Source organism: Pan paniscus, chromosome 21 (assembly GCF_029289425.2).
Source record: "Pan paniscus chromosome 21, NHGRI_mPanPan1-v2.0_pri, whole genome shotgun sequence".
Classification (NCBI taxonomy): domain Eukaryota; kingdom Metazoa; phylum Chordata; class Mammalia; order Primates; family Hominidae; genus Pan; species Pan paniscus.
Window position 1 is genome coordinate 30,135,835 of NC_073270.2, and position 144,179 is coordinate 30,280,013.

Below are 144,179 nucleotides of genomic sequence, written 5' to 3' on the forward strand. Positions count from 1 at the left end.
AACCTTTCTTTTCATAGAGCAGTTTGGAAACACTCTGTTTGTTAAGTCTGCAAGGGGATATTTAGACCTCTTTGAGGCCTTCGTTGGAAACGGGATTTCTTCATATAAAGCTGGACAGATGAATTCTCAGTAACTTCTTTGTGTTGTGTGTATTCAACTCACAGAGTTGAACCATTCTTTAGACAGAACAGATTTGAAACACTCTTTTTGTGGATTTTACAAGTGGAGATTTCAAGCCATTTGAGGCCATTTGTAGTAAAGGAAATATCTTCGTTTAAAAACTATACAGAATCATTCTCAGAAACTACTTTGTGATGTGTGCGTTTAACTCACAGAGTTTAACCTTTCTTTTCATAGAGCAGTTGGGAAACACTCTGTTTGTTAAGTTTGCAGCAGGATATTTGGACCACTTTGAGGCCTTCGTTGGAAACGGGATTTCTCAGTATACTGCTAGACCGATGAATTCCCAGTAACTTCTTTGTGTTGAGTTTATTCAACTCACTGAATTGAACCTTCCTTTAGACAGAGCAGTTTGGAAACACTCTTTTTGTGGAATTTGCAAGTGGAGATTTCAAGCGATTTGAGGCGAATTTTAGAAATCGAAATATCTTTGTATAAAAACTAGACAGAATCATTCTCAGAAACTACTTTGTGATGTGTGCGTTAAACTCACAGAGTTTCACCTTTCTTTTCATAGAGCAGTTTGGAAACACTCTGTTTCTTAAGTCTGCAAGGGGATATTCAGAGCTCTTTGAGGCCTTCGTTGGAAACGGGATTTCTTCACATACAGCTAGACAGATGAATTCTCAATAACTTCTTTGTGTTGTGTTTGCTCAACTCACAGAGTTGAACCTTTAGAGAGAGCAGATATGAAACACTCTTTTTGTAGATTTTACAAGTGGAGATTTCATACGATTTCAGGCGAATTGTAGTAAAGGAAATATCTTCGTTTAAAAACTAGACAGAATCATTCTCAGAAACTACTTTGTGATGTGTGCGTTTAACTCACAGAGTTTAAACTTTCTTTTCATAGAGCAGTTTGGAAACACTCTGTTTGTTAAGTTTGCAGCAGGATATTTGGACCACTTTGAGGCCTTCGTTGGAAACGGGATTTCTCAGTTATACTGCTAGACAGATGAATTCCCAGTAACTTCTTTGTGTTGTGTGTATTCAACTCACAGATTTAAACCTTCCTTTAGACAGAGCAGTTTGGAAACACACTTTTTGTGGAATTTGTAACTGGACATTTCAAGCGATTTGAGGAAAATTGTAGTCAAGGAAATATCTTCGTTTAAAAACTAGAGAGAATCATTCTGAGAGACTGCTTTGTGATGTGTGCGTTCAACTCACAGAGTTTAACTTTCCTTTTCATAGAGCAGTTTGGAAACGCTCTGTTTGTTAAGTCTGCAAGGAGATATTTAGACCTCTTTGAGGCCTTCGTTGGAAACGGGATTTCTTCATATAAAGCTAGACAGATGAATTCTCAGTAACTTCTTTGTGTTGTGTGTATTCAACTCACAGAGTTGAACCATTCTTTAGACAGAGCAGATTTGAAACACTCTTTTTGTGGATTTTACAAGTGGAGATTTCAAGCGATTTGGGGCCGTTTTTAGTAAAGGAAATATCCTCGTTTGAAAACTAGACAGAATCATTCTCAGAAACTGCTTTGTGATGTGTGTGTTTAACGCACACAGTTTAACCTTTCTTTTCATAGAGCAGTTTGGAAACACTCTGTTTGTTAAGTTTGGAAGAGGATATTTGGACCACTTTGAGGCCTTCGTTGGAAATGGGATTTCTCAGTATACTGCTAGACAGATGAATTCCCAGTAACTACTTTGTGTTGTGTGTATTCACCTCACAGAGTTAAACTTTCCTTTACACAGAGCAGTTTGGAAACACTCTTTTTGTGGAATTTGCCACTGGAAATTTCAAGCGATTTGAGGAAAATTGTAGTCAAGGAAATATCTTCGTTTAAAAACTACACAGAATCATTCTCAGAAACTGCTTTGTGATTTGTGCGTTCAACTCACAGAGTTTCACCTTTCTTTTCATAGAGCAGTTTGGAAACACTCTGTTTGTTGAGTCTGCAAGGGGATATTTAGACCTCTTTGAGGCCTTCGTTGGAAACGGGATTTCTTCATATAAAGCTAGACAGATGAATTCTCAGTAACTTCTTTGTGTTGTGTTTATTCAACTCACAGAGTTGAACCTTTCTTTAGACAGACCAGATTTGAAACACTCTTTTTGTGGATTTCACAAGTGGAGATTTCAAGCAAATTGAGGCCAATTGTAGTAAAGGAAATATCTTCGTTTCAAAACTAGACAGAATCATTCTCAGAAACTAGTTTGTGATGTGTGCGTACAACTCACAGAGTTTCACCTTTCTTTTCATAGAGCAGTTTGGAAACACTCTGTTTCTTAAGTCTGCAAGGGGATATTTAGAGCTCTTTGAGGCCTTCGTTGGAAACGGGATTTCTTCATATACAGCTAGACAGATGAATTCTCAATAACTTCTTTGTGTTGTGTTTGTTCAACTCACAGAGTTGAACCTTTCTTTAGAGAGAGCAGATATGAAACACTGTTTTTGTAGATTTTACATGTGGAGATTTCACACGATTTCAGGCGAATTGTGGTAAAGGAAATATCTTCATTTAAAAACTAGACAGAATCATTCTCAGAAACTACTTTGTGATGTGTGCGTTCAACTGACAGAGTTTCACCTTTCTTTTCATAGAGCAGTTTGGAAACACTCTGTTTGTTAAGTTTGGAAGAGGATATTTGGACCACTTTGAAGCCTTCGTTGGAAACGGGATTTCTCAGTATACTGCTAGACAGATGAATTCCCAGTAACTTCTTTGTGTTGTGTGTATTCACCTCACAGAGTTAAACTTTCCTTTACACAGAGCAGTTTGGAAACACTCTTTTTGTGGAATTTGCAACTGGAAATTTCAAGCGATTTGAGGAAAATTGCAGTCAAGGAAATATCTTCGTTTGAAAACTAGACAGAATCATTCTCAGAAACTACTTTGTGATTTGTGCGTTCAACTCACAGAGTTTAACCTTTCTTTTCATAGAGCAGTTTGGAAACACTCTGTTTGTTAAGTCTGCAAGGGGATATTTAGACCTCTTTGAGGCCTTCGTTGGAAACGGGATTTCTTCATTTAAAGCTGGACAGATGAATTCTCAGCAACTTCTTTGTGTTGTGTGTATTCAACTCACAGAGTTGAACCATTCTTTAGACAGAACAGATTTGAAACACTCTTTTTGTGGATTTTACAAGTGGAGATTTCAAGCCATTTGAGGCCATTTGTAGTAAAGGAAATATCTTCGTTTAAAAACTAGACAGAATCATTCTCAGAAACTACTTTGTGATGTGTGCGTTTAACTCACAGAGTTTAACCTTTCTTTTCATAGAGCAGTTTGGAAACACTCTGTTTGTTAAGTTTGCAGCAGGATCTTTGGACCACTTTGAGGCCTTCGTTGGAAACGGGATTTCTCAGTATACTGCTAGACCGATGAATTCCCAGTAACTTCTTTGTGTTGAGTTTATTCAACTCACTGAATTGAACCTTCCTTTAGACAGAGCAGTTTGGAAACACTCTTTTTGTGGAATTTGCAAGTGGAGATTTCAAGCGATTTGAGGCCAATTTTAGAAATCGAAATATCTTTGTATAAAAACTAGACAGAATCATTCTCAGAAACTACTTTGTGATGTGTGTGTTAAACTCACAGAGTTTCACCTTTCTTTTCATAGAGCAGTTTGGAAACACTCTGTTTCTTAAGTCTGCAAGGGGATATTTAGAGCTCTTTGAGGCCTTCGTTGGAAACGGGATTTCTTCATATACAGCTAGACAGATGAATTCTCAAAAACTTCTTTGTGTTGTGTTTGCTCAACTCACAGAGTTGAACCTTTCTTTAGAGAGAGCAGATATGAAACACTCTCTTTGTAGATTTTACATGTGGAGATTTCACACGATTTCAGGCGAATTGTGGTAAAGGAAATATCTTCGTTTAAAAACTAGACAGAATCATTCTCAGAAACTACTTTGTGATGTGTGCGTTCAACTGACAGAGTGTCACCTTTCTTTTCATAGAGCAGTTTGGAAACACTCTGTTTGTTAAGTTTGGAAGAGGATATTTGGATCACTTTGAAGCCTTCGTTGGAAACGGGATTTCTCAGTATACTGCTAGACAGATGAATTCCCAGTAACTTCTTTGTGTTGTGTGTATTCACCTCACAGAATTAAACTTTCCTTTACACAGAGCAGTTTGGAAACACTCTTTTTGTGGAATTAGCAACTGGAAATTTCAAGCGATTTGAGGAAAATTGCAGTCAAGGAAATATCTTCGTTTGAAAACTAGACAGAATCATTCTCAGAAACTACTTTGTGATTTGTGCGTTCAACTCACAGAGTTTAACCTTTCTTTTCATAGAGCAGTTTGGAAACACTCTGTTTGTTAAGTCTGCAAGGGGATATTTAGACCTCTTTGAGGCCTTCGTTGGAAACGGGATTTCTTCATTTAAAGCTGGACAGATGAATTCTCAGCAACTTCTTTGTGTTGTGTGTATTCAACTCACAGAGTTGAACCATTCTTTAGACAGAACAGATTTGAAACACTCTTTTTGTGGATTTTACAAGTGGAGATTTCAAGCCATTTGAGGCCATTTGTAGTAAAGGAAATATCTTCGTTTAAAAACTAGACAGAATCATTCTCAGAAACTACTTTGTGATGTGTGCGTTTAACTCACAGAGTTTAACCTTTCTTTTCATAGAGCAGTTTGGAAACACTCTGTTTGTTAAGTTTGCAGCAGGATCTTTGGACCACTTTGAGGCCTTCGTTGGAAACGGGATTTCTCAGTATACTGCTAGACCGATGAATTCCCAGTAACTTCTTTGTGTTGAGTTTATTCAACTCACTGAATTGAACCTTCCTTTAGACAGAGCAGTTTGGAAACACTCTTTTTGTGGAATTTGCAAGTGGAGATTTCAAGCGATTTGAGGCCAATTTTAGAAATCGAAATATCTTTGTATAAAAACTAGACAGAATCATTCTCAGAAACTACTTTGTGATGTGTGCGTTCAACTCACAGAGTTTCACCTTTCTTTTCATAGAGCAGTTTGGAAACACTGTGTTTCTTAAGTCTGCAAGGGGATATTTAGAGCTCTTTGAGGCCTTCGTTGGAAACGGGATTTCTTCACATACAGCTAGACAGATGAATTCTCAATAACTTCTTTGTGTTGTGTTTGCTCAACCCACAGAGTTGAACCTTTCTTTAGAGAGAGCAGATATGAAACACTCTTTTTGTAGATTTTACAAGTGGAGATTTCATACGATTTCAGGCGAATTGTAGTAAAGGAAATATCTTCGTTTAAAAACTAGACAGAATCATTCTCAGAAACTACTTTGTGATGTGTGCGTTCAACTCACAGAGTTTCACCTTTCTTTTCATAGAGCAGTTTGGAAACACTCTGTTTGTTAAGTTTGCAGCAGGATATTTGGACCACTCTGAGGCCTTCGTTGGAAACGGGATTTCTCAGTATACTGCTAGACAGATGAATTCCCAGTAACTTCTTTGTGTTGTGTGTATTCACCTCACAGAGTTAAACTTTCCTTTACACAGAGCAGTTTGGAAACACTCTTTTTGTGGAATTTGCAACTGGAAATTTCAAGCGATTTGAGGAAAATTGCAGTCAAGGAAATATCTTCGTTTGAAAACTAGACAGAATCATTCTCAGAAACTACTTTGTGATTTGTGCGTTCAACTCACAGAGTTTAACCTTTCTTTTCATAGAGCAGTTTGGAAACACTCTGTTTGTTAAGTCTGCAAGGGGATATTTAGACCTCTTTGAGGCCTTCGTTGGAAACGGGATTTCTTCATATAAAGCTGGACAGATGAATTCTCAGTAACTTCTTTGTGTTGTGTGTATCCAACTCACAGAGTTGAACCATTCTTTAGACAGAACAGATTTGAAACACTCTTTTTGTGGATTTTACAAGTGGAGATTTCAAGCCATTTGAGGCCATTTGTAGTAAAGGAAATATCTTCGTTTAAAAACTATACAGAATCATTCTCAGAAACTACTTTGTGATGTGTGCGTTTAACTCACAGAGTTTAACCTTTCTTTTCATAGAGCAGTTTGGAAACACTCTGTTTGTTAAGTTTGCAGCAGGATCTTTGGACCACTTTGAGGCCTTCGTTGGAAACGGGATTTCTCAGTATACTGCTAGACCGATGAATTCCCAGTAACTTCTTTGTGTTCACTTTATTCAACTCACTGAATTGAACCTTCCTTTAGACAGAGCAGTTTGGAAACACTCTTTTTGTGGAATTTGCAAGTGGAGATTTCTAGCAATTGGAGGCCAATTTTAGAAATCGAAATATCTTTGTGTAAAAACTAGACAGAATCATTTTCAGAAACTACTTTGTGATGTGTGCGTTAAACTCACAGAGTTTCACCTTTCTTTTCATAGAGCAGTTTGGAAACACTCTGTTTCTTAAGTCTGCAAGGGGATATTTAGAGCTCTTTGAGGCCTTCGTTGGAAACGGGTTTTCTTCACATACAGCTAGACAGATGAATTCTCAATAACTTCTTTGTGTTGTGTTTGCTCAACTCACAGAGTTGAACCTTTCTTTAGGGAGAGCAGATATGAAACACTCTTTTTGTAGATTTTCCAAGTGGAGATTTCATACGATTTCAGGCGAATTGTAGTAAAGGAAATATCTTCGTTTAAAAACTAGACAGAATCATTCTCAGAAACTACTTTGTGATGTGTGCGTTTAACTCACAGAGTTTCACCTTTCTTTTCATAGAGCAGTTTGGAAACACTCTGTTTGTTAAGTTTGCAGCAGGATCTTTGGACCACTTTGAGGCCTTCGTTGGAAACGGGATTTCTCAGTATACTGCTAGACCGATGAATTCCCAGTAACTTCTTTGTGTTGAGTTTATTCAACTCACTGAATTGAACCTTCCTTTAGACAGAGCAGTTTGGAAACACTCTTTTTGTGGAATTTGCAAGTGGAGATTTCAAGCGATTTGAGGCCAATTTTAGAAATCGAAATATCTTTGTATAAAAAGTAGACAGAATCATTCTCAGAAACTACTTTATGATGTGTGCGTTCAACTCACAGAGTTTCACCTTTCTTTTCATAGAGCAGTTTGGAAACACTCTGTTTCTTAAGTCTGCAAGGGGATATTTAGAGCTCTTTGAGGCCTTCGTTGGAAACGGGATTTCTTCATATACAGCTAGACAGATGAATTCTCAATAACTTCTTTGTGTTGTGTTTGTTCAACTCACAGAGTTGAACCTTTCTTTAGAGAGAGCAGATATGAAACACTTTTTGTAGATTTTACAAGTGGAGATTTCATACGATTTCAGGCGAATTGTAGTAAAGGAAATATCTTCGTTTAAAAACTATACAGAATCATTCTCAGAAACTACTTTGTGATGTGTGCGTTTAACTCACAGAGTTTAACCTTTCTTTTCATAGAGCAGTTTGGAAACACTCTGTTTGTTAAGTTTGCAGCAGGATATTTGGACCACCTTGAGGCCTTCGTTGGAAACGGGATTTCTCAGTATACTGCTAGACCGATGAATTCCCAGTAACTTCTTTGTGTTGAGTTTATTCAACTCACTTAATTGAACCTTCCTTTAGACAGAGCAGTTTGGAAACACTCTTTTTGTGGAATTTGCAAGTGGAGATTTCTAGCGATTTGAGGCCAATTTTAGAAATCGAAATATCTTTGTGTAAAAACTAGACAGAATCATTTTCAGAAACTACTTTGTGATGTGTGCGTTAAACTCACAGAGTTTCACCTTTCTTTTCATAGAGCAGTTTGGAAACACTCTGTTTCTTAAGTCTGCAAGGGGATATTTAGAGCTCTTTGAGGCCTTCGTTGGAAACGGGATTTCTTCACATACAGCTAGACAGATGAATTCTCAATAACTTCTTTGTGTTGTGTTTGCTCAACTCACAGAGTTGAACCTTTCTTTAGGGAGAGCAGATATGAAACACTCTTTTTGTAGATTTTACAAGTGGAGATTTCATACGATTTCAGGCGAATTGTAGTAAAGGAAATATCTTCGTTTAAAAACTAGACAGAATCATTCTCAGAAACTACTTTGTGATGTGTGCGTTTAACTCACAGAGTTTCACCTTTCTTTTCATAGAGCAGTTTGGAAACACTCTGTTTGTTAAGTTTGCAGCAGGATCTTTGGACCACTTTGAGGCCTTCGTTGGAAACGGGATTTCTCAGTATACTGCTAGACCGATGAATTCCCAGTAACTTCTTTGTGTTGAGTTTATTCAACTCACTGAATTGAACCTTCCTTTAGACAGAGCAGTTTGGAAACACTCTTTTTGTGGAATTTGCAAGTGGAGATTTCAAGCGATTTGAGGCCAATTTTAGAAATCGAAATATCTTTGTATAAAAAGTAGACAGAATCATTCTCAGAAACTACTTTATGATGTGTGCGTTCAACTCACAGAGTTTCACCTTTCTTTTCATTGAGCAGTTTGGAAACACTCTGTTTCTTAAGTCTGCAAGGGGATATTTAGAGCTCTTTGAGGCCTTCGTTGGAAACGGGATTTCTTCATATACAGCTAGACAGATGAATTCTCAATAACTTCTTTGTGTTGTGTTTGTTCAACTCACAGAGTTGAACCTTTCTTTAGAGAGAGCAGATATGAAACACTCTTTTTGTAGATTTTACAAGTGGAGATTTCATACGATTTCAGGCGAATTGTAGTAAAGGAAATATATTCGTTTAAAAACTAGACAGAATCATTCTCAGAAACTACTTTGTGATGTGTGCGTTCAACTCACAGAGTTTCACCTTTCTTTTCATAGAGCAGTTTGGAAACACTCTGTTTGTTAAGTTTGCAGCAGGATATTTGGACCACTTTGAGGCCTTCGTTGGAAACGGGATTTCTCAGTATACTGCTAGACCGATGAATTCCCAGTAACTTCTTTGTGTTGAGTTTATTCAACTCACTGAATTGAACCTTCCTTTAGACAGAGCAGTTTGGAAACACTCTTTTTGTGGAATTTGCAAGTGGAGATTTCAAGCGATTTGAGGCCAATTTTAGAAATCGAAATATCTTTGTGTAAAAACTAGACAGAATCATTTTCAGAAACTACTTTGTGATGTGTGCGTTAAACTCACAGAGTTTCACCTTTCTTTTCATAGAGCAGTTTGGAAACACTCTGTTTCTTAAGTCTGCAAGGGGATATTTAGAGCTCTTTGAGGCCTTCGTTGGAAACGGGATTTCTTCACATACAGCTAGACAGATGAATTCTCAATAACTTCTTTGTGTTGTGTTTGCTCAACTCACAGAGTTGAACCTTTCTTTAGGGAGAGCAGATATGAAACACTCTTTTTGTAGATTTTCCAAGTGGAGTTTTCATACGATTTCAGGCGAATTGTAGTAAAGGAAATATCTTCGTTTAAAAATTAGACAGAATCATTCTCAGAAACTACTTTGTGATGTGTGCGTTTAACTCACAGAGTTTCACCTTTCTTTTCATAGAGCAGTTTGGAAACACTCTGTTTGTTAAGTTTGCAGCAGGATCTTTGGACCACTTTGAGGCCTTCGTTGGAAACGGGATTTCTCAGTATACTGCTAGACCGATGAATTCCCAGTAACTTCTTTGTGTTGAGTTTATTCAACTCACTGAATTGAACCTTCCTTTAGACAGAGCAGTTTGGAAACACTCTTTTTGTGGAATTTGCAAGTGGAGATTTCAAGCGATTTGAGGCCAATTTTAGAAATCGAAATATCTTTGTATAAAAAGTAGACAGAATCATTCTCAGAAACTACTTTATGATGTGTGCGTTCAACTCACAGAGTTTCACCTTTCTTTTCATAGAGCAGTTTGGAAACACTCTGTTTCTTAAGTCTGCAAGGGGATATTTAGAGCTCTTTGAGGCCTTCGTTGGAAACGGGATTTCTTCATATACAGCTAGACAGATGAATTCTCAATAACTTCTTTGTGTTGTGTTTGTTCAACTCACAGAGTTGAACCTTTCTTTAGAGAGAGCAGATATGAAACACTCTTTTTGTAGATTTTACAAGTGGAGATTTCATACGATTTCAGGCGAATTGTAGTAAAGGAAATATCTTCGTTTAAAAACTAGACAGAATCATTCTCAGAAACTACTTTGTGATGTGTGCGTTCAACTCACAGAGTTTCACCTTTCTTTTCATAGAGCAGTTTGGAAACACTCTGTTTGTTAAGTTTGCAGCAGGATATTTGGACCACTTTGAGGCCTTCGTTGGAAACGGGATTTCTCAGTATACTGCTAGACCGATGAATTCCCAGTAACTTCTTTGTGTTGAGTTTATTCAACTCACTGAATTGAACCTTCCTTTAGACAGAGCAGTTTGGAAACACTCTTTTTGTGGAATTTGCAAGTGGAGATTTCAAGCGATTTGAGGCCAATTTTAGAAATCGAAATATCTTTGTATAAAAACTAGACAGAATCATTCTCAGAAACTACTTTGTGATGTGTGCGTTAAACTCACAGAGTTTCACCTTTCTTTTCATAGAGCAGTTTGGAAACACTGTGTTTCTTAAGTCTGCAAGGGGATATTTAGAGCTCTTTGAGGCCTTCGTTGGAAACGGGATTTCTTCACATACAGCTAGACAGATGGATTTTCAATAACTTCTTTGTGTTGTGTTTGCTCAACCCACAGAGTTGAACCTTTCTTTAGAGAGAGCAGATATGAAACACTCTTTTTGTAGATTTTACAAGTGGAGATTTCATACGATTTCAGGCGAATTGTAGTAAAGGAAATATCTTCGTTTAAAAACTAGACAGAATCATTCTCAGAAACTACTTTGTGATGTGTGCGTTCAACTCACAGAGTTTCACCTTTCTTTTCATAGAGCAGTTTGGAAACACTCTGTTTGTTAAGTTTGCAGCAGGATATTTGGACCACTCTGAGGCCTTCGTTGGAAACGGGATTTCTCAGTATACTGCTAGACAGATGAATTCTCAGTAACTTCTTTGTGTTGTGTGTATTCACCTCACAGAGTTAAACTTTCCTTTACACAGAGCAGTTTGGAAACACTCTTTTTGTGGAATTTGCAACTGGAAATTTCAAGCGATTTGAGGAAAATTGCAGTCAAGGAAATATCTTCGTTTGAAAACTAGACAGAATCATTCTCAGAAACTACTTTGTGATTTGTGCGTTCAACTCACAGAGTTTAACCTTTCTTTTCATAGAGCAGTTTGGAAACACTCTGTTTGTTAAGTCTGCAAGGGGATATTTAGACCTCTTTGAGGCCTTCGTTGGAAACGGGATTTCTTCATATAAAGCTGGACAGATGAATTCTCAGTAACTTCTTTGTGTTGTGTGTATCCAACTCACAGAGTTGAACCATTCTTTAGACAGAACAGATTTGAAACACTCTTTTTGTGGATTTTACAAGTGGAGATTTCAAGCCATTTGAGGCCATTTGTAGTAAAGGAAATATCTTCGTTTAAAAACTATACAGAATCATTCTCAGAAACTACTTTGTGATGTGTGCGTTTAACTCACAGAGTTTAACCTTTCTTTTCATAGAGCAGTTTGGAAACACTCTGTTTGTTAAGTTTGCAGCAGGATCTTTGGACCACTTTGAGGCCTTCGTTGGAAACGGGATTTCTCAGTATACTGCTAGACCGATGAATTCCCAGTAACTTCTTTGTGTTGAGTTTATTCAACTCACTGAATTGAACCTTCCTTTAGACAGAGCAGTTTGGAAACACTCTTTTTGTGGAATTTGCAAGTGGAGATTTCTAGCGATTTGAGGCCAATTTTAGAAATCGAAATATCTTTGTGTAAAAACTAGACAGAATCATTTTCAGAAACTACTTTGTGATGTGTGCGTTAAACTCACAGAGTTTCACCTTTCTTTTCATAGAGCAGTTTGGAAACACTCTGTTTCTTAAGTCTGCAAGGGGATATTTAGAGCTCTTTGAGGCCTTCGTTGGAAACGGGATTTCTTCACATACAGCTAGACAGATGAATTCTCAATAACTTCTTTGTGTTGTGTTTGCTCAACTCACAGAGTTGAACCTTTCTTTAGAGAGAGCAGATATGAAACACTCTTTTTGTAGATTTTACAAGTGGAGATTTCATACGATTTCAGGCGAATTGTAGTAAAGGAAATATCTTCGTTTAAAAACTAGACAGAATCATTCTCAGAAACTACTTTGTGATGTGTGCGTTAAACTCACAGAGTTTCACCTTTCTTTTCATAGAGCAGTTTGGAAACACTCTGTTTCTTAAGTCTGCAAGGGGATATTTAGAGCTCTTTGAGGCCTTCGTTGGAAACGGGATTTCTTCACATACAGCTAGACAGATGAATTCTCAATAACTTCTTTGTGTTGTGTTTGCTCAACTCACAGAGTTGAACCTTTCTTTAGGGAGAGCAGATATGAAACACTCTTTTTGTAGATTTTCCAAGTGGAGATTTCATACGATTTCAGGCGAATTGTAGTAAAGGAAATATCTTCGTTTAAAAACTAGACAGAATCATTCTCAGAAACTACTTTGTGATGTGTGCGTTTAACTCACAGAGTTTCACCTTTCTTTTCATAGAGCAGTTTGGAAACACTCTGTTTGTTAAGTTTGCAGCAGGATCTTTGGACCACTTTGAGGCCTTCGTTGGAAACGGGATTTCTCAGTATACTGCTAGACCGATGAATTCCCAGTAACTTCTTTGTGTTGAGTTTATTCAACTCACTGAATTGAACCTTCCTTTAGACAGAGCAGTTTGGAAACACTCTTTTTGTGGAATTTGCAAGTGGAGATTTCAAGCGATTTGAGGCCAATTTTAGAAATCGAAATATCTTTGTATAAAAAGTAGACAGAATCATTCTCAGAAACTACTTTATGATGTGTGCGTTCAACTCACAGAGTTTCACCTTTCTTTTCATAGAGCAGTTTGGAAACACTCTGTTTCTTAAGTCTGCAAGGGGATATTTAGAGCTCTTTGAGGCCTTCGTTGGAAACGGGATTTCTTCATATACAGCTAGACAGATGAATTCTCAATAACTTCTTTGTGTTGTGTTTGTTCAACTCACAGAGTTGAACCTTTCTTTAGAGAGAGCAGATATGAAACACTTTTTGTAGATTTTACAAGTGGAGATTTCATACGATTTCAGGCGAATTGTAGTAAAGGAAATATCTTCGTTTAAAAACTAGACAGAATCATTCTCAGAAACTACTTTGTGATGTGTGCGTTTAACTCACAGAGTTTAACCTTTCTTTTCATAGAGCAGTTTGGAAACACTCTGTTTGTTAAGTTTGCAGCAGGATATTTGAACCACCTTGAGGCCTTCGTTGGAAACGGGATTTCTCAGTATACTGCTAGACCGATGAATTCCCAGTAACTTCTTTGTGTTGAGTTTATTCAACTCACTGAATTGAACCTTCCTTTAGACAGAGCAGTTTGGAAACACTCTTTTTGTGGAATTTGCAAGTGGAGATTTCTAGCGATTTGAGGCCAATTTTAGAAATCGAAATATCTTTGTGTAAAAACTAGACAGAATCATTTTCAGAAACTACTTTGTGATGTGTGCGTTAAACTCACAGAGTTTCACCTTTCTTTTCATAGAGCAGTTTGGAAACACTCTGTTTCTTAAGTCTGCAAGGGGATATTTAGAGCTCTTTGAGGCCTTCGTTGGAAACGGGGTTTCTTCACATACAGCTAGACAGATGAATTCTCAATAACTTCTTTGTGTTGTGTTTGCTCAACTCACAGAGTTGAAGCTTTCTTTAGGGAGAGCAGATATGAAACACTCTTTTTGTAGATTTTCCAAGTGGAGATTTCATACGATTTCAGGCGAATTGTAGTAAAGGAAATATCTTCGTTTAAAAACTAGACAGAATCATTCTCAGAAACTACTTTGTGATGTGTGCGTTTAACTCACAGAGTTTCACCTTTCTTTTCATAGAGCAGTTTGGAAACACTCTGTTTGTTAAGTTTGCAGCAGGATCTTTGGACCACTTTGAGGCCTTCGTTGGAAACGGGATTTCTCAGTATACTGCTAGACCGATGAATTCCCAGTAACTTCTTTGTGTTGAGTTTATTCAACTCACTGAATTGAACCTTCCTTTAGACAGAGCAGTTTGGAAACACTCTTTTTGTGGAATTTGCAAGTGGAAATTTCAAGCGATTTGAGGCCAATTTTAGAAATCGAAATATCTTTGTATAAAAAGTAGACAGAATCATTCTCAGAAACTACTTTATGATGTGTGCGTTCAACTCACAGAGTTTCACCTTTCTTTTCATAGAGCAGTTTGGAAACACTCTGTTTCTTAAGTCTGCAAGGGGATATTTAGAGCTCTTTGAGGTCTTCGTTGGAAACGGGATTTCTTCAGATACAGCTAGACAGATGAATTCTCAATAACTTCTTTGTGTTGTGTTTGTTCAACTCACAGAGTTGAACCTTTCTTTAGAGAGAGCAGATATGAAACACTCTTTTTGTAGATTTTACAAGTGGAGATTTCATACGATTTCAGGCGAATTGTAGTAAAGGAAATATATTCGTTTAAAAACTAGACAGAATCATTCTCAGAAACTACTTTGTGATGTGTGCGTTCAACTCACAGAGTTTCACCTTTCTTTTCATAGAGCAGTTTGGAAACACTCTGTTTGTTAAGTTTGCAGCAGGATATTTGGACCACTTTGAGGCCTTCGTTGGAAACGGGATTTCTCAGTATACTGCTAGACCGATGAATTCCCAGTAACTTCTTTGTGTTGAGTTTATTCAACTCACTGAATTGAACCTTCCTTTAGACAGAGCAGTTTGGAAACACTCTTTTTGTGGAATTTGCAAGTGGAGATTTCAAGCGATTTGAGGCCAATTTTAGAAATCGAAATATCTTTGTGTAAAAACTAGACAGAATCATTCTCAGAAACTACTTTATGATGTGTGCGTTCAACTCACAGAGTTTCACCTTTCTTTTCATAGAGCAGTTTGGAAACACTCTGTTTGTTAAGTCTGCAAGGGGATATTTAGAGCTCTTTGAGGCCTTCGTTGGAAACGGGATTTCTTCATATACAGCTAGACAGATGAATTCTCAATAACTTCTTTGTGTTGTGTTTGTTCAACTCACAGAGTTGAACCTTTCTTTAGAGAGAGCAGATATGAAACACTCTTTTTGTAGATTTTACAAGTGGAGATTTCATACGATTTCAGGCGAATTGTAGTAAAGGAAATATCTTCGTTTAAAAACTAGACAGAATCATTCTCAGAAACTACTTTGTGATGTGTGCGTTTAACTCACAGAGTTTAACCTTTCTTTTCATAGAGCAGTTTGGAAACACTCTGTTTGTTAAGTTTGCAGCAGGATATTTGGACCACTTTGAGGCCTTCGTTGGAAACGGGATTTCTCAGTATACTGCTAGACCGATGAATTCCCAGTAACTTGTTTGTGTTGAGTTTATTCAACTCACTGAATTGAACCTTCCTTTAGACAGAGCAGTTTGGAAACACTCTTTTTGTGGAATTTGCAAGTGGAGATTTCAAGGGATTTGAGGCCAATTTTAGAAATCGAAATATCTTTGTATAAAAACTAGACAGAATCATTCTCAGAAACTACTTTGTGATGTGTGTGTTAAACTCACAGAGTTTCACCTTTCTTTTCATAGAGCAGTTTGGAAACACTCTGTTTCTTAAGTCTGCAAGGGGATATTTAGAGGTCTTTGCGGCCTTCGTTGGAAACGGGATTTCTTCATATACAGCTAGACAGATGAATTCTCAATAACTTCTTTGTGTTGTGTTTGCTCAACTCACAGAGTTGAACCTTTCTTTAGAGAGAGCAGATATGAAACACTCTTTTTGTAGATTTTACACGTGGAGATTTCATACGATTTCAGGCGAATTGTAGTAAAGGAAATATCTTCGTTTAAAAAGTAGACAGAATCATTCTCAGAAACTACTTTGTGATGTGTGCGTTTAACTCACAGAGTTTCACCTTTCTTTTCATAGAGCAGTTTGGAAACACTCTGTTTGTTAAGTTTGCAGCAGGATATTTGGACCACTCTGAGGCCTTCGTTGGAAACGGGATTTCTCAGTATACTGCTAGACAGATGAATTCCCAGTAACTTCTTTGTGTTGTGTGTATTCACCTCACAGAGTTAAACTTTCCTTTACACAGAGCAGTTTGGAAACACTCTTTTTGTGGGATTTGCAACTGGAAATTTCAAGTGATTTCAGGAAAATTGCAGTCAAGGAAATATCTTCGTTTGAAAACTAGACAGAATCATTCTCAGAAACTGCTTTGTGATTTGTGCGTTCAACTCACAGAGTTTAACCTTTCTTTTCATAGAGCAGTTTGGAAACACTCTGTTTGTTAAGTCTGCAAGGGGATATTTAGACCTCTTTGAGGCCTTCGTTGGAAACGGGATTTCTTCATATAAAGCTGGACAGATGAATTCTCAGTAACTTCTTTGTGTTGTGTGTATCCAACTCACAGAGTTGAACCATTCTTTAGACAGAACAGATTTGAAACACTCTTTTTGTGGATTTTACAAGTGGAGATTTCAAGCCATTTGTGGCCATTTGTAGTAAAGGAAATATCTTCGTTTAAAAACTATACAGAATCATTCTCAGAAACTACTTTGTGATGTGTGCGTTTAACTCACAGAGTTTAACATTTCTTTTCATAGAGCAGTTGGGAAACACTCTGTTTGTTAAGTTTGCAGCAGGAAATTTGGACCACTTTGAGGCCTTCGTTGGAAACGGGATTTCTCAGTATACTGCTAGACCGATGAATTCCCAGTAACTTCTTTTTGTTGAGTTTATTCAACTCACTGAATTGAACCTTCCTTTAGACAGAGCAGTTTGGAAACACTCTTTTTGTGGAATTTGCAAGTGGAGATTTCAAGCGATTTGAGCCCAATTTTAGAAATCGAAATATCTTTGTATAAAAACTAGACAGAATCATTCTCAGAAACTACTTTGTGATGTGTGTGTTAAACTCACAGTGTTTAAACTTTCTTTTCATAGAGCAGTTTGGAAACACTCTGTTTCTTAAGTCTGCAAGGGGATATTTAGAGCTCTTTGAGGCCTTCGTTGGAAACGGGATTTCTTCATATACAGCTAGACAGATGAATTCTCAATAACTTCTTTGTGTTGTGTTTGCTCAACTCACAGAGTTGAACCTTTCTTTAGAGAGAGCAGATATGAAACACTCTTTTTGTAGATTTTACAAGTGGAGATTTCATACGATTTCAGGCGAATTGTAGTAAAGGAAATATCTTCGTTTATAAACTAGACAGAATCATTCTCAGAAACTACTTTGTGATGTGTGCGTTTAACTCACAGAGTTTCACCTTTCTTTTCATAGAGCAGTTTGGAAACACTCTGTTTGTTAAGTTTGCAGCAGGATATTTGGACCACTCTGAGGCCTTCGTTGGAAACGGGATTTCTCAGTATACTGCTAGACAGATGAATTCCCAGTAACTTCTTTGTGTTGTGTGTATTCACCTCACAGAGTTAAACTTTCCTTTACACAGAGCAGTTTGGAAACACTCTTTTTGTGGAATTAGCAACTGGAAATTTCAAGCGATTTGAGGAAAATTGCAGTCAAGGAAATATCTTCGTTTGAAAACTAGACAGAATCATTCTCAGAAACTACTTTGTGATTTGTGCGTTCAACTCACAGAGTTTAACCTTTCTTTTCATAGAGCAGTTTGGAAACACTCTGTTTGTTAAGTCTGCAAGGGGATATTTAGACCTCTTTGAGGCCTTCGTTGGAAACGGGATTTCTTCATATAAAGCTGGACAGATGAATTCTCAGTAACTTCTTTGTGTTGTGTGTATCCAACTCACAGAGTTGAACCATTCTTTAGACAGAACAGATTTGAAACACTCTTTTTGTGGATTTTACAAGTGGAGATTTCAAGCCATTTGAGGCCTTTTGTAGTAAAGGAAATATCTTCGTTTAAAAACTATACAGAATCATTCTCAGAAACTACTTTGTGATGTGTGCGTTTAACTCACAGAGTTTAACCTTTCTTTTCATAGAGCAGTTTGGAAACACTCTGTTTGTTAAGTTTGCAGCAGGATCTTTGGACCACTTTGAGGCCTTCGTTGGAAACGGGATTTCTCAGTATACTGCTAGACCGATGAATTCCCAGTAACTTCTTTGTGTTGAGTTTATTCAACTCACTGAATTGAACCTTCCTTTAGACAGAGCAGTTTGGAAACACTCTTTTTGTGGAATTTGCAAGTGGAGATTTCTAGCGATTTGAGGCCAATTTTAGAAATCGAAATATCTTTGTGTAAAAACTAGACAGAATCATTTTCAGAAACTACTTTGTGATGTGTGCGTTAAACTCACAGAGTTTCACCTTTCTTTTCATAGAGCAGTTTGGAAACACTCTGTTTCTTAAGTCTGCAAGGGGATATTTAGAGCTCTTTGAGGCCTTCGTTGGAAACGGGATTTCTTCACATACAGCTAGACAGATGAATTCTCAATAACTTCTTTGTGTTGTGTTTGCTCAACTCACAGAGTTGAACCTTTCTTTAGGGAGAGCAGATATGAAACACTCTTTTTGTAGATTTTCCAAGTGGAGATTTCATACGATTTCAGGCGAATTGTAGTAAAGGAAATATCTTCGTTTAAAAACTAGACAGAATCATTCTCAGAAACTACTTTGTGATGTGTGCGTTTAACTCACAGAGTTTCACCTTTCTTTTCATAGAGCAGTTTGGAAACACTCTGTTTGTTAAGTTTGCAGCAGGATCTTTGGACCACTTTGAGGCCTTCGTTGGAAACGGGATTTCTCAGTATACTGCTAGACCGATGAATTCCCAGTAACTTCTTTGTGTTGAGTTTATTCAACTCACTGAATTGAACCTTCCTTTAGACAGAGCAGTTTGGAAACACTCTTTTTGTGGAATTTGCAAGTGGAGATTTCAAGCGATTTGAGGCCAATTTTAGAAATCGAAATATCTTTGTATAAAAAGTAGACAAAATCATTCTCAGAAACTACTTTATGATGTGTGCGTTCAACTCACAGAGTTTCACCTTTCTTTTCATAGAGCAGTTTGGAAACACTCTGTTTCTTAAGTCTGCAAGGGGATATTTAGAGCTCTTTGAGGCCTTCGTTGGAAACGGGATTTCTTCATATACAGCTAGACAGATGAATTCTCAATAACTTCTTTGTGTTGTGTTTGTTCAACTCACAGAGTTGAACCTTTCTTTAGAGAGAGCAGATATGAAACACTCTTTTTGTAGATTTTACAAGTGGAGATTTCATACGATTTCAGGCGAATTGTAGTAAAGGAAATATCTTCGTTTAAAAACTAGACAGAATCATTCTCAGAAACTACTTTGTGATGTGTGCCTTTAACTCACAGAGTTTAACCTTTCTTTTCATAGAGCAGTTTGGAAACACTCTGTTTGTTAAGTTTGCAGCAGGATATTTGGACCACTTTGAGGCCTTCGTTGGAAACGGGATTTCTCAGTATACTGCTAGACCGATGAATTCCCAGTAACTTCTTTGTGTTGAGTTTATTCAACTCACTGAATTGAACCTTCCTTTAGACAGAGCAGTTTGGAAACACTCTTTTTGTGGAATTTGCAAGTGGAGATTTCAAGCGATTTGAGGCCAATTTTAGAAATCGAAATATCTTTGTATAAAAACTAGACAGAATCATTCTCAGAAACTACTTTGTGATGTGTGTGTTAAACTCACAGAGTTTCACCTTTCTTTTCATAGAGCAGTTTGGAAACACTCTGTTTCTTAAGTCTGCAAGGGGATATTTAGAGCTCTTTGTGGCCTTCGTTGGAAACGGGATTTCTTCATATACAGCTAGACAGATGAATTCTCAATAACTTCTTTGTGTTGTGTTTGCTCAACTCACAGACTTGAACCTTTCTTTAGAGAGAGCAGATATGAAACACTCTTTTTGTAGATTTTACAAGTGGAGATTTCATACGATTTCAGGCGAATTGTAGTAAAGGAAATATCTTCGTTTAAAAAGTAGACAGAATCATTCTCAGAAACTACTTTGTGATGTGTGCGTTTAACTCACAGAGTTTCACCTTTCTTTTCATAGAGCAGTTTGGAAACACTCTGTTTGTTAAGTTTGCAGCAGTATATTTGGACCACTCTGAGGCCTTCGTTGGAAACGGGATTTCTCAGTATACTGCTAGACAGATGAATTCCCAGTAACTTCTTTGTGTTGTGTGTATTCACCTCACAGAGTTAAACTTTCCTTTACACAGAGCAGTTTGGAAACACTCTTTTTGTGGAATTTGCAACTGGAAATTTCAAGTGATTTCAGGAAAATTGCAGTCAAGGAAATATCTTCGTTTGAAAACTAGACAGAATCATTCTCAGAAACTGCTTTGTGATTTGTGCGTTCAACTCACAGAGTTTAACCTTTCTTTTCATAGAGCAGTTTGGAAACACTCTGTTTGTTAAGTCTGCAAGGGGATATTTAGACCTCTTTGAGGCCTTCGTTGGAAACGGGATTTCTTCATATAAAGCTGGACAGATGAATTCTCAGTAACTTCTTTGTGTTGTGTGTATCCAACTCACAGAGTTGAACCATTCTTTAGACAGAACAGATTTGAAACACTCTTTTTGTGGATTTTACAAGTGGAGATTTCAAGCCATTTGTGGCCATTTGTAGTAAAGGAAATATCTTCGTTTAAAAATTATACAGAATCATTCTCAGAAACTACTTTGTGATGTGTGCGTTTAACTCACAGAGTTTAACCTTTCTTTTCATAGAGCAGTTTGGAAACACTCTGTTTGTTAAGTTTGCAGCAGGATATTTGGACCACTTTGAGGCCTTCGTTGGAAACGGGATTTCTCAGTATACTGCTAGACCGATGAATTCCCAGTAACTTCTTTGTGTTGAGTTTATTCAACTCACTGAATTGAACCTTCCTTTAGACAGAGCAGTTTGGAAACACTCTTTTTGTGGAATTTGCAAGTGGAGATTTCAAGCGATTTGAGGCCAATTTTAGAAATCGAAATATCTTTGTATAAAAACTAGACAGAATCATTCTCAGAAACTACTTTATGATGTGTGCGTTCAACTCACAGAGTTTCACCTTTCTTTTCATAGAGCAGTTTGGAAACACTCTGTTTCTTAAGTCTGCAAGGGGATATTTAGAGCTCTTTGAGGCCTTCGTTGGAAACGGGATTTCTTCATATACAGCTAGACAGATGAATTCTCAATAACTTCTTTGTGTTGTGTTTGTTCAACTCACAGAGTTGAACCTTTCTTTAGAGAGAGCAGATATGAAACACTCTTTTTGTAGATTTTACAAGTGGAGATTTCATACGATTTCAGGCGAATTGTAGTAAAGGAAATATCTTCGTTTAAAAACTAGACAGAATCATTCTCAGAAACTACTTTGTGATGTGTGCGTTTAACTCACAGAGTTTAACCTTTCTTTTCATAGAGCAGTTTGGAAACACTCTGTTTGTTAAGTTTGCAGCAGGATATTTGGACCACTTTGAGGCCTTCGTTGGAAACGGGATTTCTCAGTATACTGCTAGACCGATGAATTCCCAGTAACTTGTTTGTGTTGAGTTTATTCAACTCACTGAATTGAACCTTCCTTTAGACAGAGCAGTTTGGAAACACTCTTTTTGTGGAATTTGCAAGTGGAGATTTCAAGGGATTTGAGGCCAATTTTAGAAATCGAAATATCTTTGTATAAAAACTAGACAGAATCATTCTCAGAAACTACTTTGTGATGTGTGTGTTAAACTCACAGAGTTTCACCTTTCTTTTCATAGAGCAGTTTGGAAACACTCTGTTTCTTAAGTCTGCAAGGGGATATTTAGAGGTCTTTGTGGCCTTCGTTGGAAACGGGATTTCTTCATATACAGCTAGACAGATGAATTCTCAATAACTTCTTTGTGTTGTGTTTGCTCAACTCACAGAGTTGAACCTTTCTTTAGAGAGAGCAGATATGAAACACTCTTTTTGTAGATTTTACACGTGGAGATTTCATACGATTTCAGGCGAATTGTAGTAAAGGAAATATCTTCGTTTAAAAAGTAGACAGAATCATTCTCAGAAACTACTTTGTGATGTGTGCGTTTAACTCACAGAGTTTCACCTTTCTTTTCATAGAGCAGTTTGGAAACACTCTGTTTGTTAAGTTTGCAGCAGGATATTTGGACCACTCTGAGGCCTTCGTTGGAAACGGGATTTCTCAGTATACTGCTAGACAGATGAATTCCCAGTAACTTCTTTGTGTTGTGTGTATTCACCTCACAGAGTTAAACTTTCCTTTACACAGAGCAGTTTGGAAACACTCTTTTTGTGGGATTTGCAACTGGAAATTTCAAGTGATTTCAGGAAAATTGCAGTCAAGGAAATATCTTCGTTTGAAAACTAGACAGAATCATTCTCAGAAACTGCTTTGTGATTTGTGCGTTCAACTCACAGAGTTTAACCTTTCTTTTCATAGAGCAGTTTGGAAACACTCTGTTTGTTAAGTCTGCAAGGGGATATTTAGACCTCTTTGAGGCCTTCGTTGGAAACGGGATTTCTTCATATAAAGCTGGACAGATGAATTCTCAGTAACTTCTTTGTGTTGTGTGTATCCAACTCACAGAGTTGAACCATTCTTTAGACAGAACAGATTTGAAACACTCTTTTTGTGGATTTTACAAGTGGAGATTTCAAGCCATTTGTGGCCATTTGTAGTAAAGGAAATATCTTCGTTTAAAAACTATACAGAATCATTCTCAGAAACTACTTTGTGATGTGTGCGTTTAACTCACAGAGTTTAACATTTCTTTTCATAGAGCAGTTGGGAAACACTCTGTTTGTTAAGTTTGCAGCAGGAAATTTGGACAACTTTGAGGCCTTCGTTGGAAACGGGATTTCTCAGTATACTGCTAGACCGATGAATTCCCAGTAACTTCTTTGTGTTGAGTTTATTCAACTCACTGAATTGAACCTTCCTTTAGACAGAGCAGTTTGGAAACACTCTTTTTGTGGAATTTGCAAGTGGAGATTTCAAGCGATTTGAGGCCAATTTTAGAAATCGAAATATCTTTGTATGAAAACTAGACAGAATCATTCTCAGAAACTACTTTGTGATGTGTGTGTTAAACTCACAGTGTTTAAACTTTCTTTTCATAGAGCAGTTTGGAAACACTCTGTTTCTTAAGTCTGCAAGGGGATATTTAGAGCTCTTTGAGGCCTTCGTTGGAAACGGGATTTCTTCATATACAGCTAGACAGATGAATTCTCAATAACTTCTTTGTGTTGTGTTTGCTCAACTCACAGAGTTGAACCTTTCTTTAGAGAGAGCAGATATGAAACACTCTTTTTGTAGATTTTACAAGTGGAGATTTCATACGATTTCAGGCGAATTGTAGTAAAGGAAATATCTTCGTTTATAAACTAGACAGAATCATTCTCAGAAACTACTTTGTGATGTGTGCGTTTAACTCACAGAGTTTCACCTTTCTTTTCATAGAGCAGTTTGGAAACACTCTGTTTGTTAAGTTTGCAGCAGGATATTTGGACCACTCTGAGGCCTTCGTTGGAAACGGGATTTCTCAGTATACTGCTAGACAGATGAATTCCCAGTAACTTCTTTGTGTTGTGTGTATTCACCTCACAGAGTTAAACTTTCCTTTACACAGAGCAGTTTGGAAACACTCTTTTTGTGGAATTAGCAACTGGAAATTTCAAGCGATTTGAGGAAAATTGCAGTCAAGGAAATATCTTCGTTTGAAAACTAGACAGAATCACTCTCAGAAACTACTTTGTGATTTGTGCGTTCAACTCACAGAGTTTAACCTTTCTTTTCATAGAGCAGTTTGGAAACACTCTGTTTGTTAAGTCTGCAAGGGGATATTTAGACCTCTTTGAGGCCTTCGTTGGAAACGGGATTTCTTCATATAAAGCTGGACAGATGAATTCTCAGTAACTTCTTTGTGTTGTGTGTATCCAACTCACAGAGTTGAACCATTCTTTAGACAGAACAGATTTGAAACACTCTTTTTGTGGATTTTACAAGTGGAGATTTCAAGCCATTTGAGGCCTTTTGTAGTAAAGGAAATATCTTCGTTTAAAAACTATACAGAATCATTCTCAGAAACTACTTTGTGATGTGTGCGTTTAACTCACAGAGTTTAACCTTTCTTTTCATAGAGCAGTTTGGAAACACTCTGTTTGTTAAGTTTGCAGCAGGATCTTTGGACCACTTTGAGGCCTTCGTTGGAAACGGGATTTCTCAGTATACTGCTAGACCGATGAATTCCCAGTAACTTCTTTGTGTTGAGTTTATTCAACTCACTGAATTGAACCTTCCTTTAGACAGAGCAGTTTGGAAACACTCTTTTTGTGGAATTTGCAAGTGGAGATTTCTAGCGATTTGAGGCCAATTTTAGAAATCGAAATATCTTTGTGTAAAAACTAGACAGAATCATTTTCAGAAACTACTTTGTGATGTGTGCGTTAAACTCACAGAGTTTCACCTTTCTTTTCATAGAGCAGTTTGGAAACACTCTGTTTCTTAAGTCTGCAAGGGGATATTTAGAGCTCTTTGAGGCCTTCGTTGGAAACGGGATTTCTTCACATACAGCTAGACAGATGAATTCTCAATAACTTCTTTGTGTTGTGTTTGCTCAACTCACAGAGTTGAACCTTTCTTTAGGGAGAGCAGATATGAAACACTCTTTTTGTAGATTTTCCAAGTGGAGATTTCATACGATTTCAGGCGAATTGTAGTAAAGGAAATATCTTCGTTTAAAAACTAGACAGAATCATTCTCAGAAACTACTTTGTGATGTGTGCGTTTAACTCACAGAGTTTCACCTTTCTTTTCATAGAGCAGTTTGGAAACACTCTGTTTGTTAAGTTTGCAGCAGGATCTTTGGACCACTTTGAGGCCTTCGTTGGAAACGGGATTTCTCAGTATACTGCTAGACCGATGAATTCCCAGTAACTTCTTTGTGTTGAGTTTATTCAACTCACTGAATTGAACCTTCCTTTAGACAGAGCAGTTTGGAAACACTCTTTTTGTGGAATTTGCAAGTGGAGATTTCAAGCGATTTGAGGCCAATTTTAGAAATCGAAATATCTTTGTATAAAAACTAGACAGAATCATTCTCAGAAACTACTTTGTGATGTGTGTGTTAAACTCACAGAGTTTCACCTTTCTTTTCATAGAGCAGTTTGGAAACACTCTGTTTCTTAAGTCTGCAAGGGGATATTTAGAGCTCTTTGTGGCCTTCGTTGGAAACGGGATTTCTTCATATACAGCTAGACAGATGAATTCTCAATAACTTCTTTGTGTTGTGTTTGCTCAACTCACAGAGTTGAAACTTTCTTTAGAGAGAGCAGATATGAAACACTCTTTTTGTAGATTTTACAAGTGGAGATTTCATACGATTTCAGGCGAATTGTAGTAAAGGAAATATCTTCGTTTAAAAAGTAGACAGAATCATTCTCAGAAACTACTTTGTGATGTGTGCGTTTAACTCACAGAGTTTCACCTTTCTTTTCATAGAGCAGTTTGGAAACACTCTGTTTGTTAAGTTTGCAGCAGTATATTTGGACCACTCTGAGGCCTTCGTTGGAAACGGGATTTCTCAGTATACTGCTAGACAGATGAATTCCCAGTAACTTCTTTGTGTTGTGTGTATTCACCTCACAGAGTTAAACTTTCCTTTACACAGAGCAGTTTGGAAACACTCTTTTTGTGGAATTTGCAACTGGAAATTTCAAGTGATTTCAGGAAAATTGCAGTCAAGGAAATATCTTCGTTTGAAAACTAGACAGAATCATTCTCAGAAACTGCTTTGTGATTTGTGCGTTCAACTCACAGAGTTTAACCTTTCTTTTCATAGAGCAGTTTGGAAACACTCTGTTTGTTAAGTCTGCAAGGGGATATTTAGACCTCTTTGAGGCCTTCGTTGGAAACGGGATTTCTTCATATAAAGCTGGACAGATGAATTCTCAGTAACTTCTTTGTGTTGTGTGTATCCAACTCACAGAGTTGAACCATTCTTTAGACAGAACAGATTTGAAACACTCTTTTTGTGGATTTTACAAGTGGAGATTTCAAGCCATTTGTGGCCATTTGTAGTAAAGGAAATATCTTCGTTTAAAAATTATACAGAATCATTCTCAGAAACTACTTTGTGATGTGTGCGTTTAACTCACAGAGTTTAACCTTTCTTTTCATAGAGCAGTTTGGAAACACTCTGTTTGTTAAGTTTGCATCAGGATATTTGGACCACTTTGAGGCCTTCGTTGGAAACGGGATTTCTCAGTATACTGCTAGACCGATGAATTCCCAGTAACTTCTTTGTGTTGAGTTTATTCAACTCACTGAATTGAACCTTCCTTTAGACAGAGCAGTTTGGAAACACTCTTTTTGTGGAATTTGCAAGTGGAGATTTCAAGCGATTTGAGGCCAATTTTAAAAATCGAAATATCTTTGTATAAAAACTAGACAGAATCATTCTCAGAAACTACTTTGTGATGTGTGTGTTAAACTCACAGAGTTTCACCTTTCTTTTCATAGAGCAGTTTGGAAACACTCTGTTTCTTAAGTCTGCAAGGGGATATTTAGAGCTCTTTGAGGCCTTCGTTGGAAACGGGATTTCTTAATATACAGCTAGACAGATGAATTCTCAATAACTTCTTTGTGTTGTGTTTGCTCAACTCACAGAGTTGAACCTTTCTTTAGAGACAGCAGATATGAAACACTCCTTTTGTAGATTTTACAAGTGGAGATTTCATACGATTTCAGGCGATTTGTAGTAAAGGAAATATCTTCGTTTGAAAACTAGACAGAATCATTCTCAGAAACTGCTTTGTGATTTGTGCGTTCAACTCACAGAGTTTAACCTTTCTTTTCATAGAGCAGTTTGGAAACACTCTGTTTGTTAAGTCTGCAAGGGGATATTTAGACCTCTTTGAGGCCTTCGTTGGAAACGGGATTTCTTCATATAAAGCTGGACAGATGAATTCTCAGTAACTTCTTTGTGTTGTGTGTATCCAACTCACAGAGTTGAACCATTCTTTAGACAGAACAGATTTGAAACACTCTTTTTGTGGATTTTACAAGTGGAGATTTCAAGCCATTTGTGGCCATTTGTAGTAAAGGAAATATCTTCGTTTAAAAACTATACAGAATCATTCTCAGAAACTACTTTGTGATGTGTGCGTTTAACTCACAGAGTTTAACATTTCTTTTCATAGAGCAGTTGGGAAACACTCTGTTTGTTAAGTTTGCAGCAGGAAATTTGGACCACTTTGAGGCCTTCGTTGGAAACGGGATTTCTCAGTATACTGCTAGACCGATGAATTCCCAGTAACTTCTTTGTGTTGAGTTTATTCAACTCACTGAATTGAACCTTCCTTTAGACAGAGCAGTTTGGAAACACTCTTTTTGTGGAATTTGCAAGTGGAGATTTCAAGCGATTTGAGGCCAATTTTAGAAATCGAAATATCTTTGTATAAAAACTAGACAGAATCATTCTCAGAAACTACTTTGTGATGTGTGTGTTAAACTCACAGTGTTTAAACTTTCTTTTCATAGAGCAGTTTGGAAACACTCTGTTTCTTAAGTCTGCAAGGGGATATTTAGAGCTCTTTGAGGCCTTCGTTGGAAACGGGATTTCTTCATATACAGCTAGACAGATGAATTCTCAATAACTTCTTTGTGTTGTGTTTGCTCAACTCACAGAGTTGAACCTTTCTTTAGAGAGAGCAGATATGAAACACTCTTTTTGTAGATTTTACAAGTGGAGATTTCATACGATTTCAGGCGAATTGTAGTAAAGGAAATATCTTCGTTTATAAACTAGACAGAATCATTCTCAGAAACTACTTTGTGATGTGTGCGTTTAACTCACAGAGTTTCACCTTTCTTTTCATAGAGCAGTTTGGAAACACTCTGTTTGTTAAGTTTGCAGCAGGATATTTGGACCACTCTGAGGCCTTCGTTGGAAACGGGATTTCTCAGTATACTGCTAGACAGATGAATTCCCAGTAACTTCTTTGTGTTGTGTGTATTCACCTCACAGAGTTAAACTTTCCTTTACACAGAGCAGTTTGGAAACACTCTTTTTGTGGAATTAGCAACTGGAAATTTCAAGCGATTTGAGGAAAATTGCAGTCAAGGAAATATCTTCGTTTGAAAACTAGACAGAATCATTCTCAGAAACTACTTTGTGATTTGTGCGTTCAACTCACAGAGTTTAACCTTTCTTTTCATAGAGCAGTTTGGAAACACTCTGTTTGTTAAGTCTGCAAGGGGATATTTAGACCTCTTTGAGGCCTTCGTTGGAAACGGGATTACTTCATATAAAGCTGGACAGATGAATTCTCAGTAACTTCTTTGTGTTGTGTGTATCCAACTCACAGAGTTGAACCATTCTTTAGACAGAACAGATTTGAAACACTCTTTTTGTGGATTTTACAAGTGGAGATTTCAAGCCATTTGAGGCCTTTTGTAGTAAAGGAAATATCTTCGTTTAAAAACTATACAGAATCATTCTCAGAAACTACTTTGTGATGTGTGCGTTTAACTCACAGAGTTTAACCTTTCTTTTCATAGAGCAGTTTGGAAACACTCTGTTTGTTAAGTTTGCAGCAGGATCTTTGGACCACTTTGAGGCCTTCGTTGGAAACGGGATTTCTCAGTATACTGCTAGACCGATGAATTCCCAGTAACTTCTTTGTGTTGAGTTTATTCAACTCACTGAATTGAACCTTCCTTTAGACAGAGCAGTTTGGAAACACTCTTTTTGTGGAATTTGCAAGTGGAGATTTCTAGCGATTTGAGGCCAATTTTAGAAATCGAAATATCTTTGTGTAAAAACTAGACAGAATCATTTTCAGAAACTACTTTGTGATGTGTGCGTTAAACTCACAGAGTTTCACCTTTCTTTTCATAGAGCAGTTTGGAAACACTCTGTTTCTTAAGTCTGCAAGGGGATATTTAGAGCTCTTTGAGGCCTTCGTTGGAAACGGGATTTCTTCACATACAGCTAGACAGATGAATTCTCAATAACTTCTTTGTGTTGTGTTTGCTCAACTCACAGAGTTGAACCTTTCTTTAGGGAGAGCAGATATGAAACACTCTTTTTGTAGATTTTCCAAGTGGAGATTTCATACGATTTCAGGCGAATTGTAGTAAAGGAAATATCTTCGTTTAAAAACTAGACAGAATCATTCTCAGAAACTACTTTGTGATGTGTGCGTTTAACTCACAGAGTTTCACCTTTCTTTTCATAGAGCAGTTTGGAAACACTCTGTTTGTTAAGTTTGCAGCAGGATATTTGGACCACTTTGAGGCCTTCGTTGGAAACGGGATTTCTCAGTATACTGCTAGACCGATGAATTCCCAGTAACTTCTTTGTGTTGAGTTTATTCAACTCACTGAATTGAACCTTCCTTTAGACAGAGCAGTTTGGAAACACTCTTTTTGTGGAATTTGCAAGTGGAGATTTCAAGCGATTTGAGGCCAATTTTAGAAATCGAAATATCTTTGTATAAAAAGTAGACAAAATCATTCTCAGAAACTACTTTATGATGTGTGCGTTCAACTCACAGAGTTTCACCTTTCTTTTCATAGAGCAGTTTGGAAACACTCTGTTTCTTAAGTCTGCAAGGGGATATTTAGAGCTCTTTGAGGCCTTCGTTGGAAACGGGATTTCTTCATATACAGCTAGACAGATGAATTCTCAATAACTTCTTTGTGTTGTGTTTGTTCAACTCACAGAGTTGAACCTTTCTTTAGAGAGAGCAGATATGAAACACTCTTTTTGTAGATTTTACAAGTGGAGATTTCATACGATTTCAGGCGAATTGTAGTAAAGGAAATATCTTCGTTTATAAACTAGACAGAATCATTCTCAGAAACTACTTTGTGATGTGTGCGTTTAACTCACAGAGTTTCACCTTTCTTTTCATAGAGCAGTTTGGAAACACTCTGTTTGTTAAGTTTGCAGCAGGATATTTGGACCACTCTGAGGCCTTCGTTGGAAACGGGATTTCTCAGTATACTGCTAGACAGATGAATTCCCAGTAACTTCTTTGTGTTGTGTGTATTCACCTCACAGAGTTAAACTTTCCTTTACACAGAGCAGTTTGGAAACACTCTTTTTGTGGAATTAGCAACTGGAAATTTCAAGCGATTTGAGGAAAATTGCAGTCAAGGAAATATCTTCGTTTGAAAACTAGACAGAATCATTCTCAGAAACTACTTTGTGATTTGTGCGTTCAACTCACAGAGTTTAACCTTTCTTTTCATAGAGCAGTTTGGAAACACTCTGTTTGTTAAGTCTGCAAGGGGATATTTAGACCTCTTTGAGGCCTTCGTTGGAAACGGGATTTCTTCATATAAAGCTGGACAGATGAATTCTCAGTAACTTCTTTGTGTTGTGTGTATCCAACTCACAGAGTTGAACCATTCTTTAGACAGAACAGATTTGAAACACTCTTTTTGTGGATTTTACAAGTGGAGATTTCAAGCCATTTGAGGCCTTTTGTAGTAAAGGAAATATCTTCGTTTAAAAACTATACAGAATCATTCTCAGAAACTACTTTGTGATGTGTGCGTTTAACTCACAGAGTTTAACCTTTCTTTTCATAGAGCAGTTTGGAAACACTCTGTTTGTTAAGTTTGCAGCAGGATCTTTGGACCACTTTGAGGCCTTCGTTGGAAACGGGATTTCTCAGTATACTGCTAGACCGATGAATTCCCAGTAACTTCTTTGTGTTGAGTTTATTCAACTCACTGAATTGAACCTTCCTTTAGACAGAGCAGTTTGGAAACACTCTTTTTGTGGAATTTGCAAGTGGAGATTTCTAGCGATTTGAGGCCAATTTTAGAAATCGAAATATCTTTGTGTAAAAACTAGACAGAATCATTTTCAGAAACTACTTTGTGATGTGTGCGTTAAACTCACAGAGTTTCACCTTTCTTTTCATAGAGCAGTTTGGAAACACTCTGTTTCTTAAGTCTGCAAGGGGATATTTAGAGCTCTTTGTGGCCTTCGTTGGAAACGGGATTTCTTCACATACAGCTAGACAGATGAATTCTCAATAACTTCTTTGTGTTGTGTTTGCTCAACTCACAGAGTTGAACCTTTCTTTAGGGAGAGCAGATATGAAACACTCTTTTTGTAGATTTTCCAAGTGGAGATTTCATACGATTTCAGGCGAATTGTAGTAAAGGAAATATCTTCGTTTAAAAACTAGACAGAATCATTCTCAGAAACTACTTTGTGATGTGTGCGTTTAACTCACAGAGTTTCACCTTTCTTTTCATAGAGCAGTTTGGAAACACTCTGTTTGTTAAGTTTGCAGCAGGATCTTTGGACCACTTTGAGGCCTTCGTTGGAAACGGGATTTCTCAGTATACTGCTAGACCGATGAATTCCCAGTAACTTCTTTGTGTTGAGTTTATTCAACTCACTGAATTGAACCTTCCTTTAGACAGAGCAGTTTGGAAACACTCTTTTTGTGGAATTTGCAAGTGGAGATTTCAAGCGATTTGAGGCCAATTTTAGAAATCGAAATATCTTTGTATAAAAAGTAGACAAAATCATTCTCAGAAACTACTTTATGATGTGTGCGTTCAACTCACAGAGTTTCACCTTTCTTTTCATAGAGCAGTTTGGAAACACTCTGTTTCTTAAGTCTGCAAGGGGATATTTAGAGCTCTTTGAGGCCTTCGTTGGAAACGGGATTTCTTCATATACAGCTAGACAGATGAATTCTCAATAACTTCTTTATGTTGTGTTTGTTCAACTCACAGAGTTGAACCTTTCTTTAGAGAGAGCAGATATGAAACACTCTTTTTGTAGATTTTACAAGTGGAGATTTCATACGATTTCAGGCGAATTGTAGTAAAGGAAATATCTTCGTTTAAAAACTAGACAGAATCATTCTCAGAAACTACTTTGTGATGTGTGCCTTTAACTCACAGAGTTTAACCTTTCTTTTCATAGAGCAGTTTGGAAACACTCTGTTTGTTAAGTTTGCAGCAGGATATTTTGACCACTTTGAGGCCTTCGTTGGAAACGGGATTTCTCAGTATACTGCTAGACCGATGAATTCCCAGTAACTTCTTTGTGTTGAGTTTATTCAACTCACTGAATTGAACCTTCCTTTAGACAGAGCAGTTTGGAAACACTCTTTTTGTGGAATTTGCAAGTGGAGATTTCAAGCGATTTGAGGCCAATTTTAGAAATCGAAATATCTTTGTATAAAAACTAGACAGAATCATTCTCAGAAACTACTTTGTGATGTGTGTGTTAAACTCACAGAGTTTCACCTTTCTTTTCATAGAGCAGTTTGGAAACACTCTGTTTCTTAAGTCTGCAAGGGGATATTTAGAGCTCTTTGTGGCCTTCGTTGGAAACGGGATTTCTTCATATACAGCTAGACAGATGAATTCTCAATAACTTCTTTGTGTTGTGTTTGCTCAACTCACAGAGTTGAACCTTTCTTTAGAGAGAGCAGATATGAAACACTCTTTTTGTAGATTTTACAAGTGGAGATTTCATACGATTTCAGGCGAATTGTAGTAAAGGAAATATCTTCGTTTAAAAAGTAGACAGAATCATTCTCAGAAACTACTTTGTGATGTGTGCGTTTAACTCACAGAGTTTCACCTTTCTTTTCATAGAGCAGTTTGGAAACACTCTGTTTGTTAAGTTTGCAGCAGTATATTTGGACCACTCTGAGGCCTTCGTTGGAAACGGGATTTCTCAGTATACTGCTAGACAGATGAATTCCCAGTAACTTCTTTGTGTTGTGTGTATTCACCTCACAGAGTTAAACTTTCCTTTACACAGAGCAGTTTGGAAACACTCTTTTTGTGGAATTTGCAACTGGAAATTTCAAGTGATTTCAGGAAAATTGCAGTCAAGGAAATATCTTCGTTTGAAAACTAGACAGAATCATTCTCAGAAACTGCTTTGTGATTTGTGCGTTCAACTCACAGAGTTTAACCTTTCTTTTCATAGAGCAGTTTGGAAACACTCTGTTTGTTAAGTCTGCAAGGGGATATTTAGACCTCTTTGAGGCCTTCGTTGGAAACGGGATTTCTTCATATAAAGCTGGACAGATGAATTCTCAGTAACTTCTTTGTGTTGTGTGTATCCAACTCACAGAGTTGAACCATTCTTTAGACAGAACAGATTTGAAACACTCTTTTTGTGGATTTTACAAGTGGAGATTTCAAGCCATTTGTGGCCATTTGTAGTAAAGGAAATATCTTCGTTTAAAAATTATACAGAATCATTCTCAGAAACTACTTTGTGATGTGTGCGTTTAACTCACAGAGTTTAACCTTTCTTTTCATAGAGCAGTTTGGAAACACTCTGTTTGTTAAGTTTGCAGCAGGATATTTGGACCACTTTGAGGCCTTCGTTGGAAACGGGATTTCTCAGTATACTGCTAGACCGATGAATTCCCAGTAACTTCTTTGTGTTGAGTTTATTCAACTCACTGAATTGAACCTTCCTTTAGACAGAGCAGTTTGGAAACACTCTTTTTGTGGAATTTGCAAGTGGAGATTTCAAGCGATTTGAGGCCAATTTTAGAAATCGAAATATCTTTGTATAAAAACTAGACAGAATCATTCTCAGAAACTACTTTATGATGTGTGCGTTCAACTCACAGAGTTTCACCTTTCTTTTCATAGAGCAGTTTGGAAACACTCTGTTTCTTAAGTCTGCAAGGGGATATTTAGAGCTCTTTGAGGCCTTCGTTGGAAACGGGATTTCTTCATATACAGCTAGACAGATGAATTCTCAATAACTTCTTTGTGTTGTGTTTGTTCAACTCACAGAGTTGAACCTTTCTTTAGAGAGAGCAGATATGAAACACTCTTTTTGTAGATTTTACAAGTGGAGATTTCATACGATTTCAGGCGAATTGTAGTAAAGGAAATATCTTCGTTTAAAAACTAGACAGAATCATTCTCAGAAACTACTTTGTGATGTGTGCGTTTAACTCACAGAGTTTAACCTTTCTTTTCATAGAGCAGTTTGGAAACACTCTGTTTGTTAAGTTTGCAGCAGGATATTTGGACCACTTTGAGGCCTTCGTTGGAAACGGGATTTCTCAGTATACTGCTAGACCGATGAATTCCCAGTAACTTGTTTGTGTTGAGTTTATTCAACTCACTGAATTGAACCTTCCTTTAGACAGAGCAGTTTGGAAACACTCTTTTTGTGGAATTTGCAAGTGGAGATTTCAAGGGATTTGAGGCCAATTTTAGAAATCGAAATATCTTTGTATAAAAACTAGACAGAATCATTCTCAGAAACTACTTTGTGATGTGTGTGTTAAACTCACAGAGTTTCACCTTTCTTTTCATAGAGCAGTTTGGAAACACTCTGTTTCTTAAGTCTGCAAGGGGATATTTAGAGGTCTTTGTGGTCTTCGTTGGAAACGGGATTTCTTCATATACAGCTAGACAGATGAATTCTCAATAACTTCTTTGTGTTGTGTTTGCTCAACTCACAGAGTTGAACCTTTCTTTAGAGAGAGCAGATATGAAACACTCTTTTTGTAGATTTTACACGTGGAGATTTCATACGATTTCAGGCGAATTGTAGTAAAGGAAATATCTTCGTTTAAAAAGTAGACAGAATCATTCTCAGAAACTACTTTGTGATGTGTGCGTTTAACTCACAGAGTTTCACCTTTCTTTTCATAGAGCAGTTTGGAAACACTCTGTTTGTTAAGTTTGCAGCAGGATATTTGGACCACTCTGAGGCCTTCGTTGGAAACGGGATTTCTCAGTATACTGCTAGACAGATGAATTCCCAGTAACTTCTTTGTGTTGTGTGTATTCACCTCACAGAGTTAAACTTTCCTTTACACAGAGCAGTTTGGAAACACTCTTTTTGTGGGATTTGCAACTGGAAATTTCAAGTGATTTCAGGAAAATTGCAGTCAAGGAAATATCTTCGTTTGAAAACTAGACAGAATCATTCTCAGAAACTGCTTTGTGATTTGTGCGTTCAACTCACAGAGTTTAACCTTTCTTTTCATAGAGCAGTTTGGAAACACTCTGTTTGTTAAGTCTGCAAGGGGATATTTAGACCTCTTTGAGGCCTTCGTTGGAAACGGGATTTCTTCATATAAAGCTGGACAGATGAATTCTCAGTAACTTCTTTGTGTTGTGTGTATCCAACTCACAGAGTTGAACCATTCTTTAGACAGAACAGATTTGAAACACTCTTTTTGTGGATTTTACAAGTGGAGATTTCAAGCCATTTGTGGCCATTTGTAGTAAAGGAAATATCTTCGTTTAAAAACTATACAGAATCATTCTCAGAAACTACTTTGTGATGTGTGCGTTTAACTCACAGAGTTTAACATTTCTTTTCATAGAGCAGTTGGGAAACACTCTGTTTGTTAAGTTTGCAGCAGGAAATTTGGACAACTTTGAGGCCTTCGTTGGAAACGGGATTTCTCAGTATACTGCTAGACCGATGAATTCCCAGTAACTTCTTTGTGTTGAGTTTATTCAACTCACTGAATTGAACCTTCCTTTAGACAGAGCAGTTTGGAAACACTCTTTTTGTGGAATTTGCAAGTGGAGATTTCAAGCGATTTGAGGCCAATTTTAGAAATCGAAATATCTTTGTATGAAAACTAGACAGAATCATTCTCAGAAACTACTTTGTGATGTGTGTGTTAAACTCACAGTGTTTAAACTTTCTTTTCATAGAGCAGTTTGGAAACACTCTGTTTCTTAAGTCTGCAAGGGGATATTTAGAGCTCTTTGAGGCCTTCGTTGGAAACGGGATTTCTTCATATACAGCTAGACAGATGAATTCTCAATAACTTCTTTGTGTTGTGTTTGCTCAACTCACAGAGTTGAACCTTTCTTTAGAGAGAGCAGATATGAAACACTCTTTTTGTAGATTTTACAAGTGGAGATTTCATACGATTTCAGGCGAATTGTAGTAAAGGAAATATCTTCGTTTATAAACTAGACAGAATCATTCTCAGAAACTACTTTGTGATGTGTGCGTTTAACTCACAGAGTTTCACCTTTCTTTTCATAGAGCAGTTTGGAAACACTCTGTTTGTTAAGTTTGCAGCAGGATATTTGGACCACTCTGAGGCCTTCGTTGGAAACGGGATTTCTCAGTATACTGCTAGACAGATGAATTCCCAGTAACTTCTTTGTGTTGTGTGTATTCACCTCACAGAGTTAAACTTTCCTTTACACAGAGCAGTTTGGAAACACTCTTTTTGTGGAATTAGCAACTGGAAATTTCAAGCGATTTGAGGAAAATTGCAGTCAAGGAAATATCTTCGTTTGAAAACTAGACAGAATCACTCTCAGAAACTACTTTGTGATTTGTGCGTTCAACTCACAGAGTTTAACCTTTCTTTTCATAGAGCAGTTTGGAAACACTCTGTTTGTTAAGTCTGCAAGGGGATATTTAGACCTCTTTGAGGCCTTCGTTGGAAACGGGATTTCTTCATATAAAGCTGGACAGATGAATTCTCAGTAACTTCTTTGTGTTGTGTGTATCCAACTCACAGAGTTGAACCATTCTTTAGACAGAACAGATTTGAAACACTCTTTTTGTGGATTTTACAAGTGGAGATTTCAAGCCATTTGAGGCCTTTTGTAGTAAAGGAAATATCTTCGTTTAAAAACTATACAGAATCATTCTCAGAAACTACTTTGTGATGTGTGCGTTTAACTCACAGAGTTTAACCTTTCTTTTCATAGAGCAGTTTGGAAACACTCTGTTTGTTAAGTTTGCAGCAGGATCTTTGGACCACTTTGAGGCCTTCGTTGGAAACGGGATTTCTCAGTATACTGCTAGACCGATGAATTCCCAGTAACTTCTTTGTGTTGAGTTTATTCAACTCACTGAATTGAACCTTCCTTTAGACAGAGCAGTTTGGAAACACTCTTTTTGTGGAATTTGCAAGTGGAGATTTCTAGCGATTTGAGGCCAATTTTAGAAATCGAAATATCTTTGTGTAAAAACTAGACAGAATCATTTTCAGAAACTACTTTGTGATGTGTGCGTTAAACTCACAGAGTTTCACCTTTCTTTTCATAGAGCAGTTTGGAAACACTCTGTTTCTTAAGTCTGCAAGGGGATATTTAGAGCTCTTTGAGGCCTTCGTTGGAAACGGGATTTCTTCACATACAGCTAGACAGATGAATTCTCAATAACTTCTTTGTGTTGTGTTTGCTCAACTCACAGAGTTGAACCTTTCTTTAGGGAGAGCAGATATGAAACACTCTTTTTGTAGATTTTCCAAGTGGAGATTTCATACGATTTCAGGCGAATTGTAGTAAAGGAAATATCTTCGTTTAAAAAGTAGACAGAATCATTCTCAGAAACTACTTTGTGATGTGTGCGTTTAACTCACAGAGTTTCACCTTTCTTTTCATAGAGCAGTTTGGAAACACTCTGTTTGTTAAGTTTGCAGCAGGATCTTTGGACCACTTTGAGGCCTTCGTTGGAAACGGGATTTCTCAGTATACTGCTAGACCGATGAATTCCCAGTAACTTCTTTGTGTTGAGTTTATTCAACTCACTGAATTGAACCTTCCTTTAGACAGAGCAGTTTGGAAACACTCTTTTTGTGGAATTTGCAAGTGGAGATTTCAAGCGATTTGAGGCCAATTTTGGAAATCGAAATATCTTTGTATAAAAACTAGACAGAATCATTCTCAGAAACTACTTTGTGATGTGTGTGTTAAACTCACAGAGTTTCACCTTTCTTTTCATAGAGCAGTTTGGAAACACTCTGTTTGTTAAGTCTGCAAGGGGATATTTAGAGGTCTTTGTGGCCTTCGTTGGAAACGGGATTTCTTCATATACAGCTAGACAGATGAATTCTCAATAACTTCTTTGTGTTGTGTTTGCTCAACTCACAGAGTTGAACCTTTCTTTAGAGAGAGCAGATATGAAACACTCTTTTTGTAGATTTTACAAGTGGAGATTTCATACGATTTCAGGCGAATTGTAGTAAAGGAAATATCTTCGTTTAAAAAGTAGACAGAATCATTCTCAGAAACTACTTTGTGATGTGTGCGTTTAACTCACAGAGTTTCACCTTTCTTTTCATAGAGCAGTTTGGAAACACTCTGTTTGTTAAGTTTGCAGCAGTATATTTGGACCACTCTGAGGCCTTCGTTGGAAACGGGATTTCTCAGTATACTGCTAGACAGATGAATTCCCAGTAACTTCTTTGTGTTGTGTGTATTCACCTCACAGAGTTAAACTTTCCTTTACACAGAGCAGTTTGGAAACACTCTTTTTGTGGAATTTGCAACTGGAAATTTCAAGTGATTTCAGGAAAATTGCAGTCAAGGAAATATCTTCGTTTGAAAACTAGACAGAATCATTCTCAGAAACTGCTTTGTGATTTGTGCGTTCAACTCACAGAGTTTAACCTTTCTTTTCATAGAGCAGTTTGGAAACACTCTGTTTGTTAAGTCTGCAAGGGGATATTTAGACCTCTTTGAGGCCTTCGTTGGAAACGGGATTTCTTCATATAAAGCTGGACAGATGAATTCTCAGTAACTTCTTTGTGTTGTGTGTATCCAACTCACAGAGTTGAACCATTCTTTAGACAGAACAGATTTGAAACACTCTTTTTGTGGATTTTACAAGTGGAGATTTCAAGCCATTTGTGGCCATTTGTAGTAAAGGAAATATCTTCGTTTAAAAATTATACAGAATCATTCTCAGAAACTACTTTGTGATGTGTGCGTTTAACTCACAGAGTTTAACCTTTCTTTTCATAGAGCAGTTTGGAAACACTCTGTTTGTTAAGTTTGCATCAGGATATTTGGACCACTTTGAGGCCTTCGTTGGAAACGGGATTTCTCAGTATACTGCTAGACCGATGAATTCCCAGTAACTTCTTTGTGTTGAGTTTATTCAACTCACTGAATTGAACCTTCCTTTAGACAGAGCAGTTTGGAAACACTCTTTTTGTGGAATTTGCAAGTGGAGATTTCAAGCGATTTGAGGCCAATTTTAAAAATCGAAATATCTTTGTATAAAAACTAGACAGAATCATTCTCAGAAACTACTTTGTGATGTGTGTGTTAAACTCACAGAGTTTCACCTTTCTTTTCATAGAGCAGTTTGGAAACACTCTGTTTCTTAAGTCTGCAAGGGGATATTTAGAGCTCTTTGAGGCCTTCGTTGGAAACGGGATTTCTTAATATACAGCTAGACAGATGAATTCTCAATAACTTCTTTGTGTTGTGTTTGCTCAACTCACAGAGTTGAACCTTTCTTTAGAGACAGCAGATATGAAACACTCCTTTTGTAGATTTTACAAGTGGAGATTTCATACGATTTCAGGCGATTTGTAGTAAAGGAAATATCTTCGTTTAAAAACTAGACAGAATCATTCTCAGAAACTATTTTGTGATGTGTGCGTTCAACTCACAGAGTTTCACCTTTCTTTTCATAGAGCAGTTTGGAAACACTCTGTTTGTTAAGTTTGCAGCAGGATATTTGGACCACTCTGAGGCCTTCGTTGGAAACGGGATTTCTCAGTATACTGCTAGACAGATGAATTCCCAGTAACTTCTTTGTGTTGTGTGTATTCACCTCACAGAGTTAAACTTTCCTTTACACAGAGCAGTTTGGAAACACTCTTTTTGTGGAATTAGCAACTGGAAATTTCAAGCGATTTGAGGAAAATTGAAGTCAAGGAAATATCTTCGTTTGAAAACTAGACAGAATCATTCTCAGAAACTACTTTGTGATTTGTGCGTTCAACTCACAGAGTTGAACCTTTCTTTTCATAGAGCAGTTTGGAAACACTCTGTTTGTTAAGTCTGCAAGGGGATATTTAGACCTCTTTGAGGCCTTCGTTGGAAACGGCATTTCTTCATATAAAGCTGGACAGATGAATTCTCAGTAACTTCTTTGTGTTGTGTGTATCCAACTCACAGAGTTGAACCATTCTTTAGACAGAACAGATTTGAAACACTCTTTTTGTGGATTTTACAAGTGGAGATTTCAAGCCATTTGAGGCCATTTGTAGTAAAGGAAATATCTTCGTTTAAAAACTACACAGAATCATTCACAGAAACTACTTTGTGATGTGTGCGTTTAACTCACAGAGTTTAACCTTTCTTTTCATAGAGCAGTTTGGAAACACTCTGTTTGTTAAGTTTGCAGCAGGATATTTGGACCACTTTGAGGCCTTCGTTGGAAACGGGATTTCTCAGTATACTGCTAGACCGATGAATTCCCAGTAACTTCTTTGTGTTGAGTTTATTCAACTCACTGAATTGAACCTTCCTTTAGACAGAGCAGTTTGGAACACTCTTTTTGTGGAATTTGCAAGTGGAGATTTCAAGCGATTTGAGGCCAATTTTAGAAATCGAAATATCTTTGTGTAAAAACTAGACAGAATCATTCTCAGAAACTACTTTGTGATGTGTGCGTTAAACTCACAGAGTTTCACCTTTCTTTTCATAGAGCAGTTTGGAAACACTCTGTTTCTTAAGTCTGCAAGGGGATATTTAGAGCTCTATGAGGCCTTCGTTGGAAACGGGATTTCTTCACATACAGCTAGACAGATGAATTCTCAATAACTTCTTTGTGTTGTGTTTGCTCAACTCACAGAGTTGAACCTTTCTTTAGAGAGAGCAGATATGAAACACTCTTTTTGTAGATTTTACAAGTGGAGATTTCATACGATTTCAGGCGAATAGTAATAAAGAAATGGTCTTCGTTTAAAAACTAGACAGAATCATTCTCAGAAACTACTTTGTGATGTGTGCGTTCAACTCACAGAGTTTCACCTTTCTTTTCATAGAGCAGTTTGGAAACACTCTGTTTGTTATGTTTGCAGCAGGATATTTGGACCACTCTGAGGCCTTCGTTGGAAACGGGATTTCTCAGTATACTGCTAGACAGATGAATTCCCAGTAACTTCTTTGTGTTGTGTGTATTCACCTCACAGAGTTAAACTTTCCTTTACACAGAGCAGTTTGGAAACACTCTTTTTGTCGAATTTGCAACTGGAAATTTCAAGCGATTTGAGGAAAATTGCAGTCAAGGAAATATCTTCGTTTGAAAACTAGACAGAATCATTCTCAGAAACTACTTTGTGATTTGTGCGTTCAAATCACAGTGTTTAACCTTTCTTTTCATAGAGCAGTTTGGAAACACTCTTTTTGTTAAGTCTGCAAGGGGATATTTAGACCTCTTTGTGGCCTTCGTTGGAAACGGGATTTCTTAATATACAGCTAGACAGATGAATTCTCAATAACTTCTTTGTGTTGTGTTTGCTCAACTCACAGAGTTGAACCATTCTTTAGACAGAACAGATTTGAAACACTCTTTTTGTGGATTTTACAAGTGGAGATTTCAAGCCATTTGTGGCCATTTGTAGTAAAGGAAATATCTTCGTTTAAAAACTATACAGAATCATTCTCAGAAACTACTTTGTGATGTGTGCGTTTAACTCACAGAGTTTAACATTTCTTTTCATAGAGCAGTTGGGAAACACTCTGTTTGTTAAGTTTGCAGCAGGAAATTTGGACCACTTTGAGGCCTTCGTTGGAAACGGGATTTCTCAGTATACTGCTAGACCGATGAATTCCCAGTAACTTCTTTGTGTTGAGTTTATTCAACTCACTGAATTGAACCTTCCTTTAGACAGAGCAGTTTGGAAACACTCTTTTTGTGGAATTTGCAAGTGGAGATTTCAAGCGATTTGAGGCCAATTTTAGAAATTGAAATATCTTTGTATAAAAACTTGACAGAATCATTCTCAGAAACTACTTTGTGATGTGTGTGTTAAACTCACAGAGTTTAACCTTTCTTTTCATAGAGCAGTTTGGAAACACTCTGTTTGTTAAGTCTGCAAGGGGATATTTAGACCTCTTTGAGGCCTTCGTTGGAAACGGGATTTCTTCATATAAAGCTGGACAGATGAATTCTCAGTAACTTCTTTGTGTTGTGTGTATCCAACTCACAGAGTTGAACCATTCTTTAGACAGAACAGATTTGAAACACTCTTTTTGTGGATTTTACAAGTGGAGATTTCAAGCCATTTGAGGCCATTTGTAGTAAAGGAAATATCTTCGTTTAAAAACTATACAGAATCATTCTCAGAAACTACTTTGTGATGTGTGCGTTTAACTCACAGAGTTTAACCTTTCTTTTCATAGAGCAGTTTGGAAACACTCTGTTTGTTAAGTTTGCAGCAGGATCTTTGGACCACTATGAGGCCTTCGTTGGAAACGGGATTTCTCAGTATACTGCTAGACCGATGAATTCCCAGTAACTTCTTTGTGTTGAGTTTATTCAACTCACTGAATTGAACCTTCCTTTAGACAGAGCAGTTTGGAAACACTCTTTTTGTGGAATTTGCAAGTGGAGATTTCTAGCGATTTGAGGCCAATTTTAGAAATCGAAATATCTTTGTGTAAAAACTAGACAGAATCATTTTCAGAAACTACTTTGTGATGTGTGCGTTAAACTCACAGAGTTTCACCTTTCTTTTCATAGAGCAGTTTGGAAACACTCTGTTTCTTAAGTCTGCAAGGGGATATTTAGAGCTCTTTGAGGCCTTCGTTGGAAACGGGATTTCTTCACATACAGCTAGACAGATGAATTCTCAATAACTTCTTTGTGTTGTGTTTGCTCAACTCACAGAGTTGAACCTTTCTTTAGGGAGAGCAGATATGAAACACTCTTTTTGTAGATTTTCCAAGTGGAGATTTCATACGATTTCAGGCGAATTGTAGTAAAGGAAATATCTTCGTTTAAAAAGTAGACAGAATCATTCTCAGAAACTACTTTGTGATGTGTGCGTTTAACTCACAGAGTTTAACCTTTCTTTTCATAGAGCAGTTTGGAAACACTCTGTTTGTTAAGTTTGCAGCAGGATATTTGGACCACTTTGAGGCCTTCGTTGGAAACGGGATTTCTCAGTATACTGCTAGACCGATGAATTCCCAGTAACTTCTTTGTGTTGAGTTTATTCAACTCACTGAATTGAACCTTCCTTTAGACAGAGCAGTTTGGAAACACTCTTTTTGTGGAATTTGCAAGTGGAGATTTCAAGCGATTTGAGGCCAATTTTGGAAATCGAAATATCTTTGTATAAAAACTAGACAGAATCATTCTCAGAAACTACTTTGTGATGTGTGTGTTAAACTCACAGAGTTTCACCTTTCTTTTCATAGAGCAGTTTGGAAACACTCTGTTTGTTAAGTCTGCAAGGGGATATTTAGAGGTCTTTGTGGCCTTCGTTGGAAACGGGATTTCTTCATATACAGCTAGACAGATGAATTCTCAATAACTTCTTTGTGTTGTGTTTGCTCAACTCACAGAGTTGAACCTTTCTTTAGAGAGAGCAGATATGAAACACTCTTTTTGTAGATTTTACAAGTGGAGATTTCATACGATTTCAGGCGAATTGTAGTAAAGGAAATATCTTCGTTTAAAAAGTAGACAGAATCATTCTCAGAAACTACATTGTGATGTGTGCGTTTAACTCACAGAGTTTCACCTTTCTTTTCATAGAGCAGTTTGGAAACACTCTGTTTGTTAAGTTTGCAGCAGTATATTTGGACCACTCTGAGGCCTTCGTTGGAAACGGGATTTCTCAGTATACTGCTAGACAGATGAATTCCCAGTAACTTCTTTGTGTTGTGTGTATTCACCTCACAGAGTTAAACTTTCCTTTACACAGAGCAGTTTGGAAACACTCTTTTTGTGGAATTTGCAACTGGAAATTTCAAGTGATTTCAGGAAAATTGCAGGCAAGGAAATATCTTCGTTTGAAAACTAGACAGAATCATTCTCAGAAACTGCTTTGTGATTTGTGCGTTCAACTCACAGAGTTTAACCTTTCTTTTCATAGAGCAGTTTGGAAACACTCTGTTTGTTAAGTCTGCAAGGGGATATTTAGACCTCTTTGAGGCCTTCGTTGGAAACGGGATTTCTTCATATAAAGCTGGACAGATGAATTCTCAGTAACTTCTTTGTGTTGTGTGTATCCAACTCACAGAGTTGAACCATTCTTTAGACAGAACAGATTTGAAACACTCTTTTTGTGGATTTTACAAGTGGAGATTTCAAGCCATTTGTGGCCATTTGTAGTAAAGGAAATATCTTCGTTTAAAAATTATACAGAATCATTCTCAGAAACTACTTTGTGATGTGTGCGTTTAACTCACAGAGTTTAACCTTTCTTTTCATAGAGCAGTTTGGAAACACTCTGTTTGTTAAGTTTGCATCAGGATATTTGGACCACTTTGAGGCCTTCGTTGGAAACGGGATTTCTCAGTATACTGCTAGACCGATGAATTCCCAGTAACTTATTTGTGTTGAGTTTATTCAACTCACTGAATTGAACCTTCCTTTAGACAGAGCAGTTTGGAAACACTCTTTTTGTGGAATTTGCAAGTGGAGATTTCAAGCGATTTGAGGCCAATTTTAAAAATCGAAATATCTTTGTATAAAAACTAGACAGAATCATTCTCAGAAACTACTTTGTGATGTGTGTGTTAAACTCACAGAGTTTCACCTTTCTTTTCATAGAGCAGTTTGGAAACACTCTGTTTCTTAAGTCTGCAAGGGGATATTTAGAGCTCTTTGAGGCCTTCGTTGGAAACGGGATTTCTTAATATACAGCTAGACAGATGAATTCTCAATAACTTCTTTGTGTTGTGTTTGCTCAACTCACAGAGTTGAACCTTTCTTTAGAGACAGCAGATATGAAACACTCCTTTTGTAGATTTTACAAGTGGAGATTTCATACGATTTCAGGCGATTTGTAGTAAAGGAAATATCTTCGTTTAAAAACTAGACAGAATCATTCTCAGAAACTATTTTGTGATGTGTGCGTTCAACTCACAGAGTTTCACCTTTCTTTTCATAGAGCAGTTTGGAAACACTCTGTTTGTTAAGTTTGCAGCAGGATATTTGGACCACTCTGAGGCCTTCGTTGGAAACGGGATTTCTCAGTATACTGCTAGACAGATGAATTCCCAGTAACTTCTTTGTGTTGTGTGTATTCACCTCACAGAGTTAAACTTTCCTTTACACAGAGAAGTTTGGAAACACTCTTTTTGTGAAATTTGCAACTGGAAATTTCAAGCGATTTCAGGAAATTTGCAGTCAAGGAAATATCTTCGTTTGAAAACTAGACAGAATCATTCTCAGAAACTACTTTGTGATTTGTGCGTTCAACTCACAGAGTTGAACCTTTCTTTTCATAGAGCAGTTTGGAAACACTCTGTTTGTTAAGTCTGCAAGGGGATATTTAGACCTCTTTGAGGCCTTCGTTGGAAACGGCATTTCTTCATATAAAGCTGGACAGATGAATTCTCAGTAACTTCTTTGTGTTGTGTGTATCCAACTCACAGAGTTGAACCATTCTTTAGACAGAACAGATTTGAAACACTCTTTTTGTGGATTTTACAAGTGGAGATTTCAAGCCATTTGAGGCCATTTGTAGTAAAGGAAATATCTTCGTTTAAAAACTATACAGAATCATTCACAGAAACTACTTTGTGATGTGTGCGTTTAACTCACAGAGTTTAACCTTTCTTTTCATAGAGCAGTTTGGAAACACTCTGTTTGTTAAGTTTGCAGCAGGATATTTGGACCACTTTGAGGCCTTCGTTGGAAACGGGATTTCTCAGTATACTGCTAGACCGATGAATTCCCAGTAACTTCTTTGTGTTGAGTTTATTCAACTCACTGAATTGAACCTTCCTTTAGACAGAGCAGTTTGGAACACTCTTTTTGTGGAATTTGCAAGTGGAGATTTCAAGCGATTTGAGGCCAATTTTAGAAATCGAAATATCTTTGTGTAAAAACTAGACAGAATCATTCTCAGAAACTACTTTGTGATGTGTGCGTTAAACTCACAGAGTTTCACCTTTCTTTTCATAGAGCAGTTTGGAAACACTCTGTTTCTTAAGTCTGCAAGGGGATATTTAGAGCTCTATGAGGCCTTCGTTGGAAACGGGATTTCTTCACATACAGCTAGACAGATGAATTCTCAATAACTTCTTTGTGTTGTGTTTGCTCAACTCACAGAGTTGAACCTTTCTTTAGAGAGAGCAGATATGAAACACTCTTTTTGTAGATTTTACAAGTGGAGATTTCATACGATTTCAGGCGAATAGTAATAAAGAAATGGTCTTCGTTTAAAAACTAGACAGAATCATTCTCAGAAACTACTTTGTGATGTGTGCGTTCAACTCACAGAGTTTCACCTTTCTTTTCATAGAGCAGTTTGGAAACACTCTGTTTGTTATGTTTGCAGCAGGATATTTGGACCACTCTGAGGCCTTCGTTGGAAACGGGATTTCTCAGTATACTGCTAGACAGATGAATTCCCAGTAACTTCTTTGTGTTGTGTGTATTCACCTCACAGAGTTAAACTTTCCTTTACACAGAGCAGTTTGGAAACACTCTTTTTGTCGAATTTGCAACTGGAAATTTCAAGCGATTTGAGGAAAATTGCAGTCAAGGAAATATCTTCGTTTGAAAACTAGACAGAATCATTCTCAGAAACTACTTTGTGATTTGTGCGTTCAAATCACAGTGTTTAACCTTTCTTTTCATAGAGCAGTTTGGAAACACTCTTTTTGTTAAGTCTGCAAGGGGATATTTAGACCTCTTTGTGGCCTTCGTTGGAAACGGGATTTCTTAATATACAGCTAGACAGATGAATTCTCAATAACTTCTTTGTGTTGTGTTTGCTCAACTCACAGAGTTGAACCATTCTTTAGACAGAACAGATTTGAAACACTCTTTTTGTGGATTTTACAAGTGGAGATTTCAAGCCATTTGTGGCCATTTGTAGTAAAGGAAATATCTTCGTTTAAAAACTATACAGAATCATTCTCAGAAACTACTTTGTGATGTGTGCGTTTAACTCACAGAGTTTAACATTTCTTTTCATAGAGCAGTTGGGAAACACTCTGTTTGTTAAGTTTGCAGCAGGAAATTTGGACCACTTTGAGGCCTTCGTTGGAAACGGGATTTCTCAGTATACTGCTAGACCGATGAATTCCCAGTAACTTCTTTGTGTTGAGTTTATTCAACTCACTGAATTGAACCTTCCTTTAGACAGAGCAGTTTGGAAACACTCTTTTTGTGGAATTTGCAAGTGGAGATTTCAAGCGATTTGAGGCCAATTTTAGAAATCGAAATATCTTTGTATAAAAACTAGACAGAATCATTCTCAGAAACTACTTTGTGATGTGTGTGTTAAACTCACAGAGTTTAAACTTTCTTTTCATAGAGCAGTTTGGAAACACTCTGTTTCTTAAGTCTGCAAGGGGATATTTAGAGCTCTTTGAGGCCTTCGTTGGAAACGGGATTTCTTCATATACAGCTAGACAGATGAATTCTCAATAACTTCTTTGTGTTGTGTTTGCTCAACTCACAGAGTTGAACCTTTCTTTAGAGAGAGCAGATATGAAACACTCTTTTTGTAGATTTTACAAGTGGAGATTTCATACGATTTCAGGCGAATTGTAGTAAAGGAAATATCTTCGTTTATAAACTAGACAGAATCATTCTCAGAAACTACTTTGTGATGTGTGCGTTTAACTCACAGAGTTTCACCTTTCTTTTCATAGAGCAGTTTGGAAACACTCTGTTTGTTAAGTTTGCAGCAGGATATTTGGACCACTCTGAGGCCTTCGTTGGAAACGGGATTTCTCAGTATACTGCTAGACAGATGAATTCCCAGTAACTTCTTTGTGTTGTGTGTATTCACCTCACAGAGTTAAACTTTCCTTTACACAGAGCAGTTTGGAAACACTCTTTTTGTCGAATTTGCAACTGGAAATTTCAAGCGATTTGAGGAAAATTGCAGTCAAGGAACTATCTTCGTTTGAAAACTAGACAGAATCATTCTCAGAAACTACTTTGTGATTTGTGCGTTCAACTCACAGAGTTTAACCTTTCTTTTCATAGAGCAGTTTGGAAACACTCTGTTTGTTAAGTCTGCAAGGGGATATTTAGACCTCTTTGAGGCCTTCGTTGGAAACGGGATTTCTTCATATAAAGCTGGACAGATGAATTCTCAGTAACTTCTTTGTGTTGTGTGTATCCAACTCACAGAGTTGAACCATTCTTTAGACAGAACAGATTTGAAACACTCTTTTTGTGGATTTTACAAGTGGAGATTTCAAGCCATTTGAGGCCATTTGTAGTAAAGGAAATATCTTCGTTTAAAAACTATACAGAATCATTCTCAGAAACTACTTTGTGATGTGTGCGTTTAACTCACAGAGTTTAACCTTTCTTTTCATAGAGCAGTTTGGAAACACTCTGTTTGTTAAGTTTGCAGCAGGATATTTGGACCACCTTGAGGCCTTCGTTGGAAACGGGATTTCTCAGTATACTGCTAGACCGATGAATTCCCAGTAACTTCTTTGTGTTGAGTTTATTCAACTCACTGAATTGAACCTTCCTTTAGACAGAGCAGTTTGGAAACACTCTTTTTGTGGAATTTGCAAGTGGAGATTTCTAGCGATTTGAGGCCAATTTTAGAAATCGAAATATCTTTGTGTAAAAACTAGACAGAATCATTTTCAGAAACTACTTTGTGATGTGTGCGTTAAACTCACAGAGTTTCACCTTTCTTTTCATAGAGCAGTTTGGAAACACTCTGTTTCTTAAGTCTGCAAGGGGATATTTAGAGCTCTTTGAGGCCTTCGTTGGAAACGGGATTTCTTCACATACAGCTAGACAGATGAATTCTCAATAACTTCTTTGTGTTGTGTTTGCTCAACTCACAGAGTTGAACCTTTCTTTAGGGAGAGCAGATATGAAACACTCTTTTTGTAGATTTTCCAAGTGGAGATTTCATACGATTTCAGGCGAATTGTAGTAAAGGAAATATCTTCGTTTAAAAACTAGACAGAATCATTCTCAGAAACTACTTTGTGATGTGTGCGTTTAACTCACAGAGTTTCACCTTTCTTTTCATAGAGCAGTTTGGAAACACTCTGTTTGTTAAGTTTGCAGCAGGATCTTTGGACCACTTTGAGGCCTTCGTTGGAAACGGGATTTCTCAGTATACTGCTAGACCGATGAATTCCCAGTAACTTCTTTGTGTTGAGTTTATTCAACTCACTGAATTGAACCTTCCTTTAGACAGAGCAGTTTGGAAACACTCTTTTTGTGGAATTTGCAAGTGGAGATTTCAAGCGATTTGAGGCCAATTTTAGAAATCGAAATATCTTTGTATAAAAACTAGACAGAATCATTCTCAGAAACTACTTTGTGATGTGTGCGTTCAACTCACAGAGTTTCACCTTTCTTTTCATAGAGCAGTTTGGAAACACTCTGTTTGTTAAGTTTGCAGCAGGATATTTGGACCACTCTGAGACCTTCGTTGGAAACGGGATTTCTCAGTATACTGCTAGACAGATGAATTCCCAGTAACTTCTTTGTGTTGTGTGTATTCACCTCACAGAGTTAAACTTTCCTTTACACAGAGCAGTTTGGAAACACTCTTTTTGTGGAATTAGCAACTGGAAATTTCAAGCGATTTGAGGAAAATTGCAGTCAAGGTAATATCTTCGTTTGAAAACTAGACAGAATCATTCTCAGAAACTACTTTGTGATTTGTGCGTTCAACTCACAGAGTTTAACCTTTCTTTTCATAGAGCAGTTTGGAAACACTCTGTTTGTTAAGTCTGCAAGGGGATATTTAGGCCTCTTTGAGGCCTTCGTTGGAAACGGGATTTCTACATATAAAGCTGGACAGATGAATTCTCAGTAACTTCTTTGTGTTGTGTGTATCCAACTCACAGAGTTGAACCATTCTTTAGACAGAACAGATTTGAAACACTCTTTTTGTGGATTTTACAAGTGGAGATTTCAAGCCATTTGAGGCCATTTGTAGTAAAGGAAATATCTTCGTTTAAAAACTATACAGAATCATTCTCAGAAACTACTTTGTGATGTGTGCGTTTAACTCACAGAGTTTAACCTTTCTTTTCATAGAGCAGTTTGGAAACACTCTGTTTGTTAAGTTTGCAGCAGGATATTTGGACCACCTTGAGGCCTTCGTTGGAAACGGGATTTCTCAGTATACTGCTAGACCGATGAATTCCCAGTAACTTCTTTGTGTTGAGTTTATTCAACTCACTGAATTGAAACTTCCTTTAGACAGAGCAGTTTGGAAACACTCTTTTTGTGGAATTTGCAAGTGGAGATTTCTAGCGATTTGAGGCCAATTTTAGAAATCGAAATATCTTTGTGTAAAAACTAGACAGAATCATTTTCAGAAACTACTTTGTGATGTGTGCGTTAAACTCACAGAGTTTCACCTTTCTTTTCATAGAGCAGTTTGGAAACACTCTGTTTCTTAAGTCTGCAAGGGGATATTTAGAGCTCTTTGAGGCCTTCGTTGGAAACGGGATTTCTTCACATACAGCTAGACAGATGAATTCTCAATAACTTCTTTGTGTTGTGTTTGCTCAACTCACAGAGTTGAACCTTTCTTTAGGGAGAGCAGATATGAAACACTCTTTTTGTAGATTTTCCAAGTGGAGATTTCATACGATTTCAGGCGAATTGTAGTAAAGGAAATATCTTCGTTTAAAAACTAGACAGAATCATTCTCAGAAACTACTTTGTGATGTGTGCGTTTAACTCATAGAGTTTCACCTTTCTTTTCATAGAGCAGTTTGGAAACACTCTGTTTGTTAAGTTTCCAGCAGGATCTTTGGACCACTTTGAGGCCTTCGTTGGAAACGGGATTTCTCAGTATACTGCTAGACCGATGAATTCCCAGTAACTTCTTTGTGTTGAGTTTATTCAACTCACTGAATTGAACCCTCCTTTAGACAGAGCAGTTTGGAAACACTCTTTTTGTGGAATTTGCAAGTGGAGATTTCAAGCGATTTGAGGCCAATTTTAGAAATCGAAATATCTTTGTATAAAAAGTAGACAGAATCATTCTCAGAAACTACTTTATGATGTGTGTGTTCAACTCACAGAGTTTCACCTTTCTTTTCATAGAGCAGTTTGGAAACACTCTGTTTCTTAAGTCTGCAAGGGGATATTTAGAGCTCTTTGAGGCCTTCGTTGGAAACGGGATTTCTTCATATACAGCTAGACAGATGAATTCTCAATAACTTCTTTGTGTTGTGTTTGTTCAACTCACAGAGTTGAACCTTTCTTTAGAGAGAGCAGATATGAAACACTCTTTTTGTAGATTTTACAAGTGGAGATTTCATACGATTTCAGGCGAATTGTAGTAAAGGAAATATCTTCGTTTAAAAACTATACAGAATCATTCTCAGAAACTACTTTGTGATGTGTGCGTTTAACTCACAGAGTTTAACCTTTCTTTTCATAGAGCAGTTTGGAAACACTCTGTTTGTTAAGTTTGCAGCAGGATATTTGGACCACCTTGAGGCCTTCGTTGGAAATGGGATTTCTCAGTATACTGCTAGACCGATGAATTCCCAGTAACTTCTTTGTGTTGAGTTTATTCAACTCACTGAATTGAACCTTCCTTTAGACAGAGCAGTTTGGAAACACTCTTTTTGTGGAATTTGCAAGTGGAGATTTCTAGCGATTTGAGGCCAATTTTAGAAATCGAAATATCTTTGTGTAAAAACTAGACAGAATCATTTTCAGAAACTACTTTGTGATGTGTGCGTTGAACTCACAGAGTTTCACCTTTCTTTTCATAGAGCAGTTTGGAAACACTCTGTTTCTTAAGTCTGCAAGGGGATATTTAGAGCTCTTTGAGGCCTTCGTTGGAAACGGGATTTCTTCACATACAGCTAGACAGATGAATTCTCAATAACTTCTTTGTGTTGTGTTTGCTCAACTCACAGAGTTGAACCTTTCTTTAGGGAGAGCAGATATGAAACACTCTTTTTGTAGATTTTCCAAGTGGAGATTTCATACGATTTCAGGCGAATTGTAGTAAAGGAAATATCTTCGTTTAAAAACTAGACAGAATCATTCTCAGAAACTACTTTGTGATGTGTGCGTTTAACTCACAGAGTTTCACCTTTCTTTTCATAGAGCAGTTTGGAAACACTCTGTTTGTTAAGTTTGCAGCAGGATCTTTGGACCACTTTGAGGCCTTCGTTGGAAACGGGATTTCTCAGTATACTGCTAGACCGATGAATTCCCAGTAACTTCTTTGTGTTGAGTTTATTCAACTCACTGAATTGAACCTTCCTTTAGACAGAGCAGTTTGGAAACACTCTTTTTGTGGAATTTGCAAGTGGAGATTTCAAGCGATTTGAGGCCAATTTTAGAAATCGAAATATCTTTGTATAAAAACTAGACAGAATCATTCTCAGAAACTACTTTATGATGTGTGCGTTCAACTCACAGAGTTTCACCTTTCTTTTCATAGAGCAGTTTGGAAACACTCTGTTTCTTAAGTCTGCAAGGGGATATTTAGAGCTCTTTGAGGCCTTCGTTGGAAACGGGATTTCTTCATATACAGCTAGACAGATGAATTCTCAATAACTTCTTTGTGTTGTGTTTGTTCAACTCACAGAGTTGAACCTTTCTTTAGAGAGAGCAGATATGAAACACTCTTTTTGTAGATTTTACAAGTGGAGATTTCATACGATTTCAGGCGAATTGTAGTAAAGGAAATATCTTCGTTTAAAAACTAGACAGAATCATTCTCAGAAACTACTTTGTGATGTGTGCGTTCAACTCACAGAGTTTCACCTTTCTTTTCATAGAGCAGTTTGGAAACACTCTGTTTGTTAAGTTTGCAGCAGGATATTTGGACCACTTTGAGGCCTTCGTTGGAAACGGGATTTCTCAGTATACTGCTAGACCGATGAATTCCCAGTAACTTCTTTGTGTTGAGTTTATTCAACTCACTGAATTGAACCTTCCTTTAGACAGAGCAGTTTGGAAACACTCTTTTTGTGGAATTTGCAAGTGGAGATTTCAAGCGATTTGAGGCCAATTTTAGAAATCGAAATATCTTTGTATAAAAACTAGACAGAATCATTCTCAGAAACTACTTTATGATGTGTGCGTTCAACTCACAGAGTTTCACCTTTCTTTTCATAGAGCAGTTTGGAAACACTCTGTTTCTTAAGTCTGCAAGGGGATATTTAGAGCTCTTTGAGGCCTTCGTTGGAAACGGGATTTCTTCATATACAGCTAGACAGATGAATTCTCAATAACTTCTTTGTGTTGTGTTTGTTCAACTCACAGAGTTGAACCTTTCTTTAGAGAGAGCAGATATGAAACACTCTTTTTGTAGATTTTACAAGTGGAGATTTCATACGATTTAAGGCGAATTGTAGTAAAGGAAATATCTTCGTTTAAAAACTATACAGAATCATTCTCAGAAACTACTTTGTGATGTGTGCGTTTAACTCACAGAGTTTAACCTTTCTTTTCATAGAGCAGTTTGGAAACACTCTGTTTGTTAAGTTTGCAGCAGGATATTTGGACCACCTTGAGGCCTTCGTTGGAAACGGGATTTCTCAGTATACTGCTAGACCGATGAATTCCCAGTAACTTCTTTGTGTTGAGTTTATTCAACTCACTGAATTGAACCTTCCTTTAGACAGAGCAGTTTGGAAACACTCTTTTTGTGGAATTTGCAAGTGGAGATTTCTAGCGATTTGAGGCCAATTTTAGAAATCGAAATATCTTTGTGTAAAAACTAGACAGAATCATTTTCAGAAACTACTTTGTGATGTGTGCGTTAAACTCACAGAGTTTCACCTTTCTTTTCATAGAGCAGTTTGGAAACACTCTGTTTCTTAAGTCTGCAAGGGGATATTTAGAGCTCTTTGAGGCCTTCGTTGGAAACGGGATTTCTTCACATACAGCTAGACAGATGAATTCTCAATAACTTCTTTGTGTTGTGTTTGCTCAACTCACAGAGTTGAACCTTTCTTTAGGGAGAGCAGATATGAAACACTCTTTTTGTAGATTTTCCAAGTGGAGATTTCATACGATTTCAGGCGAATTGTAGTAAAGGAAATATCTTCGTTTAAAAACTAGACAGAATCATTCTCAGAAACTACTTTGTGATGTGTGCGTTTAACTCACAGAGTTTCACCTTTCTTTTCATAGAGCAGTTTGGAAACACTCTGTTTGTTAAGTTTGCAGCAGGATCTTTGGACCACTTTGAGGCCTTCGTTGGAAACGGGATTTCTCAGTATACTGCTAGACCGATGAATTCCCAGTAACTTCTTTGTGTTGAGTTTATTCAACTCACTGAATTGAAACTTCCTTTAGACAGAGCAGTTTGGAAACACTCTTTTTGTGGAATTTGCAAGTGGAGATTTCTAGCGATTTGAGGCCAATTTTAGAAATCGAAATATCTTTGTGTAAAAACTAGACAGAATCATTTTCAGAAACTACTTTGTGATGTGTGCGTTAAACTCACAGAGTTTCACCTTTCTTTTCATAGAGCAGTTTGGAAACACTCTGTTTCTTAAGTCTGCAAGGGGATATTTAGAGCTCTTTGAGGCCTTCGTTGGAAACGGGATTTCTTAATATACAGCTAGACAGATGAATTCTCAATAACTTCTTTGTGTTGTGTTTGCTCAACTCACAGAGTTGAACCTTTCTTTAGAGACAGCAGATATGAAACACTCCTTTTGTAGATTTTACAAGTGGAGATTTCATACGATTTCAGGCGATTTGTAGTAAAGGAAATATCTTCGTTTAAAAACTAGACAGAATCATTCTCAGAAACTATTTTGTGATGTGTGCGTTCAACTCACAGAGTTTCACCTTTCTTTTCATAGAGCAGTTTGGAAACACTCTGTTTGTTAAGTTTGCAGCAGGATATTTGGACCACTCTGAGGCCTTCGTTGGAAACGGGATTTCTCAGTATACTGCTAGACAGATGAATTCCCAGTAACTTCTTTGTGTTGTGTGTATTCACCTCACAGAGTTAAACTTTCCTTTACACAGAGAAGTTTGGAAACACTCTTTTTGTGAAATTTGCAACTGGAAATTTCAAGCGATTTCAGGAAATTTGCAGTCAAGGAAATATCTTCGTTTGAAAACTAGACAGAATCATTCTCAGAAACTACTTTGTGATTTGTGCGTTCAACTCACAGAGTTGAACCTTTCTTTTCATAGAGCAGTTTGGAAACACTCTGTTTGTTAAGTCTGCAAGGGGATATTTAGACCTCTTTGAGGCCTTCGTTGGAAACGGCATTTCTTCATATAAAGCTGGACAGATGAATTCTCAGTAACTTCTTTGTGTTGTGTGTATCCAACTCACAGAGTTGAACCATTCTTTAGACAGAACAGATTTGAAACACTCTTTTTGTGGATTTTACAAGTGGAGATTTCAAGCCATTTGAGGCCATTTGTAGTAAAGGAAATATCTTCGTTTAAAAACTATACAGAATCATTCACAGAAACTACTTTGTGATGTGTGCGTTTAACTCACAGAGTTTAACCTTTCTTTTCATAGAGCAGTTTGGAAACACTCTGTTTGTTAAGTTTGCAGCAGGATATTTGGACCACTTTGAGGCCTTCGTTGGAAACGGGATTTCTCAGTATACTGCTAGACCGATGAATTCCCAGTAACTTCTTTGTGTTGAGTTTATTCAACTCACTGAATTGAACCTTCCTTTAGACAGAGCAGTTTGGAAACACTCTTTTTGTGGAATTTGCAAGTGGAGATTTCAAGCGATTTGAGGCCAATTTTAGAAATCGAAATATCTTTGTGTAAAAACTAGACAGAATCATTCTCAGAAACTACTTTGTGATGTGTGCGTTAAACTCACAGAGTTTCACCTTTCTTTTCATAGAGCAGTTTGGAAACACTCTGTTTCTTAAGTCTGCAAGGGGATATTTAGAGCTCTATGAGGCCTTCGTTGGAAACGGGATTTCTTCACATACAGCTAGACAGATGAATTCTCAATAACTTCTTTGTGTTGTGTTTGCTCAACTCACAGAGTTGAACCTTACTTTAGAGAGAGCAGATATGAAACACTCTTTTTGTAGATTTTAGAAGTGGAGATTTCATACGATTTCAGGCGAATAGTAATAAAGAAATGGTCTTCGTTTAAAAACTAGACAGAATCATTCTCAGAAACTACTTTGTGATGTGTGCGTTCAACTCACAGAGTTTCACCTTTCTTTTCATAGAGCAGTTTGGAAACACTCTGTTTGTTATGTTTGCAGCAGGATATTTGGACCACTCTGAGGCCTTCGTTGGAAACGGGATTTCTCAGTATACTGCTAGACAGATGAATTCCCAGTAACTTCTTTGTGTTGTGTGTATTCACCTCACAGAGTTAAACTTTCCTTTACACAGAGCAGTTTGGAAACACTCTTTTTGTCGAATTTGCAACTGGAAATTTCAAGCGATTTGAGGAAAATTGCAGTCAAGGAAATATCTTCGTTTGAAAACTAGACAGAAACATTCTCAGAAACTACTTTGTGATTTGTGCGTTCAAATCACAGTGTTTAACCTTTCTTTTCATAGAGCAGTTTGGAAACACTCTTTTTGTTAAGTCTGCAAGGGGATATTTAGACCTCTTTGTGGCCTTCGTTGGAAACGGGATTTCTTAATATACAGCTAGACAGATGAATTCTCAATAACTTCTTTGTGTTGTGTTTGCTCAACTCACAGAGTTGAACCATTCTTTAGACAGAACAGATTTGAAACACTCTTTTTGTGGATTTTACAAGTGGAGATTTCAAGCCATTTGAGGCCATTTGTAGTAAAGGAAATATCTTCGTTTAGAAAGTAGACAGAATCATTCTCAGAAACTACTTTGTGATGTGTGCGTTCAACTCACAGAGTTTCACCTTTCTTTTCATAGAGCAGTTTGGAAACACTCTGTTTGTTAAGTTTGCAGCAGGATATTTGGACCACTCTGAGGCCTTCGTTGGAAACGGGATTTCTCAGTATACTGCTAGACAGATGAATTCCCAGTAACTTCTTTGTGTTGTGTGTATTCACCTCACAGAGTTAAACTTTCCTTTACACAGAGCAGTTTGGAAACACTCTTTTTGTGGAATTTGCAACTGGAAATTTCAAGCGATTTCAGGAAATTTGCAGTCAAGGAAATATCTTCGTTTGAAAACTAGACAGAATCATTCTCAGAAACTACTTTGTGATTTGTGCGTTCAACTCACAGAGTTGAACCTTTCTTTTCATAGAGCAGTTTGGAAACACTCTGTTTGTTAAGTCTGCAAGGGGATATTTAGACCTCTTTGAGGCCTTCGTTGGAAACGGCATTTCTTCATATAAAGCTGGACAGATGAATTCTTAGTAACTTCTTTGTGTTGTGTGTATCCAACTCACAGAGTTGAACCATTCTTTAGACAGAACAGATTTGAAACACTCTTTTTGTGGATTTTACAAGTGGAGATTTCAAGCCATTTGAGGCCATTTGTAGTAAAGGAAATATCTTCGTTTAAAAACTATACAGAATCATTCTCAGAAACTACTTTGTGATGTGTGCGTTTAACTCACAGAGTTTCACCTTTCTTTTCATAGAGCAGTTTGGAAACACTCTGTTTGTTAAGTTTGCAGCAGGATCTTTGGACCACTTTGAGGCCTTCGTTGGAAACGGGATTTCTCAGTATACTGCTAGACCGATGAATTCCCAGTAACTTCTTTGTGTTGAGTTTATTCAACTCACTGAATTGAACCTTCCTTTAGACAGAGCAGTTTGGAAACACTCTTTTTGTGGAATTTGCAAGTGGAGATTTCAAGCGATTTGAGGCCAATTTTAGAAATCGAAATATCTTTGTATAAAAACTAGACAGAATCATTCTCAGAAACTACTTTGTGATGTGTGCGTTCAACTCACAGAGTTTCACCTTTCTTTTCATAGAGCAGTTTGGAAACACTCTGTTTGTTAAGTTTGCAGCAGGATATTTGGACCACTCTGAGGCCTTCGTTGGAAACGGGATTTCTCAGTATACTGCTAGACAGATGAATTCCCAGTAACTTCTTTGTGTTGTGTGTATTCACCTCACAGAGTTAAACTTTCCTTTACACAGAGCAGTTTGGAAACACTCTTTTTGTGGAATTAGCAACTGGAAATTTCAAGCGATTTGAGGAAAATTGCAGTCAAGGTAATATCTTCATTTGAAAACTAGACAGAATCATTCTCAGAAACTACTTTGTGATTTGTGCGTTCAACTCACAGAGTTTAACCTTTCTTTTCATAGAGTAGTTTGGAAACACTCTGTTTGTTAAGTCTGCAAGGGGATATTTAGGCCTCTTTGAGGCCTTCGTTGGAAACGGGATTTCTACATATAAAGCTGGACAGATGAATTCTCAGTAACTTCTTTGTGTTGTGTGTATCCAACTCACAGAGTTGAACCATTCTTTAGACAGAACAGATTTGAAACACTCTTTTTGTGGATTTTACAAGTGGAGATTTCAAGCCATTTGAGGCCATTTGTAGTAAAGGAAATATCTTCGTTTAAAAACTATACAGAATCATTCTCAGAAACTACTTTGTGATGTGTGCGTTTAACTCACAGAGTTTAACCTTTCTTTTCATAGAGCAGTTTGGAAACACTCTGTTTGTTAAGTTTGCAGCAGGATATTTGGACCACCTTGAGGCCTTCGTTGGAAACGGGATTTCTCAGTATACTGCTAGACCGATGAATTCCCAGTAACTTCTTTGTGTTGAGTTTATTCAACTCACTGAATTGAAACTTCCTTTAGACAGAGCAGTTTGGAAACACTCTTTTTGTGGAATTTGCAAGTGGAGATTTCTAGCGATTTGAGGCCAATTTTAGAAATCGAAATATCTTTGTGTAAAAACTAGACAGAATCATTTTCAGAAACTACTTTGTGATGTGTGCGTTAAACTCACAGAGTTTCACCTTTCTTTTCATAGAGCAGTTTGGAAACACTCTGTTTCTTAAGTCTGCAAGGGGATATTTAGAGCTCTTTGAGGCCTTCGTTGGAAACGGGATTTCTTCACATACAGCTAGACAGATGAATTCTCAATAACTTCTTTGTGTTGTGTTTGCTCAACTCACAGAGTTGAACCTTTCTTTAGGGAGAGCAGATATGAAACACTCTTTTTGTAGATTTTCCAAGTGGAGATTTCATACGATTTCAGGCGAATTGTAGTAAAGGAAATATCTTCGTTTAAAAACTAGACAGAATCATTCTCAGAAACTACTTTGTGATGTGTGCGTTTAACTCATAGAGTTTCACCTTTCTTTTCATAGAGCAGTTTGGAAACACTCTGTTTGTTAAGTTTCCAGCAGGATCTTTGGACCACTTTGAGGCCTTCGTTGGAAACGGGATTTCTCAGTATACTGCTAGACCGATGAATTCCCAGTAACTTCTTTGTGTTGAGTTTATTCAACTCACTGAATTGAACCTTCCTTTAGACAGAGCAGTTTGGAAACACTCTTTTTGTGGAATTTGCAAGTGGAGATTTCAAGCGATTTGAGGCCAATTTTAGAAATCGAAATATCTTTGTATAAAAAGTAGACAGAATCATTCTCAGAAACTACTTTATGATGTGTGCGTTCAACTCACAGAGTTTCACCTTTCTTTTCATAGAGCAGTTTGGAAACACTCTGTTTCTTAAGTCTGCAAGGGGATATTTAGAGCTCTTTGAGGCCTTCGTTGGAAACGGGATTTCTTCATATACAGCTAGACAGATGAATTCTCAATAACTTCTTTGTGTTGTGTTTGTTCAACTCACAGAGTTGAACCTTTCTTTAGAGAGAGCAGATATGAAACACTCTTTTTGTAGATTTTACAAGTGGAGATTTCATACGATTTAAGGCGAATTGTAGTAAAGGAAATATCTTCGTTTAAAAACTATACAGAATCATTCTCAGAAACTACTTTGTGATGTGTGCGTTTAACTCACAGAGTTTAACCTTTCTTTTCATAGAGCAGTTTGGAAACACTCTGTTTGTTAAGTTTGCAGCAGGATATTTGGACCACCTTGAGGCCTTCGTTGGAAATGGGATTTCTCAGTATACTGCTAGACCGATGAATTCCCAGTAACTTCTTTGTGTTGAGTTTATTCAACTCACTGAATTGAACCTTCCTTTAGACAGAGCAGTTTGGAAACACTCTTTTTGTGGAATTTGCAAGTGGAGATTTCTAGCGATTTGAGGCCAATTTTAGAAATCGAAATATCTTTGTGTAAAAACTAGACAGAATCATTTTCAGAAACTACTTTGTGATGTGTGCGTTGAACTCACAGAGTTTCACCTTTCTTTTCATAGAGCAGTTTGGAAACACTCTGTTTCTTAAGTCTGCAAGGGGATATTTAGAGCTCTTTGAGGCCTTCGTTGGAAACGGGATTTCTTCACATACAGCTAGACAGATGAATTCTCAATAACTTCTTTGTGTTGTGTTTGCTCAACTCACAGAGTTGAACCTTTCTTTAGGGAGAGCAGATATGAAACACTCTTTTTGTAGATTTTCCAAGTGGAGATTTCATACGATTTCAGGCGAATTGTAGTAAAGGAAATATCTTCGTTTAAAAACTAGACAGAATCATTCTCAGAAACTACTTTGTGATGTGTGCGTTTAACTCACAGAGTTTCACCTTTCTTTTCATAGAGCAGTTTGGAAACACTCTGTTTGTTAAGTTTGCAGCAGGATCTTTGGACCACTTTGAGGCCTTCGTTGGAAACGGGATTTCTCAGTATACTGCTAGACCGATGAATTCCCAGTAACTTCTTTGTGTTGAGTTTATTCAACTCACTGAATTGAACCTTCCTTTAGACAGAGCAGTTTGGAAACACTCTTTTTGTGGAATTTGCAAGTGGAGATTTCAAGCGATTTGAGGCCAATTTTAGAAATCGAAATATCTTTGTATAAAAAGTAGACAGAATCATTCTCAGAAACTACTTTATGATGTGTGCGTTCAACTCACAGAGTTTCACCTTTCTTTTCATAGAGCAGTTTGGAAACACTCTGTTTCTTAAGTCTGCAAGGGGATATTTAGAGCTCTTTGAGGCCTTCGTTGGAAACGGGATTTCTTCATATACAGCTAGACAGATGAATTCTCAATAACTTCTTTGTGTTGTGTTTGTTCAACTCACAGAGTTGAACCTTTCTTTAGAGAGAGCAGATATGAAACACTCTTTTTGTAGATTTTACAAGTGGAGATTTCATACGATTTCAGGCGAATTGTAGTAAAGGAAATATCTTCGTTTAAAAACTAGACAGAATCATTCTCAGAAACTACTTTGTGATGTGTGCGTTCAACTCACAGAGTTTCACCTTTCTTTTCATAGAGCAGTTTGGAAACACTCTGTTTGTTAAGTTTGCAGCAGGATATTTGGACCACTTTGAGGCCTTCGTTGGAAACGGGATTTCTCAGTATACTGCTAGACCGATGAATTCCCAGTAACTTCTTTGTGTTGAGTTTATTCAACTCACTGAATTGAACCTTCCTTTAGACAGAGCAGTTTGGAAACACTCTTTTTGTGGAATTTGCAAGTGGAGATTTCAAGCGATTTGAGGCCAATTTTAGAAATCGAAATATCTTTGTATAAAAACTAGACAGAATCATTCTCAGAAACTACTTTATGATGTGTGCGTTCAACTCACAGAGTTTCACCTTTCTTTTCATAGAGCAGTTTGGAAACACTCTGTTTCTTAAGTCTGCAAGGGGATATTTAGAGCTCTTTGAGGCCTTCGTTGGAAACGGGATTTCTTCATATACAGCTAGACAGATGAATTCTCAATAACTTCTTTGTGTTGTGTTTGTTCAACTCACAGAGTTGAACCTTTCTTTAGAGAGAGCAGATATGAAACACTCTTTTTGTAGATTTTACAAGTGGAGATTTCATACGATTTAAGGCGAATTGTAGTAAAGGAAATATCTTCGTTTAAAAACTATACAGAATCATTCTCAGAAACTACTTTGTGATGTGTGCGTTTAACTCACAGAGTTTAACCTTTCTTTTCATAGAGCAGTTTGGAAACACTCTGTTTGTTAAGTTTGCAGCAGGATATTTGGACCACCTTGAGGCCTTCGTTGGAAACGGGATTTCTCAGTATACTGCTAGACCGATGAATTCCCAGTAACTTCTTTGTGTTGAGTTTATTCAACTCACTGAATTGAACCTTCCTTTAGACAGAGCAGTTTGGAAACACTCTTTTTGTGGAATTTGCAAGTGGAGATTTCTAGCGATTTGAGGCCAATTTTAGAAATCGAAATATCTTTGTGTAAAAACTAGACAGAATCATTTTCAGAAACTACTTTGTGATGTGTGCGTTAAACTCACAGAGTTTCACCTTTCTTTTCATAGAGCAGTTTGGAAACACTCTGTTTCTTAAGTCTGCAAGGGGATATTTAGAGCTCTTTGAGGCCTTCGTTGGAAACGGGATTTCTTCACATACAGCTAGACAGATGAATTCTCAATAACTTCTTTGTGTTGTGTTTGCTCAACTCACAGAGTTGAACCTTTCTTTAGGGAGAGCAGATATGAAACACTCTTTTTGTAGATTTTCCAAGTGGATATTTCATACGATTTCAGGCGAATTGTAGTAAAGGAAATATCTTCGTTTAAAAACTAGACAGAATCATTCTCAGAAACTACTTTGTGATGTGTGCGTTTAACTCACAGAGTTTCACCTTTCTTTTCATAGAGCAGTTTGGAAACACTCTGTTTGTTAAGTTTGCAGCAGGATCTTTGGACCACTTTGAGGCCTTCGTTGGAAACGGGATTTCTCAGTATACTGCTAGACCGATGAATTCCCAGTAACTGCTTTGTGTTGAGTTTATTCAACTCACTGAATTGAAACTTCCTTTAGACAGAGCAGTTTGGAAACACTCTTTTTGTGGAATTTGCAAGTGGAGATTTCTAGCGATTTGAGGCCAATTTTAGAAATCGAAATATCTTTGTGTAAAAACTAGACAGAATCATTTTCAGAAACTACTTTGTGATGTGTGCGTTAAACTCACAGAGTTTCACCTTTCTTTTCATAGAGCAGTTTGGAAACACTCTGTTTCTTAAGTCTGCAAGGGGATATTTAGAGCTCTTTGAGGCCTTCGTTGGAAACGGGATTTCTTCACATACAGCTAGACAGATGAATTCTCAATAACTTCTTTGTGTTGTGTTTGCTCAACTCACAGAGTTGAACCTTTCTTTAGGGAGAGCAGATATGAAACACTCTTTTTGTAGATTTTCCAAGTGGAGATTTCATACGATTTCAGGCGAATTGTAGTAAAGGAAATATCTTCGTTTAAAAACTAGACAGAATCATTCTCAGAAACTACTTTGTGATGTGTGCGTTTAACTCATAGAGTTTCACCTTTCTTTTCATAGAGCAGTTTGGAAACACTCTGTTTGTTAAGTTTCCAGCAGGATCTTTGGACCACTTTGAGGCCTTCGTTGGAAACGGGATTTCTCAGTATACTGCTAGACCGATGAATTCCCAGTAACTTCTTTGTGTTGAGTTTATTCAACTCACTGAATTGAACCTTCCTTTAGACAGAGCAGTTTGGAAACACTCTTTTTGTGGAATTTGCAAGTGGAGATTTCAAGCGATTTGAGGCCAATTTTAGAAATCGAAATATCTTTGTATAAAAAGTAGACAGAATCATTCTCAGAAACTACTTTATGATGTGTGCGTTCAACTCACAGAGTTTCACCTTTCTTTTCATAGAGCAGTTTGGAAACACTCTGTTTCTTAAGTCTGCAAGGGGATATTTAGAGCTCTTTGAGGCCTTCGTTGGAAACGGGATTTCTTCATATACAGCTAGACAGATGAATTCTCAATAACTTCTTTGTGTTGTGTTTGTTCAACTCACAGAGTTGAACCTTTCTTTAGAGAGAGCAGATATGAAACACTCTTTTTGTAGATTTTACAAGTGGAGATTTCATACGATTTAAGGCGAATTGTAGTAAAGGAAATATCTTCGTTTAAAAACTATACAGAATCATTCTCAGAAACTACTTTGTGATGTGTGCGTTTAACTCACAGAGTTTAACCTTTCTTTTCATAGAGCAGTTTGGAAACACTCTGTTTGTTAAGTTTGCAGCAGGATATTTGGACCACCTTGAGGCCTTCGTTGGAAATGGGATTTCTCAGTATACTGCTAGACCGATGAATTCCCAGTAACTTCTTTGTGTTGAGTTTATTCAACTCACTGAATTGAACCTTCCTTTAGACAGAGCAGTTTGGAAACACTCTTTTTGTGGAATTTGCAAGTGGAGATTACTAGCGATTTGAGGCCAATTTTAGAAATCGAAATATCTTTGTGTAAAAACTAGACAGAATCATTTTCAGAAACTACTTTGTGATGTGTGCGTTGAACTCACAGAGTTTCACCTTTCTTTTCATAGAGCAGTTTGGAAACACTCTGTTTCTTAAGTCTGCAAGGGGATATTTAGAGCTCTTTGAGGCCTTCGTTGGAAACGGGATTTCTTCACATACAGCTAGACAGATGAATTCTCAATAACTTCTTTGTGTTGTGTTTGCTCAACTTACAGAGTTGAACCTTTCTTTAGGGAGAGCAGATATGAAACACTCTTTTTGTAGATTTTCCAAGTGGAGATTTCATACGATTTCAGGCGAATTGTAGTAAAGGAAATATCTTCGTTTAAAAACTAGACAGAATCATTCTCAGAAACTACTTTGTGATGTGTGCGTTTAACTCACAGAGTTTCACCTTTCTTTTCATAGAGCAGTTTGGAAACACTCTGTTTGTTAAGTTTGCAGCAGGATCTTTGGACCACTTTGAGGCCTTCGTTGGAAACGGGATTTCTCAGTATACTGCTAGACCGATGAATTCCCAGTAACTTCTTTGTGTTGAGTTTATTCAACTCACTGAATTGAACCTTCCTTTAGACAGAGCAGTTTGGAAACACTCTTTTTGTGGAATTTGCAAGTGGAGATTTCAAGCGATTTGAGGCCAATTTTAGAAATCGAAATATCTTTGTATAAAAAGTAGACAGAATCATTCTCAGAAACTACTTTATGATGTGTGCGTTCAACTCACAGAGTTTCACCTTTCTTTTCATAGAGCAGTTTGGAAACACTCTGTTTCTTAAGTCTGCAAGGGGATATTTAGAGCTCTTTGAGGCCTTCGTTGGAAACGGGATTTCTTCATATACAGCTAGACAGATGAATTCTCAATAACTTCTTTGTGTTGTGTTTGTTCAACTCACAGAGTTGAACCTTTCTTTAGAGAGAGCAGATATGAAACACTCTTTTTGTAGATTTTACAAGTGGAGATTTCATACGATTTCAGGCGAATTGTAGTAAAGGAAATATCTTCGTTTAAAAACTAGACAGAATCATTCTCAGAAACTACTTTGTGATGTGTGCGTTCAACTCACAGAGTTTCACCTTTCTTTTCATAGAGCAGTTTGGAAACACTCTGTTTGTTAAGTTTGCAGCAGGATATTTGGACCACTTTGAGGCCTTCGTTGGAAACGGGATTTCTCAGTATACTGCTAGACCGATGAATTCCCAGTAACTTCTTTGTGTTGAGTTTATTCAACTCACTGAATTGAACCTTCCTTTAGACAGAGCAGTTTGGAAACACTCTTTTTGTGGAATTTGCAAGTGGAGATTTCAAGCGATTTGAGGCCAATTTTAGAAATCGAAATATCTTTGTATAAAAACTAGACAGAATCATTCTCAGAAACTACTTTATGATGTGTGCGTTCAACTCACAGAGTTTCACCTTTCTTTTCATAGAGCAGTTTGGAAACACTCTGTTTCTTAAGTCTGCAAGGGGATATTTAGAGCTCTTTGAGGCCTTCGTTGGAAACGGGATTTCTTCATATACAGCTAGACAGATGAATTCTCAATAACTTCTTTGTGTTGTGTTTGTTCAACTCACAGAGTTGAACCTTTCTTTAGAGAGAGCAGATATGAAACACTCTTTTTGTAGATTTTACAAGTGGAGATTTCATACGATTTAAGGCGAATTGTAGTAAAGGAAATATCTTCGTTTAAAAACTATACAGAATCATTCTCAGAAACTACTTTGTGATGTGTGCGTTTAACTCACAGAGTTTAACCTTTCTTTTCATAGAGCAGTTTGGAAACACTCTGTTTGTTAAGTTTGCAGCAGGATATTTGGACCACCTTGAGGCCTTCGTTGGAAATGGGATTTCTCAGTATACTGCTAGACCGATGAATTCCCAGTAACTTCTTTGTGTTGAGTTTATTCAACTCACTGAATTGAACCTTCCTTTAGACAGAGCAGTTTGGAAACACTCTTTTTGTGGAATTTGCAAGTGGAGATTACTAGCGATTTGAGGCCAATTTTAGAAATCGAAATATCTTTGTGTAAAAACTAGACAGAATCATTTTCAGAAACTACTTCGTGATGTGTGCGTTGAACTCACAGAGTTTCACCTTTCTTTTCATAGAGCAGTTTGGAAACACTCTGTTTCTTAAGTCTGCAAGGGGATATTTAGAGCTCTTTGAGGCCTTCGTTGGAAACGGGATTTCTTCACATACAGCTAGACAGATGAATTCTCAATAACTTCTTTGTGTTGTGTTTGCTCAACTTACAGAGTTGAACCTTTCTTTAGGGAGAGCAGATATGAAACACTCTTTTTGTAGATTTTCCAAGTGGAGATTTCATACGATTTCAGGCGAATTGTAGTAAAGGAAATATCTTCGTTTAAAAACTAGACAGAATCATTCTCAGAAACTACTTTGTGATGTGTGCGTTTAACTCACAGAGTTTCACCTTTCTTTTCATAGAGCAGTTTGGAAACACTCTGTTTGTTAAGTTTGCAGCAGGATCTTTGGACCACTTTGAGGCCTTCGTTGGAAACGGGATTTCTCAGTATACTGCTAGACCGATGAATTCCCAGTAACTTCTTTGTGTTGAGTTTATTCAACTCACTGAATTGAACCTTCCTTTAGACAGAGCAGTTTGGAAACACTCTTTTTGTGGAATTTGCAAGTGGAGATTTCAAGCGATTTGAGGCCAATTTTAGAAATCGAAATATCTTTGTATAAAAAGTAGACAGAATCATTCTCAGAAACTACTTTATGATGTGTGCGTTCAACTCACAGAGTTTCACCTTTCTTTTCATAGAGCAGTTTGGAAACACTCTGTTTGTTAAGTTTGCAGCAGTATATTTGGACCACTCTGAGGCCTTCGTTGGAAACGGGATTTCTCAGTATACTGCTAGACAGATGAATTCCCAGTAACTTCTTTGTGTTGTGTGTATTCACCTCACAGAGTTAAACTTTCCTTTACACAGAGCAGTTTGGAAACACTCTTTTTGTGGAATTTGCAACTGGAAATTTCAAGTGATTTCAGGAAAATTGCAGTCAAGGAAATATCTTCGTTTGAAAACTAGACAGAATCACTCTCAGAAACTGCTTTGTGATTTGTGCGTTCAACTCACAGAGTTTAACCTTTCTTTTCATAGAGCAGTTTGGAAACACTCTGTTTGTTAAGTCTGCAAGGGGATATTTAGACCTCTTTGAGGCCTTCGTTGGAAACGGGATTTCTTCATATAAAGCTGGACAGATGAATTCTCAGTAACTTCTTTGTGTTGTGTGTATCCAACTCACAGAGTTGAACCATTCTTTAGACAGAACAGATTTGAAACACTCTTTTTGTGGATTTTACAAGTGGAGATTTCAAGCCATTTGTGGCCATTTGTAGTAAAGGAAATATCTTCGTTTAAAAATTATACAGAATCATTCTCAGAAACTACTTTGTGATGTGTGCGTTTAACTCACAGAGTTTAACCTTTCTTTTCATAGAGCAGTTTGGAAACACTCTGTTTGTTAAGTTTGCATCAGGATATTTGGACCACTTTGAGGCCTTCGTTGGAAACGGGATTTCTCAGTATACTGCTAGACCGATGAATTCCCAGTAACTTCTTTGTGTTGAGTTTATTCAACTCACTGAATTGAACCTTCCTTTAGACAGAGCAGTTTGGAAACACTCTTTTTGTGGAATTTGCAAGTGGAGATTTCAAGCGATTTGAGGCCAATTTTAAAAATCGAAATATCTTTGTATAAAAACTAGACAGAATCATTCTCAGAAACTACTTTGTGATGTGTGTGTTAAACTCACAGAGTTTCACCTTTCTTTTCATAGAGCAGTTTGGAAACACTCTGTTTCTTAAGTCTGCAAGGGGATATTTAGAGCTCTTTGAGGCCTTCGTTGGAAACGGGATTTCTTAATATACAGCTAGACAGATGAATTCTCAATAACTTCTTTGTGTTGTGTTTGCTCAACTCACAGAGTTGAACCTTTCTTTAGAGACAGCAGATATGAAACACTCCTTTTGTAGATTTTACAAGTGGAGATTTCATACGATTTCAGGCGATTTGTAGTAAAGGAAATATCTTCGTTTAAAAACTAGACAGAATCATTCTCAGAAACTATTTTGTGATGTGTGCGTTCAACTCACAGAGTTTCACCTTTCTTTTCATAGAGCAGTTTGGAAACACTCTGTTTGTTAAGTTTGCAGCAGGATATTTGGACCACTCTGAGGCCTTCGTTGGAAACGGGATTTCTCAGTATACTGCTAGACAGATGAATTCCCAGTAACTTCTTTGTGTTGTGTGTATTCACCTCACAGAGTTAAACTTTCCTTTACACAGAGAAGTTTGGAAACACTCTTTTTGTGAAATTTGCAACTGGAAATTTCAAGCGATTTCAGGAAATTTGCAGTCAAGGAAATATCTTCGTTTGAAAACTAGACAGAATCATTCTCAGAAACTACTTTGTGATTTGTGCGTTCAACTCACAGAGTTGAACCTTTCTTTTCATAGAGCAGTTTGGAAACACTCTGTTTGTTAAGTCTGCAAGGGGATATTTAGACCTCTTTGAGGCCTTCGTTGGAAACGGCATTTCTTCATATAAAGCTGGACAGATGAATTCTCAGTAACTTCTTTGTGTTGTGTGTATCCAACTCACAGAGTTGAACCATTCTTTAGACAGAACAGATTTGAAACACTCTTTTTGTGGATTTTACAAGTGGAGATTTCAAGCCATTTGAGGCCATTTGTAGTAAAGGAAATATCTTCGTTTAAAAACTATACAGAATCATTCACAGAAACTACTTTGTGATGTGTGCGTTTAACTCACAGAGTTTAACCTTTCTTTTCATAGAGCAGTTTGGAAACACTCTGTTTGTTAAGTTTGCAGCAGGATATTTGGACCACTTTGAGGCCTTCGTTGGAAACGGGATTTCTCAGTATACTGCTAGACCGATGAATTCCCAGTAACTTCTTTGTGTTGAGTTTATTCAACTCACTGAATTGAACCTTCCTTTAGACAGAGCAGTTTGGAAACACTCTTTTTGTGGAATTTGCAAGTGGAGATTTCAAGCGATTTGAGGCCAATTTTAGAAATCGAAATATCTTTGTGTAAAAACTAGACAGAATCATTCTCAGAAACTACTTTGTGATGTGTGCGTTAAACTCACAGAGTTTCACCTTTCTTTTCATAGAGCAGTTTGGAAACACTCTGTTTCTTAAGTCTGCAAGGGGATATTTAGAGCTCTATGAGGCCTTCGTTGGAAACGGGATTTCTTCACATACAGCTAGACAGATGAATTCTCAATAACTTCTTTGTGTTGTGTTTGCTCAACTCACAGAGTTGAACCTTACTTTAGAGAGAGCAGATATGAAACACTCTTTTTGTAGATTTTACAAGTGGAGATTTCATACGATTTCAGGCGAATAGTAATAAAGAAATGGTCTTCGTTTAAAAACTAGACAGAATCATTCTCAGAAACTACTTTGTGATGTGTGCGTTCAACTCACAGAGTTTCACCTTTCTTTTCATAGAGCAGTTTGGAAACACTCTGTTTGTTATGTTTGCAGCAGGATATTTGGACCACTCTGAGGCCTTCGTTGGAAACGGGATTTCTCAGTATACTGCTAGACAGATGAATTCCCAGTAACTTCTTTGTGTTGTGTGTATTCACCTCACAGAGTTAAACTTTCCTTTACACAGAGCAGTTTGGAAACACTCTTTTTGTCGAATTTGCAACTGGAAATTTCAAGCGATTTGAGGAAAATTGCAGTCAAGGAAATATCTTCGTTTGAAAACTAGACAGAAACATTCTCAGAAACTACTTTGTGATTTGTGCGTTCAAATCACAGTGTTTAACCTTTCTTTTCATAGAGCAGTTTGGAAACACTCTTTTTGTTAAGTCTGCAAGGGGATATTTAGACCTCTTTGTGGCCTTCGTTGGAAACGGGATTTCTTAATATACAGCTAGACAGATGAATTCTCAATAACTTCTTTGTGTTGTGTTTGCTCAACTCACAGAGTTGAACCATTCTTTAGACAGAACAGATTTGAAACACTCTTTTTGTGGATTTTACAAGTGGAGATTTCAAGCCATTTGAGGCCATTTGTAGTAAAGGAAATATCTTCGTTTAGAAAGTAGACAGAATCATTCTCAGAAACTACTTTGTGATGTGTGCGTTCAACTCACAGAGTTTCACCTTTCTTTTCATAGAGCAGTTTGGAAACACTCTGTTTGTTAAGTTTGCAGCAGGATATTTGGACCACTCTGAGGCCTTCGTTGGAAACGGGATTTCTCAGTATACTGCTAGACAGATGAATTCCCAGTAACTTCTTTGTGTTGTGTGTATTCACCTCACAGAGTTAAACTTTCCTTTACACAGAGCAGTTTGGAAACACTCTTTTTGTGGAATTTGCAACTGGAAATTTCAAGCGATTTCAGGAAATTTGCAGTCAAGGAAATATCTTCGTTTGAAAACTAGACAGAATCATTCTCAGAAACTACTTTGTGATTTGTGCGTTCAACTCACAGAGTTGAACCTTTCTTTTCATAGAGCAGTTTGGAAACACTCTGTTTGTTAAGTCTGCAAGGGGATATTAAGACCTCTTTGAGGCCTTCGTTGGAAACGGCATTTCTTCATATAAAGCTGGACAGATGAATTCTCAGTAACTTCTTTGTGTTGTGTGTATCCAACTCACAGAGTTGAACCATTCTTTAGACAGAACAGATTTGAAACACTCTTTTTGTGGATTTTACAAGTGGAGATTTCAAGCCATTTGAGGCCATTTGTAGTAAAGGAAATATCTTCGTTTAAAAACTATACAGAATCATTCTCAGAAACTACTTTGTGATGTGTGCGTTTAACTCACAGAGTTTCACCTTTCTTTTCATAGAGCAGTTTGGAAACACTCTGTTTGTTAAGTTTGCAGCAGGATCTTTGGACCACTTTGAGGCCTTCGTTGGAAACGGGATTTCTCAGTATACTGCTAGACCGATGAATTCCCAGTAACTTCTTTGTGTTGAGTTTATTCAACTCACTGAATTGAACCTTCCTTTAGACAGAGCAGTTTGGAAACACTCTTTTTGTGGAATTTGCAAGTGGAGATTTCAAGCGATTTGAGGCCAATTTTAGAAATCGAAATATCTTTGTATAAAAACTAGACAGAATCATTCTCAGAAACTACTTTGTGATGTGTGCGTTCAACTCACAGAGTTTCACCTTTCTTTTCATAGAGCAGTTTGGAAACACTCTGTTTGTTAAGTTTGCAGCAGGATATTTGGACCACTCTGAGGCCTTCGTTGGAAACGGGATTTCTCAGTATACTGCTAGACAGATGAATTCCCAGTAACTTCTTTGTGTTGTGTGTATTCACCTCACAGAGTTAAACTTTCCTTTACACAGAGCAGTTTGGAAACACTCTTTTTGTGGAATTAGCAACTGGAAATTTCAAGCGATTTGAGGAAAATTGCAGTCAAGGTAATATCTTCGTTTGAAAACTAGACAGAATCATTCTCAGAAACTACTTTGTGATTTGTGCGTTCAACTCACAGAGTTTAACCTTTCTTTTCATAGAGCAGTTTGGAAACACTCTGTTTGTTAAGTCTGCAAGGGGATATTTAGGCCTCTTTGAGGCCTTCGTTGGAAACGGGATTTCTACATATAAAGCTGGACAGATGAATTCTCAGTAACTTCTTTGTGTTGTGTGTATCCAACTCACAGAGTTGAACCATTCTTTAGACAGAACAGATTTGAAACACTCTTTTTGTGGATTTTACAAGTGGAGATTTCAAGCCATTTGAGGCCATTTGTAGTAAAGGAAATATCTTCGTTTAAAAACTATACAGAATCATTCTCAGAAACTACTTTGTGATGTGTGCGTTTAACTCACAGAGTTTAACCTTTCTTTTCATAGAGCAGTTTGGAAACACTCTGTTTGTTAAGTTTGCAGCAGGATATTTGGACCACCTTGAGGCCTTCGTTGGAAACGGGATTTCTCAGTATACTGCTAGACCGATGAATTCCCAGTAACTTCTTTGTGTTGAGTTTATTCAACTCACTGAATTGAAACTTCCTTTAGACAGAGCAGTTTGGAAACACTCTTTTTGTGGAATTTGCAAGTGGAGATTTCTAGCGATTTGAGGCCAATTTTAGAAATCGAAATATCTTTGTGTAAAAACTAGACAGAATCATTTTCAGAAACTACTTTGTGATGTGTGCGTTAAACTCACAGAGTTTCACCTTTCTTTTCATAGAGCAGTTTGGAAACACTCTGTTTCTTAAGTCTGCAAGGGGATATTTAGAGCTCTTTGAGGCCTTCGTTGGAAACGGGATTTCTTCACATACAGCTAGACAGATGAATTCTCAATAACTTCTTTGTGTTGTGTTTGCTCAACTCACAGAGTTGAACCTTTCTTTAGGGAGAGCAGATATGAAACACTCTTTTTGTAGATTTTCCAAGTGGAGATTTCATACGATTTCAGGCGAATTGTAGTAAAGGAAATATCTTCGTTTAAAAACTAGACAGAATCATTCTCAGAAACTACTTTGTGATGTGTGCGTTTAACTCATAGAGTTTCACCTTTCTTTTCATAGAGCAGTTTGGAAACACTCTGTTTGTTAAGTTTCCAGCAGGATCTTTGGACCACTTTGAGGCCTTCGTTGGAAACGGGATTTCTCAGTATACTGCTAGACCGATGAATTCCCAGTAACTTCTTTGTGTTGAGTTTATTCAACTCACTGAATTGAACCCTCCTTTAGACAGAGCAGTTTGGAAACACTCTTTTTGTGGAATTTGCAAGTGGAGATTTCAAGCGATTTGAGGCCAATTTTAGAAATCGAAATATCTTTGTATAAAAAGTAGACAGAATCATTCTCAGAAACTACTTTATGATGTGTGTGTTCAACTCACAGAGTTTCACCTTTCTTTTCATAGAGCAGTTTGGAAACACTCTGTTTCTTAAGTCTGCAAGGGGATATTTAGAGCTCTTTGAGGCCTTCGTTGGAAACGGGATTTCTTCATATACAGCTAGACAGATGAATTCTCAATAACTTCTTTGTGTTGTGTTTGTTCAACTCACAGAGTTGAACCTTTCTTTAGAGAGAGCAGATATGAAACACTCTTTTTGTAGATTTTACAAGTGGAGATTTCATACGATTTCAGGCGAATTGTAGTAAAGGAAATATCTTCGTTTAAAAACTATACAGAATCATTCTCAGAAACTACTTTGTGATGTGTGCGTTTAACTCACAGAGTTTAACCTTTCTTTTCATAGAGCAGTTTGGAAACACTCTGTTTGTTAAGTTTGCAGCAGGATATTTGGACCACCTTGAGGCCTTCGTTGGAAATGGGATTTCTCAGTATACTGCTAGACCGATGAATTCCCAGTAACTTCTTTGTGTTGAGTTTATTCAACTCACTGAATTGAACCTTCCTTTAGACAGAGCAGTTTGGAAACACTCTTTTTGTGGAATTTGCAAGTGGAGATTTCTAGCGATTTGAGGCCAATTTTAGAAATCGAAATATCTTTGTGTAAAAACTAGACAGAATCATTTTCAGAAACTACTTTGTGATGTGTGCGTTGAACTCACAGAGTTTCACCTTTCTTTTCATAGAGCAGTTTGGAAACACTCTGTTTCTTAAGTCTGCAAGGGGATATTTAGAGCTCTTTGAGGCCTTCGTTGGAAACGGGATTTCTTCACATACAGCTAGACAGATGAATTCTCAATAACTTCTTTGTGTTGTGTTTGCTCAACTCACAGAGTTGAACCTTTCTTTAGGGAGAGCAGATATGAAACACTCTTTTTGTAGATTTTCCAAGTGGAGATTTCATACGATTTCAGGCGAATTGTAGTAAAGGAAATATCTTCGTTTAAAAACTAGACAGAATCATTCTCAGAAACTACTTTGTGATGTGTGCGTTTAACTCACAGAGTTTCACCTTTCTTTTCATAGAGCAGTTTGGAAACACTCTGTTTGTTAAGTTTGCAGCAGGATCTTTGGACCACTTTGAGGCCTTCGTTGGAAACGGGATTTCTCAGTATACTGCTAGACCGATGAATTCCCAGTAACTTCTTTGTGTTGAGTTTATTCAACTCACTGAATTGAACCTTCCTTTAGACAGAGCAGTTTGGAAACACTCTTTTTGTGGAATTTGCAAGTGGAGATTTCAAGCGATTTGAGGCCAATTTTAGAAATCGAAATATCTTTGTATAAAAACTAGACAGAATCATTCTCAGAAACTACTTTATGATGTGTGCGTTCAACTCACAGAGTTTCACCTTTCTTTTCATAGAGCAGTTTGGAAACACTCTGTTTCTTAAGTCTGCAAGGGGATATTTAGAGCTCTTTGAGGCCTTCGTTGGAAACGGGATTTCTTCATATACAGCTAGACAGATGAATTCTCAATAACTTCTTTGTGTTGTGTTTGTTCAACTCACAGAGTTGAACCTTTCTTTAGAGAGAGCAGATATGAAACACTCTTTTTGTAGATTTTACAAGTGGAGATTTCATACGATTTCAGGCGAATTGTAGTAAAGGAAATATCTTCGTTTAAAAACTAGACAGAATCATTCTCAGAAACTACTTTGTGATGTGTGCGTTCAACTCACAGAGTTTCACCTTTCTTTTCATAGAGCAGTTTGGAAACACTCTGTTTGTTAAGTTTGCAGCAGGATATTTGGACCACTTTGAGGCCTTCGTTGGAAACGGGATTTCTCAGTATACTGCTAGACCGATGAATTCCCAGTAACTTCTTTGTGTTGAGTTTATTCAACTCACTGAATTGAACCTTCCTTTAGACAGAGCAGTTTGGAAACACTCTTTTTGTGGAATTTGCAAGTGGAGATTTCAAGCGATTTGAGGCCAATTTTAGAAATCGAAATATCTTTGTATAAAAACTAGACAGAATCATTCTCAGAAACTACTTTATGATGTGTGCGTTCAACTCACAGAGTTTCACCTTTCTTTTCATAGAGCAGTTTGGAAACACTCTGTTTCTTAAGTCTGCAAGGGGATATTTAGAGCTCTTTGAGGCCTTCGTTGGAAACGGGATTTCTTCATATACAGCTAGACAGATGAATTCTCAATAACTTCTTTGTGTTGTGTTTGTTCAACTCACAGAGTTGAACCTTTCTTTAGAGAGAGCAGATATGAAACACTCTTTTTGTAGATTTTACAAGTGGAGATTTCATACGATTTAAGGCGAATTGTAGTAAAGGAAATATCTTCGTTTAAAAACTATACAGAATCATTCTCAGAAACTACTTTGTGATGTGTGCGTTTAACTCACAGAGTTTAACCTTTCTTTTCATAGAGCAGTTTGGAAACACTCTGTTTGTTAAGTTTGCAGCAGGATATTTGGACCACCTTGAGGCCTTCGTTGGAAACGGGATTTCTCAGTATACTGCTAGACCGATGAATTCCCAGTAACTTCTTTGTGTTGAGTTTATTCAACTCACTGAATTGAACCTTCCTTTAGACAGAGCAGTTTGGAAACACTCTTTTTGTGGAATTTGCAAGTGGAGATTTCTAGCGATTTGAGGCCAATTTTAGAAATCGAAATATCTTTGTGTAAAAACTAGACAGAATCATTTTCAGAAACTACTTTGTGATGTGTGCGTTAAACTCACAGAGTTTCACCTTTCTTTTCATAGAGCAGTTTGGAAACACTCTGTTTCTTAAGTCTGCAAGGGGATATTTAGAGCTCTTTGAGGCCTTCGTTGGAAACGGGATTTCTTCACATACAGCTAGACAGATGAATTCTCAATAACTTCTTTGTGTTGTGTTTGCTCAACTCACAGAGTTGAACCTTTCTTTAGGGAGAGCAGATATGAAACACTCTTTTTGTAGATTTTCCAAGTGGAGATTTCATACGATTTCAGGCGAATTGTAGTAAAGGAAATATCTTCGTTTAAAAACTAGACAGAATCATTCTCAGAAACTACTTTGTGATGTGTGCGTTTAACTCACAGAGTTTCACCTTTCTTTTCATAGAGCAGTTTGGAAACACTCTGTTTGTTAAGTTTGCAGCAGGATCTTTGGACCACTTTGAGGCCTTCGTTGGAAACGGGATTTCTCAGTATACTGCTAGACCGATGAATTCCCAGTAACTTCTTTGTGTTGAGTTTATTCAACTCACTGAATTGAAACTTCCTTTAGACAGAGCAGTTTGGAAACACTCTTTTTGTGGAATTTGCAAGTGGAGATTTCTAGCGATTTGAGGCCAATTTTAGAAATCGAAATATCTTTGTGTAAAAACTAGACAGAATCATTTTCAGAAACTACTTTGTGATGTGTGCGTTAAACTCACAGAGTTTCACCTTTCTTTTCATAGAGCAGTTTGGAAACACTCTGTTTCTTAAGTCTGCAAGGGGATATTTAGAGCTCTTTGAGGCCTTCGTTGGAAACGGGATTTCTTAATATACAGCTAGACAGATGAATTCTCAATAACTTCTTTGTGTTGTGTTTGCTCAACTCACAGAGTTGAACCTTTCTTTAGAGACAGCAGATATGAAACACTCCTTTTGTAGATTTTACAAGTGGAGATTTCATACGATTTCAGGCGATTTGTAGTAAAGGAAATATCTTCGTTTAAAAACTAGACAGAATCATTCTCAGAAACTATTTTGTGATGTGTGCGTTCAACTCACAGAGTTTCACCTTTCTTTTCATAGAGCAGTTTGGAAACACTCTGTTTGTTAAGTTTGCAGCAGGATATTTGGACCACTCTGAGGCCTTCGTTGGAAACGGGATTTCTCAGTATACTGCTAGACAGATGAATTCCCAGTAACTTCTTTGTGTTGTGTGTATTCACCTCACAGAGTTAAACTTTCCTTTACACAGAGAAGTTTGGAAACACTCTTTTTGTGAAATTTGCAACTGGAAATTTCAAGCGATTTCAGGAAATTTGCAGTCAAGGAAATATCTTCGTTTGAAAACTAGACAGAATCATTCTCAGAAACTACTTTGTGATTTGTGCGTTCAACTCACAGAGTTGAACCTTTCTTTTCATAGAGCAGTTTGGAAACACTCTGTTTGTTAAGTCTGCAAGGGGATATTTAGACCTCTTTGAGGCCTTCGTTGGAAACGGCATTTCTTCATATAAAGCTGGACAGATGAATTCTCAGTAACTTCTTTGTGTTGTGTGTATCCAACTCACAGAGTTGAACCATTCTTTAGACAGAACAGATTTGAAACACTCTTTTTGTGGATTTTACAAGTGGAGATTTCAAGCCATTTGAGGCCATTTGTAGTAAAGGAAATATCTTCGTTTAAAAACTATACAGAATCATTCACAGAAACTACTTTGTGATGTGTGCGTTTAACTCACAGAGTTTAACCTTTCTTTTCATAGAGCAGTTTGGAAACACTCTGTTTGTTAAGTTTGCAGCAGGATATTTGGACCACTTTGAGGCCTTCGTTGGAAACGGGATTTCTCAGTATACTGCTAGACCGATGAATTCCCAGTAACTTCTTTGTGTTGAGTTTATTCAACTCACTGAATTGAACCTTCCTTTAGACAGAGCAGTTTGGAAACACTCTTTTTGTGGAATTTGCAAGTGGAGATTTCAAGCGATTTGAGGCCAATTTTAGAAATCGAAATATCTTTGTGTAAAAACTAGACAGAATCATTCTCAGAAACTACTTTGTGATGTGTGCGTTAAACTCACAGAGTTTCACCTTTCTTTTCATAGAGCAGTTTGGAAACACTCTGTTTCTTAAGTCTGCAAGGGGATATTTAGAGCTCTATGAGGCCTTCGTTGGAAACGGGATTTCTTCACATACAGCTAGACAGATGAATTCTCAATAACTTCTTTGTGTTGTGTTTGCTCAACTCACAGAGTTGAACCTTACTTTAGAGAGAGCAGATATGAAACACTCTTTTTGTAGATTTTACAAGTGGAGATTTCATACGATTTCAGGCGAATAGTAATAAAGAAATGGTCTTCGTTTAAAAACTAGACAGAATCATTCTCAGAAACTACTTTGTGATGTGTGCGTTCAACTCACAGAGTTTCACCTTTCTTTTCATAGAGCAGTTTGGAAACACTCTGTTTGTTATGTTTGCAGCAGGATATTTGGACCACTCTGAGGCCTTCGTTGGAAACGGGATTTCTCAGTATACTGCTAGACAGATGAATTCCCAGTAACTTCTTTGTGTTGTGTGTATTCACCTCACAGAGTTAAACTTTCCTTTACACAGAGCAGTTTGGAAACACTCTTTTTGTCGAATTTGCAACTGGAAATTTCAAGCGATTTGAGGAAAATTGCAGTCAAGGAAATATCTTCGTTTGAAAACTAGACAGAAACATTCTCAGAAACTACTTTGTGATTTGTGCGTTCAAATCACAGTGTTTAACCTTTCTTTTCATAGAGCAGTTTGGAAACACTCTTTTTGTTAAGTCTGCAAGGGGATATTTAGACCTCTTTGTGGCCTTCGTTGGAAACGGGATTTCTTAATATACAGCTAGACAGATGAATTCTCAATAACTTCTTTGTGTTGTGTTTGCTCAACTCACAGAGTTGAACCATTCTTTAGACAGAACAGATTTGAAACACTCTTTTTGTGGATTTTACAAGTGGAGATTTCAAGCCATTTGAGGCCATTTGTAGTAAAGGAAATATCTTCGTTTAGAAAGTAGACAGAATCATTCTCAGAAACTACTTTGTGATGTGTGCGTTCAACTCACAGAGTTTCACCTTTCTTTTCATAGAGCAGTTTGGAAACACTCTGTTTGTTAAGTTTGCAGCAGGATATTTGGACCACTCTGAGGCCTTCGTTGGAAACGGGATTTCTCAGTATACTGCTAGACAGATGAATTCCCAGTAACTTCTTTGTGTTGTGTGTATTCACCTCACAGAGTTAAACTTTCCTTTACACAGAGCAGTTTCGAAACACTCTTTTTGTGGAATTTGCAACTGGAAATTTCAAGCGATTTCAGGAAATTTGCAGTCAAGGAAATATCTTCGTTTGAAAACTAGACAGAATCATTCTCAGAAACTACTTTGTGATTTGTGCGTTCAACTCACAGAGTTGAACCTTTCTTTTCATAGAGCAGTTTGGAAACACTCTGTTTGTTAAGTCTGCAAGGGGATATTTAGACCTCTTTGAGGCCTTCGTTGGAAACGGCATTTCTTCATATAAAGCTGGACAGATGAATTCTCAGTAACTTCTTTGTGTTGTGTGTATCCAACTCACAGAGTTGAACCATTCTTTAGACAGAACAGATTTGAAACACTCTTTTTGTGGATTTTACAAGTGGAGATTTCAAGCCATTTGAGGCCATTTGTAGTAAAGGAAATATCTTCGTTTAAAAACTATACAGAATCATTCTCAGAAACTACTTTGTGATGTGTGCGTTTAACTCACAGAGTTTCACCTTTCTTTTCATAGAGCAGTTTGGAAACACTCTGTTTGTTAAGTTTGCAGCAGGATCTTTGGACCACTTTGAGGCCTTCGTTGGAAACGGGATTTCTCAGTATACTGCTAGACCGATGAATTCCCAGTAACTTCTTTGTGTTGAGTTTATTCAACTCACTGAATTGAACCTTCCTTTAGACAGAGCAGTTTGGAAACACTCTTTTTGTGGAATTTGCAAGTGGAGATTTCAAGCGATTTGAGGCCAATTTTAGAAATCGAAATATCTTTGTATAAAAACTAGACAGAATCATTCTCAGAAACTACTTTGTGATGTGTGCGTTCAACTCACAGAGTTTCACCTTTCTTTTCATAGAGCAGTTTGGAAACACTCTGTTTGTTAAGTTTGCAGCAGGATATTTGGACCACTCTGAGGCCTTCGTTGGAAACGGGATTTCTCAGTATACTGCTAGACAGATGAATTCCCAGTAACTTCTTTGTGTTGTGTGTATTCACCTCACAGAGTTAAACTTTCCTTTACACAGAGCAGTTTGGAAACACTCTTTTTGTGGAATTAGCAACTGGAAATTTCAAGCGATTTGAGGAAAATTGCAGTCAAGGAAATATCTTCGTTTGAAAACTAGACAGAATCATTCTCAGAAACTACTTTGTGATTTGTGCGTTCAACTCACAGAGTTTAACCTTTCTTTTCATAGAGCAGTTTGGAAACACTCTGTTTGTTAAGTCTGCAAGGGGATATTTAGGCCTCTTTGAGGCCTTCGTTGGAAACGGGATTTCTACATATAAAGCTGGACAGATGAATTCTCAGTAACTTCTTTGTGTTGTGTGTATCCAACTCACAGAGTTGAACCATTCTTTAGACAGAACAGATTTGAAACACTCTTTTTGTGGATTTTACAAGTGGAGATTTCAAGCCATTTGAGGCCATTTGTAGTAAAGGAAATATCTTCGTTTAAAAACTAGACAGAATCATTCTCAGAAACTACTTTGTGATGTGTGCGTTTAACTCACAGAGTTTAACCTTTCTTTTCATAGAGCAGTTTGGAAACACTCTGTTTGTTAAGTTTGCAGCAGGATATTTGGACCACCTTGAGGCCTTCGTTGGAAACGGGATTTCTCAGTATACTGCTAGACCGATGAATTCCCAGTAACTTCTTTGTGTTGAGTTTATTCAACTCACTGAATTGAAACTTCCTTTAGACAGAGCAGTTTGGAAACACTCTTTTTGTGGAATTTGCAAGTGGAGATTTCTAGCGATTTGAGGCCAATTTTAGAAATCGAAATATCTTTGTGTAAAAACTAGACAGAATCATTTTCAGAAACTACTTTGTGATGTGTGCGTTAAACTCACAGAGTTTCACCTTTCTTTTCATAGAGCAGTTTGGAAACACTCTGTTTCTTAAGTCTGCAAGGGGATATTTAGAGCTCTTTGAGGCCTTCGTTGGAAACGGGATTTCTTCACATACAGCTAGACAGATGAATTCTCAATAACTTCTTTGTGTTGTGTTTGCTCAACTCACAGAGTTGAACCTTTCTTTAGGGAGAGCAGATATGAAACACTCTTTTTGTAGATTTTCCAAGTGGAGATTTCATACGATTTCAGGCGAATTGTAGTAAAGGAAATATCTTCGTTTAAAAACTAGACAGAATCATTCTCAGAAACTACTTTGTGATGTGTGCGTTTAACTCATAGAGTTTCACCTTTCTTTTCATAGAGCAGTTTGGAAACACTCTGTTTGTTAAGTTTCCAGCAGGATCTTTGGACCACTTTGAGGCCTTCGTTGGAAACGGGATTTCTCAGTATACTGCTAGACCGATGAATTCCCAGTAACTTCTTTGTGTTGAGTTTATTCAACTCACTGAATTGAACCCTCCTTTAGACAGAGCAGTTTGGAAACACTCTTTTTGTGGAATTTGCAAGTGGAGATTTCAAGCGATTTGAGGCCAATTTTAGAAATCGAAATATCTTTGTATAAAAAGTAGACAGAATCATTCTCAGAAACTACTTTATGATGTGTGCGTTCAACTCACAGAGTTTCACCTTTCTTTTCATAGAGCAGTTTGGAAACACTCTGTTTCTTAAGTCTGCAAGGGGATATTTAGAGCTCTTTGAGGCCTTCGTTGGAAACGGGATTTCTTCATATACAGCTAGACAGATGAATTCTCAATAACTTCTTTGTGTTGTGTTTGTTCAACTCACAGAGTTGAACCTTTCTTTAGAGAGAGCAGATATGAAACACTCTTTTTGTAGATTTTACAAGTGGAGATTTCATACGATTTAAGGCGAATTGTAGTAAAGGAAATATCTTCGTTTAAAAACTATACAGAATCATTCTCAGAAACTACTTTGTGATGTGTGCGTTTAACTCACAGAGTTTAACCTTTCTTTTCATAGAGCAGTTTGGAAACACTCTGTTTGTTAAGTTTGCAGCAGGATATTTGGACCACCTTGAGGCCTTCGTTGGAAATGGGATTTCTCAGTATACTGCTAGACCGATGAATTCCCAGTAACTTCTTTGTGTTGAGTTTATTCAACTCACTGAATTGAACCTTCCTTTAGACAGAGCAGTTTGGAAACACTCTTTTTGTGGAATTTGCAAGTGGAGATTTCTAGCGATTTGAGGCCAATTTTAGAAATCGAAATATCTTTGTGTAAAAACTAGACAGAATCATTTTCAGAAACTACTTTGTGATGTGTGCGTTGAACTCACAGAGTTTCACCTTTCTTTTCATAGAGCAGTTTGGAAACACTCTGTTTCTTAAGTCTGCAAGGGGATATTTAGAGCTCTTTGAGGCCTTCGTTGGAAACGGGATTTCTTCACATACAGCTAGACAGATGAATTCTCAATAACTTCTTTGTGTTGTGTTTGCTCAACTCACAGAGTTGAACCTTTCTTTAGGGAGAGCAGATATGAAACACTCTTTTTGTAGATTTTCCAAGTGGAGATTTCATACGATTTCAGGCGAATTGTAGTAAAGGAAATATCTTCGTTTAAAAACTAGACAGAATCATTCTCAGAAACTACTTTGTGATGTGTGCGTTTAACTCACAGAGTTTCACCTTTCTTTTCATAGAGCAGTTTGGAAACACTCTGTTTGTTAAGTTTGCAGCAGGATCTTTGGACCACTTTGAGGCCTTCGTTGGAAACGGGATTTCTCAGTATACTGCTAGACCGATGAATTCCCAGTAACTTCTTTGTGTTGAGTTTATTCAACTCACTGAATTGAACCTTCCTTTAGACAGAGCAGTTTGGAAACACTCTTTTTGTGGAATTTGCAAGTGGAGATTTCAAGCGATTTGAGGCCAATTTTAGAAATCGAAATATCTTTGTATAAAAACTAGACAGAATCATTCTCAGAAACTACTTTATGATGTGTGCGTTCAACTCACAGAGTTTCACCTTTCTTTTCATAGAGCAGTTTGGAAACACTCTGTTTCTTAAGTCTGCAAGGGGATATTTAGAGCTCTTTGAGGCCTTCGTTGGAAACGGGATTTCTTCATATACAGCTAGACAGATGAATTCTCAATAACTTCTTTGTGTTGTGTTTGTTCAACTCACAGAGTTGAACCTTTCTTTAGAGAGAGCAGATATGAAACACTCTTTTTGTAGATTTTACAAGTGGAGATTTCATACGATTTCAGGCGAATTGTAGTAAAGGAAATATCTTCGTTTAAAAACTAGACAGAATCATTCTCAGAAACTACTTTGTGATGTGTGCGTTCAACTCACAGAGTTTCACCTTTCTTTTCATAGAGCAGTTTGGAAACACTCTGTTTGTTAAGTTTGCAGCAGGATATTTGGACCACTTTGAGGCCTTCGTTGGAAACGGGATTTCTCAGTATACTGCTAGACCGATGAATTCCCAGTAACTTCTTTGTGTTGAGTTTATTCAACTCACTGAATTGAACCTTCCTTTAGACAGAGCAGTTTGGAAACACTCTTTTTGTGGAATTTGCAAGTGGAGATTTCAAGCGATTTGAGGCCAATTTTAGAAATCGAAATATCTTTGTATAAAAACTAGACAGAATCATTCTCAGAAACTACTTTATGATGTGTGCGTTCAACTCACAGAGTTTCACCTTTCTTTTCATAGAGCAGTTTGGAAACACTCTGTTTCTTAAGTCTGCAAGGGGATATTTAGAGCTCTTTGAGGCCTTCGTTGGAAACGGGATTTCTTCATATACAGCTAGACAGATGAATTCTCAATAACTTCTTTGTGTTGTGTTTGTTCAACTCACAGAGTTGAACCTTTCTTTAGAGAGAGCAGATATGAAACACTCTTTTTGTAGATTTTACAAGTGGAGATTTCATACGATTTAAGGCGAATTGTAGTAAAGGAAATATCTTCGTTTAAAAACTATACAGAATCATTCTCAGAAACTACTTTGTGATGTGTGCGTTTAACTCACAGAGTTTAACCTTTCTTTTCATAGAGCAGTTTGGAAACACTCTGTTTGTTAAGTTTGCAGCAGGATATTTGGACCACCTTGAGGCCTTCGTTGGAAACGGGATTTCTCAGTATACTGCTAGACCGATGAATTCCCAGTAACTTCTTTGTGTTGAGTTTATTCAACTCACTGAATTGAACCTTCCTTTAGACAGAGCAGTTTGGAAACACTCTTTTTGTGGAATTTGCAAGTGGAGATTTCTAGCGATTTGAGGCCAATTTTAGAAATCGAAATATCTTTGTGTAAAAACTAGACAGAATCATTTTCAGAAACTACTTTGTGATGTGTGCGTTAAACTCACAGAGTTTCACCTTTCTTTTCATAGAGCAGTTTGGAAACACTCTGTTTCTTAAGTCTGCAAGGGGATATTTAGAGCTCTTTGAGGCCTTCGTTGGAAACGGGATTTCTTCACATACAGCTAGACAGATGAATTCTCAATAACTTCTTTGTGTTGTGTTTGCTCAACTCACAGAGTTGAACCTTTCTTTAGGGAGAGCAGATATGAAACACTCTTTTTGTAGATTTTCCAAGTGGATATTTCATACGATTTCAGGCGAATTGTAGTAAAGGAAATATCTTCGTTTAAAAACTAGACAGAATCATTCTCAGAAACTACTTTGTGATGTGTGCGTTTAACTCACAGAGTTTCACCTTTCTTTTCATAGAGCAGTTTGGAAACACTCTGTTTGTTAAGTTTGCAGCAGGATCTTTGGACCACTTTGAGGCCTTCGTTGGAAACGGGATTTCTCAGTATACTGCTAGACCGATGAATTCCCAGTAACTGCTTTGTGTTGAGTTTATTCAACTCACTGAATTGAAACTTCCTTTAGACAGAGCAGTTTGGAAACACTCTTTTTGTGGAATTTGCAAGTGGAGATTTCTAGCGATTTGAGGCCAATTTTAGAAATCGAAATATCTTTGTGTAAAAACTAGACAGAATCATTTTCAGAAACTACTTTGTGATGTGTGCGTTAAACTCACAGAGTTTCACCTTTCTTTTCATAGAGCAGTTTGGAAACACTCTGTTTCTTAAGTCTGCAAGGGGATATTTAGAGCTCTTTGAGGCCTTCGTTGGAAACGGGATTTCTTCACATACAGCTAGACAGATGAATTCTCAATAACTTCTTTGTGTTGTGTTTGCTCAACTCACAGAGTTGAACCTTTCTTTAGGGAGAGCAGATATGAAACACTCTTTTTGTAGATTTTCCAAGTGGAGATTTCATACGATTTCAGGCGAATTGTAGTAAAGGAAATATCTTCGTTTAAAAACTAGACAGAATCATTCTCAGAAACTACTTTGTGATGTGTGCGTTTAACTCATAGAGTTTCACCTTTCTTTTCATAGAGCAGTTTGGAAACACTCTGTTTGTTAAGTTTCCAGCAGGATCTTTGGACCACTTTGAGGCCTTCGTTGGAAACGGGATTTCTCAGTATACTGCTAGACCGATGAATTCCCAGTAACTTCTTTGTGTTGAGTTTATTCAACTCACTGAATTGAACCTTCCTTTAGACAGAGCAGTTTGGAAACACTCTTTTTGTGGAATTTGCAAGTGGAGATTTCAAGCGATTTGAGGCCAATTTTAGAAATCGAAATATCTTTGTATAAAAAGTAGACAGAATCATTCTCAGAAACTACTTTATGATGTGTGCGTTCAACTCACAGAGTTTCACCTTTCTTTTCATAGAGCAGTTTGGAAACACTCTGTTTCTTAAGTCTGCAAGGGGATATTTAGAGCTCTTTGAGGCCTTCGTTGGAAACGGGATTTCTTCATATACAGCTAGACAGATGAATTCTCAATAACTTCTTTGTGTTGTGTTTGTTCAACTCACAGAGTTGAACCTTTCTTTAGAGAGAGCAGATATGAAACACTCTTTTTGTAGATTTTACAAGTGGAGATTTCATACGATTTAAGGCGAATTGTAGTAAAGGAAATATCTTCGTTTAAAAACTATACAGAATCATTCTCAGAAACTACTTTGTGATGTGTGCGTTTAACTCACAGAGTTTAACCTTTCTTTTCATAGAGCAGTTTGGAAACACTCTGTTTGTTAAGTTTGCAGCAGGATATTTGGACCACCTTGAGGCCTTCGTTGGAAATGGGATTTCTCAGTATACTGCTAGACCGATGAATTCCCAGTAACTTCTTTGTGTTGAGTTTATTCAACTCACTGAATTGAACCTTCCTTTAGACAGAGCAGTTTGGAAACACTCTTTTTGTGGAATTTGCAAGTGGAGATTACTAGCGATTTGAGGCCAATTTTAGAAATCGAAATATCTTTGTGTAAAAACTAGACAGAATCATTTTCTGAAACTACTTTGTGATGTGTGCGTTGAACTCACAGAGTTTCACCTTTCTTTTCATAGAGCAGTTTGGAAACACTCTGTTTCTTAAGTCTGCAAGGGGATATTTAGAGCTCTTTGAGGCCTTCGTTGGAAACGGGATTTCTTCACATACAGCTAGACAGATGAATTCTCAATAACTTCTTTGTGTTGTGTTTGCTCAACTTACAGAGTTGAACCTTTCTTTAGGGAGAGCAGATATGAAACACTCTTTTTGTAGATTTTCCAAGTGGAGATTTCATACGATTTCAGGCGAATTGTAGTAAAGGAAATATCTTCGTTTAAAAACTAGACAGAATCATTCTCAGAAACTACTTTGTGATGTGTGCGTTGAACTCACAGAGTTTCACCTTTCTTTTCATAGAGCAGTTTGGAAACACTCTGTTTGTTAAGTTTGCAGCAGGATCTTTGGACCACTTTGAGGCCTTCGTTGGAAACGGGATTTCTCAGTATACTGCTAGACCGATGAATTCCCAGTAACTTCTTTGTGTTGAGTTTATTCAACTCACTGAATTGAACCTTCCTTTAGACAGAGCAGTTTGGAAACACTCTTTTTGTGGAATTTGCAAGTGGAGATTTCAAGCGATTTGAGGCCAATTTTAGAAATCGAAATATCTTTGTATAAAAAGTAGACAGAATCATTCTCAGAAACTACTTTATGATGTGTGCGTTCAACTCACAGAGTTTCACCTTTCTTTTCATAGAGCAGTTTGGAAACACTCTGTTTCTTAAGTCTGCAAGGGGATATTTAGAGCTCTTTGAGGCCTTCGTTGGAAACGGGATTTCTTCATATACAGCTAGACAGATGAATTCTCAATAACTTCTTTGTGTTGTGTTTGTTCAACTCACAGAGTTGAACCTTTCTTTAGAGAGAGCAGATATGAAACACTCTTTTTGTAGATTTTACAAGTGGAGATTTCATACGATTTCAGGCGAATTGTAGTAAAGGAAATATCTTCGTTTAAAAACTAGACAGAATCATTCTCAGAAACTACTTTGTGATGTGTGCGTTCAACTCACAGAGTTTCACCTTTCTTTTCATAGAGCAGTTTGGAAACACTCTGTTTGTTAAGTTTGCAGCAGGATATTTGGACCACTTTGAGGCCTTCGTTGGAAACGGGATTTCTCAGTATACTGCTAGACCGATGAATTCCCAGTAACTTCTTTGTGTTGAGTTTATTCAACTCACTGAATTGAACCTTCCTTTAGACAGAGCAGTTTGGAAACACTCTTTTTGTGCAATTTGCAAGTGGAGATTTCAAGCGATTTGAGGCCAATTTTAGAAATCGAAATATCTTTGTATAAAAACTAGACAGAATCATTCTCAGAAACTACTTTATGATGTGTGCGTTCAACTCACAGAGTTTCACCTTTCTTTTCATAGAGCAGTTTGGAAACACTCTGTTTCTTAAGTCTGCAAGGGGATATTTAGAGCTCTTTGAGGCCTTCGTTGGAAACGGGATTTCTTCATATACAGCTAGACAGATGAATTCTCAATAACTTCTTTGTGTTGTGTTTGTTCAACTCACAGAGTTGAACCTTTCTTTAGAGAGAGCAGATATGAAACACTCTTTTTGTAGATTTTACAAGTGGAGATTTCATACGATTTAAGGCGAATTGTAGTAAAGGAAATATCTTCGTTTAAAAACTATACAGAATCATTCTCAGAAACTACTTTGTGATGTGTGCGTTTAACTCACAGAGTTTAACCTTTCTTTTCATAGAGCAGTTTGGAAACACTCTGTTTGTTAAGTTTGCAGCAGGATATTTGGACCACCTTGAGGCCTTCGTTGGAAACGGGATTTCTCAGTATACTGCTAGACCGATGAATTCCCAGTAACTTGTTTGTGTTGAGTTTATTCAACTCACTGAATTGAAACTTCCTTTAGACAGAGCAGTTTGGAAACACTCTTTTTGTGGAATTTGCAAGTGGAGATTTCTAGCGATTTGAGGCCAATTTTAGAAATCGAAATATCTTTGTGTAAAAACTAGACAGAATCATTTTCAGAAACTACTTTGTGATGTGTGCGTTAAACTCACAGAGTTTCACCTTTCTTTTCATAGAGCAGTTTGGAAACACTCTGTTTCTTAAGTCTGCAAGGGGATATTTAGAGCTCTTTGAGGCCTTCGTTGGAAACGGGATTTCTTCACATACAGCTAGACAGATGAATTCTCAATAACTTCTTTGTGTTGTGTTTGCTCAACTCACAGAGTTGAACCTTTCTTTAGGGAGAGCAGATATGAAACACTCTTTTTGTAGATTTTACAAGTGGAGATTTCATACGATTTCAGGCGAATTGTAGTAAAGGAAATATCTTCGTTTAAAAACTAGACAGAATCATTCTCAGAAACTACTTTGTGATGTGTGCGTTTAACTCATAGAGTTTCACCTTTCTTTTCATAGAGCAGTTTGGAAACACTCTGTTTGTTAAGTTTCCAGCAGGATCTTTGGACCACTTTGAGGCCTTCGTTGGAAACGGGATTTCTCAGTATACTGCTAGACCGATGAATTCCCAGTAACTTCTTTGTGTTGAGTTTATTCAACTCACTGAATTGAACCTTCCTTTAGACAGAGCAGTTTGGAAACACTCTTTTTGTGGAATTTGCAAGTGGAGATTTCAAGCGATTTGAGGCCAATTTTAGAAATCGAAATATCTTTGTATAAAAAGTAGACAGAATCATTCTCAGAAACTACTTTATGATGTGTGCGTTCAACTCACAGAGTTTCACCTTTCTTTTCATAGAGCAGTTTGGAAACACTCTGTTTCTTAAGTCTGCAAGGGGATATTTAGAGCTCTTTGAGGCCTTCGTTGGAAACGGGATTTCTTCATATACAGCTAGACAGATGAATTCTCAATAACTTCTTTGTGTTGTGTTTGTTCAACTCACAGAGTTGAACCTTTCTTTAGAGAGAGCAGATATGAAACACTCTTTTTGTAGATTTTACAAGTGGAGATTTCATACGATTTAAGGCAAATTGTAGTAAAGGAAATATCTTCGTTTAAAAACTATACAGAATCATTCTCAGAAACTACTTTGTGATGTGTGCGTTTAACTCACAGAGTTTAACCTTTCTTTTCATAGAGCAGTTTGGAAACACTCTGTTTGTTAAGTTTGCAGCAGGATATTTGGACCACCTTGAGGCCTTCGTTGGAAATGGGATTTCTCAGTATACTGCTAGACCGATGAATTCCCAGTAACTTCTTTGTGTTGAGTTTATTCAACTCACTGAATTGAACCTTCCTTTAGACAGAGCAGTTTGGAAACACTCTTTTTGTGGAATTTGCAAGTGGAGATTACTAGCGATTTGAGGCCAATTTTAGAAATCGAAATATCTTTGTGTAAAAACTAGACAGAATCATTTTCAGAAACTACTTTGTGATGTGTGCGTTGAACTCACAGAGTTTCACCTTTCTTTTCATAGAGCAGTTTGGAAACACTCTGTTTCTTAAGTCTGCAAGGGGATATTTAGAGCTCTTTGAGGCCTTCGTTGGAAACGGGATTTCTTCACATACAGCTAGACAGATGAATTCTCAATAACTTCTTTGTGTTGTGTTTGCTCAACTTACAGAGTTGAACCTTTCTTTAGGGAGAGCAGATATGAAACACTCTTTTTGTAGATTTTCCAAGTGGAGATTTCATACGATTTCAGGCGAATTGTAGTAAAGGAAATATCTTCGTTTAAAAACTAGACAGAATCATTCTCAGAAACTACTTTGTGATGTGTGCGTTTAACTCACAGAGTTTCACCTTTCTTTTCATAGAGCAGTTTGGAAACACTCTGTTTGTTAAGTTTGCAGCAGGATCTTTGGACCACTTTGAGGCCTTCGTTGGAAACGGGATTTCTCAGTATACTGCTAGACCGATGAATTCCCAGTAACTTCTTTGTGTTGAGTTTATTCAACTCACTGAATTGAACCTTCCTTTAGACAGAGCAGTTTGGAAACACTCTTTTTGTGGAATTTGCAAGTGGAGATTTCAAGCGATTTGAGGCCAATTTTAGAAATCGAAATATCTTTGTATAAAAAGTAGACAGAATCATTTTCAGAAACTACTTTGTGATGTGTGCGTTAAACTCACAGAGTTTCACCTTTCTTTTCATAGAGCAGTTTGGAAACACTCTGTTTCTTAAGTCTGCAAGGGGATATTTAGAGCTCTTTGAGGCCTTCGTTGGAAACGGGATTTCTTCACATACAGCTAGACAGATGAATTCTCAATAACTTCTTTGTGTTGTGTTTGCTCAACTCACAGAGTTGAACCTTTCTTTAGGGAGAGCAGATATGAAACACTCTTTTTGTAGATTTTCCAAGTGGAGATTTCATACGATTTCAGGCGAATTGTAGTAAAGGAAATATCTTCGTTTAAAAACTAGACAGAATCATTCTCAGAAACTACTTTGTGATGTGTGCGTTTAACTCACAGAGTTTCACCTTTCTTTTCATAGAGCAGTTTGGAAACACTCTGTTTGTTAAGTTTGCAGCAGGATCTTTGGACCACTTTGAGGCCTTCGTTGGAAACGGGATTTCTCAGTATACTGCTAGACCGATGAATTCCCAGTAACTTCTTTGTGTTGAGTTTATTCAACTCACTGAATTGAACCTTCCTTTAGACAGAGCAGTTTGGAAACACTCTTTTTGTGGAATTTGCAAGTGGAGATTTCAAGCGATTTGAGGCCAATTTTAGAAATCGAAATATCTTTGTATAAAAAGTAGACAGAATCATTCTCAGAAACTACTTTATGATGTGTGCGTTCAACTCACAGAGTTTCACCTTTCTTTTCATAGAGCAGTTTGGAAACACTCTGTTTCTTAAGTCTGCAAGGGGATATTTAGAGCTCTTTGAGGCCTTCGTTGGAAACGGGATTTCTTCATATACAGCTAGACAGATGAATTCTCAATAACTTCTTTGTGTTGTGTTTGTTCAACTCACAGAGTTGAACCTTTCTTTAGAGAGAGCAGATATGAAACACTCTTTTTGTAGATTTTACAAGTGGAGATTTCATACGATTTCAGGCGAATTGTAGTAAAGGAAATATCTTCGTTTAAAAACTAGACAGAATCATTCTCAGAAACTACTTTGTGATGTGTGCGTTCAACTCACAGAGTTTCACCTTTCTTTTCATAGAGCAGTTTGGAAACACTCTGTTTGTTAAGTTTGCAGCAGGATATTTGGACCACCTTGAGGCCTTCGTTGGAAACGGGATTTCTCAGTATACTGCTAGACCGATGAATTCCCAGTAACTTCTTTGTGTTGAGTTTATTCAACTCACTGAATTGAACCTTCCTTTAGACAGAGCAGTTTGGAAACACTCTTTTTGTGGAATTTGCAAGTGGAGATTTCTAGCGATTTGAGGCCAATTTTAGAAATCGAAATATCTTTGTGTAAAAACTAGACAGAATCATTTTCAGAAACTACTTTGTGATGTGTGCGTTAAACTCACAGAGTTTCACCTTTCTTTTCATAGAGCAGTTTGGAAACACTCTGTTTCTTAAGTCTGCAAGGGGATATTTAGAGCTCTTTGAGGCCTTCGTTGGAAACGGGATTTCTTCACATACAGCTAGACAGATGAATTCTCAATAACTTCTTTGTGTTGTGTTTGCTCAACTCACAGAGTTGAACCTTTCTTTAGGGAGAGCAGATATGAAACACTCTTTTTGTAGATTTTCCAAGTGGAGATTTCATACGATTTCAGGCGAATTGTAGTAAAGGAAATATCTTCGTTTAAAAACTAGACAGAATCATTCTCAGAAACTACTTTGTGATGTGTGCGTTGAACTCACAGAGTTTCACCTTTCTTTTCATAGAGCAGTTTGGAAACACTCTGTTTGTTAAGTTTGCAGCAGGATCTTTGGACCACTTTGAGGCCTTCGTTGGAAACGGGATTTCTCAGTATACTGCTAGACCGATGAATTCCCAGTAACTTCTTTGTGTTGAGTTTATTCAACTCACTGAATTGAACCTTCCTTTAGACAGAGCAGTTTGGAAACACTCTTTTTGTGGAATTTGCAAGTGGAGATTTCAAGCGATTTGAGGCCAATTTTAGAAATCGAAATATCTTTGTATAAAAAGTAGACAGAATCATTCTCAGAAACTACTTTATGATGTGTGCGTTCAACTCACAGAGTTTCACCTTTCTTTTCATAGAGCAGTTTGGAAACACTCTGTTTCTTAAGTCTGCAAGGGGATATTTAGAGCTCTTTGAGGCCTTCGTTGGAAACGGGATTTCTTCATATACAGCTAGACAGATGAATTCTCAATAACTTCTTTGTGTTGTGTTTGTTCAACTCACAGAGTTGAACCTTTCTTTAGAGAGAGCAGATATGAAACACTCTTTTTGTAGATTTTACAAGTGGAGATTTCATACGATTTCAGGCGAATTGTAGTAAAGGAAATATCTTCGTTTAAAAACTAGACAGAATCATTCTCAGAAACTACTTTGTGATGTGTGCGTTCAACTCACAGAGTTTCACCTTTCTTTTCATAGAGCAGTTTGGAAACACTCTGTTTGTTAAGTTTGCAGCAGGATATTTGGACCACTTTGAGGCCTTCGTTGGAAACGGGATTTCTCAGTATACTGCTAGACCGATGAATTCCCAGTAACTTCTTTGTGTTGAGTTTATTCAACTCACTGAATTGAACCTTCCTTTAGACAGAGCAGTTTGGAAACACTCTTTTTGTGGAATTTGCAAGTGGAGATTTCAAGCGATTTGAGGCCAATTTTAGAAATCGAAATATCTTTGTATAAAAACTAGACAGAATCATTCTCAGAAACTACTTTATGATGTGTGCGTTCAACTCACAGAGTTTCACCTTTCTTTTCATAGAGCAGTTTGGAAACACTCTGTTTCTTAAGTCTGCAAGGGGATATTTAGAGCTCTTTGAGGCCTTCGTTGGAAACGGGATTTCTTCATATACAGCTAGACAGATGAATTCTCAATAACTTCTTTGTGTTGTGTTTGTTCAACTCACAGAGTTGAACCTTTCTTTAGAGAGAGCAGATATGAAACACTCTTTTTGTAGATTTTACAAGTGGAGATTTCATACGATTTAAGGCGAATTGTAGTAAAGGAAATATCTTCGTTTAAAAACTATACAGAATCATTCTCAGAAACTACTTTGTGATGTGTGCGTTTAACTCACAGAGTTTAACCTTTCTTTTCATAGAGCAGTTTGGAAACACTCTGTTTGTTAAGTTTGCAGCAGGATATTTGGACCACCTTGAGGCCTTCGTTGGAAACGGGATTTCTCAGTATACTGCTAGACCGATGAATTCCCAGTAACTTCTTTGTGTTGAGTTTATTCAACTCACTGAATTGAACCTTCCTTTAGACAGAGCAGTTTGGAAACACTCTTTTTGTGGAATTTGCAAGTGGAGATTTCTAGCGATTTGAGGCCAATTTTAGAAATCGAAATATCTTTGTGTAAAAACTAGACAGAATCATTTTCAGAAACTACTTTGTGATGTGTGCGTTAAACTCACAGAGTTTCACCTTTCTTTTCATAGAGCAGTTTGGAAACACTCTGTTTCTTAAGTCTGCAAGGGGATATTTAGAGCTCTTTGAGGCCTTCGTTGGAAACGGGATTTCTTCACATACAGCTAGACAGATGAATTCTCAATAACTTCTTTGTGTTGTGTTTGCTCAACTCACAGAGTTGAACCTTTCTTTAGGGAGAGCAGATATGAAACACTCTTTTTGTAGATTTTCCAAGTGGAGATTTCATACGATTTCAGGCGAATTGTAGTAAAGGAAATATCTTCGTTTAAAAACTAGACAGAATCATTCTCAGAAACTACTTTGTGATGTGTGCGTTGAACTCACAGAGTTTCACCTTTCTTTTCATAGAGCAGTTTGGAAACACTCTGTTTGTTAAGTTTGCAGCAGGATCTTTGGACCACTTTGAGGCCTTCGTTGGAAACGGGATTTCTCAGTATACTGCTAGACCGATGAATTCCCAGTAACTTCTTTGTGTTGAGTTTATTCAACTCACTGAATTGAACCTTCCTTTAGACAGAGCAGTTTGGAAACACTCTTTTTGTGGAATTTGCAAGTGGAGATTTCAAGCGATTTGAGGCCAATTTTAGAAATCGAAATATCTTTGTATAAAAAGTAGACAGAATCATTCTCAGAAACTACTTTATGATGTGTGCGTTCAACTCACAGAGTTTCACCTTTCTTTTCATAGAGCAGTTTGGAAACACTCTGTTTCTTAAGTCTGCAAGGGGATATTTAGAGCTCTTTGAGGCCTTCGTTGGAAACGGGATTTCTTCATATACAGCTAGACAGATGAATTCTCAATAACTTCTTTGTGTTGTGTTTGTTCAACTCACAGAGTTGAACCTTTCTTTAGAGAGAGCAGATATGAAACACTCTTTTTGTAGATTTTACAAGTGGAGATTTCATACGATTTCAGGCGAATTGTAGTAAAGGAAATATCTTCGTTTAAAAACTAGACAGAATCATTCTCAGAAACTACTTTGTGATGTGTGCGTTCAACTCACAGAGTTTCACCTTTCTTTTCATAGAGCAGTTTGGAAACACTCTGTTTGTTAAGTTTGCAGCAGGATATTTGGACCACTTTGAGGCCTTCGTTGGAAACGGGATTTCTCAGTATACTGCTAGACCGATGAATTCCCAGTAACTTCTTTGTGTTGAGTTTATTCAACTCACTGAATTGAACCTTCCTTTAGACAGAGCAGTTTGGAAACACTCTTTTTGTGGAATTTGCAAGTGGAGATTTCAAGCGATTTGAGGCCAATTTTAGAAATCGAAATATCTTTGTATAAAAACTAGACAGAATCATTCTCAGAAACTACTTTATGATGTGTGCGTTCAACTCACAGAGTTTCACCTTTCTTTTCATAGAGCAGTTTGGAAACACTCTGTTTCTTAAGTCTGCAAGGGGATATTTAGAGCTCTTTGAGGCCTTCGTTGGAAACGGGATTTCTTCATATACAGCTAGACAGATGAATTCTCAATAACTTCTTTGTGTTGTGTTTGTTCAACTCACAGAGTTGAACCTTTCTTTAGAGAGAGCAGATATGAATCACTCTTTTTGTAGATTTTACAAGTGGAGATTTCATACGATTTAAGGCGAATTGTAGTAAAGGAAATATCTTCGTTTAAAAACTATACAGAATCATTCTCAGAAACTACTTTGTGATGTGTGCGTTTAACTCACAGAGTTTAACCTTTCTTTTCATAGAGCAGTTTGGAAACACTCTGTTTGTTAAGTTTGCAGCAGGATATTTGGACCACCTTGAGGCCTTCGTTGGAAACGGGATTTCTCAGTATACTGCTAGACCGATGAATTCCCAGTAACTTCTTTGTGTTGAGTTTATTCAACTCACTGAATTGAACCTTCCTTTAGACAGAGCAGTTTGGAAACACTCTTTTTGTGGAATTTGCAAGTGGAGATTTCTAGCGATTTGAGGCCAATTTTAGAAATCGAAATATCTTTGTGTAAAAACTAGACAGAATCATTTTCAGAAACTACTTTGTGATGTGTGCGTTAAACTCACAGAGTTTCACCTTTCTTTTCATAGAGCAGTTTGGAAACACTCTGTTTCTTAAGTCTGCAAGGGGATATTTAGAGCTCTTTGAGGCCTTCGTTGGAAACGGGATTTCTTCACATACAGCTAGACAGATGAATTCTCAATAACTTCTTTGTGTTGTGTTTGCTCAACTCACAGAGTTGAACCTTTCTTTAGGGAGAGCAGATATGAAACACTCTTTTTGTAGATTTTCCAAGTGGAGATTTCATACGATTTCAGGCGAATTGTAGTAAAGGAAATATCTTCGTTTAAAAACTAGACAGAATCATTCTCAGAAACTACTTTGTGATGTGTGCGTTTAACTCACAGAGTTTCACCTTTCTTTTCATAGAGCAGTTTGGAAACACTCTGTTTGTTAAGTTTGCAGCAGGATATTTGGACCACTTTGAGGCCTTCGTTGGAAACGGGATTTCTCAGTATACTGCTAGACCGATGAATTCCCAGTAACTTCTTTGTGTTGAGTTTATTCAACTCACTGAATTGAACCTTCCTTTAGACAGAGCAGTTTGGAAACACTCTTTTTGTGGAATTTGCAAGTGGAGATTTCAAGCGATTTGAGGCCAATTTTAGAAATCGAAATATCTTTGTATAAAAACTAGACAGAATCATTCTCAGAAACTACTTTATGATGTGTGCGTTCAACTCACAGAGTTTCACCTTTCTTTTCATAGAGCAGTTTGGAAACACTCTGTTTCTTAAGTCTGCAAGGGGATATTTAGAGCTCTTTGAGGCCTTCGTTGGAAACGGGATTTCTTCATATACAGCTAGACAGATGAATTCTCAATAACTTCTTTGTGTTGTGTTTGTTCAACTCACAGAGTTGAACCTTTCTTTAGAGAGAGCAGATATGAATCACTCTTTTTGTAGATTTTACAAGTGGAGATTTCATACGATTTAAGGCGAATTGTAGTAAAGGAAATATCTTCGTTTAAAAACTATACAGAATCATTCTCAGAAACTACTTTGTGATGTGTGCGTTTAACTCACAGAGTTTAACCTTTCTTTTCATAGAGCAGTTTGGAAACACTCTGTTTGTTAAGTTTGCAGCAGGATATTTGGACCACCTTGAGGCCTTCGTTGGAAACGGGATTTCTCAGTATACTGCTAGACCGATGAATTCCCAGTAACTTCTTTGTGTTGAGTTTATTCAACTCACTGAATTGAACCTTCCTTTAGACAGAGCAGTTTGGAAACACTCTTTTTGTGGAATTTGCAAGTGGAGATTTCTAGCGATTTGAGGCCAATTTTAGAAATCGAAATATCTTTGTGTAAAAACTAGACAGAATCATTTTCAGAAACTACTTTGTGATGTGTGCGTTAAACTCACAGAGTTTCACCTTTCTTTTCATAGAGCAGTTTGGAAACACTCTGTTTCTTAAGTCTGCAAGGGGATATTTAGAGCTCTTTGAGGCCTTCGTTGGAAACGGGATTTCTTCACATACAGCTAGACAGATGAATTCTCAATAACTTCTTTGTGTTGTGTTTGCTCAACTCACAGAGTTGAACCTTTCTTTAGGGAGAGCAGATATGAAACACTCTTTTTGTAGATTTTCCAAGTGGAGATTTCATACGATTTCAGGCGAATTGTAGTAAAGGAAATATCTTCGTTTAAAAACTAGACAGAATCATTCTCAGAAACTACTTTGTGATGTGTGCGTTTAACTCACAGAGTTTCACCTTTCTTTTCATAGAGCAGTTTGGAAACACTCTGTTTGTTAAGTTTGCAGCAGGATATTTGGACCACTTTGAGGCCTTCGTTGGAAACGGGATTTCTCAGTATACTGCTAGACCGATGAATTCCCAGTAACTTCTTTGTGTTGAGTTTATTCAACTCACTGAATTGAACCTTCCTTTAGACAGAGCAGTTTGGAAACACTCTTTTTGTGGAATTTGCAAGTGGAGATTTCAAGCGATTTGAGGCCAATTTTAGAAATCGAAATATCTTTGTATAAAAAGTAGACAGAATCATTCTCAGAAACTACTTTATGATGTGTGCGTTCAACTCACAGAGTTTCACCTTTCTTTTCATAGAGCAGTTTGGAAACACTCTGTTTCTTAAGTCTGCAAGGGGATATTTAGAGCTCTTTGAGGCCTTCGTTGGAAACGGGATTTCTTCATATACAGCTAGACAGATGAATTCTCAATAACTTCTTTGTGTTGTGTTTGTTCAACTCACAGAGTTGAACCTTTCTTTAGAGAGAGCAGATATGAAACACTCTTTTTGTAGATTTTACAAGTGGAGATTTCATACGATTTCAGACGAATTGTAGTAAAGGAAATATCTTCGTTTAAAAACTAGACAGAATCATTCTCAGAAACTACTTTGTGATGTGTGCGTTCAACTCACAGAGTTTCACCTTTCTTTTCATAGAGCAGTTTGGAAACACTCTGTTTGTTAAGTTTGCAGCAGGATATTTGGACCACTTTGAGGCCTTCGTTGGAAACGGGATTTCTCAGTATACTGCTAGACCGATGAATTCCCAGTAACTTCTTTGTGTTGAGTTTATTCAACTCACTGAATTGAACCTTCCTTTAGACAGAGCAGTTTGGAAACACTCTTTTTGTGGAATTTGCAAGTGGAGATTTCAAGCGATTTGAGGAAAATTTTAGAAATCGAAATATCTTTGTATAAAAACTAGACAGAATCATTCTCAGAAACTACTTTATGATGTGTGCGTTCAACTCACAGAGTTTCACCTTTCTTTTCATAGAGCAGTTTGGAAACACTCTGTTTCTTAAGTCTGCAAGGGGATATTTAGAGCTCTTTGAGGCCTTCGTTGGAAACGGGATTTCTTCATATACAGCTAGACAGATGAATTCTCAATAACTTCTTTGTGTTGTGTTTGTTCAACTCACAGAGTTGAACCTTTCTTTAGAGAGAGCAGATATGAAACACTCTTTTTGTAGATTTCACAAGTGGAGATTTCATACGATTTCAGGCGAATTGTAGTAAAGGAAATATCTTCGTTTAAAAAATAGACAGAATCATTCTCAGAAACTACTTTGTGATGTGTGCGTTTAACTCACAGAGTTTAACCTTTCTTTTCATAGAGCAGTTTGGAAACACTCTGTTTGTTAAGTTTGCAGCAGGATATTTGGACCACTTTGAGGCCTTCGTTGGAAACGGGATTTCTCAGTATACTGCTAGACCGATGAATTCCCAGTAACTTCTTTGTGTTGAGTTTATTCAACTCACTGAATTGAACCTTCCTTTAGACAGAGCAGTTTGGAAACACTCTTTTTGTGGAATTTGCAAGTGGAGATTTCAAGCGATTTGAGGCCAATTTTAGAAATCGAAATATCTTTGTATAAAAACTAGACAGAATCATTCTCAGAAACTACTTTGTGATGTGTGTGTTAAACTCACAGAGTTTCACCTTTCTTTTCATAGAGCAGTTTGGAAACACTCTGTTTCTTAAGTCTGCAAGGGGATATTTAGAGGTCTTTGTGGCCTTCGTTGGAAACGGGATTTCTTCATATACAGCTAGACAGATGAATTCTCAATAACTTCTTTGTGTTGTGTTTGCTCAACTCACAGAGTTGAACCTTTCTTTAGAGAGAGCAGATATGAAACACTCTTTTTGTAGATTTTACAAGTGGAGATTTCATACGATTTCAGGCGAATTGTAGTAAAGGAAATATCTTCGTTTAAAAAGTAGACAGAATCATTCTCAGAAACTACTTTGTGATGTGTGCGTTTAACTCACAGAGTTTCACCTTTCTTTTCATAGAGCAGTTTGGAAACACTCTGTTTGTTAAGTTTGCAGCAGTATATTTGGACCACTCTGAGGCCTTCGTTGGAAACGGGATTTCTCAGTATACTGCTAGACAGATGAATTCCCAGTAACTTCTTTGTGTTGTGTGTATTCACCTCACAGAGTTAAACTTTCCTTTACACAGAGCAGTTTGGAAACACTCTTTTTGTGGAATTTGCAACTGGAAATTTCAAGTGATTTCAGGAAAATTGCAGTCAAGGAAATATCTTCGTTTGAAAACTAGACAGAATCATTCTCAGAAACTGCTTTGTGATTTGTGCGTTCAACTCACAGAGTTTAACCTTTCTTTTCATAGAGCAGTTTGGAAACACTCTGTTTGTTAAGTCTGCAAGGGGATATTTAGACCTCTTTGAGGCATTCGTTGGAAACGGGATTTCTTCATATAAAGCTGGACAGATGAATTCTCAGTAACTTCTTTGTGTTGTGTGTATCCAACTCACAGAGTTGAACCATTCTTTAGACAGAACAGATTTGAAACACTCTTTTTGTGGATTTTACAAGTGGAGATTTCAAGCCATTTGTGGCCATTTGTAGTAAAGGAAATATCTTCGTTTAAAAACTATACAGAATCATTCTCAGAAACTACTTTGTGATGTGTGCGTTTAACTCACAGAGTTTAACCTTTCTTTTCATAGAGCAGTTTGGAAACACTCTGTTTGTTAAGTTTGCATCAGGATATTTGGACCACTTTGAGGCCTTCGTTGGAAACGGGATTTCTCAGTATACTGCTAGACCGATGAATTCCCAGTAACTTCTTTGTGTTGAGTTTATTCAACTCACTGAATTGAACCTTCCTTTAGACAGAGCAGTTTGGAAACACTCTTTTTGTGGAATTTGCAAGTGGAGATTTCAAGCGATTTGAGGCCAATTTTAAAAATCGAAATATCTTTCTATAAAAACTAGACAGAATCATTCTCAGAAACTACTTTGTGATGTGTGTGTTGAACTCACAGAGTTTCACCTTTCTTTTCATAGAGCAGTTTGGAAACACTCTGTTTCTTAAGTCTGCAAGGGGATATTTAGACCTCTTTGAGGCCTTCGTTGGAAACGGGATTTCTTAATATACAGCTAGACAGATGAATTCTCAATAACTTCTTTGTGTTGTGTTTGCTCAACTCACAGAGTTGAACCTTTCTTTAGAGAGAGCAGATATGAAACACTCCTTTTGTAGATTTTACAAGTGGAGATTTCATACGATTTCAGGCGATTTGTAGTAAAGGAAATATCTTCGTTTAAAAACTAGACAGAATCATTCTCAGAAACTATTTTGTGATGTGTGCGTTCAACTCACAGAGTTTCACCTTTCTTTTCATAGAGCAGTTTGGAAACACTCTGTTTGTTAAGTTTGCAGCAGGATATTTGGACCACTCTGAGGCCTTCGTTGGAAACGGGATTTCTCAGTATACTGCTAGACAGATGAATTCCCAGTAACTTCTTTGTGTTGTGTGTATTCACCTCACAGAGTTAAACTTTCCTTTACACAGAGCAGTTTGGAAACACTCTTTTTGTGAAATTTGCAACTGGAAATTTCAAGCGATTTCAGGAAATTTGCAGTCAAGGAAATATCTTCGTTTGAAAACTAGACAGAATCATTCTCAGAAACTACTTTGTGATTTGTGCGTTCAACTCACAGAGTTGAACCTTTCTTTTCATAGAGCAGTTTGGAAACACTCTGTTTGTTATGTTTGCAGCAGGATATTTGGACCACTCTGAGGCCTTCGTTGGAAACGGGATTTCTCAGTATACTGCTAGACAGATGAATTCCCAGTAACTTCTTTGTGTTGTGTGTATTCACCTCACAGAGTTAAACTTTCCTTTACACAGAGCAGTTTGGAAACACTCTTTTTGTCGAATTTGCAAGTGGAGATTTCAAGCGATTTGAGGCCAATTTTAGAAATCGAAATATCTTTGTATAAAAACTAGACAGAATCATTCTCAGAAACTACTTTATGATGTGTGCGTTCAACTCACAGAGTTTCACCTTTCTTTTCATAGAGCAGTTTGGAAACACTCTGTTTCTTAAGTCTGCAAGGGGATATTTAGAGCTCTTTGAGGCCTTCGTTGGAAACGGGATTTCTTCACATACAGCTAGACAGATGAATTCTCAATAACTTCTTTGTGTTGTGTTTGCTCAACTCACAGAGTTGAACCTTTCTTTAGAGAGAGCAGATATGAAACACTCTTTTTGTAGATTTTACAAGTGGAGATTTCATACGATTTCAGGCGAATTGTAGTAAAGATCTTCGTTTAAAAACTAGACAGAATCATTCTCAGAAACTACTTTGTGATGTGTGCGTTCAACTCACAGAGTTTAACCTCTCTTTTCTTAGAGCAGTTTGGAAACACTCTGTTTGTTAAGTTTGCAGCAGGATATTTGGACCACTCTGAGGCCTTCGTTGGAAACGGGATTTCTCAGTATACTGCTAGACAGATGAATTCCCAGTAACTTCTTTGTGTTGTGTGTATTCACCTCACAGAGTTAAACTTTCCTTTACACAGAGCAGTTTGGAAACACTCTTTTTGTGGAATTTGCAACTGGAAATTTCAAGCGATTTGAGGAAAATTGCAGTCAAGGAAATATCTTCGTTTGAAAACTAGACAGAATCATTCTCAGAAACTACTTTGTGATTTGTGCGTTGAAATCACAGTGTTTAACCTTTCTTTTCATAGAGCAGTTTGGAAATACTCTGTTTGTTAAAACTGCAAGGGGATATTTAGACCTCTTTGAGGCCGTCGTTGGAAACGGGATTTCTTCATATAAAGCTGGACAGATGAATTCTCAGTAACTTCTTTGTGTTGTGTGTATTCAACTCACAGAGTTGAACCATTCTTTAGACAGAACAGATTTGAAACACTCTTTTTGTGGATTTTACAAGTGGAGATTTCAAGCCATTTGAGGCCATTTGTAGTAAAAGAAATATCTTCGTTTAAAAACTATACAGAATCATTCTCAGAAACTACTTTGTGATGTGTGCGTTTAACTCACAGAGTTTAACCTTTCTTTTCATAGAGCAGTTTGGAAACACTCTGTTTGTTAAGTTTGCAGCAGGATATTTGGACCACTTTGAGGCCTTCGTTGGAAACGGGATTTCTCAGTATACTGCTAGACCGATGAATTCCCAGTAACTTCTTTGTGTTGAGTTTATTCAACTCACTGAATTGAACCTTCCTTTAGACAGAGCAGTTTGGAAACACTCTTTTTGTGGAATTTGCAAGGGGAGATTTCAAGCGATTTGAGGCCAATTTTAGTAATCGAAATATCTTTGTTTAAAAACTAGACAGAATCATTCTCAGAAACTACTTTATGATGTGTGCGTTCAACTCACAGAGTTTCACCTTTCTTTTCATAGAGCAGTTTGGAAACACTCTGTTTCTTAAGTCTGCAAGGGGATATTTAGAGCTCTTTGTGGCCTTCGTTGGAAACGGGATTTCTTCATATACAGCTAGACAGATGAATTCTCAATAACTTCTTTGTGTTGTGTTTGTTCAACTCACAGAGTTGAACCTTTCTTTAGAGAGAGCAGATATGAAACACTCTTTTTGTAGATTTTACAATTGGAGATTTCATACGATTTCAGGCGAATTGTAGTAAAGGAAATATCTTCGTTTAAAAACTAGACAGAATCATTCTCAGAAACTACTTTGTGATGTGTGCGTTTAACTCACAGAGTTTAACCTTTCTTTTCATAGAGCAGTTTGGAAACACTCTGTTTGTTCAGTTTGCAGCAGGATATTTGGACCACTTTGAGGCCTTCGTTGGAAACGGGATTTCTCAGTATACTGCTAGACCGATGAATTCCCAGTAACTTCTTTGTGTTGAGTTTATTCAACTCACTGAATTGAACCTTCCTTTAGACAGAGCAGTTTGGAAACACTCTTTTTGTGGAATTTGCAAGTGGAGATTTCAAGCGATTTGAGGCCAATTTTAGAAATCGAAATATCTTTGTGTAAAAACTAGACAGAATCATTCTCAGAAACTACTTTGTGATGTGTGCGTTAAACTCACAGAGTTTCACCTTTCTTTTCATAGAGCAGTTTGGAAACACTCTGTTTCTTAAGTCTGCAAGGGGATATTTAGAGCTCTATGAGGCCTTCGTTGGAAACGGGATTTCTTCACATACAGCTAGACAGATGAATTCTCAATAACTTCTTTGTGTTGTGTTTGCTCAACTCACAGAGTTGAACCTTTCTTTAGAGAGAGCAGATATGAAACACTCTTTTTGTAGATTTTACAAGTGGAGATTTCATACGATTTCAGGCGAATAGTAATAAAGAAATGGTCTTCGTTTAAAAACTAGACAGAATCATTCTCAGAAACTACTTTGTGATGTGTGCGTTCAACTCACAGAGTTTCACCTTTCTTTTCATAGAGCAGTTTGGAAACACTCTGTTTGTTATGTTTGCAGCAGGATATTTGGACCACTCTGAGGCCTTCGTTGGAAACGGGATTTCTCAGTATACTGCTAGACAGATGAATTCCCAGTAACTTCTTTGTGTTGTGTGTATTCACCTCACAGAGTTAAACTTTCCTTTACACAGAGCAGTTTGGAAACACTTTTTTGTCGAATTTGCAACTGGAAATTTCAAGCGATTTGAGGAAAATTGCAGTCAAGGAAATATCTTCGTTTGAAAACTAGACAGAATCATTCTCAGAAACTACTTTGTGATTTGTGCGTTCAAATCACAGTGTCTAACCTTTCTTTTCATAGAGCAGTTTGGAAACACTCTTTTTGTTAAGTCTGCAAGGGGATATTTAGACCTCTTTGAGGCCTTCGTTGGAAACGGGATTTCTTCATATAAAGCTGGACAGATGAATTCTCAGTAACTTCTTTGTGTTGTGTGTATTCAACTCACAGAGTTGAACCATTCTTTAGACAGAACAGATTTGAAACACTCTTTTTGTGGATTTTACAAGTGGAGATTTCAAGCCATTTGAGGCCATTTGTAGTAAAGGAAATATCTTCGTTTAAAAACTATATAGAATCATTCTCAGAAACTACTTTGTGATGTGTGCGTTTAACTCACAGAGTTTCACCTTTCTTTTCATAGAGCAGTTTGGAAACACTCTGTTTGTTAAGTTTGCAGCAGGATCTTTGGTCCACTTTGAGGCCTTCATTGGAAACGGGATTTCTCAGTATACTGCTAGACCGATGAATTCCCAGTAACTTCTTTGTGTTGAGTTTATTCAACTCACTGAATTGAACCTTCCTTTAGACAGAGCAGTTTGGAAACACTCTTTTTGTGGAATTTGCAAGTGGAGATTTCAAGCGATTTGAGGCCAATTTTAGAAATCGAAATATCTTTGTATAAAAACTAGACAGAATCATTCTCAGAAACTACTTTATGATGTGTGCGTTCAACTCACAGAGTTTCACCTTTCTTTTCATAGAGCAGTTTGGAAACACTCTGTTTCTTAAGTCTGCAAGGGGATATTTAGAGCTCTTTGAGGCCTTCGTTGGAAACGGGATTTCTTCACATACAGCTAGACAGATGAATTCTCAATAACTTCTTTGTGTTGTGTTTGCTCAACTCACAGAGTTGAACCTTTCTTTAGAGAGAGCAGATATGAAACACTCTTTTTGTAGATTTTACAAGTGGAGATTTCATACGATTTCAGGCGAATTGTAGTAAAGATCTTCGTTTAAAAACTAGACAGAATCATTCTCAGAAACTACTTTGTGATGTGTGCGTTCAACTCACAGAGTTTAACCTCTCTTTTCTTAGAGCAGTTTGGAAACACTCTGTTTGTTAAGTTTGCAGCAGGATATTTGGACCACTCTGAGGCCTTCGTTGGAAACGGGATTTCTCAGTATACTGCTAGACAGATGAATTCCCAGTAACTTCTTTGTGTTGTGTGTATTCACCTCACAGAGTTAAACTTTCCTTTACACAGAGCAGTTTGGAAACACTCTTTTTGTGGAATTTGCAACTGGAAATTTCAAGCGATTTGAGGAAAATTGCAGTCAAGGAAATATCTTCGTTTGAAAACTAGACAGAATCATTCTCAGAAACTACTTTGTGATTTGTGCGTTGAAATCACAGTGTTTAACCTTTCTTTTCATAGAGCAGTTTGGAAATACTCTGTTTGTTAAAACTGCAAGGGGATATTTAGACCTCTTTGAGGCCTTCGTTGGAAACGGGATTTCTTCATATAAAGCTGGACAGATGAATTCTCAGTAACTTCTTTGTGTTGTGTGTATTCAACTCACAGAGTTGAACCATTCTTTAGACAGAACAGATTTGAAACACTCTTTTTGTGGATTTTACAAGTGGAGATTTCAAGCCATTTGAGGCCATTTGTAGTAAAGGAAATATCTTCGTTTAAAAACTATACAGAATCATTCTCAGAAACTACTTTGTGATGTGTGCGTTTAACTCACAGAGTTTAACCTTTCTTTTCATAGAGCAGTTTGGAAACACTCTGTTTGTTAAGTTTGCAGCAGGATCTTTGGACCACTTTGAGGCCTTCGTTGGAAACGGGATTTCTCAGTATACTGCTAGACCGATGAATTCCCAGTAACTTCTTTGTGTTGAGTTTATTCAACTCACTGAATTGAACCTTCCTTTAGACAGAGCAGTTTGGAAACACTCTTTTTGTGGAATTTGCAAGGGGAGATTTCAAGCGATTTGAGGCCAATTTTAGAAATCGAAATATCTTTGTATAAAAACTAGACAGAATCATTCTCAGAAACTACTTTATGATGTGTGCGTTCAACTCACAGAGTTTCACCTTTCTTTTCATAGAGCAGTTTGGAAACACTCTGTTTCTTAAGTCTGCAAGGGGATATTTAGAGCTCTTTGAGGCCTTCGTTGGAAACGGGATTTCTTCATATACAGCTAGACAGATGAATTCTCAATAACCTCTTTGTGTTGTGTTTGTTCAACTCACAGAGTTGAACCTTTCTTTAGAGAGAGCAGATATGAAACACTCTTTTTGTAGATTTTACAATTGGAGATTTCATACGATTTCAGGCGAATTGTAGTAAAGGAAATATCTTCGTTTAAAAACTAGACAGAATCATTCTCAGAAACTACTTTGTGATGTGTGCGTTTAACTCACAGAGTTTAACCTTTCTTTTCATAGAGCAGTTTGGAAACACTCTGTTTGTTCAGTTTGCAGCAGGATATTTGGACCACTCTGAGGCCTTCGTTGGAAACGGGATTTCTCAGTATACTGCTAGACCGATGAATTCCCAGTAACTTCTTTGTGTTGAGTTTATTCAACTCACTGAATTGAACCTTCCTTTAGACAGAGCAGTTTGGAAACACTCTTTTAGTGGAATTTGCAAGTGGAGATTTCAAGCGATTTGAGGCCAATTTTAAAAATCGAAATATCTTTGTATAAAAACTAGACAGAATCATTCTCAGAAACTACTTTGTGATGTGTGTGTTAAACTCACAGAGTTTCACCTTTCTTTTCATAGAGCAGTTTGGAAACACTCTGTTTCTTAAGTCTGCAAGGGGATATTTAGAGCTCTTTGAGGCCTTCGTTGGAAACGGGATTTCTTAATATACAGCTAGACAGATGAATTCTCAATAACTTCTTTGTGTTGTGTTTGCTCAACTCACAGAGTTGAACCTTTCTTTAGAGAGAGCAGATATGAAACACTCTTTTTGTAGATTTTACAAGTGGAGATTTCATACGATTTCAGGCGAATTGTAGTAAAGGAAATATCTTCGTTTAAAAAGTAGACAGAATCATTCTCAGAAACTACTTTGTGATGTCTGCGTTTAACTCACAGAGTTTAACCTTTCTTTTCATAGAGCAGTTTGGAAACACTCTGTTTGTTAAGTTTGCAGCAGGATATTTGGACCACTCTGAGGCCTTCGTTGGAAACGGGATTTCTCAGTATACTGCTAGACAGATGAATTCCCAGTAACTTCTTTGTGTTGTGTGTATTCACCTCACAGAGTTAAACTTTCTTTTACACAGAGCAGTTTGGAAACACTCTTTTTGTGAAATTTGCAACTGGAAATTTCAAGCGATTTCAGGAAATTTGCAGTCAAGGAAATATCTTCGTTTGAAAACTAGACAGAATCATTCTCAGAAACTACTTTGTGATTTGTGCGTTCAACTCACAGAGTTGAACCTTTCCTTTCATAGAGCAGTTTGGAAACACTCTGTTTGTTAAGTCTGCAAGGGGATATTTAGACCTCTTTGAGGCCTTCGTTGGAAACGGGATTTCTTCATATAAAGCTGGACAGATGAATTCTCAGTAACTTCTTTGTGTTGTGTGTATCCAACTCACAGAGTTGAACCATTCTTTAGACAGAACAGATTTGAAACACTCTTTTTGTGGATTTTACAAGTGGAGATTTCAAGCCATTTGTGGCCATTTGTAGTAAAGGAAATATCTTCGTTTAAAAACTATACAGAATCATTCTCAGAAACTACTTTGCGATGTGTGCGTTTAACTCACAGAGTTTAACCTTTCTTTTCATAGAGCAGTTTGGAAACACTCTGTTTGTTAAGTTTGCAGCAGGATATTTGGACCACTTTGAGGCCTTCGTTGGAAACGGGATTTCTCAGTATACTGCTAGACCGATGAATTCCCAGTAACTTCTTTGTGTTGAGTTTATTCAACTCACTGAATTGAACCTTCCTTTAGACAGAGCAGTTTGGAAACACTCTTTTTGTGGAATTTGCAAGTGGAGATTTCAAGCGATTTGAGGCCAATTTTAGAAATCGAAATATCTTTGTATAAAAACTAGACAGAATCATTCTCAGAAACTACTTTGTGATGTGTGCGTTAAACTCACAGAGTTTCACCTTTCTTTTCATAGAGTAGTTTGGAAACACTCTGTTTCTTAAGTCTGCAAGGGGATATTTAGAGCTCTATGAGGCCTTCGTTGCAAACGGGATTTCTTCACATACAGCTAGACAGATGAATTCTCAATAACTTCTTTGTGTTGTGTTTGCTCAACTCACAGAGTTGAACCTTTCTTTAGAGAGAGCAGATATGAAACACTCTTTTTGTAGATTTTACAAGTGGAGATTTCATACGATTTCAGGCGAATTGTAATAAAGAAATGATCTTCGTTTAAAAACTAGACAGAATCATTCTCAGAAACTACTTTGTGATGTGTGAGTTCAACTCACAGAGTTTAACCTTTCTTTTCATAGAGCAGTTTGGAAACACTCTGTTTGCTAAGTTTGCAGCAGGATATTTGGACCACTCTGAGGCCTTCGTTGGAAACGGGATTTCTCAGTATACTGCTAGACAGATGAATTCCCAGTAACTTCTTTGTGTTGTGTGTATTCACCTCACAGAGTTAAACTTTCCTTTACACAGAGCAGTTTGGAAACACTCTTTTTGTCGAATTTGCAACTGGAAATTTCAAGCGATTTGAGGAAAATTGCAGTCAAGGAAATATCTTCGTTTGAAAACTAGACAGAATCATTCTCAGAAACTACTTTGTGATTTGTGCGTTCAAATCACAGTGTTTAACCTTTCTTTTCATAGAGCAGTTTGGAAACACCCTGTTTGTTAAGTCTGCAAGGGGATATTTAGACCTCTTTGAGGCCTTCGCTGGAAACGGGATTTCCTCATATAAAGCTGGACAGATGAATTCTCAGTAACTTCTTTGTGTTGTGTGTATTCAACTCACAGAGTTGAACCATTCTTTAGACAGAACAGATTTGAAACACTCTTTTAGTGGATTTTACAAGTGGAGATTTCAAGCCATTTGAGGCCATTTGTAGTAAAGGAAATATCTTCGTTTAAAAACTATACAGAATCATTCTCAGAAACTACTTTGTGATGTGTGCGTTTAACTCACAGAGTTTCACCTTTCTTTTCATAGAGCAGTTTGGAAACACTCTGTTTGTTAAGTTAGCAGCAGGATCTTTGGTCCACTTTGAGGCCTTCATTGGAAACGGGATTTCTCAGTATACTGCTAGACCGATGAATTCCCAGTAACTTCTTTGTGTTGAGTTTATTCAACTCACTGAATTGAACCTTCCTTTAGACAGAGCAGTTTGGAAACACTCTTTTTGTGGAATTTGCAAGTGGAGATTTCAAGCGATTTGAGGCCAATTTTAGAAATCGAAATATCTTTGTATAAAAACTAGACAGAATCATTCTCAGAAACTACTTTATGATGTGTGCGTTCAACTCACAGAGTTTCACCTTTCTTTTCATAGAGCAGTTTGGAAACACTCTGTTTCCTAAGTCTGCAAGGGGATATTAAGAGCTCTTTGAGGCCTTCGTTGGAAACGGGATTTCTTCATATACAGCTAGACAGATGAATTCTCAATAACTTCTTTGTGTTGTGTTTGTTCAACTCACAGAGTTGAACCTTTCTTTAGAGACAGCAGATATGAAACACTCTTTTTGTAGATTTTACAAGTGGAGATTTCATACGATTTCAGGCGAATTGTAGTAAAGGAAATATCTTCGTTTAAAAACTAGACAGAATCATTCTCAGAAACTACTTTGTGATGTGTGCGTTTAACTCACAGAGTTTAACCTTTCTTTTCATAGAGCAGTTTGGAAACACTCTGTTTGTTAAGTTTGCAGCAGGATATTTGGACCACTTTGAGGCCTTCGTTGGAAACGGGATTTCTCAGTATACTGCTAGACCGATGAATTCCCAGTAACTTCTTTGTGTTGAGTTTATTCAACTCACTGAATTGAACCTTCCTTTAGACAGAGCAGTTTGGAAACACTCTTTTTGTGGAATTTGCAAGTGGAGATTTCAAGCGATTTGAGGCCAATTTTAGAAATCGAAATATCTTTGTATAAAAACTAGACAGAATCATTCTCAGAAACTACTTTGTGATGTGTGTGTTAAACTCACAGAGTTTCACCTTTCTTTTCATAGAGCAGTTTGGAAACACTCTGTTTCTTAAGTCTGCAAGGGGATATTTAGAGCTCTTTGAGGCCTTCGTTGGAAACGGGATTTCTTCATATACAGCTAGACAGATGAATTCTCAATAACTTCTTTGTGTTGTGTTTGCTCAACTCACAGAGTTGAACCATTCTTTAGACAGAACAGATTTGAAACACTCTTTTTGTGGATTTTACAAGTGGAGATTTCAAGCCATTTGAGGCCATTTGTAGTAAAGGAAATATCTTCGTTTAGAAAGTAGACGGAATCATTCTCAGAAACTACTTTGCGACGTGTGCGTTTAACTCACAGAGTTTAACCTTTCTTTTCATAGAGCAGTTTGGAAACACTCTGTTTGTTAAGTCTGCAAGGGGATATTTAGACCTCTTTGAGGCCTTCGTTGGAAACGGGATATCTTCATATAAAGCTGGACAGATGAATTCTCAGTAACTTCTTTGTGTTGTGTGTATCCAACTCACAGAGTTGAACCATTCTTTAGACAGAACAGATTTGAAACACTCTTTTTGTGGATTTTACAAGTGGAGATTTCAAGCCATTTGAGGCCATTTGTAGTAAAGGAAATATCTTCGTTTAAAAACTATACAGAATCATTCTCAGAAACTACTTTGTGATGTGTGCGTTTAACTCACAGAGTTTCACCTTTCTTTTCATAGAGCAGTTTGGAAACACTCTGTTTGTTAAGTTTGCAGCAGGATCTTTGGACCACTTTGAGGCCTTCGTTGGAAACGGGATTTCTCAGTATACTGCTAGACCGATGAATTCCCAGTAACTTCTTTGTGTTGAGTTTATTCAACTCACTGAATTGAACCTTCCTTTAGACAGAGCAGTTTGGAAACACTCTTTTTGTGGAATTTGCAAGTGGAGATTTCAAGCGATTTGAGGCCAATTTTAGAAATCGAAATATCTTTGTATAAAAACTAGACAGAATCATTCTCAGAAACTACTTTGTGATGTGTGCGTTCAACTCACAGAGTTTCACCTTTCTTTTCATAGAGCAGTTTGGAAACACTCTGTTTCTTAAGTCTGCAAGGGGATATTTAGAGCTCTTTGAGGCCTTCGTTGGAAACGGGATTTCTTCATATACAGCTAGACAGATGAATTCTCAATAACTTCTTTGTGTTGTGTTTGTTCAACTCACAGAGTTGAACCTTTCTTTAGAGAGAGCAGATATGAAACACTCTTTTTGTAGATTTTACAAGTGGAGATTTCATACGATTTCAGGCGAATTGTAGTAAAGGAAATATCTTCGTTTAAAAACTAGACAGAATCATTCTCAGAAACTACTTTGTGATGTGTTCGTTTAACTCACAGAGTTTAACCTTTCTTTTCATAGAGCAGTTTGGAAACACTCTGTTTGTTAAGTTTGCAGCAGGATATTTGGACCACTCTGAGGCCTTCGTTGGAAACAGGGTTTCTCAGTATACTGCTAGACAGATGAATTCCCAGTAACTTCTTTGTGTTGTGTGTATTCACCTCACAGAGTTAAACTTTCCTTTACACAGAGCAGTTTGGAAACACTCTTTTTGTGGAATTTGCAACTGGAAATTTCAAGCGATTTGAGGAAAATTGCAGTCAAGGAAATATCTTCGTTTGAAAACTAGACAGAATCATTCTCAGAAACTACTTTGTGATTTGTGCGTTCAACTCACAGAGTTTAACCTTTCTTTTCATAGAGCAGTTTGGAAACACTCTGTTTGTTAAGTCTGCAAGGGGATATTTAGACCTCTTTGAGGCCTTCGTTGGAAACGGGATTTCTTCATATAAAGCTGGACAGATGAATTCTCAGTAACTTCTTTGTGTTGTGTGTATCCAACTCACAGAGTTGAACCTTTCTTTAGAGACAGCAGATATGAAACACTCTTTTTGTAGATTTTACAAGTGGAGATTTCATACGATTTCAGGCGAATTGTAGTAAAGGAAATATCTTCGTTTAAAAACTAGACAGAATCATTCTCAGAAACTACTTTGTGATGTGTGCGTTTAACTCACAGAGTTTAACCTTTCTTTTCATAGAGCAGTTTGGAAACACTCTGTTTGTTAAGTTTGCAGCAGGATATTTGGACCACTTTGAGGACTTCGTTGGAAACGGGATTTCTCAGTATACTGCTAGACCGATGAATTCCCAGTAACTTCTTTGTGTTGAGTTTATTCAACTCACTGAATTGAACCTTCCTTTAGACAGAGCAGTTTGGAAACACTCTTTTTGTGGAATTTGCAAGTGGAGATTTCAAGCGATTTGAGGCCAATTTTAGAAATCGAAATATCTTTGTATAAAAACTAGACAGAATCATTCTCAGAAACTACTTTGTGATGTGTGTGTTAAACTCACAGAGTTTCACCTTTCTTTTCATAGAGCAGTTTGGAAACACTCTGTTTCTTAAGTCTGCAAGGGGATATTTAGAGCTCTTTGAGGCCTTCGTTGGAAACGGGATTTCTTCATATACAGCTAGACAGATGAATTCTCAATAACTTCTTTGTGTTGTGTTTGCTCAACTCACAGAGTTGAACCATTCTTTAGACAGAACAGATTTGAAACACTCTTTTTGTGGATTTTACAAGTGGAGATTTCAAGCCATTTGAGGCCATTTGTAGTAAAGGAAATATCTTCGTTTAGAAAGTAGACGGAATCATTCTCAGAAACTACTTTGTGATGTGTGCGTTCAACTCACAGAGTTTCACCTTTCTTTTCATAGAGCAGTTTGGAAACACTCTGTTTGTTAAGTTTGCAGCAGGATATTTGGACCACTCTGAGGCCTTCGTTGGAAACGGGATTTCTCAGTATACTGCTAGACAGATGAATTCTCAGTAACTTCTTTGTGTTGTGTGTATCCAACTCACAGAGTTGAACCATTCTTTAGACAGAACAGATTTGAAACACTCTTTTTGTGGATTTTACAAGTGGAGATTTCAAGCCATTTGAGTCCATTTGTAGTAAAGGAAATATCTTCGTTTAAAAACTATACAGAATCATTCTCAGAAACTACTTTGTGATGTGTGCGTTTAACTCACAGAGTTTAACCTTTCTTTTCATAGAGCAGTTTGGAAACACTCTGTTTGTTAAGTTTGCAGCAGGATATTTGGACCACTTTGAGGCCTTCGTTGGAAACGGGATTTCTCAGTATACTGCTAGACCGATGAATTCCCAGTAACTTCTTTGTGTTGAGTTTATTCAACTCACTGAATTGAACCTTCCTTTAGACAGAGCAGTTTGGAAACACTCTTTTTGTGGAATTTGCAAGTGGAGATTTCTAGCGATTTGAGGCCAATTTTAGAAATCGAAATATCTTTGTGTTTACTAGACAGAATCATTTTCAGAAACTACTTTGTGATGTGTGCGTTAAACTCACAGAGTTTCACCTTTCTTTTCATAGAGCAGTTTGGAAACACTCTGTTTCTTAAGTCTGCAAGGGGATATTTAGAGCTCTTTGAGGCCTTCGTTGGAAACGGGATTTCTTCACATACAGCTAGACAGATGAATTCTCAATAACTTCTTTGTGTTGTGTTTGCTCAACTCACAGAGTTGAACCTTTCTTTAGAGAGAGCAGATATGAAACACTCTTTTTGTAGATTTTACAAGTGGAGATTTCATACGATTTCAGGCGAATTGTAGTAAAGGAAATATCTTCGTTTAAAAACTAGACAGAATCATTCTCAGAAACTACTTTGTGATGTGTGCGTTTAACTCACAGAGTTTCACCTTTCTTTTCATAGAGCAGTTTGGAAACACTCTGTTTGTTAAGTTTGCAGCAGGATATTTGGACCACTCTGAGGCCTTCGTTGGAAACGGGATTTCTCAGTATACTGCTAGACAGATGAATTCCCAGTAACTTCTTTGTGTTGTGTGTATTCACCTCACAGAGTTAAACTTTCCTTTACACAGAGTAGTTTGGAAACACTCTTTTTGTGGAATTTGCAACTGGAAATTTCATGCGATTTGAGGAAAATTGCAGCCAAGGAAATATCTTCGTTTGAAAACTAGACAGAATCATTCTCAGAAACTACTTTGTGATGTGTGCGTTCAACTCACAGAGTTTAACCTTTCTTTTCATAGAGCAGTTTGGAAACACTCTGTTTGTTAAGTCTGCAAGGGGATATTTAGACCTCTTTGAGGCCTTCGTTGGAAACGGGATTTCTTCATATAAAGCTGGACAGATGAATTCTCAGTAACCTCTTTGTGTCGTGTGTATTCAACTCACAGAGTTGAACCATTCTTTAAGCAGAGCAGATTTGAAACACTCTTTTTGTGGATTTTAAAAGTGGAGATTTCAAGCCATTTGAGGCCATTTGTAGTAAAGGAAATATCTTCGTTTAAAAACTATACAGAATCATTCACAGAAACTACTTTGTGATGTGTTTGTTTAACGCACAGAGTTTAACCTTTCTTTTCATAGAGCAGTTTGGAAACACTCTGTTTGTTAAGTTTGCAGCAGGATATTTGGACCACTTTGAGGCCTTCGTTGGAAACGGGATTTCTCAGTATACTGCTAGACCGATGAATTCCCAGTAACTTCTTTGTGTTGAGTTTATTCAACTCACTGAATTGAACCTTCCTTTAGACAGAGCAGTTTGGAAACACTCTTTTTGTGGAATTTGCAAGTGGAGATTTCAAGCGATTTGAGGCCAATTTTAGAAATCGAAATATCTTTGTATAAAAACTAGACAGAATCATTCTCAAAAACTACTTTATGATATGTGCGTTCAACACACAGAGTTTCACCTTTCTTTTCATAGAGCAGTTTGGAAACACTCTGTTTCTTAAGTCTGCAAGGGGATATTTAGAGCTCTTTGAGGCCTTCGTTGGAAACGGGATTTCTTCATATACAGCTAGACAGATGAATTCTCAATAACTTCTTTGTGTTGTGTTTGTTCAACTCACAGAGTTGAACCTTTCTTTAGAGAGAGCAGATATGAAACACTCTTTTTGTAGATTTTACAAGTGGAGATTTCATACGATTTCAGGCGAATTGTAGTAAAGGAAATATCTTCGTTGAAAACTAGACAGAATCATTCTCAGAAACTACTTTGTGATGTGTGCGTTCAACTCACAGAGTTTCACCTTTCTTTTCATAGAGCAGTTTGGAAACACTCTGTTTGTTAAGTTTGCAGCAGGATATTTGGACCACTCTGAGGCCTTCGTTGGAAACGGGATTTCTCAGTATACTGCTAGACAGATGAATTCCCAGTAACTTCTTTGTGTTGTGTGTATTCACCTCACAGAGTTAAACTTTCCTTTACACAGAGCAGTTTGGAAACACTCTTTTTGTGGAATTTGCAACTGGAAATTTCAAGCGATTTGAGGAAAATTGCAGCCAAGGAAATATCTTCGTTTGAAAACTAGACAGAATCATTCTCAGAAACTACTTTGTCATGTGTGCGTTCAACTCACAGAGTTTAACCTTTCTTTTCATAGAGCAGTTTGGAAACACTCTGTTTGTTAAGTCTGCAAGGGGATATTTAGACCTCTTTGAGGCCTTCGTTGGAAACGGGATTTCTTCATATAAAGCTAGACAGATGAATTCTCAGTAACTTCTTTGTGTTGTGTGTATTCAACTCACAGAGTTGAACCATTCTTTAGACAGAGCAGATTTGAAACACTCTTTTTGTGGATTTTAAAAGTGGAGATTTCAAGCCATTTGAGGCCGTTTTTAGTAAAGGAAATATCCTCGTTTAAAAAGTAGACAGAATCATTCTGAAAACTACTTTGTGATGTGTGTGTTTAACGCACAGAGTTTAACCTTTCTTTTCATAGAGCAGTTTGGAAACACTCTGTTTGTTAAGTTTGCAGCAGGATATTTGGACCACTTTGAGGCCTTCGTTGGAAACGGGATTTCTCAGTATACTGCTAGACCGATGAATTCCCAGTAACTTCTTTGTGTTGAGTTTATTCAACTCACTGAATTGAACCTTCCTTTAGACAGAGCAGTTTGGAAACACTCTTTTTGTGGAATTTGCAAGTGGAGATTTCCAGCGATTTGAGGCCAATTTTAGAAATCCAAATATCTTTGTATAAAAACTAGACAGAATCATTCTCAGAAACTACTTTGTGATGTGTGCGTTAAACTCACAGAGTTTCACCTTTCTTTTCGTAGAGCAGTTTGGAAACACTCTGTTTCTTAAGTCTGCAAGGGGATATTTAGAGCTCTTTGAGGCCTTCGTTGGAAATGGGATTTCTTCACATACAGCTAGACAGATGAATTCTCAATAACTTCTTTATGTTGTGTTTGCTCAACTCACAGAGTTGAACCTTTCTTTAGAGAGAGCAGATATGAAACACTCTTTTTGTAGATTTTACAAGTGGAGATTTCATACGATTTCAGGCGATTTGTAGTAAAGGAAATATCTTCGTTTAAAAACTAGACAGAATCATTCTCAGAAACTACTTTGTGATGTGTGCGTTCAACTCACAGAGTTTCACCTTTCTTTTCATAGAGCAGTTTGGAAACACTCTGTTTGTTAAGTTTGCAGCAGGATATTTGGACCACTCTGAGGCCTTCGTTGGAAACGGGATTTCTCAGTATACTGCTAGACAGATGAATTCCCAGTAACTTCTTTGTGTTGTGTGTATTCACCTCACAGAGTTAAACTTTCCTTTACACAGAGCAGTTTGGAAACACTCTTTTTGTGGAATTAGCAGCTGGAAATTTCAAGCGATTTGAGGAAAATTGCAGTCAAGGAAATATCTTCGTTTGAAAACTAGACAGAATCATTCTCAGAAACTACTTTGTGATTTGTGCGTTCAAATCACAGTGTTTAACCTTTCTTTTCATAGAGCAGTTTGGAAACACTCTGTTTGTTAAGTCTGCAAGGGGATATTTAGACCTCTTTGAGGCCTTCGTTGGAAACGGGATTTCTTCATATAAAGCTGGACAGATGAATTCTCAGTAACTTCTTTGTGTTGTGTGTATTCAACTCACAGAGTTGAACCATTCTTTAGACAGAACAGATTTGAAACACTCTTTTTGTGGATTTTAAAAGTGGAGATTTCAAGCCATTTGAGGCCATTTGTAGTAAAGGAAATATCTTCGTTTAAAAACTATACAGAATCATTCTCAGAAACTACTTTGTGATGTGTGCGTTTAACTCACAGAGTTTAACCTTTCTTTTCATACAGCAGTTTGGAAACACTCTGTTTGTTAAGTTTGCAGCAGGATCTTTGGACCACTTTGAGGCCTTCGTTGGAAACGGGATTTCTCAGTATACTGCTAGACCGATGAATTCCCAGTAACTTCTTTGTGTTGAGTTTATTCAACTCACTGAATTGAACCTTCCTTTAGACAGAGCAGTTTGGAAACACTCTTTTTGTGGAATTTGCAAGTGGAGATTTCTAGCGATTTGAGGCCAATTTTAGAAATCGAAATATCTTTGTGTTTACTAGACAGAATCATTTTCAGAAACTACTTTGTGATGTGTGCGTTAAACTCACAGAGTTTCACCTTTCTTTTCATAGAGCAGTTTGGAAAGACTCTGTTTCTTAAGTCTGCAAGGGGATATTTAGAGCTCTTTGAGGCCTTCGTTGGAAACGGGATTTCTTCACATACAGCTAGACAGATGAATTCTCAATAACTTCTTTGTGTTGTGTTTGCTCAACTCACAGAGTTGAACCTTTCTTTAGAGAGAGCAGATATGAAACACTCTTTTTGTAGATTTTACAAGTGGAGATTTCATACGATTTCAGGCGAATTGTAGTAAAGGAAATATCTTCGTTTAAAAACTAGACAGAATCATTCTCAGAAACTACTTTGTGATGTGTGCGTTTAACTCACAGAGTTTCACCTTTCTTTTCATAGAGCAGTTTGGAAACACTCTGTTTGTTAAGTTTGCAGCAGGATATTTGGACCACTCTGAGGCCTTCGTTGGAAACGGGATTTCTCAGTATACTGCTAGACAGATGAATTCCCAGTAACTTCTTTGTGTTGTGTGTATTCACCTCACAGAGTTAAACTTTCCTTTACACAGAGCAGTTTGGAAACACTCTTTTTGTGGAATTTGCAACTGGAAATTTCATGCGATTTGAGGAAAATTGCAGCCAAGGAAATATCTTCGTTTGAAAACTAGACAGAATCATTCTCAGAAACTACTTTGTGATGTGTGCGTTCAACTCACAGAGTTTAACCTTTCTTTTCATAGAGCAGTTTGGAAACACTCTGTTTGTTAAGTCTGCAAGGGGATATTTAGACCTCTTTGAGGCCTTCGTTGGAAACGGGATTTCTTCATATAAAGCTGGACAGATGAATTCTCAGTAACCTCTTTGTGTCGTGTGTATTCAACTCACAGAGTTGAACCATTCTTTAAGCAGAGCAGATTTGAAACACTCTTTTTGTGGATTTTAAAAGTGGAGATTTCAAGCCATTTGAGGCCATTTGTAGTAAAGGAAATATCTTCGTTTAAAAACTATACAGAATCATTCACAGAAACTACTTTGTGATGTGTTTGTTTAACGCACAGAGTTTAACCTTTCTTTTCATAGAGCAGTTTGGAAACACTCTGTTTGTTAAGTTTGCAGCAGGATATTTGGACCACTTTGAGGCCTTCGTTGGAAACGGGATTTCTCAGTATACTGCTAGACCGATGAATTCCCAGTAACTTCTTTGTGTTGAGTTTATTCAACTCACTGAATTGAACCTTCCTTTAGACAGAGCAGTTTGGAAACACTCTTTTTGTGGAATTTGCAAGTGGAGATTTCAAGCGATTTGAGGCCAATTTTAGAAATCGAAATATCTTTGTATAAAAACTAGACAGAATCATTCTCAAAAACTACTTTATGATATGTGCGTTCAACACACAGAGTTTCACCTTTCTTTTCATAGAGCAGTTTGGAAACACTCTGTTTCTTAAGTCTGCAAGGGGATATTTAGAGCTCTTTGAGGCCTTCGTTGGAAACGGGATTTCTTCATATACAGCTAGACAGATGAATTCTCAATAACTTCTTTGTGTTGTGTTTGTTCAACTCACAGAGTTGAACCTTTCTTTAGAGAGAGCAGATATGAAACACTCTTTTTGTAGATTTTACAAGTGGAGATTTCATACGATTTCAGGCGAATTGTAGTAAAGGAAATATCTTCGTTGAAAACTAGACAGAATCATTCTCAGAAACTACTTTGTGATGTGTGCGTTCAACTCACAGAGTTTCACCTTTCTTTTCATAGAGCAGTTTGGAAACACTCTGTTTGTTAAGTTTGCAGCAGGATATTTGGACCACTCTGAGGCCTTCGTTGGAAACGGGATTTCTCAGTATACTGCTAGACAGATGAATTCCCAGTAACTTCTTTGTGTTGTGTGTATTCACCTCACAGAGTTAAACTTTCCTTTACACAGAGCAGTTTGGAAACACTCTTTTTGTGGAATTTGCAACTGGAAATTTCAAGCGATTTGAGGAAAATTGCAGCCAAGGAAATATCTTCGTTTGAAAACTAGACAGAATCATTCTCAGAAACTACTTTGTCATGTGTGCGTTCAACTCACAGAGTTTAACCTTTCTTTTCATAGAGCAGTTTGGAAACACTCTGTTTGTTAAGTCTGCAAGGGGATATTTAGACCTCTTTGAGGCCTTCGTTGGAAACGGGATTTCTTCATATAAAGCTAGACAGATGAATTCTCAGTAACTTCTTTGTGTTGTGTGTATTCAACTCACAGAGTTGAACCATTCTTTAGACAGAGCAGATTTGAAACACTCTTTTTGTGGATTTTAAAAGTGGAGATTTCAAGCCATTTGAGGCCGTTTTTAGTAAAGGAAATATCCTCGTTTAAAAAGTAGACAGAATCATTCTGAAAACTACTTTGTGATGTGTGTGTTTAACGCACAGAGTTTAACCTTTCTTTTCATAGAGCAGTTTGGAAACACTCTGTTTGTTAAGTTTGCAGCAGGATATTTGGACCACTTTGAGGCCTTCGTTGGAAACGGGATTTCTCAGTATACTGCTAGACCGATGAATTCCCAGTAACTTCTTTGTGTTGAGTTTATTCAACTCACTGAATTGAACCTTCCTTTAGACAGAGCAGTTTGGAAACACTCTTTTTGTGGAATTTGCAAGTGGAGATTTCCAGCGATTTGAGGCCAATTTTAGAAATCGAAATATCTTTGTATAAAAACTAGACAGAATCATTCTCAGAAACTACATTGTGATGTGTGCGTTCAACTCACAGAGTTTCACCTTTCTTTTCATAGAGCAGTTTGGAAACACTCTGTTTCTTAAGTCTGCAAGGGGATATTTAGAGCTCTTTGAGGCCTTCGTTGGAAATGGGATTTCTTCACATACAGCTAGACAGATGAATTCTCAATAACTTCTTTATGTTGTGTTTGCTCAACTCACAGAGTTGAACCTTTCTTTAGAGAGAGCAGATATGAAACACTCTTTTTGTAGATTTTACAAGTGGAGATTTCATACGATTTCAGGCGATTTGTAGTAAAGGAAATATCTTCGTTTAAAAACTAGACAGAATCATTCTCAGAAACTACTTTGTGATGTGTGCGTTCAACTCACAGAGTTTCACCTTTCTTTTCATAGAGCAGTTTGGAAACACTCTGTTTGTTAAGTTTGCAGCAGGATATTTGGACCACTCTGAGGCCTTCGTTGGAAACGGGATTTCTCAGTATACTGCTAGACAGATGAATTCCCAGTAACTTCTTTGTGTTGTGTGTATTCACCTCACAGAGTTAAACTTTCCTTTACACAGAGCAGTTTGGAAACACTCTTTTTGTGGAATTAGCAGCTGGAAATTTCAAGCGATTTGAGGAAAATTGCAGTCAAGGAAATATCTTCGTTTGAAAACTAGACAGAATCATTCTCAGAAACTACTTTGTGATTTGTGCGTTCAAATCACAGTGTTTAACCTTTCTTTTCATAGAGCAGTTTGGAAACACTCTGTTTGTTAAGTCTGCAAGGGGATATTTAGACCTCTTTGAGGCCTTCGTTGGAAACGGGATTTCTTCATATAAAGCTGGACAGATGAATTCTCAGTAACTTCTTTGTGTTGTGTGTATTCAACTCACAGAGTTGAACCATTCTTTAGACAGAACAGATTTGAAACACTCTTTTTGTGGATTTTAAAAGTGGAGATTTCAAGCCATTTGAGGCCATTTGTAGTAAAGGAAATATCTTCGTTTAAAAACTATACAGAATCATTCTCAGAAACTACTTTGTGATGTGTGCGTTTAACTCACAGAGTTTAACCTTTCTTTTCATACAGCAGTTTGGAAACACTCTGTTTGTTAAGTTTGCAGCAGGATCTTTGGACCACTTTGAGGCCTTCGTTGGAAACGGGATTTCTCAGTATACTGCTAGACCGATGAATTCCCAGTAACTTCTTTGTGTTGAGTTTATTCAACTCACTGAATTGAACCTTCCTTTAGACAGAGCAGTTTGGAAACACTCTTTTTGTGGAATTTGCAAGTGGAGATTTCAAGCGATTTGAGGCCAATTTTAGAAATCGAAATATCTTTGTATAAAAACTAGACAGAATCATTCTCAGAAACTACTTTATGATGTGTGCGTTCAACTCACAGAGTTTCACCTTTCTTTTCATAGAGCAGTTTGGAAACACTCTGTTTCTTAAGTCTGCAAGGGGATATTTAGAGCTCTTTGAGGCCTTCGTTGGAAACGGGATTTCTTCACATACAGCTAGACAGATGAATTCTCAATAACTTCTTTGTGTTGTGTTTGCTCAACTCACAGAGTTGAACCTTTCTTTAGAGAGAGCAGATATGAAACACTCTTTTTGTAGATTTTACAAGTGGAGATTTCATACGATTTCAGGCGATTTGTAGTAAAGGAAATATCTTCGTTTGAAAACTAGACAGAATCATTCTCAGAAACTACTTTGTGATGTGTGCGTTCAACTCACAGAGTTTCACCTTTCTTTTCATAGAGCAGTTTGGAAACACTCTGTTTGTTAACTCTGCAAGGGGATATTTAGACCTCTTTGAGGCCTTCGTTGGAAACGGGTTTTTTTAATATAAAGCTGGACAGATGAATTCTCAGTAACTTCTTTGTGTCGTGTGTATTCAACTCACGGAGTTGAACCATTCTTTAGGCAGAGCAGATTTGAAACACTCTTTTTGTGGATTTTAAAAGTGGAGATTTCAAGCCATTTGAGGCCATTTGTAGTAAAGGAAATATCTTCGTTTAAAAACTATACAGAATCATTCACAGAAACTACTTTGTGATGTGTTTGTTTAACGCACAGAGTTTAACCTTTCTTTTCATAGAGCAGTTTGGAAACACTCTGTTTGTTAAGTTTGCAGTAGGATATTTGGACCACTTTGAGGCCTTCGTTGGAAACGGGATTTCTCAGTATACTGCTAGACCGATGAATTCCCAGTAACTTCTTTGTGTTGAGTTTATTCAACTCACTGAATTGAACCTTCCTTTAGACAGAGCAGTTTGGAAACACTCTTTTTGTGGAATTTGCAAGTGGAGATTTCAAGCGATTTGAGGCCAATTTTAGAAATCGAAATATCTTTGTATAAAAACTAGACAGAATCATTCTCAGAAACTACTTTGTGATGTGTGCGTTAAACTCACAGAGTTTCACCTTTCTTTTCATAAAGCAGTTTGGAAACACTCTGTTGCTTAAGTCTGCAAGGGGATATTTAGAGCTCTTTGAGGCCTTCGTTGGAAACGGGATTTCTTCACATACAGCTAGACAGATGAATTCTCAATAACTTCTTTGTGTTGTGTTTGCTCAACTCACAGAGTTGAACCATTCTTTAGAGGGAGCAGATATGAAACACTCTTTTTGTAGATTTTACAAGTGGAGATTTCATACGATTTCAGGCGAATTGTAGTAAAGGAAATATCTTCGTTTAAAAACTAGACAGAATCATTCTCAGAAACTACTTTGTGATGTGTGCGTTCAACTCACAGAGTTTCACCTTTCTTTTCATAGAGCAGTTTGGAAACACTCTGTTTGTTAAGTTTGCAGCAGGATATTTGGACCACTCTGAGGCCTTCGTTGGAAACGGGATTTCTCAGTATACTGCTAGACAGATGAATTCCCAGTAACTTCTTTGTGTTGTGTGTATTCACCTCACAGAGTTAAACTTTCCTTTACACAGAGCAGTTTGGAAACACTCTTTTTGTGGAATTTGCAACTGGAAATTTCAAGCGATTTGAGGAAAATTGCAGTCAAGGAAATATCTTCGTTTGAAAACTAGACAGAATCATTCTCAGAAACTACTTTGTGATTTGTGCGTTCAAATCACAGTGTTTAACCTTTCTTTTCATAGAGCAGTTTGGAAACACTCTGTTTGTTAAGTCTGCAAGGGGATATTTAGACCTCTTTGAGGCCTTCGTTGGAAACGGGATTTCTTCATATAAAGCTGGACAGATGAATTCTCAGTAACTTCTTTGTGTTGTGTGTATTCAACTCACAGAGTTGAACCATTCTTTAGACAGAACAGATTTGAAACACTCTTTTTGTGGATTTTACAAGTGGAGATTTCAAGCCATTTGAGGCCATTTGTAGTAAAGGAAATATCTTCGTTTAAAAACTATACAGAATCATTCTCAGAAACTACTTTGTGATGTGTGCGTTTAACTCACAGAGTTTAACCTTTCTTTTCGTAGAGCAGTTTGGAAACACTCTGTTTGTTAAGTTTGCAGCAGGATCTTTGGACCACTTTGAGGCCTTCGTTGGAAACGGGATTTCTCAGTATACTGCTAGACCGATGAATTCCCAGTAACTTCTTTGTGTTGAGTTTATTCAACTCACTGAATTGAACCTTTCTTTAGACAGAGCAGTTTGGAAACACTCTTTTTGTGGAATTTGCAAGTGGAGATTTCAAGCGATTTGAGGCCAATTTTAGAAATCGAAATATCTTTGTATAAAAACTAGACAGAATCATTCTCAGAAACTACTTTATGATGTGTGCGTTCAACTCACAGAGTTTCACCTTTCTTTTCATAGAGCAGTTTGGAAACACTCTGTTTCTTAAGTCTGCAAGGGGATATTTAGAGCTCTTTGAGGCCTTCGTTGGAAACGGGATTTCTTCATATACAGCTAGACAGATGAATTCTCAATAACTTCTTTGTGTTGTGTTTGTTCAACTCACAGAGTTGAACCTTTCTTTAGAGAGAGCAGATATGAAACACTCTTTTTGTAGATTTTACAAGTGGAGATTTCATACGATTTCAGGCGAATTGTAGTAAAGGAAATATCTTCGTTGAAAACTAGACAGAATCATTCTCAGAAACTACTTTGTGATGTGTGCGTTCAACTCACAGAGTTTCACCTTTCTTTTCATAGAGCAGTTTGGAAACACTCTGTTTGTTAAGTTTGCAGCAGGATATTTGGACCACTCTGAGGCCTTCGTTGGAAACGGGATTTCTCAGTATACTGCTAGACAGATGAATTCCCAGTAACTTCTTTGTGTTGTGTGTATTCACCTCACAGAGTTAAACTTTCCTTTACACAGAGCAGTTTGGAAACACTCTTTTTGTGGAATTTGCAACTGGAAATTTCAAGCGATTTGAGGAAAATTGCAGCCAAGGAAATATCTTCGTTTGAAAACTAGACAGAATCATTCTCAGAAACTACTTTGTGATGTGTGCGTTCAACTCACAGAGTTTAACCTTTCTTTTCATAGAGCAGTTTGGAAACACTCTGTTTGTTAAGTCTGCAAGGGGATATTTAGACCTCTTTGAGGCCTTCGTTGGAAACGGGATTTCTTCATATAAAGCTGGACAGATGAATTCTTAGTAACTTCTTTGTGTTGTGTGTATTCAACTCACAGAGTTGAACCATTCTTTAGACAGAACAGATTTGAAACACTCTTTTTGTGGATTTTACAAGTGGAGATTTCAAGCCATTTGAGGCCATTTGTAGTAAAGGAAATATCTTCGTTTAAAAACTAGACAGAATCATTCTCAGAAAGTACTTTGTGATGTGTGCGTTTAACTCACAGAGTTTAACCTTTCTTTTCATAGAGCAGTTTGGAAACACTCTGTTTGTTAAGTTTGCAGCAGGATCTTTGGACCACTTTGAGGCCTTCGTTGGAAACGGGATTTCTCAGTATACTGCTAGACCGATGAATTCCCAGTAACTTCTTTGTGTTGAGTTTATTCAACTCACTGAATTGAACCTTCCTTTAGACAGAGCAGTTTGGAAACACTCTTTTTGTGGAATTTGCAAGTGGAGATTTCAAGCGATTTGAGGCCAATTTTAGAAATCGAAATATCTTTGTATAAAAACTAGACAGAATCATTCTCAGAAACTACTTTATGATGTGTGCGTTCAACTCACAGAGTTTCACCTTTCTTTTCATAGAGCAGTTTGGAAACACTCTGTTTCTTAAGTCTGCAAGGGGATATTTAGACCTCTTTGAGGCCTTCGTTGGAAACGGGATTTCTTCACATACAGCTAGACAGATGAATTCTCAATAACTTCTTTGTGTTGTGTTTGTTCAACTCACAGAGTTGAACTTTTCTTTAGAGAGAGCAGATATGAAACACTCTTTTTGTAGATTTTACAAGTGGAGATTTCATACGATTTCAGGCGAATTGTAGTAAAGGAAATATCTTCGTTGAAAACTAGACAGAATCATTCTCAGAAACTACTTTGTGATGTGTGCGTTCAACTCACAGAGTTTCACCTTTCTTTTCATAGAGCAGTTTGGAAACACTCTGTTTGTTAAGTTTGCAGCAGGATATTTGGACCACTCTGAGGCCTTCGTTGGAAACGGGATTTCTCAGTATACTGCTAGACAGATGAATTCCCAGTAACTTCTTTGTGTTGTGTGTATTCACCTCACAGAGTTAAACTTTCCTTTACACAGAGCAGTTTGGAAACACTCTTTTTGTGGAATTTGCAACTGGAAATTTCAAGCGATTTGAGGAAAATTGCAGCCAAGGAAATATCTTCGTTTGAAAACTAGACAGAATCATTCTCAGAAACTACTTTGTGATGTGTGCGTTCAACTCACAGAGTTTAACCTTTCTTTTCATAGAGCAGTTTGGAAACACTCTGTTTGTTAAGTCTGCAAGGGGATATTTAGACCTCTTTGAGGCCTGCGTTGGAAACGGGATTTCTTCATATAAAGCTAGACAGATGAATTCTCAGTAACTTCTTTGTGTTGTGTGTATTCAACTCACAGAGTTGAACCATTCTTTAGACAGAACAGATTTGAAACACTCTTTTTGTGGATTTTACAAGTGGAGATTTCAAGCCATTTGAGGCCATTTGTAGTAAAGGAAATATCTTCGTTTAAAAACTATACAGAATCATTCTCAGAAACTACTTTGTGATGTGTGCGTTTAACTCACAGTGTTTAACCTTTCTTTTCATAGAGCAGTTTGGAAACACTCTGTTTGTTAAGTTTGCAGCAGGATATTTGGACCACTTTGAGGCCTTCGTTGGAAACGGAATTTCTCAGTATACTGCTAGACCGATGAATTCCCAGTAACTTCTTTGTGTTGAGTTTATTCAACTCACTGAATTGAACCTTCCTTTAGACAGAGCAGTTTGGAAACACTCTTTTTGTGGAATTTGCAAGTGGAGATTTCAAGCGATTTGAGGCCAATTTTAGAAATCGAAATATCTTTGTATAAAAACTAGACAGAATCATTCTCAGAAACTACTTTGTGATGTGTGCGTTAAACTCACAGAGTTTCACCTTTCTTTTCTTAAAGCAGTTTGGAAACACTCTGTTTCTTAAGTCTGCAAGGGGATATTTAGAGCTCTTTGAGGCCTTCGTTGGAAACGGGATTTCTTCACATACAGCTAGACAGATGAATTCTCAATAACTTCTTTGTGTTGTGTTTGCTCAACTCACAGAGTTGAACCTTTCTTTAGAGAGAGCAGATATGAAACACTCTTTTTGTAGATTTTACAAGTGGAGATTTCATACGATTTCAGGCGAATTGTAGTAAAGGAAATATCTTCGTTTAAAAACTAGACAGAATCATTCTCAGAAACTACTTTGTGATGTGTGCGTTCAACTCACAGAGTTTCACCTTTCTTTTCATAGAGCAGTTTGGAAACACTCTGTTTGTTAAGTTTGCAGCAGGATATTTGGACCACTCTGAGGCCTTCGTTGGAAACGGGATTTCTCAGTATACTGCTAGACAGATGAATTCCCAGTAACTTCTTTGTGTTGTGTGTATTCACTTCACAGAGTTAAACTTTCCTTTACACAGAGCAGTTTGGAAACACTCTTTTTGTGGAATTTGCAACTGGAAATTTCAAGCGATTTGAGGAAAATTGCAGTCAAGGAAATATCTTCGTTTGAAAACTAGACAGAATCATTCTCAGAAACTACTTTGTGATTTGTGCGTTCAACTCACAGAGTTTAACCTTTCTTTTTATAGAGCAGTTTGGAAACACTCTGTTTGTTAAGTCTGCAAGGGGATATTTAGACCTCTTTGAGGCCTTCGTTGGAAACGGGATTTCTTCATATAAAGCTGGACAGATGAATTCTCAGTAACTTCTTTGTGTTGTGTGTATCCAACTCACAGAGTTGAACCATTCTTTAGACAGAACAGATTTGAAACACTCTTTTTGTGGATTTTACAAGTGGAGATTTCAAGCCATTTGAGGCCATTTGTAGTAAAGGAAATATCTTCGTTTAAAAATTAGACAGAATCATTCTCAGAAACTACTTTGTGATGTGTGCGTTTAACTCACAGAGTTTAACCTTTCTTTTCGTAGAGCAGTTTGGAAACACTCTGTTTGTTAAGTTTGCAGCAGGATCTTTGGACCACTTTGAGGCCTTCGTTGGAAACGGGATTTCTCAGTATACTGCTAGACCGATGAATTCCCAGTAACTTCTTTGTGTTGAGTTTATTCAACTCACTGAATTGAACCTTCCTTTAGACAGAGCAGTTTGGAAACACTCTTTTTGTGGAATTTGCAAGTGGAGATTTCCAGCGAATTGAGGCCAATTTTAGAAATCGAAATATCTTTGTATAAAAACTAGACAGAATCATTCTCAGAAACTACTTTATGATGTGTGCGTTCAACTCACAGAGTTTCACCTTTCTTTTCATAGAGCAGTTTGGAAACACTCTGTTTGTTAAGTTTGCAGCAGGATATTTGGACCACTCTGAGGCCTTCGTTGGAAACGGGATTTCTCAGTATACTGCTAGACAGATGAATTCCCAGTAACTTCTTTGTGTTGTGTGTATTCACCTCACAGAGTTAAACTTTCCTTTACACAGAGCAGTTTGGAAACACTCTTTTTGTGGAATTTGCAACTGGAAATTTCAAGCGATTTGAGGAAAATTGCAGTCAAGGAAATATCTTCGTTTGAAAACTAGACAGAATCATTCTCAGAAACTACTTTGTGATTTGTGCGTTCAACTCACGGAGTTTAACCTTTCTTTTCATAGAGCAGTTTGGAAACACTCTGTTTGTTAAGTCTGCAAGGGGATATTTAGACCTCTTTGAGGCCTTCGTTGGAAACGGGATTTCTTCATATAAAGCTGGACAGATGAATTCTCAGTAACTTCTTTGTGTTGTGTGTATCCAACTCACAGAGTTGAACCATTCTTTAGACAGAACAGATTTGAAACACTCTTTTTGTGGATTTTACAAGTGGAGATTTCAAGCCATTTGAGGCCATTTGTAGTAAAGGAAATATCTTCGTTTAAAAATTAGACAGAATCATTCTCAGAAACTACTTTGTGATGTGTGCGTTTAACTCACAGAGTTTAACCTTTCTTTTCGTAGAGCAGTTTGGAAACACTCTGTTTGTTAAGTTTGCAGCAGGATCTTTGGACCACTTTGAGGCCTTCGTTGGAAACGGGATTTCTCAGTATACTGCTAGACCGATGAATTCCCAGTAACTTCTTTGTGTTGAGTTTATTCAACTCACTGAATTGAACCTTCCTTTAGACAGAGCAGTTTGGAAACACTCTTTTTGTGGAATTTGCAAGTGGAGATTTCCAGCGAATTGAGGCCAATTTTAGAAATCGAAATATCTTTGTATAAAAACTAGACAGAATCATTCTCAGAAACTACTTTATGATGTGTGCGTTCAACTCACAGAGTTTCACCTTTCTTTTCATAGAGCAGTTTGGAAACACTCTGTTTCTTAAGTCTGCAAGGGGATATTTAGAGCTCTTTGAGGCCTTCGTTGGAAACGGGATTTCTTCACATACAGCTAGACAGATGAATTCTCAATAACTTCTTTGTGTTGTGTTTGCTCAACTCACAGAGTTGAACCTTTCTTTAGAGAGAGCAGATATGAAACACTCTTTTTGTAGATTTTACAAGTGGAGATTTCATACGATTTCAGGCGAATTGTAGTAAAGGAAATATCTTCGTTTAAAAACTAGACAGAATCATTCTCAGAAACTACTTTGTGATGTGTGCGTTCAACTCACAGAGTTTCACCTTTCTTTTCATAGAGCAGTTTGGAAACACTCTGTTTGTTAAGTTTGCAGCAGGATATTTGGACCACTCTGAGGCCTTCGTTGGAAACGGGATTTCTCAGTATACTGCTAGACAGATGAATTCCCAGTAACTTCTTTGTGTTGTGTGTATTCACCTCACAGAGTTAAACTTTCCTTTACACAGAGCAGTTTGGAAACACTCTTTTTGTGGAATTTGCAACTGGAAATTTCAAGCGATTTGAGGAAAATTGCAGTCAAGGAAATATCTTCGTTTGAAAACTAGACAGAATCATTCTCAGAAACTACTTTGTGATTTGTGCGTTCAACTCACAGAGTTTAACCTTTCTTTTCATAGAGCAGTTTGGAAACACTCTGTTTGTTAAGTCTGCAAGGGGATATTTAGACCTCTTTGAGGCCTTCGTTGGAAACGGGATTTCTTCATATAAAGCTGGACAGATGAATTCTCAGTAACTTCTTTGTGTTGTGTGTATCCAACTCACAGAGTTGAACCATTCTTTAGACAGAACAGATTTGAAACACTCTTTTTGTGGATTTTACAAGTGGAGATTTCAAGCCATTTGAGGCCATTTGTAGTAAAGGAAATATCTTCGTTTAAAAATTAGACAGAATCATTCTCAGAAACTACTTTGTGATGTGTGCGTTTAACTCACAGAGTTTAACCTTTCTTTTCGTAGAGCAGTTTGGAAACACTCTGTTTGTTAAGTTTGCAGCAGGATCTTTGGACCACTTTGAGGCCTTCGTTGGAAACGGGATTTCTCAGTATACTGCTAGACCGATGAATTCCCAGTAACTTCTTTGTGTTGAGTTTATTCAACTCACTGAATTGAACCTTCCTTTAGACAGAGCAGTTTGGAAACACTCTTTTTGTGGAATTTGCAAGTGGAGATTTCCAGCGAATTGAGGCCAATTTTAGAAATCGAAATATCTTTGTATAAAAACTAGACAGAATCATTCTCAGAAACTACTTTATGATGTGTGCGTTCAACTCACAGAGTTTCACCTTTCTTTTCATAGAGCAGTTTGGAAACACTCTGTTTCTTAAGTCTGCAAGGGGATATTTAGAGCTCTTTGAGGCCTTCGTTGGAAACGGGATTTCTTCACATACAGCTAGACAGATGAATTCTCAATAACTTCTTTGTGTTGTGTTTGCTCAACTCACAGAGTTGAACCTTTCTTTAGAGAGAGCAGATATGAAACACTCTTTTTGTAGATTTTACAAGTGGAGATTTCATACGATTTCAGGCGATTTGTAGTAAAGGAAATATCTTCGTTTAAAAACTAGACAGAATCATTCTCAGAAACTACTTTGTGATGTGTGCGTTCAACTCACAGAGTTTCACCTTTCTTTTCATAGAGCAGTTTGGAAACACTCTGTTTTTTAAGTTTGCAGCAGGATATTTGGACCACTCTGAGGCCTTCGTTGGAAACGGGATTTCTCAGTATACTGCTAGACAGATGAATTCCCAGTAACTTCTTTGTGTTGTGTGTATTCACCTCACAGAGTTAAACTTTCCTTTACACAGAGCAGTTTGGAAACACTCTTTTTGTGGAATTTGCAACTGGAAATTTCATGCGATTTGAGGAAAATTGCAGCCAAGGAAATATCTTCGTTTGAAAACTAGACAGAATCATTCTCAGAAACTACTTTGTGATGTGTGCGTTCAACTCACAGAGTTTAACCTTTCTTTTCATAGAGCAGTTTGGAAACACTCTGTTTGTTAACTCTGCAAGGGGATATTTAGACCTCTTTGAGGCCTTCGTTGGAAACGGGTTTTCTTAATATAAAGCTGGACAGATGAATTCTCAGTAACTTCTTTGTGTCGTGTGTATTCAACTCACAGAGTTGAACCATTCTTTAGGCAGAGCAGATTTGAAACACTCTTTTTGTGGATTTTAAAAGTGGAGATTTCAAGCCATTTGAGGCCATTTGTAGTAAAGGAAATATCTTCGTTTAAAAACTATACAGAATCATTCACAGAAACTACTTTGTGATGTGTTTGTTTAACGCACAGAGTTTAACCTTTCTTTTCATAGAGCAGTTTGGAAACACTCTGTTTGTTAAGTTTGCAGCAGGATATTTGGACCACTTTGAGGCCTTCGTTGGAAACGGAATTTCTCAGTATACTGCTAGACCGATGAATTCCCAGTAACTTCTTTGTGTTGAGTTTCTTCAACTCACTGAATTGAACCTTCCTTTAGACAGAGCAGTTTGGAAACACTCTTTTTGTGGAATTTGCAAGTGGAGATTTCAAGCGATTTGAGGCCAATTTTAGAAATCGAAATATCTTTGTATAAAAACTAGACAGAATCATTCTCAGAAACTACTTTGTGATGTGTGCGTTAAACTCACAGAGTTTCACCTTTCTTTTCATAAAGCAGTTTGGAAACACTCTGTTTCTTAAGTCTGCAAGGGGATATTTAGACCTCTTTGAGGCCTTCGTTGGAAACGGGATTTCTTCACATACAGCTAGACAGATGAATTCTCAATAACTTCTTTGTGTTGTGTTTGCTCAACTCACAGAGTTGAACCTTTCTTTAGAGAGAGCAGATATGAAACACTCTTTTTGTAGATTTTACAAGTGGAGATTTCATACGATTTCAGGCGAATTGTAGTAAAGGAAATATCTTCGTTTAAAAACTAGACAGAATCATTCTCAGAAACTACTTTGTGATGTGTGCGTTCAACTCACAGAGTTTCACCTTTCTTTTCATAGAGCAGTTTGGAAACACTCTGTTTGTTAAGTTTGCAGCAGGATATTTGGACCACTCTGAGGCCTTCGTTGGAAACGGGATTTCTCAGTATACTGCTAGACAGATGAATTCCCAGTAACTTCTTTGTGTTGTGTGTATTCACCTCACAGAGTTAAACTTTCCTTTACACAGAGCAGTTTGGAAACACTCTTTTTGTGGAATTTGCAACTGGAAATTTCAAGCGATTTGAGGAAAATTGCAGTCAAGGAAATATCTTCGTTTGAAAACTAGACAGAATCATTCTCAGAAACTACTTTGTGATTTGTGCGTTCAACTCACAGAGTTTAACCTTTCTTTTCATAGAGCAGTTTGGAAACACTCTGTTTGTTAAGTCTGCAAGGGGATATTTAGACCTCTTTGAGGCCTTCGTTGGAAACGGGATTTCTTCATATAAAGCTGGACAGATGAATTCTCAGTAACTTCTTTGTGTTGTGTGTATCCAACTCACAGAGTTGAACCATTCTTTAGACAGAACAGATTTGAAACACTCTTTTTGTGGATTTTACAAGTGGAGATTTCAAGCCATTTGAGGCCATTTGTAGTAAAGGAAATATCTTCGTTTAAAAACTATACAGAATCATTCTCAGAAACTACTTTGTGATGTGTGCGTTTAACTCACAGAGTTTAACCTTTCTTTTCGTAGAGCAGTTTGGAAACACTCTGTTTGTTAAGTTTGCAGCAGGATATTTGGACCACTTTGAGGCCTTCGTTGGAAACGGGATTTCTCAGTATACTGCTAGACCGATGAATTCCCAGTAACTTCTTTGTGTTGAGTTTATTCAACTCACTGAATTGAACCTTCCTTTAGACAGAGCAGTTTGGAAACACTCTTTTTGTGGAATTTGCAAGTGGAGATTTCCAGCGAATTGAGGCCAATTTTAGAAATCGAAATATCTTTGTATAAAAACTAGACAGAATCATTCTCAGAAACTACTTTGTGATGTGTGCGTTAAACTCACAGAGTTTCACCTTTCTTTTCATAGAGCAGTTTGGAAACACTCTGTTTCTTAAGTCTGCAAGGGGATATTTAGAGCTCTTTGAGGCCTTCGTTGGAAATGGGATTTCTTCACATACAGGTAGACAGATGAATTCTCAATAACTTCTTTGTGTTGTGTTTGCTCAACTCACAGAGTTGAACCTTTCTTTAGAGAGAGCAGATATGAAACACTCTTTTTGTAGATTTTACAAGTGGAGATTTCATACGATTTCAGGCGATTTGTAGTAAAGGAAATATCTTCGTTTAAAAACTAGACAGAATCATTCTCAGAAACTACTTTGTGATGTGTGCGTTCAACTCACAGAGTTTCACCTTTCTTTTCATAGAGCAGTTTGGAAACACTCTGTTTGTTAAGTTTGCAGCAGGATATTTGGACCACTCTGAGGCCTTCGTTGGAAACGGGATTTCTCAGTATACTGCTAGACAGATGAATTCCCAGTAACTTCTTTGTGTTGTGTGTATTCACCTCACAGAGTTAAACTTTCCTTTACACAGAGCAGTTTGGAAACACTCTTTTTGTGGAATTTGCAACTGGAAATTTCAAGTGATTTGAGGAAAATTGCAGTCAAGGAAATATCTTCGTTTGAAAACTAGACAGAATCATTCTCAGAAACTACTTTGTGATTTGTGCGTTCAACTCACAGAGTTTAACCTTTCTTTTCATAGAGCAGTTTGGAAACACTCTGTTTGTTAAGTCTGCAAGGGGATATTTAGACCTCTTTGAGGCCTTCGTTGGAAACGGGATTTCTTCATATAAAGCTGGACAGATGAATTCTCAGTAACTTCTTTGTGTTGTGTGTATTCAACTCACAGAGTTGAACCATTCTTTAGACAGAGCAGATTTGAAACACTCTTTTTGTGGATTTTACAAGTGGAGATTTCAAGCCATTTGAGGCCATTTGTAGTAAAGGAAATATCTTCGTTTAAAAACTATACAGAATCATTCTCAGAAACTACTTTGTGATTTGTGCGTTCAACTCACAGAGTTTAACCTTTCTTTTCATAGAGCAGTTTGGAAACACTCTGTTTGTTAAGTCTGCAAGGGGATATTTAGACCTCTTTGAGGCCTTCGTTGGAAACGGGATTTCTTCATATAAAGCTGGACAGATGAATTCTCAGTAACTTCTTTGTGTTGTGTGTATTCAACTCACAGAGTTGAACCATTCTTTAGACAGAACAGATTTGAAACACTCTTTTAGTGGATTTTACAAGTGGAGATTTCAAGCCATTTGAGGCCATTTGTAGTAAAGGATATATCTTCGTTTAAAAACTATACAGAATCATTCTCAGAAACTACTTTGTGATGTGTGCGTTTAACTCACAGAGTTTAACCTTTCTTTTCATAGAGCAGTTTGGAAACAGTCTGTTTGTTAAGTTTGCATCAGGATATTTGGACCACTTTGAGGCCTTCGTTGGAAACGGGATTTCTCAGTATACTGCTAGAGCTTTGAATTCCCAGTAACTTCTTTGTGTTGAGTTTATTCAACTCACTGAATTGAACCTTCCTTTAGACAGAGCAGTTTGGAAACACTCTTTTTGTGGAATTTGCAAGTGGAGATTTCAAGCGATTTGAGGCCAATTTTAGAAATCGAAATATCTTTGTATAAAAACAAGACAGAATCATTCTCAGAAACTACTTTGTGATGTGTGCGTTAAACTCACAGAGTTTCACCTTTCTTTTCATAGAGCAGTTTGGAAACACTCTGTTTCTTAAGTTTGCAAGGGGATATTGAGAGCTCTTTGAGGCCTTCGTTGGAAACGGGATTTCTTCACATTCAGCTAGACAGATGAATTCTCAATAACATCTTTGTGTTGTGTTTGTTCAACTCACAGAGTTGAACCTTTCTTTAGAGAGAGCAGATATGAAACACTCTTTTTGTAGGTTTTACAAGTAGAGATTTCTTACGATTTCAGGCGAATTGTTGTAAAGGAAATATCTTCGTTTAAAAACTAGACAGAATCATTCTCAGAAACTACTTTGTGATGTGTGTGTTAAACTCACAGAGTTTCACCTTTCTTTTCATAGAGCAGTTTGGAAACACTCTGTAAAGTTTGAAGCAGGATAATTGGACCACTCTGAGGCCTTCGTTGGAAACGGGATTTCTCAGTATACTGCTAGACAGATGAATTCCCAGTAACTTCTTTGTATTGTGTGTATTCACCTCACAGAGTTAAACTTTCCTTTAGACAGAGCAGTTTGGAAACACTCTTTTTGTGGTATTTGCAACTGGACAGTTCAATCGATTTGAGGAAAATTGTAGTCAAGGAAATATCTTCGTTTAAAAACTAGACAGAATCATTCTGAGAGACTACTTTGTGATGTGTGCGTTCAACTCACAGAGTTTAACGTTTCTTTTCATAGAGCAGTTTGGAAACGCTCTGTTTGTTAAGTCTGCAAGGTGATATTTAGACCTCTTTGTGGTCTTCGTTGGAAACGGGCTTTCTTCATATAAAGCTAGACAGATGAATTCTCAGTAACTTCTTTGTGTTGTGTGTATTCAACTGACAGAGTTGAACCATTCTTTAGACAGAGCACATTTGAAACACTCTTTTTTGGATTTTACAAGTGGAGATTTCAAGCGATTTGAGGCCGTTTTTAGTAAAGGAAATATCCTCGTTTAAAAAGTAGACAGAATCATTCTGAAAACTACTTTGTGATGTGTGTGTTTAACGCACAGAGTTTAACCTTTCTTTTCATAGAGCAGTTTGGAAACACTCTGTTTGTTAAGTTTGCAGCAGGATATTTGGACCACTTTGAGGCCTTCGTTGGAAACGGGATTTCTCAGTATACTGCTAGACCGATGAATTCCCAGTAACTTCTTTGTGTTGAGTTTATTCAACTCACTGAATTGAACCTTCCTTTAGACAGAGCAGTTTGGAAACACTCTTTTTGTGGAATTTGCAAGTGGAGATTTCAAGCGATTTGAGGCCAATTTTAGAAATCGAAATATCTTTGTATAAAAACTAGACAGAATCATTCTCAGAAACTATTTTGTGATGTGTGCGTTAAACTCACAGAGTTTCACCTTTCTTTTCATAGAGCAGTTTGGAAACACTCTGTTTCTTAAGTCTGCAAGGGGATATTTAGAGCTCTTTGAGGCCTTCGTTGGAAACGGGATTTCTTCACATACAGCTAGACAGATGAATTCTCAATAACTTCTTTGTGTTGTGTTTGCTCAACTCACAGAGTTGAACCTTTCTTTAGAGAGAGCAGATATGAAACACTCTTTTTGTAGATTTTACAAGTGGAGATTTCATACGATTTCAGGCGAATTGTAGTAAAGGAAATATCTTCGTGTAAAAACTAGACAGAATCATTCTCAGAACTACTTTGTGATGTGTGCGTTCAACTCACAGAGTTTCACGTTTCTTTTCATAGAGCAGTTTGGAAACACTCTCTTTGTTAAGTTTGCAGCAGGATATTTGGACCACTCTGAGGCCTTCGTTGGAAACGGGATTTCTCAGTATACTGCTAGACAGATGAATTCCCACTAAATTCTTTGTGTTGTGTGTATTCACCTCACAGAGTTAAACTTTCCTTTACACAGAGCAGTTTGGAAACACTCTTTTTGTGGAATTTGCAACTGGAAATTTCAAGCGATTTGAGGAAAATTGCAGTCAAGGAAATATCTTCGTTTGAAAACTAGACAGAATCATTCTCAGAAACTACTTTGTGATTTGTGCGTTCAACTCACAGAGATTAACCTTTCTTTTCATAGAGCAGTTTGGAAACACTCTGTTTGTTAAGTCTGCAAGGGGATAATTAGACCTCTTTGAGGCCTTCGTTGGAAACGGGATTTCTACATATAAAGCTGGACAGATGAGTTGTCAGTAACTTCTTTGTGTTGTGTGTATTCAACTCACAGCGTTGAACCATTCTTTAGACAGAACAGATTTGAAACACTCTTTTCGTGGATTTTACATGTGGAGATTTCAAGCCATTTGAGGCCATTTGTAGTAAAGGAAATATCTTCGTTTAAAAACTATACAGAATCATTCTCAGAAACTACTTTGTGATGTGTGCGTTTAACTCACAGAGATTAACCTTTCTTTTCATAGAGCAGTTTGGAAACACTCTGTTTGTTAAGTTTGCAGCAGGATATTTGGACCACTTTGAGGCCTTCGTTGGAAACGGGATTTCTCAGTATACTGCTAGACCGATGAATTCCCAGTAACTTCTTTGTGTTGAGTTTATTCAACTCACTGAATTGAACCTTCCTTTAGACAGAGCAGTTTGGAAACACTCTTTTTGTGGAATTTGCAAGTGGAGATTTCAAGCGATTTGAGGCCAATTTTAGAAATCGAAATATCTTTGTATAAAAACCAGACAGAATCATTCTCAGAAACTACTTTTTGATGTGTGCGTTCAACTCACAGAGTTTCACCTTTCTTTTCATAGAGCAGTTTGGAAACACTCTGTTTCTTAAGTCTGCAAGGGGATATTTAGAGCTCTTTGAGGCCTTCGTTGGAAACGGGATTTCTTCACATACAGCTAGACAGATGAATTCTCAATAACTTCTTTGTGTTGTGTTTGCTCAACTCACAGAGTTGAACCTTTCTTTAGAGAGAGCAGATATGAAACACTCTTTTTGTAGATTTTACAAGTGGAGATTTCATACGATTTCAGGCGAATTGTAGTAAAGGAAATATCTTCGTTTAAAAACTAGACAGAATCATTCTCAGAAACTACTTTGTGATGTGTGCGTTCAACTCACAGAGTTTCACCTTTCTTTTCATAGAGCAGTTTGGAAACACTCTGTTTGTTAAGTTTGCAGCAGGATATTTGGACCACTCTGAGGCCTTCGTTGGAAACGGGATTTCTCAGTATACTGCTAGACAGATGAATTCCCACTAAATTCTTTGTGTTGTGTGTATTCACCTCACAGAGTTAAACTTTCCTTTACACAGAGCAGTTTGGAAACACTCTTTTTGTGGAATTTGCAACTGGAAATTTCAAGCGATTTGAGGAAAATTGCAGTCAAGGAAATATCTTCGTTTGAAAACTAGACAGAATCATTCTCAGAAACTACTTTGTGATGTGTGCGTTGAACTCACAGAGTTTAACCTTTCTTTTCATAGAGCAGTTTGGAAACACTCTGTTAAGTTTGCAGCAGGATATTTGGACCACTTTGAGGCCTTCGTTGGAAACGGGATTTCTCAGTATACTGCTAGACCGATGAATTCCCAGTAACTTCTTTGTGTTGAGTTTATTCAGCTCACTGAATTGAACCTTCCTTTAGACAGAGCAGTTTGGAAACACTCTTTTTGTGGAATTTGCAAGTGGAGATTTCAAGCGATTTGAGGACAAATTTAGGAATCGAAATATCTTTGTATAAAAACAAGACAGAATCATTCTCAGAAACTACTTTGTGATGTGTGCGTTAAACTCACAGAGTTTCACCTTTCTTTACATAGAGCAGTTTGGAAACACTCTGTTTCTTATATCTGCAAGGCGATATTTAGAGCTCTTTGAGGCCTTCGTTGGAAACGGGATTTCTTCACATACAGCTAGACAGATGAATTCTCAATAACTTCTTTGTGTTGTGTTTGCTCAACTCACAGAGTTGAACCTTTCTTTAGAGAGAGCAGATATGAAACACTCTTTTTGTAGATTTTACAAGTGGAGATTTCATACGATTTCAGGCGAATTGTAGTAAAGGAAATATCTTCGTTTAAAAACTAGACAGAATCATTTTCAGAAACTACTTTGTGATGTGTGCGTTTAACTCACAGAGTTTCACCTTTCTTTTCATAGAGCAGTTTGGAAACACTCTGTTTGTTAAGTTTGCAGCAGGATATTTGGACCACTCTGAGGCCTTCGTTGGAAACGGGATTTCTCAGTATACTGCTAGACAGATGAATTCCCAGTAACTTCTTTGTGTTGTGTGTATTCACCTCACAGAGTTAAACTTTCCTTTACACAGAGCAGTTTGGAAACACTCTTTTTGTGGAATTAGCAACTGGAAATATCAAGCGATTTGAGGAATATTGCAGTCAAGGAAATATCTTCGTTTGAAAACTAGACAGAATCATTCTCAGAAACTACGTTGTGATTTGTGCGTTCAACTCACAGAGTTTAACCTTTCTTTTCATAGAGCAGTTTGGAAACACTCTGTTTGTTAAGTCTGCAAGGGGATATTTAGACCTCTTTGAGGACATCGTTGGAAACGGGATTTCTTCATATAAAGCTGGACAGATGAATTCTCAGTAACTTCTTTGTGTTGTGTGTATTCAACTCACAGAGTTGAACCATTCTTTAGACAGAGCAGATTTGAAACACTCTTGTGGATTTTACAAGTGGAGATTTCAAGCCATTTGGGGCCATTTGTAGTAAAGGAAATATCTTCGTTTAAAAATTATACAGAATCATTCTCAGAAACAACTTTGTGATGTGTGCGTTTAACTCAGAGTTTAACCTTTCCTTTCATAGAGCAGTTTGGAAACACTCTGTTTGTTAAGTTTGCAGCAGGATATTTGGACCACTCTGAGGCCTTCGTTGGAAACGGGATTTCTCAGTATACTGCTAGACAGATGAATTCCCACTAAATTCTTTGTGTTGTGTGTATTCACCTCACAGAGTTAAACTTTCCTTTACACAGAGCAGTTTGGAAACACTCTTTTTGTGGAATTTGCAACTGGAAATTTCAAGCGATTTGAGGAAAATTGCAGTCAAGGAAATATCTTCGTTTGAAAACTAGACAGAATCATTCTCAGAAACTACTTTGTGATGTGTGCGTTGAACTCACAGAGTTTAACCTTTCTTTTCATAGAGCAGTTTGGAAACACTCTGTTAAGTTTGCAGCAGGATATTTGGACCACTTTGAGGCCTTCGTTGGAAACGGGATTTCTCAGTATACTGCTAGACCGATGAATTCCCAGTAACTTCTTTGTGTTGAGTTTATTCAGCTCACTGAATTGAACCTTCCTTTAGACAGAGCAGTTTGGAAACACTCTTTTTGTGGAATTTGCAAGTGGAGATTTCAAGCGATTTGAGGCCAAATTTAGGAATCGAAATATCTTTGTATAAAAACAAGACAGAATCATTCTCAGAAACTACTTTGTGATGTGTGCGTTAAACTCACAGAGTTTCACCTTTCTTTACATAGAGCAGTTTGGAAACACTCTGTTTCTTATGTCTGCAAGGCGATATTTAGAGCTCTTTGAGGCCTTCGTTGGAAACGGGATTTCTTCACATACAGCTAGACAGATGAATTCTCAATAACTTCTTTGTGTTGTGTTTGCTCAACTCACAGAGTTGAACCTTTCTTTAGAGAGAGCAGATATGAAACACTCTTTTTGTAGATTTTACAAGTGGAGATTTCATACGATTTCAGGCGAATTGTAGTAAAGGAAATATCTTCGTGTAAAAACTAGACAGAATCATTCTCAGAACTACTTTGTGATGTGTGCGTTCAACTCACAGAGTTTCACGTTTCTTTTCATAGAGCAGTTTGGAAACACTCTCTTTGTTAAGTTTGCAGCAGGATATTTGGACCACTCTGAGGCCTTCGTTGGAAACGGGATTTCTCAGTATACTGCTAGACAGATGAATTCCCACTAAATTCTTTGTGTTGTGTGTATTCACCTCACAGAGTTAAACTTTCCTTTACACAGAGCAGTTTGGAAACACTCTTTTTGTGGAATTTGCAACTGGAAATTTCAAGCGATTTGAGGAAAATTGCAGTCAAGGAAATATCTTCGTTTGAAAACTAGACAGAATCATTCTCAGAAACTACTTTGTGATTTGTGCGTTCAACTCACAGAGATTAACCTTTCTTTTCATAGAGCAGTTTGGAAACACTCTGTTTGTTAAGTCTGCAAGGGGATAATTAGACCTCTTTGAGGCCTTCGTTGGAAACGGGATTTCTACATATAAAGCTGGACAGATGAGTTGTCAGTAACTTCTTTGTGTTGTGTGTATTCAACTCACAGCGTTGAACCATTCTTTAGACAGAACAGATTTGAAACACTCTTTTCGTGGATTTTACATGTGGAGATTTCAAGCCATTTGAGGCCATTTGTAGTAAAGGAAATATCTTCGTTTAAAAACTATACAGAATCATTCTCAGAAACTACTTTGTGATGTGTGCGTTTAACTCACAGAGATTAACCTTTCTTTTCATAGAGCAGTTTGGAAACACTCTGTTTGTTAAGTTTGCAGCAGGATATTTGGACCACTTTGAGGCCTTCGTTGGAAACGGGATTTCTCAGTATACTGCTAGACCGATGAATTCCCAGTAACTTCTTTGTGTTGAGTTTATTCAACTCACTGAATTGAACCTTCCTTTAGACAGAGCAGTTTGGAAACACTCTTTTTGTGGAATTTGCAAGTGGAGATTTCAAGCGATTTGAGGCCAATTTTAGAAATCGAAATATCTTTGTATAAAAACCAGACAGAATCATTCTCAGAAACTACTTTTTGATGTGTGCGTTCAACTCACAGAGTTTCACCTTTCTTTTCATAGAGCAGTTTGGAAACACTCTGTTTCTTAAGTCTGCAAGGGGATATTTAGAGCTCTTTGAGGCCTTCGTTGGAAACGGGATTTCTTCACATACAGCTAGACAGATGAATTCTCAATAACTTCTTTGTGTTGTGTTTGCTCAACTCACAGAGTTGAACCTTTCTTTAGAGAGAGCAGATATGAAACACTCTTTTTGTAGATTTTACAAGTGGAGATTTCATACGATTTCAGGCGAATTGTAGTAAAGGAAATATCTTCGTTTAAAAACTAGACAGAATCATTCTCAGAAACTACTTTGTGATGTGTGCGTTCAACTCACAGAGTTTCACCTTTCTTTTCATAGAGCAGTTTGGAAACACTCTGTTTGTTAAGTTTGCAGCAGGATATTTGGACCACTCTGAGGCCTTCGTTGGAAACGGGATTTCTCAGTATACTGCTAGACAGATGAATTCCCACTAAATTCTTTGTGTTGTGTGTATTCACCTCACAGAGTTAAACTTTCCTTTACACAGAGCAGTTTGGAAACACTCTTTTTGTGGAATTTGCAACTGGAAATTTCAAGCGATTTGAGGAAAATTGCAGTCAAGGAAATATCTTCGTTTGAAAACTAGACAGAATCATTCTCAGAAACTACTTTGTGATGTGTGCGTTGAACTCACAGAGTTTAACCTTTCTTTTCATAGAGCAGTTTGGAAACACTCTGTTAAGTTTGCAGCAGGATATTTGGACCACTTTGAGGCCTTCGTTGGAAACGGGATTTCTCAGTATACTGCTAGACCGATGAATTCCCAGTAACTTCTTTGTGTTGAGTTTATTCAGCTCACTGAATTGAACCTTCCTTTAGACAGAGCAGTTTGGAAACACTCTTTTTGTGGAATTTGCAAGTGGAGATTTCAAGCGATTTGAGGACAAATTTAGGAATCGAAATATCTTTGTATAAAAACAAGACAGAATCATTCTCAGAAACTACTTTGTGATGTGTGCGTTAAACTCACAGAGTTTCACCTTTCTTTACATAGAGCAGTTTGGAAACACTCTGTTTCTTATATCTGCAAGGCGATATTTAGAGCTCTTTGAGGCCTTCGTTGGAAACGGGATTTCTTCACATACAGCTAGACAGATGAATTCTCAATAACTTCTTTGTGTTGTGTTTGCTCAACTCACAGAGTTGAACCTTTCTTTAGAGAGAGCAGATATGAAACACTCTTTTTGTAGATTTTACAAGTGGAGATTTCATAGGATTTCAGGCGAATTGTAGTAAAGGAAATATCTTCGTTTAAAAACTAGACAGAATCATTTTCAGAAACTACTTTGTGATGTGTGCGTTTAACTCACAGAGTTTCACCTTTCTTTTCATAGAGCAGTTTGGAAACACTCTGTTTGTTAAGTTTGCAGCAGGATATTTGGACCACTCTGAGGCCTTCGTTGGAAACGGGATTTCTCAGTATACTGCTAGACAGATGAATTCCCAGTAACTTCTTTGTGTTGTGTGTATTCACCTCACAGAGTTAAACTTTCCTTTACACAGAGCAGTTTGGAAACACTCTTTTTGTGGAATTAGCAACTGGAAATATCAAGCGATTTGAGGAATATTGCAGTCAAGGAAATATCTTCGTTTGAAAACTAGACAGAATCATTCTCAGAAACTACGTTGTGATTTGTGCGTTCAACTCACAGAGTTTAACCTTTCTTTTCATAGAGCAGTTTGGAAACACTCTGTTTGTTAAGTCTGCAAGGGGATATTTAGACCTCTTTGAGGACATCGTTGGAAACGGGATTTCTTCATATAAAGCTGGACAGATGAATTCTCAGTAACTTCTTTGTGTTGTGTGTATTCAACTCACAGATTTGAACCATTCTTTAGACAGAGCAGATTTGAAACACTCTTGTGGATTTTACAAGTGGAGATTTCAAGCCATTTGGGGCCATTTGTAGTAAAGGAAATATCTTCGTTTAAAAATTATACAGAATCATTCTCAGAAACAACTTTGTGATGTGTGCGTTTAACTCAGAGTTTAACCTTTCCTTTCATAGAGCAGTTTGGAAACACTCTGTTTGTTAAGTTTGCAGCAGGATATTTGGACCACTCTGAGGCC